General features: G+C 36.2%; 2 protein-coding genes across 6 annotated transcripts in view; one reads left to right on the forward strand and one right to left on the reverse strand.

The window, feature by feature from the left end:
- LOC111152227 (eyes shut homolog (Drosophila)) overlaps nt 1-19,343 on the forward strand; it is a 1,631,332-nt gene extending 1,611,989 nt beyond the window's left edge. The window contains 2 exon segments of the mRNA XM_022510634.1: nt 12,384-12,545; nt 18,154-19,343. Coding sequence (XP_022366342.1) covers nt 12,384-12,545; nt 18,154-19,343 — 1,352 coding nt within the window.
- Nucleotides 19,344-24,934: 5,591 nt separating this feature from the next.
- On the reverse strand, nt 24,935-112,903 carry LOC111152228 (PHD finger protein 3). Of its 5 annotated transcripts, none has more exons than XM_022510636.1 (16): nt 111,693-111,755; nt 101,768-102,036; nt 67,610-67,771; nt 60,907-62,683; nt 55,108-55,417; nt 45,355-45,538; nt 42,463-42,610; nt 42,225-42,381; nt 40,524-40,640; nt 38,513-38,644; nt 37,594-37,729; nt 35,006-35,201; nt 34,337-34,484; nt 31,831-31,920; nt 29,142-29,337; nt 25,329-28,682 (listed from the first exon to the last, which is right to left on the reverse strand). In XM_022510636.1, coding segments are annotated over exons 1-16 (6,144 nt in total). In that variant the 5' UTR covers nt 111,695-111,755; the 3' UTR covers nt 25,329-26,562. The 5 variants fall into 5 exon arrangements, with proteins under 5 accessions (XP_022366345.1, XP_022366344.1, XP_022366346.1 ...); XM_022510638.1 differs by lacking the exon at nt 111,693-111,755 and adding an exon at nt 112,589-112,903 and having other exon boundaries at nt 26,563-28,682; XM_022510637.1 differs by lacking the exon at nt 111,693-111,755 and having other exon boundaries at nt 24,935-28,682; nt 101,768-102,117.
- Between the last annotated feature and the right edge of the window lie 31,276 nt (nt 112,904-144,179).

The following is a 144,179-nucleotide window of genomic DNA, read 5'->3' on the forward strand; positions in this document are numbered from 1 at the left end:
TCATAATGACTTTAGAGACAGATCTTGATCTTAAAAAAATGTCAGTTCTTAGTTCCTGGAATGTGCCACACTCCATCCTGGAATGGGGATTTTTCCTCATACTCTTTCCTCTGCCTATAATGTCCTCATCTTCCCCTCTGTACTCAGCTAACACTTATTAATCCTTCAGGTTTTAACTCAGACCATGCTTCTTTAGGGAAGCCTTCCTGGGTTCTCTGACAGAGAGATGAGGGCTGTCACTGTGCCTGTTTTTGTTTATTGTTGTTGAATCTCTATCACCCACCATATTGTGCAGAGCGAAAAAATATCTGGTGTATACATTTCAAGTTACTGGTTCTAAAATAATAAAAACTGATTGTAATAGTTTTCAAGAAATAGTTCTTGACAGTAATGAACGACGAAGTACTCAAAATTTTACTAAGATAGTGTACCTCCCCAAAAGATAGCTATTAGAAACTGAAAGAAATAATAGGATAATCTGACATAAGAGCTAGTTACTGTAACAACAGGGCAAGCTAGGTTTTTGAAGCTTAAAAGCTCAAATGATGAAAACCTGGGGGATTAACCCAGAGTTTGTCTGGATTTGTGTTTGTGTGTATATAAATAAATGATACTGGTATGTATATAAATAGATTAGGGAGAGGGCAAATAGAGATGATAGGTAGGTAGGTAGATAGAAAATGACAGATAAATAGTGACAGCAATAAAATTATTTCATAGAGAGTCTAAAAAGTATGAAAAAAGCTGCCAGAAAACTTGTGTCATCCTCACAGAATTCTGAACAGTAAGTTAACTAACAATATATCCTGCTATGCTATAATAGGAGTTTGGTTCATTTAAAAAAATAAGTCATAAATAATCGTATCATAGATACTATTGTTTCGATGGGATAAATTATTATGTGGGGAAGAGACTATAGGTTTTAGATTCCCAATTGAAAGTTATTTTCTATAATAATTTTTATACTAAAGTTGATTTTAAGGACTGTTAACCATGTTTGTGGTGAAGTAGAAATAATGAAGAGTTTGATCCTAAATGACAGAAACTTTAAGTCTAATTTTAAGTCTGCTTTTTTAAATCTCCAGTGATCCATTGACTTTGCAATTTTTCAACATAGTAGTTCATAGTTCCATAGAACTAAAAGTCAATTTAAGAAACAAAATAGAGAGCAGATAGCACCCGGGCCTCTGAAACCAGACCACAGTGCACCCTTGTGTCTTGCCAATGGTTACATTTTTCTTATTCCCAAACAGCTTGTTCCCAGTTGCATCATAAGCAGTACTGTCGATGATGCCTCATAATTTCTACTCAGTTATGGGCACCTACAATGCAGAAGAACTGCCTGGGGTTCAGTTCACCTTTATTGTACTTATAAACTGGTATAAAAATTATCAATGAATTCATTACCAGCATCCTTAAACTCACAAATGCCTAACTAATAAGTCCTCTTTTCCCTTCTTCTTTCTTACTTCCTCATTCCAAGAAACCTTAAGTCTTAGAGGGAAGATTAATTTAACAGTACATGGAACCCCTGACTTACAGCTTTCACACTTATCTAGTTTAATGACCATCTTTATTGTAAAGAAGCCCCACCCCCAATAAGAATCAAAACTGATGTTTATAATCTCTGAATGACAAGAACAAGATGCAATTGATTGGTAAACCTGATGACACTAGAGAGGGGAGGGATGGTGAAAAGGGTGTCACTTGCCTCAAAATACAGTCAAGTACTGGTAACCTTTGTTCTTTTCTCCTTCCCTTGGAGTACTGCTTATAGGAGGGAGTATTCACTAATGTATTAAGATTCTTTAGTGGTTCCAGACCAAGTGCTGGGAATAAGAAGACAGACATGAGAAGACAGACAGCTGCCCTGCCTCCAGAGGAGGAGGCAAGCAAACACCATATCCACCAATCAGTCAGGAAAAATACAGATTGAGTTAATGCTAGAAAGAAAATAAAGAGGAAGAGGAAATAAAAAACTCACTGGAAGAGTACATTTTAGTTGAGATGGTCAGGAAAGAACTCTGTAAGTAGGGACATTTGAGCTGACATCTAGTGAGAATTAGCCACGTGCGAAGGCATGTGGGACAAGTACTCTAGGCAGAGGCTAAACCTGGAAACAGGAAAATGATATTACATAATTGGAGGGAGAGAAAGGCAGCCAGTATTCTCAGAATGGGAGATGGTATTATAAGATGAATTTGGAAAGGCAAGCAGAAGGCAGATCATATAGTCTTGGAAAACATGGTAAAGTATTTTAATTTCATGCTCGCAAAATAAGAAGCCTGTGAAGACTGTAAGCAGGAATCTAAGAAGCAGAAAACTTGCATTCTGATGCTTCTGCTAACCAGCGATTTCCTTTCTGCTGTGTCCTTTAACTCTCTGAGCCACTATTTCATTACCTGTAAAGCAGCAATAGTGTGTCACCTGTTTTCTATCTGCCCCCCCCTTTCAGTTCTATTGTCACCCCTCCCCCACAGCCCTGTACTCTCAAGGCCCTCTCAGAGGATTGCAGCAGTGGGCTCCCCCTCAGTCTGCCTCTAGTTGAGTTTAGCCAAGGAAGTCACCAACAGAGGATCAGAAGACAGGAGAGCAAGACAGAGTATTTATTTTCCCTAGATTCCTTGCCACTAGGTCACCAAAATTTACCTTTACCCTAGGACACAGTTTCTGTTGGAAGATCCTCACCTACCCCAACTTTAGGCTAAGGAGTGGAAACAGCTCCCCGTTGAGACTAACCCCAGGGCAACACCCTGTGTCCTGTAGTTTCCCTAAATCCTGCCCACATCTTTGTAAATGGTCTTTTCATTCCCTTACCTTCAAACTACCCTATATGAGCATACCATCTGTTCACTGCCAGAACCCTTACTGATAGAATAAGTATTATTTTTCCCATCTTAAAAAAGTCATAGAAGGTAATGTATATAAAAATTCTTTACTAAGTACAAAGTACTATAAAATATAAAGTATTATTTTCTCCTCTTGTTCTCAAGATCCCAAACTCAGACCAACACTCTTAAGAAAAAAATTCAGCTGTATTATGAACTAAATATACATCTTGGTATAGGGAGGTCCAGGAGTGTAGAACCATAGGGCATTACCAATCATCTCCTAGTCCAACAGTATCAGTTTATACATGAGGAGACTAATGCTCAGAGAAATTAAATAATGTGCCAGAAGCCTCAGAATCAAGTCTCTGGACTCTTAATCCAATTATTAGTAGTTGCTTAATAATTTTAAAAAATATAAACACAGCTGACCATCAATAAGTTACTAACACTCTATTTCTAGATCTTAGCAGACCCTTTTAATAGCCATTCCACAACTAAATATAGCATAGGAACTAACAATGTAGAGGTAACATATTTATCAACAACCATCATACTCCAGTTATCTAGGGACACCTAATGAAAGGGCAGCATAATCATTAAAATTCAAATAACTTCAAAACTAAACTTGGTAAGTAAATGAGTCATCCAAGGCTAGGATAGAAAAGAACCTTAAAAATCACATAATCCCAATTCTTCTACTTTGAAAGAGGTCAAAATGAAAACTCTGGGTCAGTGGGACTGAGAATTTAAGTCTTCATATTGCCAATCCAGTGAGTTTCCCAAGACACTGTATTGTTTATAGTTCATAATCAAAATATGAAAACTACCAGTCACATGAAATAAGTGGAAACCTGTACAGCCTGTGGCATGCAGAACCAGTTAATAAAATGTCCTTGTTCCAGTCTTAAGTATTTTTAAAGTGCATGTATGTATCTGAGGAGAGGGTGGCTAGGGGAAATTTTCTATCCCAGCGTTGCAATGTAAGTGGTGAAATTTGAATTTGTCTATCCCTTACTTTTTAAGATGTCTGACTGATGGGGAAAAAAATGATCTTTCAAGTCCCTTAAAACATTTACCTGTAGCTGACAGAAAGAAAAATCCCTTTAAGGACAAGAGGAGAATTCCTGATTGGCATAGCTTTTCTTCTCACTGTGGTCTCACCCCAAACTCCTTAGGAATTCCACAGAGGTATGGTACTGTGTGAGGAAGATATCAATAGACCACTTGAATTGGATGGCTTTCAGGGTCACAGCCACCAAAAATGACTCAAATATCTGAGCCTAGTTCCAGAAGTGCAGGAATCCACAATTTCACAGTGTCTGGGCCAGGAACCAGTTTGGATGTGTGTTTTTTAAACATCCAAAGGCCCTAAACCAGCTTTAAAAATTAAACTGAAGCTAAAGAAGGGTGGTCAGCAAGCAATGGCATCTGGGTTTGATAGTTCACAGGACTATTGATCTTAACCTAAAAAGAAATCACAGGTTAGGGTAAATATTTTGCAATCCAGTTTAGTCACTAAAATATTCTATTGCTAGCAGAACTCTGGTTTACAATTATTTTGCGAGACAGACAATATGCCCAGTTTCTTTCCTCATACGCTCAAAGCTTGTTCATTTGTTTTTTTTTTCTGTTGTAGCTGTATTTCCTGTTAGAATCTATGGCTTACAACTACACGTATAACCTTTACTGAATCATAAATCTCTCCTCTTGGTTTATTTTTCCCACATTATTGGTAAATTGTTTTTTTCTTGGAATATTTTTATACCACTAAATTTTAGTTATTGCATATTGTTGACATTTAGCCAAATAAGATTCTATAATATGTGTGTTTTTAACTTTTTAGCCGGGAAAATATTAAAAATGTTTCCATTTTTCTTATATTCTTTCCATACCTAGTGCGATTTTTGTCCATTCATTTCTCATTCCCTAAGGTATAGAAACCCACTCATGTGCTGGCATTTTGAATGAAACAGGCAAATGTTCAAGTGACAGTCTTGATGCCAAGGATACTTTATTTAGGTCCACCTAGCTCAAGGCTTCCTTGAAATTAATTCAGGCTAATGGAGGAATTCTGTCCTTCAAACCTTCCTGACTCATGGGGTGCTTTCCTACCAAATCTTTGGTTTTCCTGGTAGTAAAGGTTCCATAGCACTTGCAGATGGCAATCTCAGAAATGTTTGCCTTATTTTCAGATGTTCCTTTCTAGGTGCATTTAGCCATGTGAGAATAGAGGATATACTTCACAAGCTTTCTTCATAGAAAAAAAAAAAAACGTGAATTTTAGTCTTTATTACCCCTTTATTACCCCTACCTTCAATCCCATCTTGATAATTAGTAAGGATGTGGTTACATGTATACTAGATCCTCTAACTCTATAATTCTATAATACTTGAACTAGCTATCATACCTAGGGACACACATTTTAGTTCTTTAGTCTTCCTTCTGGGTTCCTTAATACAACCTGCTAAATCATAAATGAAACTCAGTGAGAAAGTGAATTACACCTAACAATTCTAAGGTTTATATGAACATTAAGGTTTTCAAGTGTCTAAAAGAATAGAAGTTGTAGGTGAATCTTAGTAGAAAGAAACAGACACAAGTGCTTTTTCCTAACCTTAGACTTTAGGCAAGTAACTTTCCAAAACATCAGGCTTCTCAAGTGTGATAAAGAGAATATGTCAAAATCTCTGTTTGGGGAAATTTTTGATCAAAATCCCAGGAGGGTCCATTCTCTTTGTCAAGTCCTGAATTAATGATTACTAATTTAGTGAGGGAAAGGTTAAAAACTCTTAAGAGACAGACATCTATAAAAGGTTTTTCTTCAACAAAGTCCTTTTTATTTTCTATTCAAGATAACATTAAGTAATGAACAAAAAGCACTCACATTAAATTTGCTGCTCTCTACTACTGTTTCCTCCCTTGAAATGTTTCACATGTTGAAACGTAAACCCTGTCCCTCACCTAAGGAAGGGAGGGAGAAAAAAAAAAGTTTGCTTACCGTCAATTTCTATAGACAGGACTTGGTTGCCTCTTCACCTGAGGCAGATTTGTTCACTTTTTTGTTTGTTTGTTTGTTTGTTTGTTTGACAGAGAGCTAGAGAGAGAGCACAAGTAAGCAGAGCGGCAGGGAGAGGGGGAGAGAGAGAAGCAGGCTTTCTGCTGAGCAGGGAGCCCAATGCGGGGCTCAATCCCAGGACCCTGGAATCATGACGCCAGCCAAAGGCAGCTGCTTAACCAACTGAGCCACCCAGGCGCCCCAGATTTGTTCACTTTTTAATATGAGATGAATAATAGTGATCAGAAACAACCACAAACTTTACTTTCGAATTTGGGGAACTAAGCGAGAGATGCCCTGTAGTTTCTAAGAGCAATATTGAAAAGTGACAAGCAAACTACAAGTTTCATGATCATGAAAGACAAAGACTGTAAAATATCATTTCATTTTCTTTTGTTAAAATCTGTGTAATTTATGTTAGGAAAAATGTAAAAAGCAAACATTCCTATACCACACTATTCTAGTGACCAAGGAATATGGCATGGCAAATGGTCAGAAAGCCATCTGGTCTGAGAGGCAGAATTGGCTAAGAGTCTCCTAACACAGCCTCATAAAGTTATGATAGGGAGTCACTGAAGTCAAGAGGCCAGCACAGTGCCTGGCACACAAGTAGAGCTCCAGAAATAATCAGCGACCCACCCCTCAAAGGAAGAAAAAGGTATTAGATTACATTATGTTAAATGCATACAGATCCACATAGACATTTTGATCTGTTTCATTTTTAAAATATGGGTTAGTTTTATTTATTTTTTTTTAAAGTTTGTTCACTCTTTATGAGTTAGTTTTAAATAGATTCTTAAGTTAAAATATTTTAAACCTCCTAGTTTGAAAAGATAGTAGTTTTATTGTATAAAAGATGTTTAAAAACATTTCAATCCATTAAGGTCAACATGGTAGACATAAACTTTTCAAAATAGCCAAATAAAATATTTTTTTTTTCAAAAACTCATTCTCTATTGAAGTATAACTGATTATTAAATGATTTTAAAAACATTTATTGAGAAGCCACTCAGGCCACATGAAGAGATCCAAAGCACTATCAGATAGGGTTGTCCCACCTTTCAAAGAGCCAATGATTTAAATGGAGACCAAGCAAAAGTCTCTGAAAATCAAATCAAAATATATAATTTAAATCACAATTTGGAGAAAAGAGGAAGAAATTGACTGCTTTAATTGCCAAACAATGACACAATATGTGCATTATTTCCCACTACTGAGGCCTGAACAGGCAGTGTAAAACAATGGAATTATGTTCGGTATCAATACATAGGTAAGATTTGGATAGATTCGTATGGGGTGGTAAAGTAGCTTTCCTAAGAGTGAGAGCCCTGTAGGAAAGTATGCAGAAGAACAGAAGGATGCACTTGCAAACGTGAGTAAACTTCCTCATCTGAAAAAGAAACTCATCCCGGAGAGTCTAAATTCTTATAATACCTCTGAGAAAAGAAAGGAAGAGACCAGTGTAAGGCACAATGGATTAAAAAGTCATCAGGAGATGCTGACGGAGCTGGAGGGTGTGCCTTTCACATAAATGGTGTTCCATTAACATTTGTAAAGTGGGTGGTGATTATTCAAGGTTTAAAACGTGGGTGACGTGTGCTAATAATCAATATAATCCCCCAGACCTTTTGTAAATAAGCCTTTGGGACTACTGAAACAACCATAAACCTTCCTACACAAGGTACCTGACTAAACGGCTGACTTTATTATTTATGACACTCCAAGGAGCATAAGGAAGAGCTTAGAGCAAAAAAATACATATATTTGAAAAGTAGCTGAGATAGTGGTAGAAAGATAAAATATGCCCTTCTCTCAAGGAAAGAAAAGAAAGAAGAGAATGAGGAGGAGAGGAGAAGGTATGGAGAGGAACAAGAAGGGTACACCAAGCAATATGAGACAAAACTAAGTCTAAAATACAGCATGCAACTGAATATAAAATTAGCTTTAGGTTTCCTGGAAATCAAAGCAAAACATAAAATACAAAGGTTGCTACTCAATTATTGCCTAGTAGAAGAAAGCATACCAGTCATCACATCAAGGACACAGAATTGTGTCATGGCACTGAACTCTAATGAAAATATTTGATCAAGCTCCAATTCTTTTGAAAAGCGAAATTAGGGGCACCTGAGTGGCTCAGTGGGTTAAAGCCTCTGCCTTCGGCTCAGGTCATGATCCCAGGGGCCTGGGATCCAGCTCCACATCGGGCTCTCTGCTCAGCAGGGAGCCTGCTTCCTCCTCTCTCTGCCTGCCTCTCTGCCTACTTGTGATCTCTGTCTGTCAAATAAATAAAATTTAAAAAAAAATAAAAAATAAAAATAAATAAAAAGTGAAATTAAACAGCAATATATATATCTGATGACTATTTTCTAGAAAATGAAGAGACATTATGTATACACTCTTTTCTTATACTGACACACACTAAAGGCTAAGGACATATATAAAGGACAATATAAAGTCATAGTTCCATGTAATTATGTCAAAGCTAACTGAATAAAGTAGATTTCTAATGATGTGGCATATTGCTGGGGTAATAGTCAGTAGTCCTGACAAATAATTATTTAACATTTTCTTTAAACCATTACTTTGGATATGAATTGTGTCAGCTAAGTTTCTGATAGTTAAGGCATAGCAAAAAATTAAAAATTAAGATCTTTATAAAAAATCTAGTTATCACGATTATTAATTGAATTATATGTTATTACACACTTTGTCTCATTTTCATGCTTTATTTTTCAGATTTATAAGTGACAAAGCTGATGTTTTGTGTGAAAATTAGAAAGTTTAACTTGGCCTCAGTTCAAATTCTGCTCCATAAAACAAGGAGTAGAACACCTCATCCTAGATTTTGATAGCAAGAATCACCAGATGTCACTAAGTATCATAAAACAATCTTGTGATTTTATAGAATACTTAATTTTTAAGCAACACTCCATCTTCATGGGCCTCCAAAGATCATTTAGAACCAAATCGCCACCCAAATAACTAAATGAGTTAAACAATTAGTGTTTTTCAGCATTATCCATATGGGTGTTAAATAAAGTCTGCCTAAAGGGATAATTTTTTTTTTTTTATAATTGATACTTAACCATTCCTTCTGTTAGCAATTAGCCAACAGGTTCAATTGCTCATTCACACCACTCCCAGTAGACTTTGGTATAAATCCAACAAAGAGAAAGGATGTTAGCTTCCATTTTTGCTACAATAACAAGGTATATACTTAGTTAACCTAAAATTTGTCCACCCGCTTAAGTTGAGATGGAAAGATAATTACTTAAGACTTCACATAGTTAAGGATGGAAAAAAAGTTACTTCTATCCATTAGATCCTAACACGTTAAGAACCTACATTGAAGTCATATGCACTTATCCGTAGACCTTAAAGGCAAATAATGAATTAATAAATACCACAAAAAGTCTTAAATTATTTTTATCTCATTGTCTTTACTAACTGATTAAAACATAGCTGTGGTACAGTAGAAGAGCTGTGGTTAAAATCAAAATCTTTTGCATTAAATATAATGAGATTGAAAGTATAAAATGGATAGCCCTGAATCTATAATTTGTTGAGAACACAGCAGATGTGCATAAGTGAGGAATATCTATTTAACCTCATAGCCTTATATGATGTGGAGACTGAGAACTATCTGTTTATTAAGTAGTCCATACTTTGAGTCCAACATAAGAAACAGTGTTCTATTTTAGAAATCTTGAGGTCATCGCTAAAAACAAAAGCACTTGGTAGTAAAACAACCTTTAGTGGGACTCGTTCAATTTTAGTGGTTAGAGGTGTGTTTAGAAAAGGGGGGAGGGACACCTGGGTGGTACAGTTAGTTAAGTGTCTGCCTTTGGCTTAGGTCATGATCTCAAGGTCCTGGGGTCAAGCCCTGTGTCAGGCTCCCTGCATGGCTGGGAGTCTGCTTCTCCCTCCCTCTCTGCCTCTGCCCCTCTCCCTGCTCATGCACGCTCGCTCTCTTTCTCTCTCTTTCTCAAATAAATAAAAATTTTAAAAAAGAAAATTTTTTAAAAATGAAGTTGCTGCATCCAAGATAGGGAGATGATGAAGTTTTTAACACAGGAGGAAAATCTTGCAGAGCTTTAGGTTCTAAGAGAAATTGATGCACTAAAAGCAGAGAAGTAGGTTAATAAGGTGGCAGAATAGGAAGCTACATGCTCTCCTTCCCTCAACAGATGCCAAGTTAACACAACAAATGGACCATCATACCTCTGTGAGAATTCCAGAGGCCTGTTGAGAAGCTACAGTACCCAGGCCATAATTGTGGAGAGACTGGTAGGGCTGGAAAATCATCATTTTGCATCCAAGTAAGGACTTACTTGGGCTAGAATCATCAGTGGATGTTAAATCTAGGGGGTAGTTTTGATGAATAGCAGATAATACATGGTCTCACAGTATCTCCCCACTGACTGCATACAAATTGCAAGAAAAAATAAAGCCACAATTATACAATGGAATATTATACAGTAGAAAAAAAGCAGTCAACACCTTGACCAAGGTAATCAAGTTAACTTCACCAATGAGGAACAGAAAGATATCGTGCATCTCCATATGTGAAACCCTGAGAAGAACTCATCATCATCTATGATGTATTTCAGCCAAGAAGGTATAACCTGAATCTAATTATGAAGTAATATCAGCCAAACCCAAAATGATGAATATTATTTTCAAAAACAGAGAAAGGGGAAACCTGGGTGACAGTTGAGCATCCGACTCTTGGTTTCAGCTCAGGTTGTGATCTCAGGCTCATGGAATCACGCCCCATGTCAGGCTCCCTGCTCACCCCAGAGTCTGCTTGAGATTCTCTCCCTCTCCCTCTGCGCTTCCCCCAACTCGCATGCATACTCTCTTTCTCTCTCTCTCTCTAAAATAAATAAATCAGTCTTAAAAAAAAAAAAACACACAGAGGAGAAAAATATTCTTCAAATATGTCAAGGTCATGGGGAGAAGTTAAGTTGGCAGGATAGTAGGGAGACCCTGGGCTTGCCTTGTCTCTCAATATCAGCTAAATCAACATCAAATCCTTTTGAATAACTAGGAAATCAATCTGAGGATTAAGAAAACAATCTGCACAGTTGGACAGAGAGAACATGACAGATGTAAGGTTTGGAGACGTGAATTGGGGGAGAGAAGAGCTACAGTGCTATGAAGGGGAGGGAGCCCTTTTCATGGAGAAAAGTCAGGGAGAGAATGGAAGAGAGAGCAGCGTGTAGGATTTGTGCAAGATGCCATGGTGTGGGGATCCCCTGGGAGGGGAGATTTTTTTCATTCTTCCATGAGGGCCTCCTGAATGGCAGCAGCCATGAGTCCCCTTCCTCGGGGATAAGAAGGAGGGTGATGCCATCTTCCACACTCCACTACCTTCCCTATGCCCCCCACCCCCAACACATAGGCATTGTTGGACTTCAGAGAGAAACACAGCACCTCCAGTGGAGGCTGGGGTCACTTAACACCAAATGCCACTCCCGGACTTCCAGCAGGGTCATCTTTACTAAGGCAGGTCTGACTATGAGCCAGCTCAGTGAGTCTCTCCCTCAGAAGACCAGCACAGACCCCCACCTGTACCAAGTCTACTGAAAATAGAGTGCTCCAAAGCATCAGCTTCAGTTCTGGGGGAGCTAGGTTCAGGCTTTCCTTTTTTAAAAAAAAAAAAAATTTCTATTTTCTTTATATATACACACACACACACACACACACTCTCTCTCTCTCTAAGAAGCGCTGTCATACAAAATGAGGTACAAAGAATCTATAGATTCTATAGAGATAAAAGCTGCCAAATGTTCAGAACTTTCCTTCTTCCTCTTATGAACACACAGAACCGACAAGTAATATCTGAGGGACTATAAATCTATATAATGATTCTTTTTCAGTTCATGTTGAACTGAATTTATTCAGACTTAACATGAAGGAAAACCCAAAGGTTAGTACTTTCTGAAGTACTGAAGAGATATGGATCTAAATTATTGTTAAGTAAACTGATATTTATTTCCATTTATATAATCACTTTAATCTTATATTGACTTGATTATACTCTACATTTTAATCAGAAATATAGAAACTAAAGAATAATTCATATTGTGATGCCTTCTACCTCCCACAATTGGAATCATCTTTTTTAAAGCATTATTAATGCAAGGCATTCCCAAGAATTTATATTTCTATTTCTTGAGATAAGAATAAAACTCTCAGAATCTATGCATCTATGCCTCTCTATAATGTAATCTAGAGGATCTGTGGCACACAGCACCAGCCAAAAGGAGCATAGTTACCACAAGTAATAGAAGGCTTTTCAATAATTGGCTCCGTTATAAAAAGCCTGCAGTTAGTGGGATTGAACAGATTTATTACCATGGTTCAATATATTTAGCAAGGAATAACTCTTGAAAGTTAAATTAAGGTAAGTTCTTAAATGATAAAATCATGGAACTTTACTGTATTTATCAGCCATACTGACTTTTTTTAAACTCATGTTTTTGTTTTTTTAGTTTTTTCTATAAGTGATCCATCTTTCAGAAGCCATGAATTATCCTGGATGTCTTTTGCTTCCTTCCGTATTCGAAAAAAGACACATATTCAGTTGCAGTTTCAGCCTCTTTCTGCAGATGGCATCTTATTTTATGTTGCACAACACTTAAAAGCACAATCAGGTAAAGCTGGCAGGATGTTTATGGTGGAGGGGGTTGGGACCCTAACAAATTCCCAGTAGTCTTTTAAGTAATGTGTAATGAAGTATTTTTATTTTTTTAAGTCACTGAGCCTATAAAATATGTAAATACTTGATACTTATATGTTCTGTTATCACTGCAAGTGTATGTTTATGAACTGACTCTCTAACTATAAATTTCAATAAAATAGCAAGAGCTTTAGAATTAAAGTTAGCAAAAACCAAATATAGTATATTCTCAACTGCATAACACTCCCATCACAAAAGAGGTTGAAGCCAAGTATAATAGTTTTATGTCAAAAGGAACAAAATATGTATATAAAAAATAAATGAAAGGAAGTCACGATTGATATATTCCCAGTAAATCCATCCACATTTATAGCTCCAAAAATTTTCTTTAAGTTATTCAACATGTTATCTACATAGTAAACCTAGGATTCACATTCCAAAATAAGTTTGTAAAAATATTTTTAACTATAAAAGTAGCACAATTATTGCAGAATAATATGGAATAAAAAATCCATGCAGTATGTTGCAGTTTAAAAAATTGTTTTTGAGTTTTTATTACTTTACTGTTGATTTCCATTTTCATATATCTTTCTCCAGAATTTTGATGAAGACATCTGCATTTATAGTTACATTTCTATTGAAAAATATTTTTAAATTTTACATTTGGCTTTTCTTTCATCTTGTTTCTCAGAAAATGAAATTTTAGTATTGGGAAATAATTAAATCGGTTTTTGTTTTCCACAGCCAACACAAATGATACCCTGATTTTCACAATCTAATCTAAGTAGCTCTTTTGAATGTGTCTTAATATGCTGCTAAATGATTAGAATATCAGAGAATTAGACTAAAGTGTTTCCATCTCAATGCACTGGTGAAATACCTTCAAAATAATTTCAAAGAGGAAAGATAATCTTAAAGAAAAAAAGATAACATGATTGTACTACAAAATATATCTTAGAAGAGATTTGTTTTCCTGAGATTTTCTATTTCATTTTAAATTTATGATTAAATCTCCCTGTTAAAAAGTCAAATGAAAGAATTGTCCACAAACAGAAACTTTCTACTTCTAAATCAAGAGACATTAAAAAAATCAACTTTAGTTATGTTGCCCATTAAAAAACTCAGGATTAACCTTTGTATGGTTAAGGGCATAAAATCAGGGGATATATTTGGCACTGTACTGACGAAGACTGTTAATGTAGTTTTATAATTAGTACACTAGACACATATTTATGTTTATGTATGTTAAATTAAAAGCTCATACACATTAATGTATATAGGAGTCCAAAAGCACATTTTTCTTACATTTGTTATTAAATGGCACTTCATGTCAGTCAAGATTTTCCTTTTTTCTGCCTCAGACACTGTTTACAAAGAGAGATGAAAACAGATATATCAGTTTCATGTCATGGTTGGTGCTGACACTTACGTAAGGAAATCATGAAAACTCTAAAATGTTAAAACTCTAAGCTTCACATTCCCAGACTCAGATTAACCTAAAGGTATTTATCAGATGAAAAACATTTATTTATTTATTTATTAGTGTTCAGTTGGTGTAATGAAGTGGTAAAGTATATTTCATTTATTTACAGTTGCATAAAATACAAGTGATGTTTTCGTACTTTGTACCTTCTTTAAGAGTTATGACTGATGTAAACATTAACTGAGCCCTCTGATTCTCTGCTGAGAGGAGCTTCTCCTAAAAAAATGCCCATTAAATACACAATGTAAAAAAAATAAATTTGTATCAGCAACCAAATAGGTTTTCATATGTGAAAAGCCTAATTTTCAGTTTATAAGGTATCTCTTATCTCTGTAGAGGTTAATAATTTTAATAATCTCAAATAACATAAAATTTAAAACAAAATGATAATTTCAAAGTTGTCTTCATTGATTTGAGATCTTTGATTTTGGAAAGAGATTTTAAAGAAATATACCCTTGGCACCTGTTCATCCATTGCTGTTAACTATTTCATACCTTAAAGTGTTTTGATACACAAAAGTTACCAATACTATATTAAGCACAAATAATCACAGACAGCCTGAATTCATCTTGATATAGTTATAATCCTCACAAAATATGTTTTTTAAAAAGCCTGGTCATCTACAATGTAATGTTAAAAATACTCAAATAATAAAAGATAAGTAAGTTAATATTACCTTCACTTTCCTGTTAGGGAGATCAAAGTATATAAAATTTCCCTAATATACTTCTTCTATAGCCCCTTTACAAATGTGAGGTCCTAAAAGGTTGCTTTGATCTCTGATGCATGGCTGGGGTGGCAGGTGAGGGGTGGAGGCAATGGCAGCACAGATGAGGGAGGGAGGGCCCTAGACATGGTTAAATAGGCATTAAATAGCCAAGGTGAATTATTTATGATGTTCATTCCATTTATGACCTCAGTTTCTTAGAAGGACTGTCCACTAGTGGTCAACTTCTAAAATATACTTACCCTAATGCCAGTCTGTACTCATGACTTATGACTACAGCAATGACCCATGTTCTAGTCTACTAAAATAAAGGTTTGCATAACAAAATCTGCCAATACAGTTACAACAGCAATTTTAGTTTCCAAGGACACAGAGGGGGGAAAAGAAAAACACTTTTTTGGGGGTCAGTTCTCCACAAGACAAGAACATACCCGCAAAACTGTTAAAGTAAGCCATCCTTGGGGCACCTGGGTGGCTCAGTGGGTTAAAGCCTCTGCCTTCAGCTCAGGTCGTGATCCCAGAGTCCTGGGATGGAGCCCCGCATTGGGCTCTTTGCTCAGCAGGGAGTCTGCTTCCTCCCCTCTCTCTGCCTGCCTTCTGCCTACTTGTGATCTCTGTCAAATAAATAAATCTTAAAAAAAATAATAATAAGCTTTCCTTGGCAGAAGTATTCTCTTTGCTCTTAGAGTTGACAATTTAACCAGTGATATTATAGATCACATCTTTAGCTTTCCTAATCATTTTTTAGATATTTTATATTCCAATGTAGCCCTTCACCGTAACACTGTTTACTACAGGACACTCTATGACACAAGTAGCAAGAGAAACTTCTTCCGTAATACTGTGAAGATTTGTTTGTGTCCACTTACAGTCCACAAAGTATATTCAGAGTGTTATACATTTTTAAAACTTAGTATCAATTATGTTTCATTGTTCTAGTTTCTTATGGTACAAAAATTTAGATGATTCAGTCCACATTTAATCTTCTTTCATATTAAAAGTTTGCAAATGCTGCTTTTCTCTCTTTAGACTTAAAATATTATTCATGTTAGAAAATAGATGAAGTGAATTTCTTCCTTTTCTTGGATTTTTTTTTAAATTTGTACATCATTATAGGATAAAGGGGTTATATTTCTTGCTTTCAGCCTCAAGCTAGTATTTGAGAAATACTCTGCGTCATCTCACCCCACAACTATACAAAGGTGAATTTTTTAAAAGATTTTATTTATTTATTTGACAGAGATCATAAGTAGGCAGAAAGGCAGATAGAGTGGGGGGGGGAAGCAGTCTCCCCGTTGAGCGGAGAGCCCGATGTGGGGCTCAATTTCAGAACCCTGGGATTATGACCTGAGCTGAAGGCAGAGGCTTTAACCCACGGAGCCACCCAGGTGCCCCACAAAGGTGATTCCTTAATTCAACAATTGTATATTTATATTTAGCATCTAAATATTGTATATTTAGCATCTAATTATGTGCCAGGTACTATGCTAGGTACTGGAGATAAACTGTTGGGCCAAATCAGACACAGAAGTTTACAAACTAGTGGATGAGGCAGCTGTTAATCAAATAATCACAGATGTAATGACAGATTATATTCTCTAGAAATTCTCTATAAGAAAAATGATTAAGAGACCCATATTTTGTATGGAATCATATAGTTTTCTCAAGCAGAAATTATAGGTGTAGGAGTGGAGAATTGTTAGGTCTCCCAGCTGTCCTAGAATAATGGTCTGAAGTGGACCACAAGGATGAATAGAAGAATGGACACTTTGTAGGAGGGGAGTGAAGGAGTGTGGCACTGCCCAAGAAAAAAAGGAAGAGCAGCATGTGCCAAGAAATCTCCTTGGATAAGAAAAGAAAACATGGTTGTGAAATGTTAGAGGGAAAAAAAAATGCTATTTTGAGGAAGGTATCTCCATAGTTTGCTAACCTCTTAAAACAGTCTTACACTGAAGGGCTGCATTCTTTACTAGGCACCGAGTTGCATTTACTTTTCATCTGAACGCCTCACTGCAATTTCATACATATGCTGGATCATATTTGTTCAGATTTGTTCACAGATGACAATACAATTTTAAAGTGAGATAAATATTGTGAAGGAGGGAATCATGGTGCAACTAAAGAACTAATAGAAACAAACCTGACTAACTCTGGGGGAATCAAGGAACACTTCTCTGAGGAAGTGGCATTTAAACTCTGACCTGAAGGGTAGTAGTCACCTAGGTGAGATGGAATGGGGACGTGAGGGAGTATTCCAAGAAAAAAGAAAACAACATATGCAAAGATTCTGAGGCAAGAACAAGGTCAGTGTTGCTGGAGTAAAGGGATTAGAGAAAGAGGGGAGAATACACTCCAGGTAAATCTAGAGAAAGGGGCAAGGGACCCGTTGAGGTTCTATACATGTTAAGGATTTTAGGCTCTTATCTCAACAACAACGAATGCCATTAAAAGGTGGTATAATGACCAGATCTTTTCATTTGAAAAGATCATTTTAGCTTCAGTGTTGATTCTAAAATCAATAGAAAGGAAGTGAGGAGACTCTAGCAATCGATTAAGCTGGAGATGACAGTAAAACTAATGAAGGTGGCGTAAGCAGACAGAATAAGAGGTTTACAGTGAACTAAAATGCTGATAAATCTGTTTCATTAGAGACCTATCTTTGATAGACTGATTATTGTGGAACAAAAGAAATATATGGAATTGAGGATCAAACCTAAATTTTTGGTTTGAAGAACTGGAGGACGAGGGAGTGACTCACTGGGTTTGGAAAGACCAGAAGATGCCAGGTGTGTGGGAGGAAGTTCACAAACTGAAATATGAACTTTGGAGTTTGATGAGCCTTTAAAACATCCAAGCAGAGATCTCAGCTAAGGATTTGTGTCGTTGTAGACGGAACCTGATGCGGAGGACATGGCTGAAACTTTGGGGAGCATACACTGTAAGAAGAGGTGTTATAGCACCAGAATTAACTGCTCGTAATCCTCGTGCTTACTTCTTCAATCTCAAAAACAGAATCAGCAGCTTGGAGTAACACATCTAAGTTACTTTTTACACATTCATCCTTAACCATAAAAAATCATTAAAGGAAAGCCTCACTTTAACTGAAGAACCACAATACATTCATTCAGTGTGAAATATTTACAACTAGGAAAAATTTATGTGGCCAATTCCTGAATAATACAAGATGTATGTACGAATATATACAGATATATTTTTATCTGTAAATGGAAACAAAATTCTCTAACATTATTGTGTTCAAGACTATTGCTTTTTTTCCCCAAAACCAAAGCTTACTCAAATGGCCAAAGGGCAAGAGTTTTTAATGGAGCAACATTTTATGTTACTAATTAACTCGTTTTCTTTCTCAATAGGTGATTTTTTATGTATATCCTTAGTAAATGGTTCTGTTCAATTTCGCTACAACCTTGGTGATGGAACTATCATTCTAGAAACTCTCCAAAAAGTAACGACGGATGGAAGTACTTGGCATGTGATTAAAGCAGGAAGAGTTGGTGCAGAAGGCTACCTGGATCTGGATGGGATAAATATAACGGAAAAAGCCAACGCTAAAATGAGCTCCCTGGACACACATACTGACTTCTATATTGGGGGAGTGTCATCCTTGAATCTTGTAAATCCTATGTCCATGGCAAGTGAACCTATAGGTTTTCATGGTTGTGTCCGAGAAGTTATTATAAATAATCAAGTATTACAACTAACTGAATTAGGAGCAAAACGAGGTTCAAATGTAGGTGACTGTGATGGGACACCCTGTGGGTATAATGTGTGCAGAAATAGGGGTGAATGTGTAGTAAATGGCACAACTTTTTCTTGCAGATGTTTGCCACATTGGGCTGGAAATACATGTGACCAGTCTGTGTATTGTTTAAATAATCTTTGTCTTCACCAATCTCTATGTATACCTCAAGAGTCATATTCTTACACTTGTTTGTGTGCTTTGGGTTGGGTGGGAAAGTATTGTGAAAACAAAACTTCATTTTCAACTGCAAAATTTATGGGTAATTCTTACATTAAATACATTGATCCAGATTACAGGAGGAGAAACCTTCAGTTCACTACTATATCCTTAAATTTCAGTACTGCTGAAACAGAAGGCTTAATTGTATGGATAGGAAAAGCTCAAAATGAAGAAAGTGATTTTCTGGCAATTGGTCTCCACAATCAGTCCTTGAAAATAGCAGTTAACTTAGGAGAAAGCATTTCTGTGCCTATGACCTATAACAATGGCACATTCTGTCATAATAAATGGTACCATGTAAGAGTAATTCAAAATCAGACTCTTATTAAGGCCTACCTAGATGACAATCTAGTCATCTCTGAGGATATTGACCCCCACAAAAAATTTGTTGCTCTAAACTATGATGGCATTAGTTATCTAGGGGGCTTTGAATATGGCCAAAAGGTAAATAAAGTGACTCGAGAGATTTTTAAAAGAGCTTTTGTAGGCAAAATTAAAGATGTATTTTTTCAGGACTCAAAAAAAATTGAGCTAATTAAATCAGAGGGATACAATGTCTTTAATGGAGATGAACAAAATTAATTATATAAACTACTACTTGTGATTTTAATTTACAAAATGTATGTGTAAATGTAGTTGTTTCAGATAGTCATTTCTTTGGCACACTGTAGTCTAAATGCTACACATCTTTTTCTATAAGTTTATAAAATATAGCTAAGGAAACAATTTGTTTTCCTACATCCAATATATCTGTAAATCTGTTGATTTTAAAGTTTTCACCCCATTTTGTGTTTACACATCTGTGAATTGTTTTCAAATAAAATTTAGGTGGGATAAATGATACAAAGAAAAATAAATGAAAAAGCAAATAACCATAGGAAAAACAAAAATTATATTAAAGATAACTATATTATATTTCATGGCTCAGTTATGAATATTTACTCAATTGAAATAATGTGAAATTTAAATATGGACTTAAACAAAAAGAAGGCAGAGGTGGAGAAAGGCAGGGTTGGCTGGTGAGGGTTAAACACTTATCTTCCACAGTAAGACATTAATAGTTTTTGCAACTTTTTCTTATTTTTAGCATATACCATGTTACAAATATGAAGGCAAACATCCTAAGAAATGGCTAAAAGAATCAAAAATAGTTACCTCTGTAGAAAAGAATAGTGCAAACACTGTGTTGGGTTGTTGTTATAAACCTTACAGACTTACTTGACCTTTTAAAACAGGTACTTCTAGAACTCATCAAATATAAAACGAAACTTTATTTACACTTAACTTTTCAAGTCTAGAGTCCTCACAATTGGACATAAAGCCAGGTTCTGAATAGTACCATTGATTATCTCTGTACCATTAAAAGCATAACTTGTGAAAGTCCATTTTACCCAACCACCATTTATTAATATACTTGTGAAGAGAATTTTCTCTCCCCACCCCACTCCACCACTGCGGATGGGGAAAGTAGTTATTGCTGTTGTTGTTATTTAGGATTTTTAGAGTTTAATATTTGTGACAGTTTGGCCACCAAGAAAGCAACGGACACCACCAATGACACAATGCACTAATAGGTAGGACTATGTGGAGGAAAAAAAAAATTATCTTAATAAGCAACTTGTAGACTTTTGAAAGGAAAAGTACATAATTATCTTATTAAATGGAGAAGAGTTTACAAATAAAAGGACTGGTGCATGGTTAACTTCTCAATGCTATTAAGCAGGATCTGCCTCTGCAGGTTCCAGTCTGTACAAAGAAACGAGGTAAGCAGTTTATCATTTGAAGGATTTTAGATTTGGGGGCAGGGGTTGTTTTTGCCACACCACTGCAATCAGAAAGCTGTAGATGCCCTTGGAGGGCCCCAGAACTAAAGTGAAGAATTTTGGCACCATTCAGTGGGACATAAATTGTCCCCAAGTATATTAACATTAGAAAACGTGTGTGAACAAAGATAATGTAAAACTGCAGAATGTCTACATATTGATCCAAAGTAGTTTTTTTGTTTTAACAAAAACCATGCAAGAAAACTGCCCAGTGTTTGCTGAAAAACTGTGACCTAAATTTGTTTTGGATTGTACCATTTAACTTTGGTGATATTAAGATAATGATACCTGCTCTTAAATTGTTTTGATGGCTGATAATTAGATCTAACTTCAAAGATATACATTTTATGTATACAGGTAAGAAAGCTGTTCTATGTAAGGCTACCAAAGCTTCAATGAACCACACCCCCTATCACAGTAGGCCACGTATTCCCTCAAAATAAATGCAGAGTACTATCCTTAAAGCAGCCCTTCCCAACATTTCAGCGGACCCCTGAAAGCCCATAAATTTTCTGGGGATCCCCAGAGTACTTCCTTTCTCAATGACAATTCCATGTGAAGTCAGATTTTCTTCATGTATTTCAAACAAAACGACATATTGCACAACACCGAATGCAGAGGCACGTAAGGGAATCCAGCTGTGTTAAGTCAGACTATGGAGATGTGCAAAAATGAAAACAATGACATTCTTACTAAGATTAGTATGAGTTATTTTTCATACAAATGTTATATTAATAGGATCATTGTTATTTTAAAAATTGTAACATTTAATTTCTAAATTGCTAAGTGTTATAATCCATAAATATTTAGGGTTCTCAGTAATTTTGTAAAGTAAAGGGGTCCTGAAACCAAAGTGTGAGAGTTACTGCTTTAGAGCTGCTTCTGACAGCTGCAATTTTACATTAAGATGTGACCACTGGTCTTCTATACCACACTGCAAGCTCCAAGAGATGGGAGGCCAGATGAGAGGTACTGCTCACCACTTAATTCCAAAAATCTAGTACAAAATAAGAACCTAAAACTGCTACCTAGCAATTCCCTGTAGGTTAAAATGATTTGGTGCTAAAAAAAATGTTTACCTTTAAAATCTAAAATATCATGTGATGAATTATCACCATTATTCATTTTTGCTATCGTTGGGATGACAGTGTTTAAGATTTCCTGTGATATGCTTTTTCAACGCAAAATAAAAATTGATACAGAAACCCTTTAAGATAACCTTACTATAAATGTTACAATGCCTCTGAAACAGTGTTGAATGTAAACATGTTTTAAAGTAAAGGTGAAATATCTATTAAGCCAGATGGTGGCCATGTTTACCTTTTTATTTTTTAATTTATTTGAGAGAGAGCACCAGCATGGGTAGCGGCAGGCAGCAGTAGAGGGAAGAGCAGGAAGCCCGTGGTGGGCTCAATCCCAAGACCCTAGGATCATGACCTGGGCCCAAGGCAGATGCTTAACCAACTGAGCCACCCAGGTGTCCCATTGTTCACCTTTTTGAAGATTCTTTTTAAAGATTTGTGTATTAGAGAGAGCGGGGAAGGACAGAGAGAGAGAATCCCAGCAGATTCCCCACTGAGCGCTTGCCTACTGTGGGGCTCAACATGGGACTCCATCTCCCAAGAGCATACCTGAGCCCAAACCAGGAGTCCAGCGCTTAACCAAATGAGCCACCCAGGCACCCCTTAAAGATTCCTTTTAAATAAGATGCTGCAAAAAATCATTACTTTGCAGGATAAAGTATTCTTTTTTAAAATAAGGAATATCTTAAAAATACAACTTGGGCAGATATATCCATACACACTGAATTATTTCCCAGAAAAAGCAAAGGCATTTGGGGATAATTGTAGTTACTGAACTCACTGCTTTAAGTATGTATGTTGGAGTTTCCCCCAACTCTTCTGAATCTGTAGACTCACGTTTTCAAGACACTTTTAAGCTATAAACCTAGTATTGCTTTATACATGAATTACTTAAATTCTTAATGAAGCAGGAATCAAAGAATCAGGGTTGGCACCTTTTTAAAAGAAGTAACCAATTCTATTCATGATTTGCTTGGGAAAAAGTAGTTGATTGGTCAGTAGTTGATTATGTATATTGCCCTTTGTTGTCATTAGTTAAGTGGTAACCTGACCAATGCTTTAAAGGGATCTGAGGCTGGAATAGTGCAAATGGCATATTTAAATGCTAAAATTAAGTAAACTAAATAATTAGTTTCATTAGCTGATTCATTAGCTCTCCTAATGCATTTAATTCATATTCATCTTTAAAACACAGCTACTGGGACATCTTGTGGTGGGGTGCACAGTAGGTCAAGCATCTGCCTTTGGCTCAGGTCATGATCCCAGGACCCTAGGATACAGTCCCACATTGGAGCCTGCTTCTCCCTCTCCCTGCCACTCCCTCTGCTTGTGTGCTCTCTCACTCTGTCAAATAAATAAAATCTTAAAAAAAAAAAGCTATGAAAAAACTAAAAACATCTGATTTTAAACTTACCAGTTAACTAGTTTTCTATGTTAACACATACATAACTGGTGCCAAGTGGCTAAACTGTCAATTCCATTTTCTTCTCTGTTACTGATATTTTTCTTAACTCTTAGACATATTTACTATGGCTTGAGATCTGTTAAAACTCCAAAAACTTAGTTCATCCACACATAAGCTGTAATTAAAAAGTCAATAATTGTGTTAAGTAGAATAGCCCCTCAAAGTTGCCTACATCCTAATCCCTGGAACCTGTAAATAGGTTATATGGCAAAAAGGAACTGAGGTCACAGATGGGATTTAGGTTCCGTGGATCTTAAAATAGGAAGGTTATCCTGGATTATCTGGGTGGGCGCAATGTGATCACAACACCCCTTAAGAGTGGAAGAGGGAATCAAACAATTGGAGATGGCAACATGAGAAAGACTGAGCCCACGTTGTTGGGTTTGAAGATGATGGAAGGGGCCATGAGGCAAGGAAAGTAGGTGGCCTCTAGAAGCTGGAAAAGGCAAGGGGGATGGATTTTCCCCTAAGACTTCCAGAAAAGTGATGCACTCTTCTGACCCCTTGATCTCAACCTACTGAGAGCTGCTTCAGACTTCTGATCTACAGAAATGTACAATAAATTTGTGTGGTTTTAAGCCACTAGGTTTTGAATAATTTGTCACAGCAGCAATAGAAAATAAGACTTGGGAATTAGGATTTGAAGTGAATAAAAACTTTGCAAATCTATACAAGGGAATCACACAGGTTTTTGTGTCTTCTGTTCACTTTGAGGAGTTGGGTTGTTCAATAAAGGGTTTCAGACAGGTTGGTGGAATAGAGAGGAAAGGGGATATGAAAGGGATATATAGTAATCAGGCTCTCGTCTCTCCCTCTCCTGTTCTCAATTCTCATACAGCAGGCATGCACATAGACCTTGGAGAAAACTATAACTGAGATAGAATTCCGTTCTGACAGTAGCAGTCTAACCTTGGGCAAGTTTTAAAATTTGTGTTAAGTACAAATTTCCTCAAGAGACCTCTAAGGTAAGTCTTCTTCACCTTTCAGGATGACCAAGGCTTATATAACCTGCTTCAACACAAGGTCTGACATACAGAGGCTTTCTTATTGCCAGAAGAACTACAAGAGGTGGACTTTTTAAGTACCGAGACACCCTGGTACGTTTTACTTAACAGAGGTATGTATAAACCATTTTAGGATGGATCTAGATTTATTTAAAAAGCATCAGACTGTTTTTAAAGAGCAAGTTTTCCTTAAGACAGGATAAATAAAGATGAACTTCATTTAACTCGCATTTAAGTAAGGCTAGTTATAGGTGAGACATAAAGACTGAGAATGTCTTTGGATCTACCTCTCATCGAAAACTTTATTTTTCCCTTTTTCCTCATAAGTTAAAATCTGTCAATATGCCTATACTTTGCCCACTCTCCACAAGATTTCAGTCATCGAGGGATCAACAAACTTGGATCTAACATTTAGACCTGTAATCCCAGAAGATGGTCACCACTACTAATAGGGGCCTCTGGAATGTATCATGTTCTGGTGATATATAAAGAACTTTAAAGCAAGCATTGCAACAATATATACAAGAAACTACTAGGAAGTAATCAAAAACTAACTTAATGACTTTCTTCCATTGCTTAACCCATTCTTCTTTACTTGTACCTTGTTAAAAAAAAAAAAAAAAAAATCAGTGTCTGTCTGCTCAACCCCACAACCAGACAAATCAGAGAAAGGAGACTTACTAACAACATACGTCTGTGAAATCAAAAAGCTAACTTTTGGTTTGAGGTTTTTGGGTTTTGGTTTTTTTTTTAGTAAAACCCTGAAAATAATTTCATAATAGTGCAGATGATGACTTTAGGTTTTATTTACAAACTGACTAGTTTTTTAACAAGTTAATTTCCAAAAGAAAAGTAGACCAAAATTAAACACACTTTATTTAAATACAAGTCCTCTATTTCAGAACTTTTATGATGATTAATTTCAGAGGATAAGAATAACCAAAAAAAGGGCTGCAGATAATTGCAAATTAGACAAAATATTTGGTTTCGAATTTACACTCTTTTCTCTCCAGTGAGACTATCAAAGCTGATTAAATTTCAAAAGCTATTTTTAACTGTAATCTTTAGACTTTTTAAGAAAACAAACTATCTTTTTTAATCTTTTTAATTTTGTGAAGTGATTTATATTTTTCTTAATATAGATGAGCAAAAACACTGGGTTTTTTCCCCCCCTCTCTTTTTTGGTCTCAAGTGTTAGCATTGCTTTAAATTATAGCAGTACAGTAGGTAATTTAGAGTGTGAATAAACTTAAATTTGGATTAACAATAGCCTCTGTGTGCTATTTCAAGCAAAACTAGCATTCAGAACTATAGTTACCCCTGTCTCCACCAACAAATTAGAGTTAAATACACAACTTAGAGATTCACACCATGTTTCTTTTAAAGTTCTGTAATGATTAGTGCACCAAAAATTTTGATGTTATACAAGTTTTCAGAAACGTACCTATACGCTGGATTATACCTACACACTTTTTCATTGGTAGTTCTCAATTCTAACCTCCTTAGAATCCTATGGTTTATCTCAATAGCCTGTAATCCATGACACAGAATTGTTTTTCCCCTCATCTACTGCCTAATGTAGAGAGCTATTATCTGTGTGTACTTGGCAGAAAAAGAGTTTAGTATCTGATAAAGCTTTAAAGAAGAAATACTTTTACTACTGAATTTCAAATCACACACACAAAATAGGTGAGAAATTCTTTTATCATATTTAGAATCAAAATATCCCTTAAAATATTTACATTTTACAGTAAAAAGGATAGCAAAACACAAGATCATGTACAAGCTTAAGTATTCAAGTTTCCAAAGAGCCAAAAATGAAAAGGAAAAAAATGGCCTACCACAAAGTTGTAGTATATGGTAATAAATGCCTTCAATGAGTGCAGATTAAAGCAATAAAAGTACTCCTTGGGCGTCTGATTCTTAGTCAAAAACTGCTCAACTAAATGATTAATATAATCTGATTATGAAGTTGCTTGGCTTTCTGTTGCTCCTCTACAGTTTCTTTAAAAACAGTGCAATTTAAAACAAACTTACAGAGCACACATTACTCTCAAATTAGTCATTATATAAAGGACATTCACTAGAGGCAGTAAATATATTCCATAGTTAACCATATTTACCAAGTAAGGAATAAAACTAAAATTTCTAAGCCTTTATTGCATATTAATAAAACAAATCTTTGAATATACAGCAATGTAAAACTTTTAAAAATATTAAATTCCTAGAACTAGGGACAGTTGGTATGAAGAAAGGATGACGGGCACTGGTACAGAGCGCACTCCGCACCAACACACAGATTTCATTGTTCTGCAAACCACCAGTATTAAAAATTTAAAAGATGGCACAATCCTAGCAGGCAATCATAAAGTTTTTAGATACAACATTTCAGTTATTTAAATGTAATCTTGAAGCAGCCTGCAAATTTTACCTTTTGCTTTTAGCTCTGTCAGTGTGGTCCCTATCTTTATGGTACCTATCTCTGTCCTTTTCTCCTTCTCTATGTTTATTTTTCTCTCGTTCTTTGTCCTTCTCATGGTCTTCACTTTTAGGTTTATCTGGTTTCTTGTCTACATTCCTACTATCCCGGCTTGCTTTTCCATCTGCTCCTCGATCACCATGTGATAACCGTGCCCTCTCTTTATCTTTGTGCCCTTCCTCCCTGCTTTTTCTGTCTCTGTCCTTGTCTTGGGTTCTGTCTCTGCGTCTATGCCTTTCAGAGTCTTGCTCCCATTCTTTTTCATGTCGCTCTCTTTTCAAATGGTGTGAATCACTATAAAATCTCTGTCGATCTCCTTTACCCCTATTAAATGGCCTATCCAGTTGCTGTTGATCTGGCCTACCCCAAGGGTCACTATGGCGCCTTTCTGGTCTTCTAATGTCTTTAACCTGGTAAAAATTTTGTGGACCTATATACCTTGATGTTTGTGAAAGGGGACCCATCATACGTTGTGGCTGGCCTGTCAGATGAACAACAGGTGGCCAGGGAACCATGGGATTTTGAGCAAAGCCAAACCCTGGAGGGGGAAGTAAAGGGGGTGGTAAATGTGGTGGAAATCCAAACATGCTTTGTGGGGGAAAATTAGGAGGCCCTGGAAATGGAAATCCAGGGGGGCTAGACTTGAGATGCTGAAGGTTGGGCTGCTGTGGCCTCATGGGTGAGAAGTTTGCACTTGTTCTGGGGCTGGTGCTTCTGGAAGTAAAGTTGATGCTTTTAGAAGGAAATTCTGATTGACAAGTGTTTCCAACTTCAAAATGAGATGATGCTGCTGTTGATCCTCTTCGAAATGGGTGCACAGTTTCAATATTTTGCATTAAAATATCCTCCTGTAAGGGCTTTGCTTGTTCTGTTTGAGAAGTGTGTGTGTTTTCTACTGACGGTGAGTTTTGTGCAACCCCTGAATTATCACCCTGCTGAACACATGAGTTTTTCTCCACAGAAGACAACTTTTCCTCTACATTGCTTTCTGTTAAGTGCTCCTTGTGTGACAGACCAGGCAGGGTGTGTTTCTCTCCATTCCGGCAATTATCTCCATCTTTGCTTTCTGAAGCAGTTACGTGCTGACTTCGCCCTGCTGCTTGTCTAGGATCCCGTTTCAGGTTGATAAACTGTGGGGATCTTGTATTAGCAACAAGGTTTTCACTGCAGCTGACATTACTGTCTATGTTTCCTTTTCCTACATTAGACCTGCCTGGAGAACTAGTATTTGAAGTCCGATTATCTTGCAAATTATTCTCTTGATCTTGCAGCAGCTGTCTTTTTAATGTTCTCTCTTTATTCTCCACAGTTTCTTCCTGTTTTGACTGAATTGATAAATTTGTTAAGAATGCTTCTGTAGAAACATCTGGTGGCTTACCTCTGAGGCTAAGACTTGTCAAAGGTCCAGGAGAAATGGAAGAAGACCCCATTACTGATGTTTCTTCTCCTACTACTACTGAATTACCTGTAGATTCTGAAAGATCATCTGCTTTAACCTTTCCCTCCTTGGCATCACCATCAGTTGCTTCCACTTTATCTATTTTCTCTGCTTTGGGGTCAGCCTGCTCACTTATAAATGGAATTTCTTTGAGTGTGTTCTGTTCTATCACTGATTGAGTCTGTTCATATACCTGACCAGTACTGCCCAAAAGGCTCTGAAGTATATCGTCCACAGGAAGAGGTTTATTTGCTAATTCCAGAGTAGAAGGTTGATTTTCCCAGCCAATCAATACCCCAGGAAGGAATCTTAGAGGTTTTGGTGGCTCCTGTTTGGTGACTTCCACTAAAGGTTCAATTACTGTTGGAAGATCTTCCTGAAGAGTTTGCTGAGGCTTATTTCTCTGCTTATGCAATACAGTTGTAAAAGAATTAAAAAAGTCATTTTCTTCCTCTGGTGTTTCTTCTGTGGAAACATCTATTTTACTTTTTTTATCAGGTGGCAAAGCCACTGGTACACTTTCAGAAGTCTCAGCCGTATGACTAGTACTAGCAGTAGCACTATGTTGCCGCTTCAGTTTCTGACGGATAATTAAGCCCAACAATAGATTAGGTCTATGCAGTTCAAGCCCTGTGTGAAATAAAAAACATCAATTAATAGTCACTTTCAGAGCACCCGGGTGGCTCAGTCGGTTAAGCCTTCGGCTCATGTCATGATCCCAGGGTCCTGGGATTGAGCTCCATGCTGGGCTCCCTACTAGGCTGGGAGCCTGCTTCTCCCTCTCCCTGCCACACCCCTTCCCTGTCCGCCCTGCTTGTGTGTGCATGCACACCATGTTAAATAAATGTTTTAAAAAAAAATTTTTTTTTAATAAAATACAAATAAAAAAAATTTTTAAAGTCATTTTCAACCATTAATAAAGGTACATTTTAGCATCGAGCTTATTACAGCCTATTGCGTAGGGCTTGCCCCTGTCAAGTCAGCTCTAGAGGGCTGGAACCTGAGAAAGAAAGCAGAGTCCATTTTGTTGCTCTGGTCTCACCTCCCACTTTATTTTATTCATACTCTATTACTAAAATGTGTACCTACCAGGTCCATCAAAAGGCACAAGAGGGTGTGGAATTTTATCTGCAGCACCCAAAGGGATAAGGTACATATCTTTAACCTGCTTCATGTTGTTCGCAGCTACTCCATAGCGCTTTCTGCTACTGAAGTATGCAAACAGCAAAGTGTAAGAAATTTGATCTTCTTCAGTTACAGGTGTGAAGCGAACCACACAAATTTCCTATTCAAGAAAATAATAAATGATTATTGAAAACAATAACCTGAAGAAGAGCTTGGTTTTAAATATCATTTCCCAATTAGTAATAGTCTAGTAAACTGTATAATGATGATTACCAAATAACACGATTTATACTAACTTAAATGCAGATAAAAATAGTAAAGAGAAGCAACTCTTGGGAAAAGATCTTTGGTGATCCACTGATATATTTGTTTCATCTGAAGGTGTCCCATAAGACACTGAGTCCCAAGATAATTAATTTGCTCAAGGTGACACAATTTTCAGTGATAGAAAACATATTTAAACCCAAGTCTTTCAGTGTCTACACTATCTCCTCATTTATATGTTTTTATATTTATATGTTATAACCTTCACAAAGGGCTGCCCGTGTTTTCAGCATACTGAAAATTAGTATCACTTACCACCACCATCCTGCCATGTACACAAAAACACTCAAATCCACTGAGAATCCCACTTACAGGGACTGGATTTAAAAATAAAAGAGGCTGGGTGACAAAACTCAAATACACAAAGGCCATAAATTTTGTTGACTCATTTGACTTACTTGGGAACTTATCTGTGTGCCTCTGGGTTCTAGGTTTTGTTTCATGAAGGTTTTGCTCATGAAGGAGAGAACCAGAACTGCTACAAAGCCTAAATTGATTCAAGTTCCTAAAGGAAACGTGCAAATGAGCTAAACTACGGCTCTGTCTCTTATAAAAGGTCATTTAAACTGTCCTCTTTTAGAGGTACCAACTATTATAGTGTTTCAATCAGTTCAGGAAGGAGGTATACTATAAAATGCTAGGCAGAAATATATGGGTAGATCAAGAGCGATTCCCAAAACAGCCAAGGGTAACACCTTCTGAATGTTTTCCCATGACTTTTACTATCATGAGAAAGTAATAGCAAATAAATATTATAACACTTTAATAGTGCTTTAAAGTGTATTTGTATTCTAACACTGTATCAATTTAAATTCTAAACTCAGTTATTGAAAATATATATTCTTTTTAGCTTGAGATCATCCATTTTGAATTATTTCTAATCTTACTAGACATATTTAATCTTAAGAAAAAGATAAAAATTAATGTTCCCTTATTTAATTTTTTGAATGCCTGTAATATACTAGGTACTATCATCCATGGAGGGAAAAAGAATTTCTTCTAACGTAAATTTTTCTGCATACTACTATTTTACAAGTTTAAGAAATGATTAAAAAATAGAAAAGAAAAAAATAATATTGTGATAGAGGCTACTAATTATCACCAACTATCTATTCTCTTCCTTTCCTCCTATCACAAAAAGAAGACTTTTAGCTGGGCACATCACCATCTAATAGACACAACATTTCCAGAGATTACATTTCCCAGCCTCCTAAGCAGCTTACGTAAAGTTACATTACTAAAAAGTTCTTGCCCATGGAATTTAGGGAAGTGAAATGGTAACAAGAATTTCCAGGTCTTGCTTTTAAAACAACTAGACAGGCATTCTTCATTCTTCCACTTGAGGTTGATAAGTCAGCTTTGACCATGGTTGACCAATAAGGGTAACACTCTTGGAAACAGCCAAGCAATAAGAGACTGGTCCCCCAAATGATCCTATAAAACCAGAGCCTGGAACTACTCTGAAACACTGACCTATTAAAAAATAAACTTCTGGGGGACGCCTGGGTGGCTCAGTTGGTTAAGCGGCTGCCTTCGGCTCAGGTCATGATCCCAGAGTCCTGGGATCGAGTCCCACATCGGGCTCCTTGCTCAGCAGGGAGCCTGCTTCTCCCTCTGTCTCTGCCTGCCACTCTATCTGCCTGTGCTCACACTCTCTTTCTCTCTCTCTCTCTCTGACAAATAAATAATTAAAAAAAAAAATTTAAAAAAAAAAATAAATAAATAATAAACTTCTGGGACACCTGAGTGGCTCAGTGGGTTAAGCCTCTGCCTTCGGCTCAGGTCATGATCTCAGGGTCCTGGGACCGAGCCCTGCATCAGGCTCTCTGCTCAGCGGGAAGCCTGCTTCCTCCCCCCGCCTCACTGACTGCCTCTCTGCCTACTTATGATCTCTCTCTCTCTGTCAAATAAATAAATAAAATCTTTAAATAAATAAATAAATAAATAATAAACTTCTGTATTCTCCACTATACTTTTAGGGTCTCTCTTTGCAGCAGCTTAGTCTATACCCTAAGTAAACAAATGTCTATAATCAAAGCAAGGAAAAATTCCAGGAGGAATCTCAATACTTAATTCTAAAACCTTTCCTCCAGAACACTGACAAAGATATCACTAAGAAAGCAAACCAGAAAGGAAGAAAAACCCACAAAAGGAATGCTGGGCTGTTTTGAGCCTTAGCAAATGGGTTTAGTTCAGTTATGTTAGGTATAATATGTAGATTTAGAATTTGTGTTGGCTCCTTTCCCTAGGGTACCCTGCATAAAGAACTCTCATGATTTACTTTTCACATATTCTCTTATGCTGGTATAACTTAAGACATTTTCCTTACCTTGGTTCCTGATGCTTTAATTTTTTCAACATAATCCCAAACTGTCTGAGGTGATATCCTGCCACCTACTTGAATACTATCTGGTAGATCCTACAGTAAAAAAATGAAGTTAAGCAACATATACAGAATATAAGAGTCATCATTCATTTAAATTTAGCTCTAAGACTAATTTGAAATGGTAATAAAAAACAATAAAAAAATTTGTATCACAGAATATAAAGTACAGGGGTAGCAATCAGGCTTTACCTCAAATGTCAACTCCAAATAACTAAAGTGGGTACCCAAGATACCACTGAGATTGAATCTGAGGTCATGTCAGTTCTCAGCAGGAAAGACAGGTACCATAATGGGGTAGTGGCAAACATATGAAAAACTGACAATCCAGAAAGAACACAACAGATTTCAGAATATTAGAGATACTGTTTTTCTTCTCAAACCTCCTCCTATCCTGCCCCCTCTTCTTGGTGATAATGGGCAAGGACATCATTTAATCATTAACAGCTGGATTTCAGAAGTTATTAAATTTAATTATAGAGCATATTTTTACACAGTAGAGAATAACACTATAATAATGCAAATTCATTTTTTAAACGGTAGACTCTTTCTGAAAATAGGTGACTATATATAAAATCAATTAACTGTGTAATTGAAAATATTTAAAACTAATCAGTAAATTTCTATTTTTCTAAGAAGCTGGGAAAATTCATAAAAAGCACAATTAATTGATATTAAATTCAATTACATTTATTTAAATTATTAATTGCTTTAAATATTTATTTGGGATTTTAGTCCTAAACTAAAAATAAGCAGAAAGCAGAGGTAGAATTCAGGAAAGCAACCACATAGAAACTGGCTCAGAAAGAATAGTTTTGTTTAAAATCAAATTCCATTGTTTAGGACTTCTTCTTCTTTTTAAAAAGATTTTATTTATTTATGTGACAAAGAGAAACACAGCAAGAGAAGGAACACAAGCAGGGGGAGTGAGAAAGGGAGAAGCAGGTTGCCCACTAAGCAGGGAGCTCGATACAGGGCTTGATCCCTGGACCTGATCATGACCTGAGCCGAAGGCAGATGCCTAACAACTGAGCCACCCACATGCTCAAAGACAACATTTCTAAGTAGATTTGTTCAAAAAGAAGAACACGGGTCCATTTAATTTTCCTCTTATAAAAATCAATTGTTTCTAAAATACTACTTGCCAAGCAAACTATATATAAAAGTAATAATTAGGTTGTTTAATAAAACATAATGCTAAACAAATAAACCGGTCAGCATTAGCTAAGCCACATTACATGTAAACTAATTTCAGTCTAGGGGCACCTGGGTGGCTCAATTCCTTATTCGGCTCAAGTCATGATCTCAGTGTCCTGGGATGGAGTCTGTGCTCAAGGGGAGTCTGCTTCTCCCTCTCCCTCTGTCACTCTTCCTGCTTGTGCTTTCTCTCGCTAATAAATATTTATATATTAAATATTTTTTAAATTTAAAAAAGTACTTTCTCTAATAAATAACAATTATTTATTAAATAAATACTAAAAAATAAAAATTTTTAAAAAAACTAATTTCAGCCAAATACAAAGAAAAGTAAAGTTTATGTCAGTCTTAAAAAAAAAAACAAAAACAAAAACAAAAACAGGTATATAATACAATTTAGGCTTTTGGAAAAAAGAATTTTTTTTTTTAATTTTTGCCTTCATGGTCAGCAGACTGAGAATGAATGGGGAAAGTTAATGTTAGATATGAATATAAAGAAAATATAACCTCAACAAAAATACAGTACACATGATTTATTTTCCTTCTGCATAAACACAAAAAAATACAACTTTCTTCAAAATAGTTCAAAAATGTCGTATTTTTCTAATTTATCATAATATAATAGTCCAACTATTTATTTTCCATAAATATTATGTAATAGTTCCTTCCTATTCCTTCAGGTATAAACCCAGGGTACCTGCAGGATCTACAGTCACTGGTCTCATTAGACTGTCAACTCGCTGTAATGTTTCAACTATAACCTATATCTCATTCGCAGAAAGAGACAGTTAAGAACTGTAGTCATGCAGCTGGGGAAACATAAGCAACAGGACAATAAGAAGAACTATCCACAAGGAAAAATCTTCCTGACAGGCTAACACTCAAGACCATATTAAGTAGGTCAATATTTTATCAAATCTATATTTAAAGAAAAACTCAAGTAATCCAAGTAGACGCTCATTAGTTTTTAATTCTCTTACAAAGGAAAGCACATTTTAGAGTACAGGGCATGTGGGTTTAAAACTTTCAGAACATAGTTATCCACAGTTCATAAACTCCATTTATGAACTCACAGTTCCATTAATTGAACGGTTTAAGAATCACTGTCATTCATTAACAATCAATATTTTTCTTATGAATGAAAATAAATTTATCATTTAGTATCTTTATTATTTGTAATATTATTTTCTCTCCTACTGCTTTTAGAAACACATACATCAGTCCGAGCAGAAAAGGGCAGAAAAGTTCATAGTACCTCTGTCAAATACTCGGGGGAACCAGACACTGGGTAGGCTTTGGTAACAAATTTTGCCACAGAAGGCATGTTGATAAAACCTTTCCAGATGAAGTTCAATCGAGCCAGGAAGGTAGACTCAACTTCAACAGTTCCAGGCATCTCTGGACTAAAACACAACATTAAAAATTTTCAGCCTTAAAGATCTGCTCATGAATAAATCCGTTTTCTACTAAGTCATCAATTATTTCTATTTTAGCATGTCAAGAAAGCCAAAATATGTAAAGACTATTGACTAAAGAGTTTAGATTTTCACTTTTTATAAAAAATTACATTCATATTTACCTTACATGGTTGCATTTTCAAAATCATCCTTCACGGGTTGGCTTAGATGAAGGTACAGAGAAGTACAAGCAATTTTTCTTAAACTGCTATCTCCTGCCTCTTGGGACCAACATTAATTAAACAGAATTTAATGTCAAGTCCCCACATACAGACTCAAATCTCTAAATTAATTTTAGGTCTTATTCTTTTATCTCAATTAGTTTACTGTTTAAGAAGGTGTAGTTACTTTCTCAAAAGAAAGATTCCTAAGAAATAAGTTACCTTTTTATTTTTGAAGACCTCCAAGTATAAACTGGCAAAGATCTATAATGATGATTATAAAAATTGTGGCTAAGAGAAAATTACCGTGGAGCAGGAGAGAATGTTGACTTGGGAGACTCTTGTTTCTCTTCTTCAAAGAATTCAGAAGCCAAAATATTTGAGGTTGAAGACAATGCATCTGCTATACTTTCTGCTTCATTATCTGAATGTTTACGAGATACTCCAACAACAACTTTAACTTTTTTTGGAGAAAGATCATCTACAGGTGGTGCCATTCGACCTAACACAAGACGCCATGAAAATAAACCAAACTGTAAATTGAAATTTCTGTAACTTCATCCATTTTGCTTCTAACGTTATTGTTTTTCTGACTGAATTGTTGCATAACCTTAGATTTCCTGGGGTAATTTTTAACTATCATCTTTCAAACTGCATTGTAGTACACCTCTCTAATTGATGTGAAAATTAAGAAAAGATGGTGTTAAGTAACTTAAATAAGCTGAAATGGAAACTTTATAACTAAAACCTAAAGTCAGTTTCTTGATTCCCTAGTAATTTTTAACTAAACTATACCAAATTCCAAGTCTTGAGAAGAACTGAATAAAACAACTCTGTATCCTACTTTGTGCTACATATAGCAGCAGCTCATAACATACACGCATACTGCAGTGCTTAGTTACTAAACATGAAAAATATTAGTAAAGTTTAAAAATGACATTGGTTTTAGGCTATAGCATTAAGAAGGAAAAAAAATCACTCAAACTTTCTGAAAATAGGTTAGGTCTAATAGTGTTTAACAAATATTTTTGTGTGCTACCATTAAATTTACTGAAGTATTACCACAGAAATGATTAAAATTAATAGAAATAACTAAGAATATTTTTTATTAAGACATAACTAAATGGGTGTACTTAAAAATACTACTACACCATGGATGGCTTTCTTTAAGAATAATGAAGTCTAAAAATATTCTGCCCTTTAAGTCTTTACCACTGTACAGATTATAAAATGTTAACACAATTTTGAGAAAGTAGGATTACTTTTATTACAGGAAAATTACTTAATGTGTGATACATTTCATCTAGCCTCTGATCCAATGATGGAGGACAGCAAATAGATTAACCTAAGAATTTTTCATGCTACCGAATAAGGTATGTATCATTCCTTAGCATACAACAGTAAAAAAAAAATAAATAAAAATTGAGAGCCACATCTCCAGAGTTTACAAAACTCTTGATCCTCTAATTTTTAACAATAAACTGAATGTAATTTAAATTCTTCTTTATTACATCCCCATTTTTTATGCCCTAAATGTAGTCAACCTCCAAAACCTACTGATAATACCTAATGTGAGTATCTCAAAAGCCTCCACTTATTTCTATCTCCAATGACCACTCTAATCAAAACTATCTTCATCTCCCACTTGGACTAGTGCAAAGGGTTCCTATGGAGTTTCTCTCCTTCCTCTCCTGGCTTCTCCCACTGTAATTCTTCTCAAAGTCAGATATATCTTCATAAAATACCAATCTGATCACGTCAATCCCTTGCTGAAAAACCCCTTAGTCACTGTCCACTGCTCTTAGATAAAAGACCAAAATCTTCAATGCAGCTACAAAAGATTTTCAGCATTTCTGATCATGATCTGGGAAAGTAGTATTTTATCTCATGATCCATTACTTAAATATACACACTCACATGTATCTCTGTGGGTTTGTGTGTGCATGTGTATGTGTATGTATATGTGTGTATATGTATTTTTATGATAAAAGTAACTGGAACTAAAGTCTCATAAAATGGTACTCATCTTTATAAGTGCAGTTCACTGTGGTACTTTCTATTTTGTTTTTGTTTTTGAAATGCTAGTAACTACTTACTAAATTGATTTCACTACTACGAAGAAGTCACAACTGAAGTCTAAAAGGCAAAAAGGTATAACAAGATGTGATCTCCAAATAGCTCTTCAAACAACTCATATCCCTCTCTTCTCTTCTCGAATTCACTTCAAAGCTCATGCCATTCCCAGTATTCAGAATGATGTTCCCCTCTCTTTTCAACCTTCATGACTCAGCTTAAATGCCCCCCCACCCCCCGAGTCTAGACTGGGTCTTGTTAACTAAATACATTTGTAACTACTTCTGTAACCCGAGTCATCACCTGCCTGTCTTTCTCACTAAGCTATAGTTTCTCTTAAAGCCTGGATAAGATCTGACTTATTCACCACTATATTCCCTGCACCATAAAGTGCTCAGCAAGAACTCAATACCAAATAGAAGAATACTAGAGAAAAGGTATTTTGGGATTTGTTTCATTTTTTATAGATGATAATAAGACATGAATGCTATTTTATTCCTTCACTTAATAAATGACAGTACCATCATAAATGCCCAACATTTCTGATGCCTACTCTAATACTTAAATTTTAGTCTTTTGCCGCAAGGTTGTTAAGATCAGATCTTACATAGTACAATTAATTCTAGATCATAAAGTATAGAACAGTATCAAACTATACCTCAACTCTGAAGAGCAGTCACTCCAAAACTGTGCTACTCCTCAATGGGAGTGAGCAGATACCTCATCCCCAATTTACAGAAAACAGCCTATTTAAATTACAAATACAAGTATCTCTCTTCCAAAACGAAAGCAACATTTCAGAAAGAAAAATTTCCAATTACCTATGCAAATTTTACAGTTAAGATCAAAAAGATGTTGTCTGTGTTGACTAGTGGTATCTTTGGACATAGAATCAATCTCTTCTTTTTGTTTTTCAGTTCCTTCTGCCTTTTCCAAGGACTTGTTAGCTGTAGGTTCCTTAAAAAAAATAAAAAAGAGTAAAAAGTTTTAGCAAAGTTGGCCCTAATTATTAAAATCAACTTCTATTTCATACTGATTTTTTCTAAAATGAAAACTGTTCCATTCATATGTTTTCCAGTATTTTTTTTAAAAAGATTTTATTTATTTATTTAGAGCAAGCAAGCAAACGGGGAAAGCGAGGGAGAGAACAGAATCTCAAGCAGACTCTACACTGAGCACAGAGCCTGATGCAACACTCAATTTCACAACCCTGAGACCACCTGAGCAAATCAAAGAGTTAGCTGCTTAACCAATGCAACACCCATGTGCCCCCCCATCACTGTATCTTTAAAAAATAAATGCTAGATATTAATTATTACTTAAAGTAGAGCAAAACCTCAGACATTCCTCATTCTTTAAGGCCTCTAACAAGATTCTGTATTATTTCCTCACTGATATTTGAAAATAAGAAAAGCTGTACCAAGCTCTCACACCAGTCTACCTAAGAAGCACTTACTTAGGCCTACTAAAGAATTCACCAAGTCACAGAGACCCTAGGAATCTACATTTTAACAAATGTTTAACAGGTGCTTGTGATGCAGGTAGTCTGCACACTACATCCAGAGAAAGAGTATTGTTAAACACTCTCAAAAAACCATGGGATCAATAAAATGAACTTCAAAACATATACATTTTTAAAAAAATTCTTCTTTCACCTTGAAGAACATTTTCGACAAATCAACCTTTCCTTAATCTTCATGTTTTAAGCACTGCAGAACATGGCATTTTTATTATTTTTACCTGAATCTCCATGGCTGCTTCCTGTTCTTTCATTGGGGCATCACTCTCAATTTCAATTTCACCTTTATGAGTTATTTTTGTGATTGGTCGTCTTTCCACTTCTCTCTGCTCTTTCTCAATCATTTCTATGGTCTAAATGAAATATTTTAAAGAAACATTTCACAATTAACATATACATATACATACATATACATACATATACATACAATAACATATACATATACAGCTTTAAATAATAAGCGCTTATCTAAAAATGAAAACATCACAGATTATTTTTAAATTTTTTTAAAGGTTTTATTTATTTATTTGGCAGATCACAAGTAGGCAGAGAGAGAGGAGGAAGCAGGCTCCCCGCTGAGCAGAGAGCCCGACGTGGGGCTCGATCCCAAGACCCTGAGATCATGACCTGAGCCGAAGGCAGAGGCTTTAACCCACTGAGCCACCCAGGTGCCCCGATTTTAGATGGTCTCTCAAACAACAAACACATACTGAGTACTTACAAATGCCAGAGACTATTTTAAGTGCTGGGGTTATAAGTCTTAAGAAGTTCGTATGTAAATTAATCAGAGGCAACTGAAGTGCAATGTAATTTGCAAAGGGTGGAAACATGGTATTTATGGCTTTCTGATTTAGTTTTTTACCAGCTGCCACCAGGGAAATGAGAATTATCTTCTTCAGATTCCTAACTTGACGTTCTTAACATCCCCCTCAAATAATGGAAGTTTATTCAAACACCAAAAATTATCAGGTAGACCCTCTCCCTAAGCATTACTTTGTGACAATGATAATTTAGTTGAACAAATTTGACAAAAAAAAAAAAAAAAAGCAAGTGTAGCAAGAACTAGTGAAAAGTAGTGAGGAGTGCAATGGGTTAAGAAATGTAAAGATGGGTCTAGTCATTAAGCTTGCCTTTGTTAAGTGCAAATCATCCCTTAAAGAAAGAAATCAGATTAAGGCCTAAAGAAAGAACAAGCTGGTTTCCAAAGTAGATGGTACTTGCAGCCACAGTTCCAAAGCAGAAGAGAGGCATATTTGGGATACAGAGGGAAAAAAGATGAGGTGATACTATTTTCACCATAAAAGGAAAAATTACACAGGGTGAAAGTAGAAGAAATATTTGAATATCAAATCAAGGCCTTGTACTTCAAATTAGTTTTGGCAAAAGACCTACATGAAGCTTAATGTCTGAGATGCAAGTATTATGGAAAGAAGAATCAGGTAAATAATGCAGAGTTCATATGAACTATTAGTAACCAGTATATCTTCTAGAACAAAAAGCTAATATTCTAAGGCTGCTATAATCAAAATAGTGGATAACGTGGTCATCTCACTGTCACAATAATCCTAAACCACATAGTCACTTAATCTTTAAGGTATTTCAAAGTTCAGAACCCCCAAATTAAAACTCGTGGCACTGGTTACTTTCAGAATTTTTTAGTTTTAAAAATGGACTATGGTACACATACTATTTAAGTTACACAACACCTCAGTTTAACAGGGATTGAGCTATTTAAGCCCACAACATTTCTGTAGATATGAACATTCATATATGCCAATTTGGATCAGGTTTTATCAATAAACAAGTTAAGGGAAAGAAAACCTTGTTTTTCTGAGCTTTTGAATAGTAAGGGATTACACATCTAAAAAATTTTCATTCTGACTTAAATCTAGTGCTACAAATTACCAATATTCATAACACCTTCAAATGCTGTTTTTGAAAAGTACAGATGCGATTAAGATGTGCCTATTTTCCCATCTTTCTGATGTACAAGACATAATAAAATACAAGTTTATTATGTAATCTGATAATTGGAAAAAAATGAGAAAAAAAGCAGCAGAGATAAAAGAAAAACAAGATTTAAGAACTCGGTTAATGGGAATACGTAATTTATGGAACAAGAAGTTTGTATTACTGTGCATTCTGTGTTAAATTACTTCTGTGTTTATTTCCCCTACGGCTGAAAAATATAGGTTCTGATATAGTCAAACCCATAGTGATAGATAATCTTACATGTCTGTTTTCTCTCCGTCTCCATGCAGCTAACTCTTTAGAAGCCAACTCTTCCGGACTCATTCTTATAAGATGATCAGGGGTTACTTCTCCTTTCAGTACTTTTTTAAATAATATCTGGATATATTTAAAGATGAGAATTAAGAGGGAGAAAAAGATTTTTAAAATAAAGAAGACATGTTGTATAAAAACTTGTAATAAATAAAGATGTAATTTCAAAACTTGATTTACAAATGTTTAATGATTTATACATTATCTACTACATAGAAATTTAATGACAGCCTTATATTCTAGGAACTTATCATCTAAGGCAGCAAAATTTATCTTTCATATGAAAATCAACACATAGTGGAGAAGTATGTATAGTAGAACCATTACATCTATCCAAAAATTCTATTGAGACGGTTACCCACTCCCCACTTCCCCCAAAATCGACATCTCAGAATATTCCCAGTATTCTCAAGGACAAACACACTGTCACAATAGCCAACCTGTGGTATAGCAATGTACTGCATGAAAAAACTTTACTGAATGTGTTGTCTTTCATATTTTTAAGATTTCATATGTTTGAGTTCTAACTGGCTTAGAGAGGACTTCAGAGCAAAGAACCCACTGCACGAAAGAAACCTAAAGGAAATAAACGTTTACTTACTGAAAAAAAAGCTTCCAGACTATATAATTCAAGAAGTATCTGACCCCCTGGACCATAACGACAGACTGTATAACCTAGATTTTTCTTAAGTAGCTGTTAGTATACCTCAAATCACATTCTATCTATTGCAAATATCGTTACACAAATTGACAAACTGTTATCAATTATGTGAAAATCTTATAAAACTTAAGCAAATATACAAGGAGTTTGTATTTACACATACACAGCTTTTAAATATCCTCTAAGACCCAAACAAGAAATGCAGGAAATGATTAACAGTTCAAGTGATTGTTTGCTTCCCTGCTAAAAGATATTTAGAATTAAAATCATATTTAAATTAATAAAATATTTTAAAATAGTATTCTTTTTTACCTAAATGTAATTTATTTTCTTAAGGAGAAAATAAATTTAGAAGCCAACTCTTCCGGACTCATTCTTATAAGATGATCAGGGGTTACTTCTCCTTTCAGTACTTTTTAAAGTACTTTTTTGGATTTAAATCAGAAGTACCAATACAGTGTTTATTATGAATTTTGGTTTAACAGCAATTTTAAAGAATACATATGAATGAATCTTTTTTTAAAGATTTTATTTATTTATTTGACAGAGATCACAAGTAGGCAGAGAAGCAGGCAGAGAGAGAGAGGGAAGCAGGCTCCCCACTGAGCGGACAGCCTGACATGGGGCTCGATCCCAGGACTCTGGGACTATGAACTAAGCGGAAGGCAGAGGCTTTAACCCACTGAGCCACCCAGGCACCCCCATATGAATGAGTTTTTAATAAATTGGATTAAATAAGGGACAAAAAGAAAAGTCCCATAAATCAGGTTAAGACAGACTTAGTATTTTACATTTTAATACACTCATTATATAACACTTGCCACCACTATGCAGAATTCATAATCTCAGTTCTGCAGCAAAAGACTATTAAAATGACCATCTCACTTGAAGAAATAAATTATAGATCTATTGTATTACAATCTTAAATTCCAATGTATTCAGGAAAGCTGGAAGCATAAATATCTATAACATGAACAAAATATACTTACATTGTTTTTAGGATCTTTCAGATTGAACATCAAACTTCTGTATTTATTCTTATATTTAGCATCTGTGTCCCGAAAAAAAGAGAAAAGCTCTTTTTCAATTTTTGTGGCAACTTTTGCTGCTTTTTCCTCTGGCACCTTCAAATTTGAGTCTGTAAGTCTTAAAATTAGAATAATTCAATTACTCTTCAAATACATGAAGCATATATTATTCAATCTTCTATATAATAATGTGTGTTACCTTTTCATAAGAATGTCTTTGAGAGAATGTTTGACACTTTGTCTGATCTGATCTGCAGAAGGCTTGGAAGTAGAAGTAGCAGGAGGATGCATATTAGGCATTCCCTTTTCAATTTTCTTCTTTTTTATCTCCTGCTTCTCATGAGCCCCTAATTTAAACAATCATTAAAACTCATTGTTTTTAAAAAGACATCTTCCTTTTTAATGCATAATATAAGCTTACAAACAAAACTGACTGATTAAAAATCACTATTTAGAAATAAGATCAGAACCCATATTCCATACTGAAGTATTTCTGACTTTTAAATTCTAATCTTTGTATGGTGACAGATGTTAACTAGACTTACTGTGATCATTTCCCAATATATACAAACATCCAATCATTGTCATACACCTGAAACTAACAATGTTATATACCAATTATACCTCAATTAAAAAAAGAGAAATTCTAATTTAAATGAATTTTAATGACAAATTAAGTGACTAAAAAGTGGCCTAAAGCTATGAAACGCATATGCACTTTTCCTATTTTACTTTTTTCCCCATTTTTTAAAAAGTTTTATTTATTGAAGTAATCTCTACACCCCACATGGGGCTCTGACTCACAATCCCAAGATCAAGAATCACGTGTTCTTCTGACTGGGCCAGCCAGGCACTACTCCCCCAACTCACCAACTGACACATCAATTCTTAAATCTATCATTTTTGTAATTCATGTCCTCATTTTCCCACATAAGCAACTCTGATCAGACAGTACAACATTATTACCATACCCTTGCATACTAAACACTTTTATCCTCTCTCCTTTCAAACACCTGCATTTGCAAAACCACAAACCCAATAAAAGCCAACTTTATCCTTCACCCAAATAGCCTACAAACAGCTGAAGGCAACTGGAGAAAAATAAACACTGATGCTAACAGATCTCACTTTAAATTTATAATCACAAATCTGAGGTAGATAACAATCTGCTGTCCTAATTTTATTAAGTTTTCTTAGTAAATCTGCTCTCCCAGTCTCAAAACATCTATTTTAACACTTTTTCTCCTTTCTTGTCAAACCAACAATACCTCCTTCCCCAACTTCAACCTCATTTGATTTTTTTCACTTCATTATTTCACTAAGAAAACAGGAAAATGACAGCTATCACATCTTCCCATCACCAAATCTAGCCTACCTGCATCTATCTGCCCTCCTACTATATACAATCATCTTCCCTACTATTAAAATGGGTAACCTATCCATTTTCATGAGCAACCTTCTATGTAAATCCCATCCCCTCTTGTTTTTTCATGGACTTTGAAGCCCTCAACTACATCACCAAATTCTCTCTACTGGATCATTCCCGTAGTCTTCCAAACACACTGTATCTCCCTTAAAAAATTCTGTACCTCGCATATCCCTTTACCACACCACTTCTGTTCCCTTTAAAAGCAAAATTCTTTAAAACAGTAATCAGTATCTCTGATTCCTCACTTTCCATTCCTCCATAAACCACTACATTCCCAGTGCTCCACCAAAACCATTCTAGTCAAGGTCACCAATGATTTCCATTTCACTAAATCACATACAATCTATGCTCCTTATTAGATGTCCAGACAACACTGAACACAACTGATCATTCCCTCCTTCTTGAAACTTCATCATGGTCCCTTAGTTCTCTTACCTCATAGACCAGCTTTTAGTCTCCTTTGTGGAACCTCTTGTCTTCTCAACTTCTAAATGCTGATATGACCCCCAAGTACTGTGCTTCTGCCTCTTATCAAACTCTTTAATAGATGTTTCTATCTAAGTACATGATTTTAAATAACTATGTACTGAGAAATCTCTTGTTTATATACAACCCCTTGAAGTCTTCTCTAAGCTCCAGACTTATGAGCCAAACATTTACTCAAACATCCTTACCTGGGTATCTTAAAGGCAACTCAAAGTTAAAACACCCACACATAATTTTTCAATTTTCCTCCTCAAATCTGTTTTTCTCAATAAATGGCACCAACATTTAATTAATCCTCTGCTAAGACTCTACCTACCTACCTACCCACCTACCTATAACTAATCCAACAGCAAGTTCTGCCAATTCTACTATAAAATATATCAGAATCTGACCATTTTTCATTCCTCCACTGTACCTCTGTTCCAAGCTAGCATCCTTTTTTCCCTAGGATACTGCTATAGACTCCTAACTACCCTCATTTTCTCCTATTCTCCTACAATCCAATTTTCACAGGAAAACAGGAGTAACCCATCATTCCCTTGTACAAAATCCTCTGAAGTTTTCCCATTACATTCAGAATAAAATATAAACTCTATCAGGACCTCAAAGTTCCTACATAATTTTCTCTGAACTCATCTTGACCCTTATTCTATCCCATGTATTACCCTAACCACTCCACTGTGGCTCTCGTGCTCCTCAAATACCAAGCTTGTCTCTACCTTCAAACCTTTAGACTACACCCTACCCAGTCCTCCAAAAAAAGTTCCCATCACTTCAAATTATACCTCACAAGTTACCTCCTCCATTCTATCTAAAACAAACTCTCACCACTCTCCTCAACTGTGACTCTTAACTCCACTTACTTTTCTTCATGGTGCCTAAACACTGTAAAAAATGGCACACCATTTAATTTGTCTACTTAATGTTTGTCTTCTACTAGTGTTTGAGTGCCATGAAGATGGGGTCTTATTAAGTTCATTAGCCCTTCCCAGAATTTAGAGCAATAGTTATTAATTTCAAGAAAGATCACCTGGACTATAATTTCAAGAAAGATCACCTGGACTATTTTTATTGCCATCAAGTTATTAAAATGGTTAAATTTCCCTAAAATATACTAATTGATAGTATATGAAATATAACTTTATTAGTACATATGATTTTTATGAATCTTACTACCTGGTTTGGAACCTTTTTCTCCTGTGCAAATAACAGTTGTAGTCTCTTTTGGTATTTTTTCACCTTTTTCTTCTGAGGATCTCCGAGGTAAAACTGGTTGTCCCATCTTTCGAAGAGGAGCTAGCTGCCATTTTTTTATTTCACTATCTCTACAGTCTGATGAGTTTTTGCCTTCACCAGATTCCTTGGAAAAAATATTATTTAATTCATTAGAATGAAAACTACTAAAGCAAGGCTCAAGAGTATGTGGATGAAAAAGATTAAACCTAATTAGTATTACAATCTATTAAGATAGCAAACATTATATTCTTTAGCCCAATAAATATTTAAGTTTTTTTTAAAAAGATGTACAAAAATAACTCTCAATTAATAACAAAAAGGAGATTCACGCTCTCATTCAAAATCCATTTTTTAAGCACCTATTTTGCAGAACACATAACAGCCTATAAAGGAGAACTAAAAAACTTAGATATCATTTTCCCATTAATGATATTAGAAAAAAAATTAGATAAAAGATAGTAAGAGTTCTTTTAGCTGGCTACAGATATGGAGAAATAGGTATCTATGTTTTTTACTATTTTCTAAAACAAATGAAATCACCTCTAAGTTTATCAATTAAATTCTCACTGTATCAATTGGCAGTTTTAACTTCTATAAAGTAGAACAATCCATCAGGATACCTGCTACTCTCATCCTAATTATAACCAACAAAGAACTAGTGAACTAGATTTCTAAGACCCTTTAAAATAATTAATCACATCATGGTGATGTTTGAAAGACAGGGAGAAGTTTATCCATAGGTGGTGGAGGAGTAGGAGACCTTAGTTTCATCTGGTCCCAGGAATTCAGCTAGACAACTATCAAGTCATTCCGAACACTTGCAAACTCAACTTAAGGTCTAAGAAAAGAATTAGCTGCAACTCTACAAATAGAAAAGCAACCACTTTCTGCAAGGTAGGTGTGGAGAAGTGAATCTGAGGTGATACATGGGAAGATGAACCACAGCAGGAGGGAGCCTCCATCATCCAGCACCAGAAGTGATATAGTGGTGGAGCACAAAATCAGAACTTTTAGCAGTCTGCTCCAGTGAGGGACATTCCTGCCTGAAATGCACCTGGTGGCTAAGTAGGTTGGAATCCTAGGTGAGATACTATGGTTCTAGGATCCTTGGGGTCACAGCAAGACTGGGGGTACCTGAGTGTGGCAGAGTTCCCCAGCATCAGTGTGGGGAAGCTGGCTGCACTCAGCGAGCCCATGAGTGGGCTCTCAGCACAGGGTTGCCATATACCCTGAACTGTGGTCCATCAGAGTGACTGCCTCTGAGCAGGGGCCCAGCAAGCAGCAGAACCACCCCAAGACCTCTTCCTTCCCTCCCCCTGGAAGCTGGGGATGGGGGGGGGGCACAAGTGCACATCACAAGAGTCTGTAGGTTTTGAAGAATCAAAATGGGGTCACATGCCATGAGACAGAATCACTGGTCACAGTCTGGGTGATTGCAGGGTGCAGCCAGAGACCAGGGAGACAGGAGTGACTGACTGCTTTTCTCTGAGGGCACGCTAAGGAGTGCCCCCCATCCCCGCCCCCAACCCCAAGCTCTAAGCTCTAGGGCTGGAAACTAGGAGGCCGCCATCTTCATTCTCATCCTCTAAATCAGGGCAGAAAACCTTAAGGAAACAAAAGTCACATAGAGTAATCCAGAGCCACTTACTTAGCCTGGCCCCTGGCAAGGGTGGTACAATTCTGCACAGAGCATAGACACCTGAGAATCAGCCCAACAGGCCCCTCCCCCAGAAAATCATCAAGAACATCCAGCTAATACCAAGTTTACTGATCATAGAGAAATGCAAAACTTGAGTACTAGGGTAAAATAATATATAGAATTCATGGTTTTCTCCCTACAATTCTTTAGTCTTTCAATTATAATGTTTTTCTCTTTCCTCTCTCAATCAATTTCTTATTTTATCAACTTTTAAAAACCTTTTTTAATTTTCATTTTTACACTTACATTCCATCCTTTCATTGTATTTATTTTTATATATATCGAAGTTTTTCTTTCTTTACAATTTCAGGATGCAGTTTCTTCTAACAAACACGAAAATACACCCAGAATCTAGTGTATGGCTCTGTTCTCTTCACCTGATTATATTCTCTCCTTTTTTCTTCTTTTTGTTAAACTCTTTTTAAATTTTCATCTTCAGTTACGTTGTAGCCTTTCATTGTATTTAATTTTATTTTTCTATAGATATATATACTTTATATATCTATAGATATATATATTTAGATATGTATATATCTATAGATATATATATTTAGATATGTATATATCTATAGATATATATATATCTATAGATACATATATTTTTCTTTCCTTACAACTCTGGGATGTAGTTTCTTCTAACAAAGAGACAAAAATACACTCAGGATATAGTGTACTGCTCTGTTCTGTTCACCTATTTGTTTATATTTCTTCTTTTTTCTCTTTTGTCTTTTTTATAGTTACATTCTATTCTTTCAATGCATTTAATTTCATTTTTGTAAATATGTAAGTTTTTCTTTCTTTAAAATTTTGGGATCTAGTGTTTTAACAAACAGACCAAAATACACACAGGATCCAGTCTATTGCTCTTTTCTGTTCACCTCTATTATCCTTTTTTTATTTTGCCCCCCATTTCCAGTCTCTTGTGACCCCACTTCTCTGGGGTCGTTGTTGCCATTTTAGTATTTTGTTCTCTCATTCATCTATTCTCCGGACAGATGACAACACAGAAAAGCCTTAAAAAAGACAACAAGAGGCAGTACCAACTGCCAGGGGCCCAAGCAGTCTGGATATAAGATGTCAAAACTAGAGTTCAGAATAACGATTATAAAGATACGAGCTGGGCTTGAAAAAAGCATAGAAGACACTAGAGAATCCCTTTCTGGAGAAGTAAAAGAAATAAAATCTAATCAAGTAGAAGCCAAAAAGGCTATTAATGAGATGCAATAAAAAATGGAGATTCTAACTGCTAGGATAAATGAAGCAGAAGAGAGAATTAGTGATACAGAAGACAAAAGGATAGAGAATAAAGAAGCTGAGAAAGAGATGCACTACTGGATCAAGAGGGCAGAATTTGAGATATCAATGATACCATAAAACAAAACAATATTAGAATAACTGAGATCCTAGAAGAGGAAAAAGAGAGAGATAGAAGGTATACTGGAGCAAAATACAGTGGAGAACTTCCCTAATCTGGGAACGGAAGAAGGGATTCAAGTCCAGAGAAAGGCACAGAGAAACGCCCTCCCCCCGGCAAAAATCAACAAAAACTGGTCAATACCTAAACATATAATAGTTGCTTGCAACTATTGCAACACTTGCAAGTTGGAACAAGAGATCCATAACCTACAAGGGTAGAAACATTAGGCTGGCAGCACACCTATCCAGAGACCTAGAAGCCCAGGAAGCACTGGCATGATATATTCAGGATGCTAAATGAGAAATATATGCAGCCAAGAATACTTTAATTTATCCAAAGGATATCATTCAAAATAGGACAGATAAAATGCTTCCCGAACAAAGAAAAATTAAAAGAATTTGTGACTGTAAGAAACATTAAAGGGGATCCTTTAAGTGAAGGCAGAGCCCAAAAGTTACAGACCAGAAAGGAACAGAGAGAATATACTCTGTACAGGTAAGACAACAGCACTAAATTCATATCTTTCAATAGTTACTCTGAATGTAAATGAGCTAAAATGCCCCAATCAAAAAATACAGAGTATCAGCTTGGATAAAAAGGCAGGACCCAGGGGCACCTGGGTGGCTGAGTTGGTTAAGAATCTACCTTTAGTTCAGGTCATGACCCAGTGGTCCTGAGATTGAGCCCCGTATCGGGCTCTGCTTAGTAGGGAGCCTGCCTCTCTCTCCCTCTGCATGCTTCTCTGCCTACCTGTCTCTCTCTCTGTCAAATAAATAAATAAAATCTTAAAAAAAAAAAAAAAAAAACAAGATACACCAATATGCTGCCTCCAAGAGGCTCATTTTAGACCCAAAGACACCTCCAAACTGAAAGTGAGGGGATAGAAAACAAGTTATGACGCTAATGGACATTAAAAGAAAGCTAGGGTAGTAATCCTTGTATCAAATTAGATTTTAAGCCAAAGATTGTAATAAAAAATGAGGAAGGACAATATATCATAATTAAAGGGTCTATCCACCAAGAGCTAACAACTGTAAATATTTATGCCCCTAACATGGGAGCAGTGAATTATATGAACTAATTAATAACAAAATTAAATTAGTATTTTACCTCTAGGAATGCAAACACATTGATAATAATACAATAGCAGGGGACTTTAACACCCTACTACTCACTGCAATGGACAGGTTATCTAAGCAGCAGATCAACAAGGAACAAGGAACTTTGAATGACATACTGGACCAGATGGGATTTTACAGATATATTCAGAGCATTCCATCCTAAAGCAACAGAATATACATTCCTTCCAGTGCACATGGAACATTCTCTAGAACAAATTACATACTGGTTCACAAATCAGGTCTCAAGCGATACCAAAAGATTGGGATCACTCCCTGCATATTTTCAGACCACAATGCTTTGAAACTGAAACTCATTCAAAAGAGGAAATTTGGAAAGAACGCAAATATATAGAGATTAAAGAGCATACTATTAAAGAATGAATGCATCAACCAGGAAATTGAAGAAGAATTTTAAAAATCAATGAGAACAAATGAAAAATGAACACACAACTGTTCAAAACCTCTGGGATACAGCAAAGGCGGTCCTAAGAGGCAGGTATATAGCAATACAAGCCTTTCTCAAGAAACAAGAAAGGTCTCCAATATACAACCTAACCTTACACCTAAAGGAGTTGGGAGACAGAACAGCAAATAAAGCTTAAATCCAGCAAGAACAGAAATAAAAAAGATCAGAGCAGAAATCATTGAAATACTAACCAAAACAACAGCAGAACAGAGCAAGGAAACTAGGAGCTGGTTCTTTGAAAGAATTAATAAAATCGATAAAACCCTGGCCAGACTTGTCAAAAAGAAAAGAGAAAGGACCCAAATAAAATCACAATCTCCCCTTCGGTACAACTGTAAGAACACAGTATAAACAACTATATGACACCAAATTAGGCAATCTGGAAGAAATGTATGCATTCCTAGAGATGTTTAAACCACCAAAACTGAACCAGGAAGATATAGAAAACCTGAACAGACCCATAACCAGCAAGGAAATTGAAGCAAAATCAAAAATCTCCAAACAAACAAGAGCCCAGGCCCTGATGGCTTCCCAGGGGAATTCTATCAAACATTTAAAGAAGAAGTAATACCTACCCTTCTGAAGTTGTTTCAAAAAACAGAAATGGAACAAAAACTTCCAAACTCATCTCTGAGGCCAGCATTACCTTGATCCTAAAACCAGACAAAGACCCCACCAAAAAGGAGAATTATAGACCAATACTCCTGATGAACATGGATGCAAAAATTCTCACCAAAATACTAGCCAATAGGAGCCAACAGTACATTAAAAGGATTATTCACCATGAATAATGGGATTTATTCCTGGGCTTCAAGGATGGTTCAACAACCACAAATCAATCAACATGATACACGACATTAATAAAAGAAAGGACAAGAACTATATGATCCTCTCAGTAGGTGCAGAAAAAGTACAGCATCTTTTCTTGATCAATACTCTCCACAGTGTAGGGATAGAGGGGACATACCTCAATATCATAAAAGCCACATATGGAAAACCCACAGTGAATAACATTCTCAATGGGAAAAACTGAAAGCTTTTCCCCTAAAGTCAGGAACATGACAAGGATGCCCACTATGACCACTATTCTTCAACACAGTACTTGAAGTCCTAGCCTCAGCAATCAGACAATAAAAGGAAATAAAATGCATCAGAATCAGCAAAGAGTATGTCAAACTCTCACTCTTTGCAGATGACATGATACTCTATGTGGAAAACCCAAAGGACTGCAGCCCAAAATTGCTAGAACTCATAAAGGAATTCAAGTGGCAGGATCAATACACATAAAATCAATGCACAGAAATCAGCTGTATTTCTATGCACTAGCAATGAGACAGAAGAAAGAGATACTAAGGAGTTGATCCCATTTACAACTGCAACAAATACTGTAAGATACCTAGGAATAAACCTAACCAAAGAGGCAAAGTATCTGTATTCAAAAAACTATAGAACACTCATGAAGAAATTGAAGAAGACACAAACAGAGAAACATTTCATACATAAAATGTCTATGCTACCTAGAACAATCTATACATTCAATGCAGTCCCCATCAAAATACCATCAACTTTTTTCACAGAGCTAGAACAAATAATCCTAAGGTTTGTATGGAACCAGATTAGACCTGAAAGAGCCAAAGGAATACTTAAAAAGAAAACCAAAACTGGTGGCATCACAATCCCAGACTTCAAGCTGTTTTACTAAGCTGTATTCTTCAGGACAGCAGTGTACTACCACAAAAACAGACACAGAGATCAATGGAACAGAATAGAGAACCCAGAAATGGACCCTCAACCCTTTGGCCAACTAATCTTTAACAAAGCAGGAAAGAAGATCCAATGGAAAAAAGACAGTCTCTTCAACAAACAGTTTTGGGAAAACTGGACAGCCACATACAGAAGAATGAAACTGGACCATTTCCTTACACCATAAACCACAACAGACTCAAAATGGATGAAAGACCTAAATGTGAGACAGGAATGTATCAAAATCCTAGAGGAGAACATAGGCACCAAACTCTGTGACCCACACCACAGCAATTTCTTGCTAGACATTTCTTCAAGGGCAAGGGAAACAAAGGCAAAAATAAACTATTCGGACTTCATCAAGATAAAAAGCTTTTGCACAGCAAAGGAAACAGTCGACAAAACTGAAAGACAACTGACAGAACAGCAGAAGATATTTGTAAATGCCGTATCAAATAAAGGCTAGTATCCAAAATTTATAAAGAACTTACCAAACTCAACACCCAAAGAATAAGCCAATCAAGAAACGGGCAGAAGACATGAACAGACATTTCTCCAAAGAAGACATACAAATGGCCAGACATGAAAAAAACGCCCACCACTCATCATCAGGGAAACACAAATCAAAACCACAATGAATATCACCTTACATCATTCGAAATGGCTACAATCAACAAGTCAGGAAACGAAAGATGTTGGCAAGGAATCAGAGAAAGGGAAACCCTCTTAGGATGTTGGTGGGAATGCAAACTAGCTCAGCCACTCTAGAAAACAGTATGGAAATTCCTCAGAAACTTGAAAATAGAGCTACCCTAAAACCCAGCAATTGCAGTACTAGGGATTTACCCCAAAGACACAAATGTAGTGATCCAAAGGTGCACCTGCACCCCAGTGTTTATAGCAGCAACGTCCACAATAGCCAAATTATGGGAAGAGCCCAGATGTCCATCGACAGATGAATGGATGAAGAAGATATGGACATATATACAATGGCATACTACTCAGCCATGAAAAAAAAACCTGAAATCTTGCCATTTGAACCATGTGTTGGAACTAGAGGGTATTACGCTAAGCGACATAAGTCAATCAAAGTAAGGCAATTATCATATATGATCTCACTCATATGTGGAATTTAAGAAAAACAGAGGATCACTGGGGAAGAGAGGGAAAAAATAAAACAAGACAAAACCAAAGAGGGAGACAAACCATAAGAGACTCTTAATTATAGGAAACAAACTGAAGGTTGCTTGGGGGAGGAGGGTGAAGGGATGGGGTAAGTGGGTGATGGACATTAAGCAGGGCATGTGATGTAATGAGTACTGGGTATTATATAAGACTGATGAATCGCTGACCCCTACCTCTGAAACAAAAAATATATATTAATTGAATTTAAATAGAAAAATGAAAATTAAAAAAAGCAAGAATGACAGGGAAAAGAACACTATGATATTTAATTGTAGGTTTTTATAGGCTTTAAGAAGACAAGAGTTTACAGGAAAAAACTGATTTTCTCTAGACTACAAATCCTCTAATTTTTTATTTACTTATTTTCTATCTCTCCAACTAGATTTACTTGAGAACAGAAACCTATTTCAATCAGTGCTAGATACCCAAGTCTGGTACCATGTTTGGCCCACAACAGAAACTTAAAAAATGGTTCAACATAAAATCTAGGAATAAGAAGTGATACTTAAAAAGCAGATTCTAGGGGCGCCTGGGTGGCTCAGTCAGTTAAGTGTCTGCCTTTCGCTCAGGTCATGATCCTGGGATCCAGCCCCGCATTGAGTTCCCTGCTTGGCGGGAAGCCCCCTTCTCCTTCTCCCACTCCCCCTGCTTCTCTGTCAAATAAATAAATAAAACCTTTTAAAAAATAAAAAATAAAAAACAGATTCCATAAACTAGTATCAGCAGAGTCCAAATAAGATTCAGCAGTTCACCATCAAAAAGAAAAGGAAGCAGTAATCATTTGGGTTTTGTAAGTACATGTACTTACAAAATCAGACTTACTTCAATTTCTTTTCTGATACAGAGAATGTATAGTGGTTTCTTAAAACACTTAATGTTTCATGTCTCATATCTCTTTAGACAAGATGAAGACAACTTAGCTAAATGACAAAACAATGAGCTATATTTCTGAAGCGCCAAGATAATACATCCAAAACTGATGATTAATCATTAATAAGTAACAAAGTTTTCCGAAGATGTGCTATAAGCTATTCTCAGTGGAGCTCTCAGCTCTATACCAATTACTTTGGTGCTAATCAAATCAACAGAAAAAAGGAAAAGCAAATGTCAGAAGGACATAATCTGATTCTCAAAATGTATGGGCAGCCAGAAAATGTTGGATGCTACTATAACTTAATCCAGATTTGTAATATAAGGAGTGTGTCAAAGAACTGAGTTTATAAATAATGAAGATTTTGGAGAAAACATGTTTATGTTCCTCAATCTCAATGGTTGGATTAAAAGATTTCCATGGTTCTTCTAACACTCCAACTCATGTTCATTGTCTTTTGGATTATTACACTTGACTATCCCCATATATTTGTTGCCACTGTTGTCCCTTTCCTACCATTATAAGAACAACAAAATAGAAAAATTATAGGTAAAAAAAAAAATAGATGATGAAAATTATAAAAACTTAAGCAGATAAAACACTGCATACATCTCTCCTGTAACTGACTAAATATCTTGAAATTTCTATTTAGAAAATACATTTAGAAATTAGTTAAAAATATAAGGTAAGGGAAAACCGACTTTTTTAAGAGAAAAAGTATGAAGTGAAGGTTCCAAGCAAACACTGGACAAAAACCAAAAGAATTAAGTCTACTTTTCTTTAAAGATACAAAACAACTCTTCTACCTGAAAATAATAATGTCAAATGTGGTTCATGAATTAGCAGACAGTTATGGAATGAAGTTTTACCACCTTAACAGCAAGCACAATGAACAGCTCAGTACCACTTTAATACCACAAGATCACACATACATCCTATCAAAGAAAATCCAACTACCAACTACAGACTAGAAACTCCATAAAATTCTGTAAGAAATAAGATACATGTATTTTGAAGATTTCACTACCTGATTTCACCAAGACTGCCAAAATATTTTAATAAAAATCCATTCATTTTTACAGAAAAATACATTTGGAAATGTACACTTTGAACAATGAAACCCAAAGAGAAATTTCAAATTGTTAGACCATACAAAGTTCTTAAATAGAAAGAATGCATTAATAAGCTTACCCGTTTTAAAATTTTGACCTTGTGCTTCACTGTATCTTCTATATATTTGGTTTTATCATTTGCTGGTGTGTGCTTTGATAACCCAAGCTTTTCATATTCCATTGTTCTATCTTCACTGTGGACTTCAACTTTAGCCTGGTTTTCCAAAACATCTGAATCTATTATTTCAGTCTTTTTATCTTCTTCAGCACAACATTTCACACACACGTATTCTTTGTCTTCTTCTCCCATTTGTTGTGCTTGACAAAGACTTAAACCAACACAGTCACCATGAAACCAGTCATCACATCTCCCACAGCCAACCATAAACCTGGGAAGGGGGAAAAAACTTTAATTTAATACATTTAAAAAAATGTTGAAAGTGAGCCTAAATTAAATTTTTAATCATTTTCTGATATTTGTTTTATGTCTTTACCCATCCTATTGGTTTAACATGGAGCAAGTTTTCTATGAAGACAGAAATTTTAAGTCAAATATATCCCCTCTAGTATGAATGAGAAAATACAAAAAAAACCATAAAGGTAAAATAAAGAGCACCTGATCTTTGTCAGCATACTGCATAGAATAACAAAGTATAAAGTTGCTCCACTGAGAAGGTGGGTTAAGAGCTGTGATAATCTGATCAGAGACAATCCGTCAAAGTTACAGTAACATTTACCCCACACACCCAAAATCCTACCTAAAACAATCACTCATTCGATGAATAATTTTGAATAACAAAATATCAGAGCAAAAATGCAACTCAAAAACCAAATGGAGACTTAGATTGTTTATTAACCACTTTAACTAGGTCACTATTCTTTGAGTTCAAAATATTCTGGCTCATGGTGTCACAGTGATTATGCGGAAGAATCTTTTTATGTGCTTTTGAGAGCAGACTTCCTTACTACTGACCATGGTTTAGATAATAAAATTGTATCTCTGAATAAAGATTATACATGAAGATACTAATAATTCAGGCTGAATTTTTTTAAATTTTCGATCTCTTCATAAAAGTTTTCCTTTACTACAAAAAAAAAAATCAATGCACACAAGATTTAGGAGTCTAAAAACCTTGTTTTTCTAACTTTAAGATATCTGGAATTACTTTTAAATAAAATGGTAAATCAGATGTACAAACAGCGATTTGAGGGATGCTATTTTAATTTTAACCCATTGTTAGGTAGAGAGCTCACTTAATCATGTCTTTTTTCTTTCTTCTTCAGGTAATTCATAATTATGCTTGAAGGTTAAAATAAGAGATTTACGTATATTCTTTAATGAATTAGACTTACTGCTGATTTTGTTAAGAGTGGCACCAACAATGCCAAAACTCATTTTAAGGTAATACAATGAGTGATACGGCGGCCAACTCTCTTGTACCAGAGGTTTTAAGGCTGAAGTTATTAAAAATCACTTTCAATCCTTACAAATTTTGAAAAAAAAAGTCACAGCACTCATTCCTCAACAGCAGCACATTTTTTGTCTTCCTCTTGTGTCTTTTTATTGTATATCAAACTATTGCTATCCATTGAGGACGGTTGACTTCACGTTTATAATTTACCGTTCTTCACCCTAACTAGTAATGCCTATGCTAGCTTTATCAAGTAAGTCTTCATTTCTCCAAAATGATGGGGGAAAAAACAGAAACAAGAAAACCTGTTTTAGGTAAAAACAAAACAAAACACAATGTTTTGGATTCATAATCCAGGAAGAAAACTTTCAAACAATGTGGTATTTGTTTGCAAGTTAGAATGGTCTATCTAGGCGTGGGGAGATTTAGATGGGTCCATGTTTCAATGATATAGATCTTCCAACCAACAAAATAATTTTGAAAAACACAAGTGCACAGTTTCTCTATTTCAGGTTGCAAAGTTGTAAGAACTATTTCTTGAAAGCGGGTAATATGAATGTCTTTGAAATAGTGAAGGAAAGCTGGCAGTCATTTCCCTTTACTTCTACCATCAGGGCTATGATTTCTTCAAATCAAGTCTAGACCAGTTTCAGTAAGACACTACTTTAAAACCTACACACTATGACCATGGCTATGCTGTTACTCCATATTCAACCCTAAGCATCAAATTATAAAACACATATTTAAAAATTTCAAATTCTTATTTAACCAGGGAAGAGTTGTTTTACGATGACAAAACTAAGTAATTATATTTCATCATGCTTCATTTTAAGCTTACTTTGGAAATGTCTCCTGAAACTTGACATTCTGAAAAGCAAATGTCTAATGCCATCTACAGAGATATTTTAATAGTTTAGGATTTTATATAAAAGATACTGCAATTAAATAAAATTCTGAAAAATCGACAAAAATAATTTTCACATGTCCTAGGGAAAAACAGAATTCACTTGAAAATAAAACTGATTTCACAAAAATGTAAATATAGATCATTTTTAGGTCTGAAAGTTAGAAGTACTACAAATTTTATGAACCATATGGGGGGGAAGGCCTATCACAAAAAGAGAGTATTTTCTTCCCTTTTTGTATTATTCCTCATGGTTTAAAAATGTTGAGGGGGGATAGCAGTATGAATCATACAGCTAACAGAATTATTCCCCCTTTTCTGCTGTGGCCATGAATTTCTGATTACTAATAGGCAAAATTACTTACAGAAAAGACTAAAACCTGGATGTTAAATATTTCACTAACACGAAAAAAAAGAAAAATGGAGTTTGCCACTGTTTCAGTTAAGTAAACCAGACAGTCATGAATCAGTTAAATAGAAGAGTTCGAAATATTTGTTGTATTCTTTTACTGTTAAATGTTCATACACAAAATTTAAAAGTAAGAAACTAAATTAGACTTGTAAGACAAAAAATAAAATTCTAATCTTTTTGGTAGAAGCCTTTTAAAATATATTCTTAGAAAACTTTCAAGTTTCTTCAAAGTAAATCACAAAGGCAAGCAACATCTGAGAACGCCTTTTCTTAGTATATTTGTGTTATAATTACTAACAATGGACCTGTTACAAGATGGGTGTTCAGTTCTTGTTAAGTGTGTGACAACCTATACCATATTACTGTGAATGTGTATCACTCTTTTCTAAAATGATCTTTTCCACATAAACATTATATCACTGTTTTTATCACTAACAATCTAATCTGCAGACAAAAATACTTATCTGCCAAACTCTTAAAATCTTGAGGAAGAACACTGATCTTTTATTCTGGAAGAAAATTTCTTCTCAGAAAAAGATTTCTTATTTGAGTATAAAGCTATGAATCCGTCCTGCTATGGAGATTATGTTTGTTTTCGAATTTCATCCCATATACTATCATCTACAGCTGGGGCCAGAAACTTCAGTACAAACTAAAAATATAAACACCTTCTGGAGAGGTAGGGAAATACTAGAAAACTGCAAGACAGGCAATATGAAAAGACTCACACTTTTTCCTTCCAAAATGCCAACTGGCCTCTGTAAATGTAACTCCAAAAATCATTTTTAAAAAATGAGTATTAAGTAGTCCACTTTTTAAAATAATGTATATACCTTTGTTACAAGGCTGAATGAAGAAATTAATGGAAGCACAAACAAAAGCTTGATGTGTATATTGTTAGAGTCCATACCTATTGTTCTTAGGATATGTATAGAAGTTACTTATGGTCAAATATTTATTACATTTGGGGATGCCATGAACAAATCTGTATTTAAAAATGTAATTTCCAGCTGGAAGCACAGACAGGAAGCTAACTTCAGTTGTAATATATGTAAAATGCTGAAGTTATAAAATTAGTCCTTACAGCAAAGCTGTCACAAGTGCTAGAAAATGTGATACTAATAGCTTTCCATATGGCTAGTGCATGACATGAATGAAAATTATTTCCAGATATGCCCTTCCTAATAAATTCATAACCTTATACATGGATTAAAATAGGAAAATTACATGCAGTATAACAGGTACTGAGTAAGTTTTCTGAGTAAGCTCAATGTATACAAATATATCAAAAAAGTAATGAAGGCAAGTTAATATGTAAAGAAGAAAACAATCAATTACTTAGGCTTCTTTATTTACAAAACTGAATGTGAAATGTTGCTTCCCAAATTGATTGTTTCCAATATCATTATGTATTACTCATGTTAATTACATTGGGTAAACTCAAAATACCTACATATCTAATAGTCTAAGTCATTTTCCACAACGAGGCAAAGAACTCTAGGTTTTATAAAGCAGATACAAAAGGTGGCATTAGGAGGCAGGGGGGAACCACAATGGGACTTAAAATTTATTTTAGGAAAATAACTGATGTTGGTAAAGTGAGCCATGGTTAAAAAGCCTGGGCAAACTCCTAAGGACCGGGCCATCAAAAGAGCAGCTTATCTGCAACAAAACTACATGGTAACATACTCAACATGACTTCCAATTCTAGGCTTAAGTTTCATTTCAGAAACTCATTCAAGTTAAGCTTCCTATTCCATTACTCTGACCATATGTCAGTGTAATGATTTTTAAGAAGATTCTGGCAGAAAGAAAAGTACTGGCTTAAGAGAACACTGAAAAGCACCACCCAGCCCTTAATTTTGAAAATTTAGCAGGCCTACTTTATCTGTGTAAGTTGTTTAAAGACAACAACAAAACCTTAAAAGAGCACATATGTGAGGACATTTGTAGCACTATATTTAAATAAATACATTTAAAACTGGAATATGTTGTTATAAAGAGTAACAACTGACTAAAAATAGGACATGGGCTGAATCATAAAAGAAGACATAAAATTTTGTTATGTCTTTGACAGAAAAATTGACATAAAACTTACTTTTTTATAGAAAAGCCCCACGAACTTCCACCCACTCTCCCCAACCAGCTCCCACAAAAAGTAATTACACAACATACTTTACTAAATTGTCCCTACCTAAAAAGTTCCACATTTTTATGTAATCTGACAGTACTGGGAAGTCATCCTAATATTTACTTGCATGAGTAAGGATAATATTACAATGTGTAAGCTATAATGTTCTTTTATCATGTCAATGTTGATAGAAGTTCCAACAGCAATCTCAACACTTGAACAGGACAATCTTGTAGCCGCAAACTCCACTTCATCTCCTCTTTTCCTTTTCTTAAAAAGTTAGCAAATAAAAAAAAAAACGTGGGGGAGGGCCAGGCAGTGTCAAAAAGCTATAAAACACTGAATCCTAAAATCATTTAAAAGATTAGAATTCATAAGAAAATCATTTCAATCACTAAAACATTCAAAAAAGAAACACAGGTTTTCTATTCTGTGTTACATCCACAATTCACTTGGATAATTTAAGTCGTTTTTTGCTACCAAACTTCATTCCAAGGTTGTTTGGTAATTATGAAGTGATGGTATCAAGTCATGGTAAGTGTGCTTCAATTACAAAAAAGAAAAAAATTATTCTTTAAATCTTTGAAAGAAAAATAGAATTTCCATTATGCCCTTTACACTTTATTACTAGCTCTTCAAGCCAAATAAAATAATATATAACTTACAGACCCAAAATAACAATTTCCTGACTAGCAGCAAGCTTTTTTTCTTTCAGATGCTCTAACTAAATCACACTCTCTAACTGGTTACAATGACGAAACACTTCAATATATACCATCCATTGGTCAGACTATGCTTTTTTACATATTCTGGGATAATATATTTATAAATTCAGTGGCTCCATCTTTCTATCATTTATCCAGGACTGATGAGGGGTTTTTTTTATTTCTGCAAAAGTCTTTGTATATTAAATAAGTTTTTTATTAAAAAAAGTTCTCACGTAACCCCACCCTAAAAATCAATTTCTCTTTAATGCATATCACACACACACACACACACACACACACAAACACACACACCTGTTGCCATGTGGTTTTTTGCAAAAACCACACTGCTTGCTGGGAGTCCACATATATTTGCTTTCAAATGAAGAGCTATGATCTGAGCCTTCTCTTTTTATAGTAGCTATGTTGTCCGGAATGAACAATGGTGGCTCATCCAAAGAAAAACTTTTGCTGCTTCTTCTTTGGCGGGGTTGTAGGTTCTTCTCGGGTTTCTTTAGCTTCAGTTTATCTTCCTCCTTAAAATGCTCTACACCACCTGTATGGTCAAGCTCTTCCTTCACGTGACTATTGGTTTTCACTGCGGCAGCCAGCTGCTGGGGCTTATGGCATTGTTTCTGGCTGGAATGTAATGAATGTCCAGTTTGTGCAGGATGATGGGGTTCTTTAGAGCAACCAGGGTGACCATAAGGCTTATCACTCAAAGAATGAGTTAAGGGTTTGGAAACCTGTACTAAATTTTGATCCTGTGATGTTTTTTTCAATATAAAATGAGCTTGATTTTTCACAGATTTAACACCAGAATTGCAACTCTGAATTTTTGAATCCTTCTCAACTTGTTTTTTTCTCACTTTGACTGGCCTATGAAAATTTTGCTGAGATTCTGGTTCATCAACATTTCGTTTCACACTTTTGACATTAACTTTAGTTTTGTTATGCATTAATTCATGTTTTGATACAACTTTTTTCAGAGTATCTGCGGTTATGTTTTGCTTAGAATGAATTATAGGTTTTGTTTGTTTGGACTTTATGGTTTTTGACTCTAAGCAAGAAACACTACCTAACTGGCTGTTTCTGTCATCCTGAAGGTTTGCTATTTCATGAGACTCCAGTTTAATACTTTCAACAATATTCGACTGTTCTGAATTTTGGTCAGGTGCATCACAAATAGCATTTTCTAAAATATTACTTTCTGGTTCAAAAGCATTAGTATCAACCATCTCTAAGTTTGAGTTATTTAATTCTGTGCTCTCCAACTGCTTATCATTAGACTCTGTGTCTTTACAATAACCCAATGGTTCTATTTCATTTCTTTGAAGGGAGTTCTTAGCTTTATCAGCAACTTCCATGGTATTCTTCAATTCCAAATTACATTCATTTACTTCATCCACAGAACAAGACAAACCTACAAGGTTCTTTTCAGTCTTATTTGGATTTGTACAAGCAGCAGCATCAGAGAGAGAGGCAGAAGATGCAGCTTCCTCAGTAATTTGGTCACCTTCATGGGATAATTCTACTGTCTCATTTGATTCTTGTTCAACTTTCCCCTTTTCCCTTCCTTCTTCAACAACAGTGCCATCTGTTTTATCTGCAACAGAATCATTCTGTTCTTTATCTGAAAACTTAAACTGTGGGCTACTAACAGTCTCGACTTTACATTCCATCAGAGCTTCATTTTTCTTTTCTTCAATACTAACACAAGTCTCTGAAAGGAGTGAACAATTTAATTCATGAGATGGCACATCTGCTTCTCCCTGATTATTACACTTCTGCTTAGAATCTAATCCAGCTTCATCCTTCATTTCAAGACAAGATGACACTGAAGAATGACTTGAAGACATTGATACTTCTGGTACCACTTCAATTTGTCCAGTATGTCGGCTGCTCCTTCTGCTCTCTTTATGGTACTCAGGTTTCGGTGACACAGAAACTTCTTTAATCTGACACTTTTCTGGATGTTTCACTCCTGCTTTAGGGGCAGATACAGTCTTCCCAGATGCCTTTTTTGTGCTATTTAAAGGTGCTGCATTTGAACGCTTGGCAATAGTGCTTTGTCGCAAACTTCTTACTTGTTCTACCAGAAGGAAAAAAAATAAAAATAACTTAGCTATTTTGCCATTGTTTTTAATACAATTTAGAATATATTACTTCTTAACTGAGTTATAGGTTTGCTCATTTCAATGAAAATGTACTGAACAGTTACTTATGATAATGATCATATATATATATATATATATGCGCATATATACACATACATACCCATGTTAAGTTTTAGATTTATCAAAGTTCTGTAAATTCTGGCAGGAGAAAAAAACTACAGAATTCAGACTGATATACTTTACTACAAAACAAGAATGTTTACATCAAGTTTCTTTTATATAGTAAGTAAGCTGGGAGTAAAATAAGTAAAATGAGCTTCCTTCACATTAATGCCCATCATAAAGCAAGACTCTCATACAGTTTTAATCACCAGATGTCTTTTTTTTTACATTAAATATCTTTAAATAGATAATACCAATTAAGTTCAGGTTTCAGCAAAATATAAACTAGACCACCTACGACAAACAGAATCTGTGTGAGTTTGAAAACAACCTCATATGAACTCTAACTCCCTTTTATGAATGTCCTTCACTTGTATCACCATTTTAGCATACAAGCTATTCCTAAGAAATGAAGCACATGCTAGAGTACTAAACACAGATAAAGAGAAAATACAGCCAAAGAAATTTAAGCCAAAAAAATATATCATGAAAGAAAATGGCAAAAATATGAAAATAATTTAGTAAAGCTTCCCACCTTTAACAATATTCCTAACAAAGAATACAAACTTTTCCTCTTTTCCCTATCTGGATACACCCTCCAGAAGGACAAAGTATGGAGTGAAAAGAAACCAGAAGGAAAGAGAACTAAAGGAGATTAATTAGAAAAACCCACAAACTGAAATACAAAATAAGCTATTTCCAACCTATGCACATCAAATGCCTCCAAATAAACTCACATGAAAACTGAATACTATCAATTATTAAAAAAAAAAAAAAGCCTCCTTCCCTTCAATGCAAAACCCTACTATGAACCAATACTTGAAACAGTTCCTTATTTGTCATATACCATGAAACTCTTAAGGAAGGTATCATGTGTCTTCATTTGTCTGTAACAGTCCTAGGTGACACATACAGTCTTGATGTGATTATTAATAGCACACTCTTTTACTCTCAAAAGTGTCCTAGTTTGAAAAAAAAATTATTCAGTCATCCTAGTCTTAGAGATCCTTTCTAATTCCTCCAGAAGATGACACAGTATTTCATCATTAAATAAGCACCCAACAATTTTTTTAAAATTAATACTTAGTGTGGATTATTAACTATTTATCACATGTTCAGATATATAACATTTTAAAATAACTAAAAATGTAATGGTTCATTATCAGTATCTGGATATTTTTATATACTTCAATGATATTTTTATATATTTTAAGTTTTAAAGACAGCCTGAAATAATTTATAGCTCTTTTTCTGCCTTGAAATAAAATAAATGAACTTTTAACACCCATTACCCAGGCATTGATAAAAATGACAAATGAACAGCATATTCAACTATAAAAGCAATTAAGATGACAAAAAAAAGTTTTCCAATAATAACTGATTATTGAGCCAAAGATCAGGTTGTTTTTCTTCCTCTAAATATAAATGAATATGAATCCTGGCTGAACAGGCCAAATGTCCATAATGTTCATCCTATTATTTTCATTACTCAAAGTCACAAGTATTACCAAATAGCAGATTTAAAAACCTGATAAAAAACATAAATTGAGAGTAGGGAGACTGGGTGTCTCACCTGGTTCAGCATCTACTCTTGGTTTCAGCTCAAGTCATAATGTGAGGGTCGTGAGATCAAGCACCATATCAGGCTCCACACTCAGAGTCTGCTTGAGATTCTTTCCCCCTCCCTCTTCCTGCCCCCTCAGTGACCCAGCACTCACTCTAAAATAAATAAAATCTTTACACACACACACACACACACACACACACATAAATTGAGGAAAAGATGATAAAGTAAATACATGCATCTAACTTAATCCACTTCTGAAAACCCCACACTAAAGCTATACAAAAGGCATAAATCTAAAATGAAAGGAAGAGGGACACCTGGATGGCTCAGTCGGTTGAGTGTCTGCCTTCAGCTCAGGTCATGATCTCAGATTCCTGGGATCAAGCCCTGCATGGGGCTCTCTGCTCTCCTGCTTCTCCTTTCCCTTTGCCTGCTACTCTGCCTACTTGCGCTCGCTCTCTTGCTCTATCAAATAAATAAATAAAATCTTTTATAAAAATAAAATTAAAAATAAATAATAAATTGAATGAAAGGAAGAACAGGAGAAAACAGTGACAATTCTGGAAGTCAAACAAGAGATGCTCAAGAAGTAAATGATATAGGAGACCCAAAAAAGATAAACCCTAAGACAGCAGTGTTGGTTCTTGCCAATTAGTACAATTAATACAATTAATACTTCAAAAGGGCTAGGAACTGGTAATCCCAGATGATTCTAAAGTGTGGATGAAGGGAGATAGTTAAAATGAAGATGAGATGAAAGCTATTTTTAGATCTCTAGCTCCCTTTCCACCACTCCACCTGCCAGGTAACTGCCTTTTCCTGGTCCTAATCTAAGACTGGAGGCTTGCTCTCTGGAAGAGTATAAAACATGGTTTCTAGATTAGGGAACATCAGGCACAGAAAAATGTGGCAGTAAAGTACAGTGAAATTCGTGACATTAAATGAATTTATATACTGAAAGCTGAGACACCCTGTCAGCTTCCCTGAAAGGTTCCCATAACATTCTACCAATTTAATGAGCCTAAAGGAATAAATAACCTCAATTCTGACATCAGGTATTCCTCGACAAACAAACAAAAAATCCCGCATGAACAGAGAACCATATGGTGAAGCTCACAGTAGACAAAATCCAACCCACCCACTCTTTCAAGTGCTAACCTTTTAGTTTCATACAGTTTTAGTTCCTACTCTTAAACATGAGCAAACAATCAGACCTTTTAGAAAAGTCTCCAGCAGGAAAAATGAAGGAGAAAGAGAGAGAGACAGGCAGACAACATGGAGAAAAAAGAAACTATAACTATGTGAATAAAAAAAAACCTTTTTAAAACACTTTTTAAAATGTTAAGTACCTTATGAAAGACAGAAGATACTGTCTCCATGAAACAAGACCACAATACTACAAAAAGTACTACTCCCAAAACAAACAAACAAACAAACAAGAATATTCAGAAATTAGAAATGTAAAATTTGATGGGAAAAGTTGGAGGATAAACATGAAAAAATTTCACCAAGTAGAGAAAAAGAGACAGAGGTACAAAGTAGGCAACATAAAGAAAATGGAAAGGCCAGTCCTTCCTACCTAACACTTGAATAATGAGTTCCAGAAAGCAAGAGCTGAGAAAATAAAGAGAGGAATTACCAATGAGATAAAACAATTTCCCCAGAGCTGAATAATACTCTTCAGACTAACAGGACCTACGGAGTAACCAGAATTCAATACTTAAAATACACTTACACCAAGATACATTATCAGAAATACAAAATACTTAAGCTGAAGAGGAAGATTCCACAAACTTCCAGAAGAAAATAACATATCGAAAAAGAAAAAAAAGAAATCAGAATAAACTTCTCAACAACACTGAAGTTAGAAGAAAACAGAGGAACACTATCAAATTTCTGAGGGAAAATTATGTCTAACCTTGAATTCTATGTTCAACCGGACTATAATTCCAATGTGAGGCCAGATTAAATATATTTACAGACACACAGTTTTTTTTGTTTTGTTTTGTTTTTTTTTAAGAATTTTAAAGATTTTTTTTTTAATTTGACAGAAATCACAAGTAGGCAGACAGGCAGGCAGAGAGAGAAGGGGAAGTGGGCTCTCTGCTTAGCAGATAGCCCAATGTGGGGCTCGATCCCAGGACCCTGGGATCATGACCTGAGCCAAAGGCAGAGGCTTAACCCACTGAACCACCCAGGTGCCCCGACACACAGTTTTAAAATAACACATCTCCATGTTCCTTTTTCACAGCAAACTACAAGAAGTGTCACCAAAATGAAGGAGCTAAACCAAAAGAGAAAATAAGAGCTACACCACCAAAGAGAATCATCAGAAGAATAATAAAGGGAGATCACTGGATAATAGCTATGCATCAGGTTTATACAAGGCCAGCAACTATTACACATAGGAGCAGATCAGAAAGCTCCAAGAGACTTTTTCAATAAAATGAAAATGACAGAGTATCTGATATGCACACGTATTTTTAGGAAAGATTTAGACAGCTAGTAGAGTAGTTGAGGTGTTATTACTGATATGTACAAAGAAACCTGTGTGTACAAATGTACAAAACTGTAAGCAAATAAACAACAAAAACAATTACTAAAACAGAAAGACAAAAAGTTGTATAGGAGAAAAGTAACCTTAGTTTACTAAAATCAATCATCTCTAACAGCACATATAGTCACAATAACATAAACAATTACTACTGACCTAACAAAATTACTTTTTAGAGATGAGAAAATATAGTTTTGTGAGATGAGGACAAGAAGACAAACACTAAGCTCAGACCTGGAGTGGGAAATCAATAAATACCTACACATCTGAATAATCAAAAAGTAGCAAATATATATATGTTACTCAGAGACATGGAAGTAAATACCAAAAACTTAGTAAAAACCAGCTGAGAAAGTTATTAATGATTTCCTCTGGGAAAAAGCAAATAGGCATTACAAACTTATAGAATCTGTCAATCCTTCAAATTTTATAAATATATAGTTTCAATAAAAATTTTTAAATATTATACCAACAAACTGATATAGTCTCAAAATTCATTATTATCAAAATACTCAGATTAGCAAACACGATGAAAATACGGTCTCTGCTTAGCGAGTTTACAAACTATCACATCTATTCCTAGCTAGATTTTCTAGCTCAACCTCTCTGGAAGATTACCTTGTGCCATTAAACGAGGTGATTTTCTTGGTGATCTCACTGAATTTTCTTCCACTTTGTCCCTCAAGTTCCTGTTGGGTAAAATCAGTTCTTCTTCATCAATGGTATCATTGCCACTTTCTTTAACAACTCCTTCATCCATAATATCGTCAAGACCAACAACTAGAGAAAAAACAAAAACAAGAAAATTAATTTTTAAAAATATTGAATATCTTAAGTATTTAAAGCAGTTACAGAAAACACTGTGAGACATTTTAATGCAATACTAATACTACACAGTCTTGAAAATCTAGATCTATTTCTATTATGTGATACTGCCACTACCAAGCTCCCAATTCAGATTTACAAACTGCTACCTTATGAGGTAACTAGTCAAAGAGTAGATTAGCTATAATTGTTCCTGATTTGACCTCTACTGTCATTCTCACTTATTATTCAATGTACCTCTGTGAACACTGTAAGCAACTATACCTGAAATACTCAATTATCCTAATTTTAGTTAAAGTAGTATAAAATTTTAATACCTGGAAAAACTTGTGATTCTAAGTACATGCTAGACCCAAAAAGATTCCAGTTCGAAGTATAATTCTATTACTTAAAGACTTTATGCTACATGTACAGAAAGTAATACAGGTACACCTTTAAGCAGTAGCAAAAAAAATATACACAGAGAGAAATGAAAAACGTTTAACTTCCCCCTCTCCCAAATGCCAGGTAAAATGGTAGGTGTATAGCTATATAATTAAGTGACCTTCCAGTCAAAAGAGAGAGCATTTCATTTAATGGGGAGGGGGAGATATGGAAAAGGATTGGGGGATGTTGAAGAAAATATAAATATCGTATTTATACTGTCATTGGGTTTATTTCTGTATATAAAAAATTTATTTTACTTAACTAGCTGACATATAGCAATTCTAAATGTGCAGCTGTATGAAATCTTGTAAAGAGATTGTGATTATTTAGATCAGAAGGCCTGGATTCAAATCCCAGCTAAAACACTTAAATAAAACTTGACCAAGTCACTTAACCTCTCTTTCAGTTTATCTCTAAAATGAGAATAACAATACCTGTCCTACCTACCTCACAGAGCTGTTGTGAGGATCAAGTGAGATGATGTATGAGAACTCACTTTGTAAACTTTAGAGCACTATACAAATGTTAGTTATTATCTTCATCCTAGGGGTTAGAAGGAACCTCAAGAAGTTATCTAGTCCTCATCTTTGTATCCAAGAAGAACTTCAATTAAAAGAGCTCAACAAGATAGTGGTCTATCCTAAAATTTAAAGAGAACAAAATTCTTTATAAATATACTTTCAAATAGTACAATCTTTTTGAAGAGCACTTTGACAACAAACAGAATAATGAAACTACTTATATACTTTGACCAATAAATTATAAATAGAATAAATTATGGAAAAAAGTTGGCCAGAAAACACACTGTGATCTGTTAGTAAAAAACAAAATGCATATGTATGTACATTTAGACAAACAGAAAAAAAGATTAGCAGGAAATAGATGAAAATTATAATAGCTATTCTATAAAAGATAATATATTGGTTTCCTGTTTTCCAGATTTCCTGCTATATTCATGTATTACTCTCGAAAATAGTCTATACTTCAATCACTAACCTACGCACTAAAAGCTCAAAGAAGAATGTATTTAAGGAAAATTCATCAGGACTCACTTAAGATATAATTAGGGGAAAATGGGTGGAAAGTTCAATTAGAAGGCTATTTCACCAAGAAGAAATACTTATGCTGTCACACATTCACAGATATTCTCAAAAAAATTTTAATATTCATTTAAAAAAGTAAAATTTAAGACTACTTTTCATCCCAATTTTATATAAAAGCATATATACAATGTATGCACTACAAATATGCACAGATAAAAATGGACAGGGAAAAAAAGGACTGGAGTGTTATCAGTGATTATCTCTAGTGGTAAGGTAGATAAGGAATTCAAGTTTTCTACATCATTATTATACTGTCTCTGTGTTTTCCAACTTTTTTTTACAATCAGCAGGTATTCTGTATTGTAATCAGGAGAGAAAGGAAGAACTCAAAAGAGGAAAACAGTCCAGAAGAAGGGTAATTAAAGCCTGATCAACAGTGTTGGCAGGGAGTGAAAAGGTATTGTCTGGATTTTAGGGCTATACTGCAAAGCAAAAATCAATGGGATTTAGCAAGCCAAATCCAAAGGTCAATTATTAGATTACTCCCTGTCCTAGTAGCCTCTGACATAGCTGACCCATTTCTCCTTTCTGAATCCCTTTCTCCTCACTTAGCTTTTGAACATCACACATCTTTCCTCTCTCCAGCTACTTCTCAGTATCCTTTGATACAGCTTTCTTTTCTTACAGAGGTCTACACAATGGAGGACTTAAGGGTTCAATCCTTCCATCTCTTTCTTATCTACACTCAAACCCCACTAAGTGATCTCATCCAGTACCACTTATACTTGGATAACTCCCAAAATTATTTTCTCCAGGCCCAAGCTCACATCTAACCTTTGGAAGAATATAATTTGGTACCTCCACGAGGTCTAACAGGTATTTCAAGCTTAACATACTGAAAATAAACACTGCTTCCACCCATCCCTCCTCAATAAAACTGTCCCTCATAAGGTATTCCTGGTCATGGGACCTCCATTCACCCACCTGTTCAAACCTAAAACTCTAGAACTATCCTTAGCTTCTCTCTCTTCATGTACCACATCCAAGTGATCAGCATATCCTGCTAGTTCTATCGAAAAACATCATCACTCAGGGTACCTGGGTGCCTCCGTCAGTTAAGCAGACCAGCTCTTGATTTCAGCTCAAGTCATGATCTCAGGGTCCTGGGATGGAGCCCCGCACTGGACTCTGCTTGAGGATTCTCTCTCCCCCTCCCACAGCTCATGCAAACACACTCTCCATCCTCTAAAATAAATAAATCTTGGGGTGCCTGGGTGGCTCAGTTGATGAAGCGCCTGCCTTCAGCTCAGGTCATGATCCCAGGGTCCTGCTTCTCCCTCTCCTGCTCCCCCTGCTTGTGCTCTCTGTCATATAAACAAATAAAATCTTTTTTTAAAAAAACAAAAATAAATAAATCTTTAAAAATATAAAATCTATCACTTCTGACCATTTACCACATTCACAGCTAACATCCTACTACAAATTACCATCATCTCAACTATACCATAATAGCGTCCCAAGTTCTTCTACTGACATACCCCACATACATACATAGAGTCATCACTGTGATCCTTCTAAAATATGAAGTCCTATCTTGTTACCATTTTTCTGTTCAAGACCCTCCAAACTCTACCACCGCACTTATATTTCTGTCCAAAATCCTAGCCAGGGCCCACAGGATCCTAAGATCTTCCCCAGCCAACTTCTGTGACTTTTCACCTACCGATTTATGACTCACTCTATTCTAGTCACACTGGCCTTTCCTGATACGGGAGAGGCAAAGATTATCTCAAGGTCTTTGTACTCGCTAGTCTCTCTGCTTGGGGTGCTCTTCTCCCACATTTCCACGTGGCTCACTCTAAGTTATACCCAAATATCACCCTCTCAGATAAACTTTTCATAATAATCTTACCCAAAACAGCACATATTCCCATCACTGCCTACTGATGCTCAGTGTACTTTATTCTTTAAAACATGTTTCACACTACCTGATTTAAGTATCTGTTTAACTATCTTCTCCACCAGAACGTAAGCTCTACAAGTCAGAACTCTATCTCTTTATTTGTTGCTGAAACTCCAGAACCTAGAATAATGACCTGGTAATACAGGAAGCACTCCAGAATTATTTGCTGAGCAAAAGAACAAGGGAAAAGAAAGGGTCAGGAAAATTTAAATGTTGATGAGTGAGAGAAAAATGTTTTCAATAACAGAAAGAGATAAGTTGGAAAGAACACACTTGGGAGCTTGTTTGGAGGTTCTAGCAGGAGAGCGCAGCTACTCGTATACCCTTGACCAAAGAACAGTCCTGGTCCTCTCCTCTATCGGGGAAAGTCGTCCTCTTCGACCGAGCGCGCAGCTTCGGGAGGGACACACATGGAGCAGTGAGGGAGGAAGGGGACACCCGCCTAACCAGCCAGATCAGCCGAATCAACCCTAGCGATCAATGGGGTGACAGATGTCGCAACCAGATCGCCCTCACATCCAGAAAGAACAAACTTGGAAGTGAGGTGCTGACTTCACTTTGTGGATATATACTGATGATACAAAGAAAAAGAGCAGGCAAAGAAGCATCAAGATAATACAGTATCACACACAAAAAAAGGGTAAGGAAAATTTCAGTGAAGTAGGATCAGGAAGGTTAATGCTACAAGAGAAAACAATGGAGAAAAAATCCACTAATTTGACACAGAGAAACAGAGAATCAGATGACAAGAGGTTAAAAAATGCATGAGTAAAGAATGACAACTACAGTCTCTTTTATTTTTAGGAAGTTTAATGGTAAAAGACAGAAAGGGGGAAATCAATTAAAGGAAGTTAAAAGGGACAAAAGATGATTTTTCTATATAAGTGACACATGGGAAAGGGGAAATGGAAGGAGGTGTGGTAGGGAGAATCACCTCTACCAAAAGAGAGATGAGGGAATGGGAATGGGAAGGGAGAGAGAATGTGGCAAAAAAACAGTGGGGGGCAGGAGGTAGAGAGAGGAAAGGGGAAGAAGGGAAAATCAACAAAGACCCCAGCCTGTTTGTGTGTGCTGGAAAATAACTTTGAAGGTAAGTGATGTTTTGAGGTCCCATCATCATACAAAAACCTCCTACGTCAGCCTACAATTAGAATACCTCAGACTTCATCTGAGCTATTTCTGAGTTGAGATTTCCAAGAACACAGCCTTTTTTGTACTCCTGCTCTATCTGGCAACACATACATTTCCTTCACCTCAAAAGCCCAGCTTTATATTAAATCAAGCTCTACATGGTCTCTAACATTTCCAGGGCTCTCATGTGAACAAGGGCCCCAACAAGTAAAGCACCTACTTAACCTCTCTGTGCCTCAAATTCTTCAATAAAATGGAGAAAATACTAGTGGGTCAGAGGGCTACTGTGATGATTAAAGTAATATGTATAAAAGGCTTGGAACAGTACCTGGGACTTAGAAAGCCCTATATTTACTGTTTACTTCTGTTTCAGTCTCTCCCCATCCCATGTACCCACCATCAAAAATTATGTATTCCTTCTCCCTCACTGCTTTTCTTCAACTACCCCTAGAACAAATAAAATTTTAAAAAGTATCTGATATTTCTTTCTTCTGAAATAAATTGCATTCATCTGACTAAAGTAATTCACAGTGCAGAATGAATACTCTAGGGCAAACCCCTCCCAATTAGGTATTCGTATTTTTTAAAGAGTTTGATCCAACTGGTTCTGCTAAGAAAATAAATATAAATAAAGGAGAATCTGGGCTCTTTTCAGAACACTGCCTATTCTCAGGGACCTCCCATATTTCTCCCTCCTTCTGCCACAAGACCAACCAAGATTCAGTATTTGATATCCAGCTTTTTAAATTCACTAAAATGGGAACTTTGAGTTACCAAAATAATGTAAGGACCTGGATTCTTTAGGACAGAAGTGTATGGTCATGGCATACAGAAAGAAACTATATACTTTTTCCTCCCTCCCAGATTCCAGAATTAGATGTCACTGTCATTTTGAAATTTTGGCATAAAATCTATCATCATACTCAGAAATCCTTGAGCTTGAATTCAGATCACATTAAAATTCCTCCCATCCCTATCCACAAATGGACCTAATTAAATGTGCTGAGTTCTTTGGCACCAGTCAAGTCTATGTAAAGTCCTCCTGACACTAATATTACTTTATTCCAAATTATTTCCAATCTATCTTTCTGGGAAGAGGAGTTAAATGAGATAAAGAAAATAAAACCAAATGATTTGGAGTTAAACTTACTGAATTTCTCAACAACCAGGATTAGTTTAAATCACTTTAATACCATATTAAAACACACACACACACACAAGTGCAGTAGGAAATTCTTCACATCTGACATCCCTTAATTCACACTGGCAGTACAAAGGCCAAACTCTACTGCTTTTATCTCAACTACAATTATTTCCTCTATTATAAAAGTTGGCATTAAATATCAGACCTGAGATAAACCTAAAGAGCAAGCATGATGTTGCAACGTTCCAATAAAGGTTAGGTATCTATTTACAGGACTTGCGTTTGAAGTAGAAAAAGAAATTATATGGTTATATTCTCCTAACAGAGGCACCAGAGCTTTTTCCTCTAATATTGCAGAATACCACGCAGCCTCTACTTAAGACTCCCTTCAATAAGAGTTCTTTCCTTCATGGATGATTCATCCATTCACTCCTAGAAGTGGTGGTGTGATATACATCAAGTTGTATGTTACACAAAATGAACCATTTTGAGAATTTATCATTTTAGATATTAGATGTCCCTAATTTGAAAAATATAAATATTGCTATCATGCACACATATCTTTTTTTCCCCTCAATTCTTTCTTTATAATAAACTTAAAACATAGGTTTCATTCTTTGGCTGTGTCAAAGAATGAAAATATACATATTTTACTATTTTATATATCTCATCTTATGTCTTTCCATAAAGATTATAAAGAATTTTGACAGCACAAAGAGCTCTGCGTTAATAAAACCTCACTGGAATTGAGTTCCAGATTTTTAAAAGAAACAGTTACTTAAAAAACCTTGAACACTTCAGATGTGTATACTGTCTTTTTGTATTTCTTTAGCTCTGCCTCCTCCCCCACTCAGATATGGTGTTTTTCTCTCCAATGTATATGAATTCATTCTGTAATATCTATGTTACCTATTTGATACAAGTATTTTCCCTTGTTTACCTTATTTTATTATTATTTGGTGTCACTCTAAGCTAATTTTCCTTCAGAATGTTGTCTTCAGTTACTCCAATACTATCAAATTATGCATCCTTTCAGCTGTAATTTAAAACACTCTGAAGTTTTATATTTAAGTGTGCACAAATATTTCAACTTTTGCCAAACTCAACTTCATACTTTGGGTAAAACTTATCAGTATGTCTTGGAAAGGCGATTTTCTATCAAAAATGTATAAAAGACACTGGGTTAAAGCAAATTGGAAGAGTTTTTTCACTGCAGATCTTCAGTCTTCAATATGCTAAACAGGCATTATATGAGGGAAAGAACTATATGTGGTATAACTGTCTTCCAAGCTTTATATTCACATTCACTCTCTCTCTCTCTCTCACACACACACACCAAAAAACATACACCAAAATGCTAATAATGGTTATTTCAGAGATTTTCCCCTTTGTTCTTTTTCACATTTTCTAATCCATCTCACAAAAAATAGTTCTAGAAAAAGAAACTAGAAAGACACACACTAAACAAATGTTTTCTACGTAGAGGTTAGTAGTATTATTGGTGCCTCTTTATATTTTTCTTTTTTATCAAAGTTATACATCCAAATGGTTTTAAAGAGTTGTCTCTAGTTTTATAAAGTCTGTTAATAAAAACATTAATGCCCAGGAACCACCTCTCCCACTAAACTTCAAAAACTCACTGGGAAAATGAAGACATTGAACCCTGAACTGAAAGGTTGCTGTGAAAACTGAATTAACTAACATAACTTCTACAGTGTTTGGTGTGCAAATAATAAGATCTTAAATGGTAACAATTATTAATGAATTTTGGCAGATTTTTTCAAATAACTTTCTGTTGTTGTAAGCACCCTGCATCTGACCCCTTCTCAACTGTCTAAATAATTTATTTTCAATTAACACTCTATCAAGCTAATGTAAAAGTGAGATCGTAATCATTCCCTAAAAATTTTTAATTCCATCCTAGAATACTATAAATTACTTACCTTCCTGTTAATTCCTTTAAAAACATTTACTTAGTACCTACTATATGTCACATGTTGGCCTAGATTATTCTAGAGACCAATGATACAGAATATTTAAAATGAAATGACCTGGTCTCCTCAAATAAATATCAAGAAAGGGGATGAGAGGGAACTTACATAGATTGATATATACTTACACACTAACCAACTTAATATATTGACCTTATTTCAATTCCAATTCATACTTTTAAAAAAATACTTAGGGAACTGGGTAAAACTGAAGGCTGATGGACTGCACACTTGAAAATATTAAGAACTATCTTTAAACATTTTAGGCTGGATAATATTATTGTGGCTATTTTTTTTTAAATAAAGAATTCTTTTTTTTTTTTTTTTTTTTAAGATTTTCTTCATTTGAGAGAGAAAGAGAACACAATTTGGGGGGGTGGCACAAAAGGAGAGGGAGAAGCAGACTGTGGGGGGGTGGCACAAAAGGAGAGGGAGAAGCAGACTACACAATGAGCAGGGAACACGATGTGGGGCTCAATTCCAGTACCCCAGGATCATGACCTGAGCCAAAGGCAGACACTTAACTAACTGAGCATCTCAGGCACCCCAAGAATTCTTGTATTTTAAAGATACATATGGAAATACTTACAGATGAAATTATACGACTTCTGAGAGGTGCTTCAAGTAATCTTGGGGCAGAGGGGTAGGTAAGGAGAAGCGAGTAGGGTATAAATGAATGAAATAAAACCAGCTATTAACTATTTAAGCTAAGTAACAGGTACATGTAGATTCATTACACTATTCTTACTGCTTTGCTCTTTTCCATAAATTACAAAATTTTTAGGGTGCCTGGGTGGCTCAGTTGGTTAAGCATCTGCCTTCAGCTCAGGCCATATCCCAGGGTCCTAGGATCAAGTCCAGGACTGGGCTCCTTGCTCAGCCGGGGACCTGCTTCTCCCTCTCCCTCTGCCTGCCACTCCCCCTGCTTGTGCTCTGTCAAATAAATAAATAAAATTTTTTTAAAGATTTTATTTATTTATTTAAAATGATTTTATTTATGTATTTGACAGAGATCACAAGTAGTCAGAGAGGCAGGCAGAGAGAGTGAGGGAATCAGGCTCCCTGACGAGCAGAGAGCCTGATGCAGGGCTCGCTCCCAGGACCCTGAGATCATGACCTGAGCTGAAGGCAGAGGCTTTAACCCACTGAGCCACCCAAGTGCCCCCAAAAATAAAATCTTTAAAAAATTTTTTTTGAAAATGGTTTCCATGAAATGGAAGCTTCATTTTAATGAGAGTGAGACAAGCATACATCCTGTTAGGTAAGTCTTAACACTTAAAAGGAAAAAGTAATACAGAGTATGGAAAGGGGAACAAAGGATGGTTTGTAATTTTAAACAGAATAGCCAGGGAAAGCCAGGGATAGCCAAGGATACTTGCATTGGTTGTTTCTTCACAATAGCTTTGGGCCCAAAGGAAAAGTATAGACTGATATCCAGGCCCCTGTCTGCTCTCCAAGTCTTTTTTTAATTCCCAAAATAACACTGTATAGTCTAGAATGGGCCGGGGGACAACAATGCTGAGATGACTTTGCAGCAAAAACCTGAACAAGCTGCGGAAACAGCTATCTAGAAGCATATTGAAATACCTGGATTCTGAAGAAGAAACATGCCTAGGATGTCAGAACAGAATGAACGGTGGTCTGTGTGGCTAGATCAGGGAAAGTGAGGAGGAAAATAGCAGATAAAATTACAGAGGTATCGGGGAAACTAAGAAGGGTCTAGGCCACAAGGACTGTAGCTTTTTTTCTTTGTGTGAAATAGAAAGTCACCAGAGCACTATGAACACAAAGGTGGTATGACCTAATGTTGTAAAGGATTACTTTTGGTGCTCTTTTCAGAACAGACTGTAACAAATCCCCAACGGCAGAAGCTGGAAAGCCACTTATAGGCTAATGGGATAATCCAGGTGAGAGATGGTAATGGCTTAAGACCACAGTGGTAGTGAGAAAATGAGAAGTCTAAGTAGTCAGATTCTGGATATATTTTAAAAATAAAAGCCAACAAAATCTGCTGACCAACTGAATATCAAAATGTGAAAGAAAAGGATAGGTAAATAACGACTCCCAAGTGTTTTGCCATGCAACTCAGAGAGTTGTTATTTACAGAGATGGGAAAGACTACTGAAGAAGTGGTACTAGGGGAACTGGTGGAGGGAATGAAAGAAAGCATTAACAGTTCAGTTTTAGATATTAAGCTTAAGATGCCCGATAGACATCCAAGTTTAAGTTGAGACTAAAGATATAGATAAATACCTAGAAAGATACAGATATTATATAAGTTTAATTATAAAGAGTATATTTTTAAGATTTTAATTTCTACACCCTACGTAGGACTCGAATTTAGAACCAAGTTCAAGAGTCACATGCTCTGCCAACTGAGCAAGCCATGCACCCCACGAAGAGTTTTTTAAGTTATAAAACTGGATTAAACCAGCACAACAAGAAGTAGAAAGAGAGAAGATACCTAAAATCTGAACCCTGAGATACTCCAGTGTTTAGGTCAGGAAAATGACTAGGAGTATCAAAAGAAACTGAGAGAAAGAAGACAGGAAGGCAAAAGAATAAGGAAGGAAGCTATAAACCAATCAAGTGAATAGATCATTTCAAAAGGTTGAGATCAACTGAGTTAAGTACCACTGACAGAAGAAAAGAACAATGGCCTTGGTAGAGTGATAGTAATTATAACCCTGTGGAGTAGGTAGAGCAAAATCAGATTTTGGAGGAAAGATACTGGAGATAGCACAGAAAATTCTTTCCACGAGTTTTGTGCAAGCAAAGAGCAAAAGAAGAGGGTAATGTAAATATATGACAAATATGCAAATGTATATAAAATGAACTTCCATGATGTATGATAACAATGAAATTCAATTGTAACGACTGACAGGCACGCCTCGGTGGCTCAGGTCATGATCCCAGCCCACATGCTGCTCGTTGCTCAGTAGGGAGCCTGCTTCTCCCTCTCCCTCTGCCTACTGCTCCCCCTGCTTAGGCTCGCTCGCTGTCAAATAAATAAATAAAATCTTAAAAAAAAAAAAAAAGACTTTGACAGAGTATATATATATATATATATATATATATATATGCCCTTTTTAGACTTCAATTCTACCAAGCACAAATAAAACAATAACTACAGTGGATACCTCATCATGTTACCTACAAATCATGCCTACGGAAAAAATAAAAACCTATGTTTTAAAACATGAAAACCTAATTTCATAAATATCTAAATATGTATCTAAATATAGGATATAAGGACTAATATCATACCAAAGGTTTTTTTTTTTTTAAACTAACCAGGAAATATTTATTATGAAAGTAAGGAAAATATCAAAATGCATGTAACAGGGACACCTGGGTGGCTCAATCTGTTAAGCGTCTGCCTTTGGCTCAGGTCATAATCCCAGGGTCCTGGGATTTAGTCCTGCATCAGGCTCCTTGCTCAGGGGGGAGCCTGCTTCTCCCTCTGCCTGCCACTCCCATGGCTTGTGCCTGCTCACGCTCTCTTTATAACAAATAAACCTTTGGGGGGGGGAATGCACATAACAAATTTTCACATGGATTAGCTCCATCCCATTCTTCTAAAAACAAGTGTAGAGAAGAAAGCAACTGGCAGCCCACACCTAACTCTGGTAAACTTAGTGACCATGTAAACACTGTTAATATGAGCTTGAGTGTTTAGGGAGTACTGGGGAGTACTTAGTTGCTTAAGGATTGTTTCTGATTATCTAAATTTGTTTTTATTTCTTAGCTTTTTTTTTCTTTTTTGGTGGGACAGCACAGGGGGAAATCTGTGTTTCACTGTTCATCTACATATTCTATCAATTGTGAAAAACTAAGTGTGAATGTAATCATGTAATCACAATCTAAGGGGATACTAGAGGTACTTATTAACAGTGGATTACTTTAATCTGACAAAAGGACTAACTAATCACCACTTAAATTAATGAATACTTTTCATTTGCTCTTTCTCTACATGGATGTATTTCACTTACTCAGGAACCCAGGAACTTCAAAGGCTGGCCACTACAAGTCTCTAAGAATGCTACTTTTTTTTTTTTTTTTTTAAGATTTTATTTATTTATTTGAGAGAGAGAGAGACAGAGTGAGAGATCATGAGAGGGGAGGTCAGAGGGAGAAGTAGACTCCCCATGGAGCTGGGAGCCTGATGTGGGACTCGATCCCAGGACCCCGGGATCATGACCTGAGCCAAAGGCAGTCACTCAACCAACTGAGCCACCCAGGCACCCAGAATGCTGCTTCTTTAATGTTACCTCCACATTGAAACCTCTGACCAGCCCAACTCAAATAAACCATGGCCTCCAGCACCAAACAACCAGATATTTTCTATTATATATTACACTTTTTGTAAGCTCCACGAGGACAGGGGCTTTATTTGTCTCAGACAAAACTGTACTCTCCAGCAATGAAAACAGTCTGGTACCTGATAGGTATGCAATAAATATTTATTAAATAAACAGAGAGTACCAATAATTTTTATGCCAAAGCAAATCATTATACCTCACACTGTGGATTATGCCATAAGCTCCTGATGCCCGGAATGCTATTTAATGAGATTCCATAAAACAAAACTTTTTTGAAAAAAATGTGATTTAACCATCCTGTAATATGTATCTTACCATTATTTACTGAGTTTCCCATTTCAATGAATCAGATTCCAGTTATGCACTTTGTTCTATTACATTTGGTTTGCTTTTACTCATATATAAGAGAAAACCAAAGAGAAATGAAGCCAAGAAAAAGTTCTTAAAGGATTATGTATCTTTCAGTAGGTAACACTTAAATAATTAATATCTCTGATCTGTAACAGCCCAAAAAAGACTTTTAATGACATTATAAACAATATAAAATAAAATGTAAATTCCATGAGAGCAGGAATTTGTCCTGCTTTCTAATATATCCCTAATTCCTAGAACACACCTGAACATAGTGTTCAACCTTAAACAGTTTGAATGAACTACATAAAAACATGATTGTTCCCAAGTTTCCATCTCAAGATATTAGAACCTCTACCTTAAACAAGACTCTAATCAGGAAATTACCCTTAGCAAGCAGAGAAACAGAACAGAACACCTCTACTTCATTCAGCACAGTAGTGTTGATTGACACCTTGCACTGTGACCCCTTGCAGGACTCAGAGTAAGAATGCTACCAGTTTAAAAAACAAAAATCAGAAATATCCCACCATGGAACAACCAAACAACAACAAAAACCTACTCACTCAAAAAGATACAATTAGTAGCTTTTTTTCCAGGATGTATGCATAGGAACTAAATCCCCTGAAGAGTAGAACTGATGAAGTCTCTAAAAGGAAATTTGGCCATGTATATTACTTACAGATTAAAGACATAACCTTCCATTTACAACTGCTTCAAAAAGAATACAATACTTGGGAATAAGTTTAACAAAGGAGGTAAAAGATCTGTACACTGAAAACTGTAAGACACTGATGGAAAAAAGGAAGAAGACACAAATAAACGGATAGACGTTCCATCATGGATTAGAAGAATTAATGTTAGGGGTGCCTGCGTGACTCAGTCAGTTAAGGGTCAGACTCTTGATCTCAAGGTCATGAGCTCAAGCCCTGTGTTGGGCTCCATAAAAAGAACTAATGTTAGGGGCGCCTGGGTGGCTCAGTGGGTTAAAGCCTCTGCCTTCGGCTCGGGTCATGATCTCAGGGTCCTGGGATCAAGCCCCAGGTCGGGCTCTCTGCTCAGCAGGGAGCCTGCTTCCCTCCCTCTGCCTGCCTCTCTGCCTACTTATGATCTGTCTGTCAAATAAATAAATAAAATCTTAAAAAAAAAAAGAATTAATGTTAAAATTTCCGAACTACCCAAAGCAATCTACAGATTCAATGCAATCCCTATCAGAATTCCAATGGCATTTTTCACAGAAATAGAACAAACAATCCTAAAATTCCTACGGAACGATAAAAGACCCCAAATAACCAAAACCACCTTGAGAAAAAAGGACAAAGCTAGAGGCATCACACTCCCTGATTTCAAGCTACATTACAAAGCTATGGCAATCAAAACAATATGGTATTGGCAAAAAAAACTACACACAGATCAATGGAACAGAATAGAGAGCCCAGAAATAAACCCATGCATGTATAATTTATTTGCATTATTATTTACTTGCATAATGATTTATTTGCATAATAATTAATTAATGCAATTAATTTATGACAACAGAGCCAAGAATATACAATGGAGAAAGGATATTCTCTTCAATAGATAGTGCTGGGAAAATTGGATAGCCACATGCAAAAGAATAAAAGTGTACCTCTGAGATCTCACACCACATACAAAAATCAACTCAAAATGAATTCAACACTAGCACATAAGACATGAAATCATAAAACTCCTGGAAGAAAATATAGAGGGTAGATTCCTCATATAAGCCTTCAATACTTTTTTCAATTTGATACCAAACACAAGGACAACAAAAGCAAAAATATATGTAAGGGGGACTACATCAAACTAAAAAGTTTCTGCACAACAAAGAAAACCATCCACAAAATGAAACAGCAACCTACAGAATGAGAGAAAATATCTGTATATCATATATCTAAAAAGGGACTAATATCTAAGGTATGTAAAGAACTCACACACAATAGCAAAAACAATCCAATGAAATAATAGGCAGAGGAACTGAATAAGCATTTTTCCAAAGAAGACATACAAATAAACAGGTATATGAAGAAAAGGTGTTCAACTCCCCTAATCATCAGAGTAATGCAAATCAAAACCATGATAAATCACCACCTCACACCTGTTAAAATGGCTGTCTTCAAAAAGACAAAAAAATAACAAGTGTTAGTGAGGATGTGGAGAAAAGGTAACACTTGTTCACTGTTGGTATGAACATAAACTGGTATAGGCACTATGGAAAACAGTACAGAAAGTCTTCAAAATACTAAAAATAGAACTGATATGATATGATCCAACAATCCACTTCTGGGTACATATCCAAACCAAACAAAAAAAGGATATCAAAGAAATATCTGCACTCCCATGTTTGCAGCATTATTCGCAATAGCTAAGATACACAAACTGAAGTGTCCATCAATGAGTGGATAAAGATGTGGTGTCTATCTATTTAGATAGTGTGGTATGTAGATATAAAGACAAATAGACAGGCACGCAACGAAATATTATGCAGCCATGAGAAAAAAAAGGAGATCCTGACATTGGGGATTACATGGATGGACCCTGAATACTATGCTAAGTGAAATAAGTCAAGAGAAAGAGAAAGACAAATACTACATGGTATCACTAATATGTAGAGTCAAAAAAAAAAAAAGTCAAACTTACAGAAACAGACTATAAAAATGTGGATGCTAGGGGGTGGGGGAAATAGGGAGAGATTGAGGTTGGTAAAGGGTACAAACTTCCAGTTATAAAATGAATATGATCTGAGGATCTAATGTAAAACACAATGTCTATAATTGATACTTTATTCCATAACTGAAATTTAATGAGAGATAAAATGTTCTTACCAAAAAAAAATGTATGAACATGAATATATCAGGTGATGATGTATTAATTAACTAGATGGGGAATCCTTTCACAAAGTATACATATATCCAATTACCATGATATACATTCTATATGTCTTACAATTTTATATGCCAATTATAACTCAATAACACTGAAAATTTTTAAAAAAATATATGACTTAAAAAAACCTGTCAACTCTGCAATGAATTTAGAATACATAAGAGAATTATTACAACTTGAAAAACACGAGAAAAAAAACATGAAAATATCCGCCAAGCTTAAATATACCTAGGTAAAGGTCTTGACTTAATGAGCAAAACATGAATACTGTATGTATTTAGTCTTCAAGCAACTGTATATATAGTAAAACATATATTACATTTGATAATGTAGGTTGAAAAGTCAGTACACACTTTCTGTCATTTCAGTAAGTCTCCCAGGCTCTTACAAATAAACTGGACTGGGTGAGTCCTTATCAAGTTCATTTCAGTTAAGATTCTAATTCTAGAGCCCTTCCTAAGGAAAAGTAAATAGCAGGCCTCAGTGAAAAACTACTTTATAAAGTTTATTTTTGTCTGTGTTACATACATGCACCTTTATTTACAAGCATGCACCCCCTACTTTTATTTCATGTATTTTTAATCTCATTTCCCTAAGATTTTAAAAAAAATCCAAAGTTCCAAAGGCATTATTTAAAAAGGAAAAGTAAATCATTAAAAAGAGTTTTTTCCCCAAGTATATTTGTCTTAGGTCCAATTAATGAAGGGACCAAAAGCCCTACCTACTAAAACAGTACCTAAGGATACCACTAATACTGAATGATGTAATAATTTGTTTCCTAAGATAATTCAATCAACAGTTACTAAATTCATGTTCGCTACATTGATATTTAAAAAAAAAAAAGTTATGTAACATATTTTAGAAAATGACCCACTCAAAATAGTTTTTTAAAAAATCATTTTAAAACTACCTCTTTCTTGGGGACTGTCTTACATGGGATAATTACTTTCATAAAACATCATCACATTGGTGTTTCTCTATTAAAGCCAATATCGGGGTGCCTGGGTGGCTCAGTCCATTAAGCATTTGTCTTCAGCTGAGGTCATGATTCTGAGATCCTAGGATCAAGCCCTGTGTCAGGCTCTCTGCTCAGCAGAGTCTACTTCTCCCTCTCCTTCAGCCCCACCCACCACTTACGCTCTCCCTCAAATAAATGAATAAAATCTTAAAAAAATGTATTTTTAAAAAAGTTAATATTGCTTGTCCATTAGTCAAGGTCATTTATTTGACAATTCTGTGACCAAAGTGCATCAAATTTATTTAAAGAATTTCTATCTATGTTAAACCTTAAACCTAGATAAATTTTTCCACCAAACTCTATCAACAGATCACCTATCAAGATGACTTTTTACACATTAGATATACTTTTGTAAAGCTGCTTATTAGGAAATCTTTCATCAAGAAATTAACTGTAATTACACATGTAAAAGAGGAAATATGGTCCTAAGGCCAAAATTTAAGTAATATTTAACTTCAGAATAAAAAAAGGAAATCAGTAAGTACTTTAAGAAGCACTATACCTCTGTAACAAAGCCAAAGTATGTAAATTCTCCCTATAAAAATGTATACAACTGGACATCAATACATACATTTAAAAGTGTTCCATCTCCCTGATTACATCTGGGGCAATCTGAGCATATGAAATAAAAAGGACAATTTGAGCATCAAAAAAAGTATAGGGGCGCCTGGGTGGCTCAGTTAGCTGAGTGTCTACTTTCAGCTCAGGTCATGATCCCAGCCAGGGTCCTGGAATTGAGTCCCATGTCAGGCTACCTGCTCGGCCAGGAGTCTGCTTCTCCTTCTCCTTCTGCCTGCATGCATGCTCTCTCTCACTCTCTCTCTCTGTGTCAAATAAATAAAATCTTTAAAAAAAAAGGGGGGGGTGGTAACACATTTAAGGCAATTTTTTAAAATCTGCGTACCCATCATGACAACCTAAAAGGAAAGATCCAAAAAATAATCGACCACCTTTGACACTGGATGTGATCTAGGAACTGAAATCAAACGTTCATTCTTTCCCTTTAATCTGCGTCTTCAGGAGAAACTGTAGTTCAGAATAACCAGATAATAAGGGAAAACTTTCCTTTGCCAGAAGAACGCCAACAAATAAATGTAAAAGAAAATATAGAATTAGAAAATCATCACTTTACTACAAATGATTCTACCAAGTATCATCAATGGCTGCATAAAACCATTAGAGGAAAAGTTAATGAAGAACTAATATTTAATGTTGCCAAAGTTCTATCCCTACAGATCACTTGCTATCTCAAGTATTTAGGAAGCACAGTGTTGGCTATTGCCAAACCCAGTAACTGAATTTAACAACAAAATGAAACACTGTAAGACTTCTTAATTTGATATAATATTAACTAAACAGCTTCACCTATGAAGGCATCTTGCCAAAGTGTTTAACCTGAATCTAATCAAGCTTTTAATCCTAACCTCCAATTTGCAGGAAATAAAAGGAACGAAAAAGCTAACTAACATCACAAAGAAACAATATTAAAAATCTAAAGCCTGAAGCATTCCTAAGAAATATCTGCTCTTATTTCTTCAAAAAGTCAGTATCACTGGAAAAGAAAGTGGGAGGCTTCAGAAACAGAATTAAATAGAACACTTAAATCCCTTGATTATATCTCGATTTGAACAAACCAAATGAAAATGATGATTTTGTGGATAAATGGCACACTTGAATGTGGACAGGATATTTTAGAGAATTATCTATTTTTTAGGTGTGCTTATGACACTGTCATGTAGAAATACTTTTTTTGTAGATGCATGAAGTTACAAACTGATTAGACAGAAGGAGTGGGTACACACTGATAAACGGAGGCAGCCTTTACACCAAAACAGTAATAGTTGAATCTTGGTGATGATGCATGTGTGTATACTGTACTATTCTTCCTGTTTCAGTATATTTTAAATTTTATGTTTCAAATTTATGGTTAAATTTTTAAATAAAGTTTTAGATTAGATTAAATAAATTTTTATAAAAAAAAGAGAAGCTCGGGACACCTGGCTGGCTTCAGCTGGTAGGCAGGGCATGTGACTCTTGTTCTTGAGGTTCTAAGTTTGAGCCCCATGTTGGGTGCAGAGATTACTTAAAAATAAAATCTTTAGGGGCACCTGGGTGGCTCAGTCGTTAAGCATCTGTCTACCTTTGGCTCAGGTCATGATCGCAGGGTCCTAGGATTGAGCCCTGCATTGAGCTCCCTGCTCCGCGGAAAGCCTGCTTCTCCCTCTCCCACTCCCCCGCTTGTGTTCCCTCTCTCGCTGTGTCTCTCTCTGTCAAACAAATAAAGTCTTTAAAAAATAATAAAATAAAATATTTAAAAAGAAAAAAAAAAGCGCAAAATAAAATATATCCTTAATCAGGTATCTGAACAGCATATATTTGATTTATAGCCCACTTTGTTCCAAAACAGATTTAAAGTGGTCTTATAAAAGATAAACAAGATAATATTTAAAAGGAAAAAAAAACTAAACAAAAAAAAAATGTAAGAAACTAAGATAAAGTCAAGGATGATGTAAGTACCTAGAATGAGTTACATATATTCACATTTTCTGAAACTTAAAAGTCAAAGTTTGTCAGGTATTTATCAAAAACTCTTTAAAAGAATATGAAAAAATGGTCAGCATAACATTAAAAGGTGCTGCCTCTAAATAAAATACCATTTCAACAGATAGCCTTTTAACAACCTCCACGAGACTTCAAGTATATACTAAACAAATGGTCTCTTAAGGAGGTATAGAGATCTAAAGGCATATACACAAAATATCTGGCCAGGAATGAAGAATTACTATGTATACTGTTATCTAAAAACAAACAAGAAATTGAACTTCACCAATATTTGATCAAGCTGACACTAGAATCCCTGCTGAATTGTCAGTCACACCTGAAGACAGATACCTAAGAGTGAGAATTCCATAAAGTGGTGGAGTTGGCACCCTTAAACCACTTATTTGCCTTCAACATTTTGCAGTTATAGGATGTCATCAACACAGTTCTTTTAATATTTAAAAAAGAAAACCCTTTATAAGGGTGGACTGTTTACAGTAAATTTCATAAGATGGGAAAGTACTATTAAAATCTTTATACTATAGAGAGATTCTCCATTAATTCACAGCTAAGTCCCTAAGAAATGTTATACTTAAGGGTAAGTTATACATTCTTAGACTAATGTTTTATAAATGAGACAAGTTACAAGCCTCTTCTATTATAAGCAGCTGAAAGGGATAGGTCATATAAAAAAAATAAGCACCCTTAATCTGTCCTTTTTAGATAAAGGGGACATTTTTAGTAATGAGTAAGAAATCGTTTGTCAAAAAGAAACTTGGGCTAACAAACTTAACTGTAGAGAACAGACTGTCGATTACTAGAGGGGAGGTGGGCAGGAGAAATGGGTGAAATAGGTGATGGGGATTAAGGAATGCACTTGTCATGATGAGTACTGGGTGATATATGGAATTACTGAATCACTATACTGAATACCTGAAACTAACATAATACTGTATGTTGTTAACTGTACCAGAATTAAAAGAAAAAGGAAAAAAAAAAAACTTGGGCTAAGAAAACTGATGTTTAGAAATGCTTCCATCATGATTTGTAACTAACAATGAAATTTGGTACCTAAAAAAAAACTCTTACTAGACACTTTAGATTTTATTTATTTACTTATTTGAGAGAGAGAGAAAGAGAGTGCAGAAAGAAGGAGACGTAGAAGGGGAGGGACAAGGGGAAAAGAATCTCAACCAGACTCTGTGACAAGCATGGAGCCTCGTTTCACGACTCTGATCATGACCTGAGCAGAAACCAAGAACCGGACACTTAATGGACTGAGCCACCCAGGCGCCCCTCTTTTCTGGACACTTTAAATTTTTTCCAAATAAAAAGGTTTCGTGAGCTCAAATGATAAATATTTTAAAAGGTAAAAACTTCCTGTCGGTTTAAAAGAATAAGACACTGAAAATGGCAGAAATGTTCCAGTTTAGCTGCAATAAAAGTCTCTGTATACCTGATAGGAACAAAAACCTAGGATTATAATCTGTTTTGTAGAGCCTACAGTGAATTTCTTCCATTTAAATATACATATCTTGGGGAACCTGGGTGGCTCAGTGGGTTAAAGCCGCTGCCTTCGGCTCAGGTCATGATCTCACAGTCCTGGAATCAAGCCCTGCATCGGGCTCTCTGCTCAGTGGGGAGCCTGCTTCCCTCTCTCTCTGCCTGGCTCTCTGCCTACTTGTGATCTCTGTCAAATAAATAAATAAAATCTTTTAAATATACGTTATCTTCCTTGAGTTATGGCTTTCATCCATGAGTGCCATTAAAATTAAGCATCAAAATAAACTCCCCTTGGAACCAAATTGTAGCAAAATGCCAAGATGTAATTTTCAAAAATAAGTATAATTAATCAAACTGCACTCCAAAAAAGCTCTTGTACAATCGATAATTTTTATAGTGTAAATATCATTTATGTTATCTATAGCTTCTTCTAAAATATATTCATAAAAATGTTATATATGTTATATAATGGACATTAATATATTAGTACAGTAGGACAAGTATATCAATACACGTACAAGTACTGATGAACACTCCAAAATGTCTAATAAACATGTATAGTCAAAAAAGTTTAGACATCAATATCTTAATGAAATAAAGCCTCAGATATACAAGGAACAATTCTGATACCCACCCCTCAGAGTGAAACAATACAAGAATTCAATCTCTCTTGGAATTTTTGAAATGAGCAGACAACATGATCTATGAACAGAGACCAGAAATTTTATCAACTGAGACCCAAGTTCTATTAGTTGGGGGTAAAAGATATGCAGCCTTGGAAAGTCTCTGGTGAGTGAAGCAGAATCAACTATGAAAATAAGCCAAGTATTCAAACCTCCCAGGATAATTTATATGCTGAAGCCAGCTTACCAAGAAAAAGATCGTGATCTTACCCTCTCCAGAGTAACCTACAGAATCTGTGCTTGCAAGGGCTGGCCAACTATTGCCCAGTATCTGTTCATCCACCCTTCCTCATGGAGAATTTCAGTTTTTTTAGCTGAGTATATGGTCACCCAAAATAAAGACTATACTTTTCAATCTACCTTACTGCTAGATATGGCCACTAAGTTACGGCCATTGGAATGAAAGGAGAAATGGTATATGCAACTTTCAGGATACAATCATAAAAGTAGTGGGCAATACCTTCCCTTTCCCCTTTTCCTGACTCGAATCCAGCTTCATAGCTGGAGGAGCCATCTCAAACTATGGGGTGAACCTGGAATTAGGGCTCATATATGATTGTACAAGGTAGAAGGAGCTTAGGTCCCTTACACTGTAAAGCTCCTTCCTCTGAGCTACTATATAATAAAATACGTTTTTCTTCATATCACTGTTATTTGGAGTTTTCTGTCACTCCCAAGCTGAACTTAATCCTAGACCAAAAAGCCAAAAATTTTTATCAAGATGACCCAGTAAATCATATCCCATGAGAACCAAATCCATCACAGCAACAGACTAGGGAAAGAACAGAGCCTGGAATAGGGAAAGTATTTCTGGGATCAGCCAGTAGGCTGAGGATGCCTACCTAGGTCTATGATTCAAATAATTCTAGGTAATTCAGCTTTCCTAATTCTCCAATAACAGGAATCTGTCAGTGCCAAGGAATTATGAAATTCAATTCTTCTAGTTGGCAGGTATAACAATCACTAGGACAGGGAAAGTAAGCCAGGACAGGGCCCTAAAACAAGCTAATCTCTCTTTAGGGTCACTACAAGTCAGCCAAACTGTCCCATCATTGAGATCCCATAAGAACTGCAGATGCACCTCTCACTCAATTTTATCAGAATTCCTTTTGGTCAACATCCTCAAGAGAAAAATCAAGAGACAGCAAAATTAGAGTTCATTATTTATTTTTCTTATAGATGGAAAAAATGGTAGGAATAAAAGTTACAGAATTAGACAAAGGAATAGAAGATCAAAACCAAAGCCAAGAAGCATTTGCTCAAGGAAACTTGATTTTCTTTTTATATCCAAATTTTTAAATTATGAAGAATACACTACTTTAAAGATTAAAAAGCTGTTCACAAACCATTTCGTGTTGGTTAATAAATAAGCTAAATATCAATCTTTTCACATCGAGTATATAACAAATATTCTATGATAAGAAGTATATTTGATCAAATTGCTACCACATTAAACTGTCAAATTAAGAACTCATCTTATAACTGCAAAAAGTTTAAACTTTTAAACTTATAATCTTAGCTTTCCTGCCCAAAGAATACTACCCATTATTGACATAGAGTACAGAAAACTCTTTTACCCACCATGTTAGAATGTACAAACATTCAATAAATGCAAAATCACCTGCATTAGAAAACACGCTCTTTTAATAATATAAATAGTTCTGGAACTGTTAAATAGTTATGAATCATGTTTAAATTAGCCGGATACTAATGTGGTAAGCTTACTCTACTTAAATTGTGACCTGAGATCACAAGACAAGACATAAAAATGTGTTTTGGGGGCGCCTGGGTGGCTCAGTGGGTTGAAGCCTCTGCCTTTGGCTCAGGTCATGATCCCAGAGTTCTGGGATCCAGCCCCACACTGGGCTTTCTGCTCCACAGGGAGCCTGCTTCCTGTCTCTGCCTGTGTCTCTGCCTACTTGTGATCTCTGTCTGTCAAATAAATAAATAAAATCTTTAAAAAAAATGTTTTGATAATAGATAAAGTAAGCAGTTAATTCTGGAGGAAAAAAAAAACATCACAGATAAAGAATGAGGCTAAAAGGAAATCAGCTGGGAAGAAAGAGGTAGGAAGGTGAGAGAATTCATATAATAAAATATAAGATGGTCAAAATAAGCATATCACGTATTTTCAAAATGCACCAGGATCAGGGGTTTAACAACCCCTCTCCTTCATACTTCCCCACAAAACCAGGCACCAAGGTCAAGCTCACTCTATTATTCTAATACAAGAGAGTATGCGTTTTAAAAAAGCATGTGAAAGCTAGTATGAAAATCTGACCATTCCTAATCCTATTAATGAGAAAAATAGACTCACATTTATATATCAAAACAGATTCATTTATGTTCCTCATTTTAACTACAATTAGGATATCTTTAATATCTGACATTTTTCTCTTCAAAGTATTATACCAGCCATATTTTATAAATTTTACATTTTTTAAATAACAAGAGTATTTCCTGTGATGGAAGTTTTTAAAATTAAGACTGCATTTAGCTGTGGGAAGAGAAAAAAACATCTTGCCCTTCTGACTCAAAATACAGGAGGTACTTTTCTCTTTTCTTGCTATTAGAGTACACCACCAATGAGGTAGTCTAATCATCACAAACAGAAGTCTAGTTTTCAAACTAGTAGTTTTTAAACAAGATTTATCAGATACGATGTTCTTATTTAAGAAAATTTTAAAACTATTAAAATAATCACAATATGATTAAATAATTATCAGACATCATTTTAAATAAAAATATCAAAATATAAATTTAATGTTTACTCCCTTCAACTATCCCAGGCAGCTGTCTACTCAACTTAAGGAGGTATTATTCACACTGTATTCAGGAACTGGTACCTATTGAAGGTGTGCAACCCAACTGATGCTTTCACCCTAATCTGAGACTCTGATTACAGGAAATAGCTTTACCAGGGAAAAAGGAATTAGATCAATTATGCTCAGAACAATTTTGGGTATTTCTCTGCTTTAGTAAATAAATTCTGGCTAATCACCCCATGACAATTTACCTCTTTTATTCTTTTTTATTCTAAGTATACATTTTGTGACTACCATTTGAGATACACTTAGACTTAATAAAGTCTATGAAAACAGAACAGCAAAATTAGAGAAAGACAGTATTTTAGAGAAGAGATGGCAGAGGACAAAACCAACACTAGTAGCTCCAGCTAAGAAATCTTTTCAAAGCATTCTCCAACTAAGGCAAATAAATATGGAGGAAAGAAAAGTATAAGGGGCAGAAGTAGAAAGAACAAGCCTAAAGAATTCCAAAGGAATCTAGGCAGTGATAATAGTGAAAATAGCCACAAGGGATTATGCAATCCTCCCACAACTAGAAAAGAACAGCCAAGAATAATCAACTGGAACTAAAGCGGGTAGAACCGTAGAATCTATTAATTTTACTCAACAAGTTGCTACTTAAAAGAAGGGCTATAAAACATTAGATTATATCAAAATGATCTTCATTTACGTCTGAAATTATGAGGCTTCTCCTTTTCATTTATGCGTTATGGAGGATCCCAAAATCATTCCTGAGGAAAATAATGGCTCTGTCCTCCTCTGCTAGAGAGGGAGAGACGCCTCTTATTCAAAACAAATACCCCCATCGGATCTTTGAAATTTACAAAATCCCATACACAGCCCTGTTTACTCATAAAGCTTACATCTATGCATTTACACTGGCCAAAGGAAAAAGGGGGGGGGGGTTCATTGCATTCCCACCAGTTCTCAGACAGTATTAATAAACTCACCTTCACATGAATACATTTAAAAATGTGGTGTAAGAAATGACAGCCAAGTAAAGTTGTTTGAAAGACAGCGTAAAATGTTAAGGATTTTTTTTAATTGCATCACACATTAGGACAAAACTGGGTAAAATTTCTTTCTAGTTTTAGTGTTAGAAATAGTTTTCCTTCTCCTGGGTACTGGATTTGTTTTCAAGGACACTGATTTCTCACCTTGAAATGTCTTCCTCTTCCACAATGACTGGTAGAAATCTGAGAGCCAAAGCTGTGCCCCACCTGCAGCAAACATTTTATTTACTACCTTAACTTCTGGTTCCACTACCTGGCCCTACTTTTTCCCTTTCCTTGAATGTTCCCCCCACCCCAGACATTAAAATTTACTGAACACCTACTAAATGCTGGACGGGGTACTATTCTAATGTCTGTATGAACAACATACTGTATATAGAGCTATCATTGCCTTCACAGATGTAAATTATTTTTTCAACTTTAATAATTAAAGTGCTTGGTAATAAGCCCTCATATTATCATTTCTGAACTTCAACACAGTAATGATGAGAACTACGAAGGGTCTGGGATTTTACCCTACTTGTAAACTTAAAAACTATCCTGTTACTGGTACATGGCGTTGACAAAAGACATCAGACTACTGGGTCAGAAACAAAAAATTCTGTCATCATGGCAGAGCAAGCAAGAGACCACAGTGCTGTCAATTCTTTTTGCCCTCTCCCCCACCCCAAGTTCCATAGGGGCAAAAGGTGAGCCTACATATTGGGTAGAGATACAGGAGGGGAACAGTGTGGGGAATTTACTATTTTCATACTAAGTAACAGGCAAACCTGCAATTTGTCTGATATAAGCGGAGGGTGGGAACAGAAAGGCGGGTGTATGAAGTAATAAATGTTATCTTATTCTTCAAGGTTGCTTGCTTCAAACACAACCCTAAAAAATAGACCAGTTTCAGAGTGGTTAAGACCTTGCATTCTTGGGGTGCCTGGGTGGCTCAGTGGGTTCAAGCCTCTGCCTTCGGCTCAGGTCATGATCCCAGGGTCCTGGGATCGAGCCCCACATCAGGCTCTCCACTGGGCAGGGAGCCTGCTTCCTCCTCTCTCTCTCTCTCTGCCTATTTGTGATCTCTGTTTGTCAAATAAATAAATAAAATCTTTAAAAAAAAAAAAAAAAAAAGAACTTGCATTCTTGCCACACTCAGCAGGAACACACAAGACCCATGGCAGATGACCTCTCGCAGCAAGTGCATATTAAATAAATAACTAGACTTATTAACCATCCTCAAAACATCAGAAAAATTACTTCTAAACTTAAAGATCTATTAAAAGAGAAACTCAGTTTTTGTTTTACTCAACACTGTATATCTACTGTCTGGTACACTACCTGATACGAAATAGACACCCAGTAAGTGAAAAAAGCCAAAATGACCCATTTTTTTTTTTAAAGGGGGCTCATTTATTGTCACTGTTCCAAATGTACAAAAAAAATTAGAAAACAACCCCCCAACTCAATCCCCCCACCCCCCAAAATGACCCATTTTTAACAAAACTTCAAGTTAACGTTTATTTTTAAGTCTCAATTTCTTAACCTGTAAAGTGAGAAGAGGTTAGTTTTTTTTTTTCTTGTATCTAACTGAATACCATCCTGAATCAGTACTTTACCTGTTGAGGAAGGTATTACGTAGCTTGTAGACCACTTCTACCTGCTAACACTGAGTAAAAAGCACATCCTTAGAGCAACTTTCTCATATATACGACTGCCTAAATCACTGGCTAATGACTCTCTCTCTCTAGAACACCTGATCTTTAATAGTGAAGAATCCTATCAGGCACTCATAAATCTATCCTACAAATCCACACATTGTTTGAAAGGAAGACAACTGTCTCCTTTTTCTTCTAAAAATGGAACTTAAAAAAAAAAAATTCCCCATGCTACTTTTGCTGATTATGAAGCCAAATAAAATCTGGGATACAGTTTAGAGCCTTGATCTGAACAGCACTCATGTATTTTAAGGCAGGAAGACTGAAATACTGAAATTTTTTCTAGTCTAAGTACTATGACCTACTTATTAGTGAACCTGGAAAATTACTTAACTCTCAGAATCTCAATTTACCTATGAGATTAATAAGTTATTAATTAACAGCTTTTAAGGTTTTTATAAAGAGTTAATAATACTAGCCAAATACTTTTGTACATTACATTAACATCCATATGTACTAGCTTTTCTATCAACTTCCTTCATATATAATCCCTTACAAAAGAAAAGACCTGGGGGCTTTATAAGATAGATACCTCTGCTTACAAACTCCCCATGAAACCACTTTCCCCAAAATCCTGAGATTTCAAGTTCATTATGCCACAGAACTTAAGTTCTTTACTAACATGTCTATTAAGTGTTACTGTGAATATATTTTTGATGAGATTAACATTTACATCAGTAGACTTTGAATAAAGCAGATTGTGCTCCACAACATGGATGGGCCCCATCAACTCAACTAAAGGCCTTAAGAGAAAAAAGATGCAGGTCCCCCAAGTAAGAGGGAATTTTGTCTTCAGACTCAAGATACATAAATTCTTTCTATGGTCTCCAAGCTACCAACCTACCACAGAGATTTTAGAACTGCTAGCCTCCACAATCACAGAAACCAATCTTAATTTTAATCTCTCTCTCCCTATATATATATCTCACACACACACACACACACACACACACACACACACACCCCACTGGTTTCTCTTTCTTTAAAAAACTCTTGACTAATATACCTGCAAACTCTGAGAAGTTTGTTTATACCTTTATTACTAACAAAAAACTAGCAATTAAGATTAATACTTCTGATAGGTTAACAAATCTTAAAAGGAAGGGAACAAATGCAAACTGACCATAGAAGAAATAAAGAATGGTAAAATTCTACACTGACAAAGGCAAAATAATAATGGACAGGGTTCCAAAAGTCTTAGGTAGGAATTACTGGGTATCAGAAATTCTATCCAATTTAATTAAAAGAGTCACTGGCTTCATATGGCCAACTTTTACCTCCTATTTCTCCCTAAATCCCATTAAAATGAGAATAAAGGAATAAAAGTTTGTAAAAGCCCATAATAACAAAGAATACGCAGAATTCCCAAAACTGATGAAAGAGTGTAACACACTTCTGAAAGATGCAAAGAAAACTAAATAGAGAGGACTAACGAAACAAAGCATGAAAAAGTTAGTTTAGAGCCAAAAGGAGCTGCAACTTAAGAGGAAAAATCCTACCCAGCAAAGGGCATTTGTAGCGACTGGGCTAGAAATAAAGAATTAACGTAAGGACCAAGTGATGAGCGGTCAACCTCATCTTTTCTCCTAACTTTAATACCACCCAACAAAGTCTACAGACAAGCATTAACTCCCAAGCAAGAAAATCTTTTCTTAACCCTAAATTGAAACTGAATGAACAAGACTGAGAGACAAAGACAGTTAATACCTAATAAAAAAGCACCTCTCACCCTGGCATCCAGAGGTTTCCTAAAACAAGTGCAGGCTATTTAACTAAGATTCACTTATCCCACAGCAAACCTGTCAAAAATTTCCAATTCTTCAAGTTTAAACACCAACAAACAATCAAAAATAATTGACATTTGGAAAAAGTTTGCAACACAATGAGAAAGATCAAAATATACAAATACAGAAACCAATTCAGACTATAAAGAGACTCTTACTATATCCCTATAACAAAGAATACTATTTTTTTTTTTTTAGATTTTATTTATTTATTTGACAGAGATCACAAACCAGCAGAAAGGCAAGCAGAGAGAGGAGGAAGCAGGCTCCCTGCCGAGCAGAGATCCCGATGTGGGGCTCGATCCCAGGACCCCAAGACCATGACCTGAGCTGAAGGCAGAGGCCTAACCCACTGAGCCACCCAGGTACCCCAAGAATACTATTTTTAAAATGGTATGAATAGGGGGTCCTGGCTGGCTCAGGACATACTGCCTGTGACTTTTTTTTTTTTTTGCCTGTGACTCCTGATCTTAGGGTTGAGTTTAAGTCCCACACTGGGTACAGAGCTTACTTAATATAATTAATTAATTAATTAAATTATTTTTTAAAGGGTACAAATGAAAACAAGAGTTCTTAGAAACAGTAATGTAATTGTCAAAATTAAATATTCTAAGAGAAATATGGTAGTGAACTCTAAAAAGACAAAAAAATAGCTGGTAAAGAATAAAGTGATTAAAAAAAAACAACCATGGGCTCTAGAAAGGGCAAAATTTGTCTACCAGAAGATGTAGGGAAAAAAAAACAGGAAAATTTCACAGAGCTGAAGGGATCACTCTTCATAAAGGCCCACCAAGTACCCCACAACATGAAATACTAAACACCAGAAGATAAAGAAAAGATCCTAAAGCAGGGGTGCAGGGATGGCCACCTAACAAAGCATAAGTCTCATAGGAGAAATCAAACAACCCATACACAGTACCAGATACTAGAAAGCTAAGAAGCAATGCTTTAAAATTTTTTTTAAAAAGGTAATATTCAACTTTGTTTTCTATATAAAGCAAATTATTACTGAAATATGATGTTATCAGAAAGTTACTAAGGATGTGATTAGGAGGGCACAGAAAGTAAATGAAATATAGGCAAACAATAACTCTCTACTCCAGGACAGCAGGAGAGATCAGGGATGACAGATATATAACAGGCCTAGAGAATGGCAAACCCAGACAAGAACAAGACAAAGGGCCCTGTGAGGCAGACCTCCACAAAAAGGTAGATGCAACAGAACCAAATGCCCAAGACCTTGAAAAAAGAAGCCTGTATAAACGCACAGACATGCAAGATAAATTTAAAAAAAGATTCAGTCAGCAACCCAAAGAATAAAAACTGTTCTAGTCTTAATCCAAGGTTTTTATTTTGTTTTTAAGTTAAATAAGCAATGGACTATAGGAATAAAAATGAAGTGAATTTTAAGTAATAGATAAAAGAAAAAACTAAAAGACATTAATTAGGGATAGAGTGATGAAGACGTAATTTCAGATTTTGTTTTTTTAATTTTATTAATTTGAGAATGAGGGACAGAGCATGAGCGAAGTGGAGGGGGAGTGGTAGGGAGGAAAGCAGACTCCCCGCTGAGGAGGGAGCCCACCCAGGACCCTGGGATCATGACCTAACAAACTGAGCCACCCAGGCGCCCCATGATTTCAGATTTTAAATTAAAAAGAAAATTAAGTACTCAATGCAAAGTAAAATTAAGATATACTCTGCTTTATACTACATCAAGCTAAGCAGAGCAAAAGTCAATTGTAACAAAAAAAAAAAAAAAAAAGAAAGAAAAGAAAGGTGTAAATCTCATATCCCCAGGAAACTATTACTCTGTTTTGGGGGAACCCCAAGTTCTTCCTTTTAGCTAGTTAAACTGTTCTCTCTGTCTAACTGCTACATAATGGACCTAGCTCTTTCCCATTACCCATTAAAAAGTCAAATATCTTGCCAATGTGACAAATTTTCAAGGATCTATGGCTGCTACTATATCCTACTCTTCCCATCTTCCAGCATTTTCTCTCCTCCACTAAGTTACATCTCTAATTCTACAAACTTTTCTGTTTGCTCTCTTCTAAACATACCCACTTTAGTCAAATAAGCATATAAGCAAGATACCTATAAGAATTTAACAACTTTTTCGGTTGTCTAATCTCCAAAACACCATGATACCGGAAAGTTTTGGTTTTTTGTTGTTTTTGTTTTTGTTTTTGTTTTTAATTTAGTGAACGAAGATTTGTAAGCCATGATGTAGCATGGAAAGAACACCTTGATATTACTGAAGGGTACAGTAGCCATGAGTGCTATCTGAATGAAAGGCTACTCTGAATACCCATATATCTACAATGTATCTGTCTTCCTGGTCTTAAGAAAATAAACCAAATTACAGCCACTGAACTTTTCAATATCCCATGTAAAGATATAGTTAAATACAAGATTTACTTCACTTTTATGAATCCTAGCCATCTATATAAAAGGGGAACATGTTTGTAAAATGATAAAGTATTTCTTCATGACACTCTTTACCACCAGTTTTTCAAAAACCATTTCAATGATTTTATAGCTATTCTTCAAGTGTTTATATAAATAACGTACTTGGCATCCTGAACCTATTACCTGGGCAAATATTTTAATTTTAAGTTTAATTTTAAGGATAAGAGGATTTTTAAAGAATACCAATAATTGGCTTGATAATAAAGACCAAACATGTCCCCAATACTTAATGATTTCCCTTACTAGAGTTAAATTTAAAAAAATGTTTACTGGGCAAATCTACAAACCATATGTAAATATGGCAATACGTACATAAAGAAATACTTTAGAGTTAAAAGCATTAAAAAAGGGGGGAGGGGGGCTAAGAAATCTACTGGTTATTTCCCAAAATGAAACAATTAGCATCCTAACTTTTTTGTCTTGAATAGAGCCCTATAAGTAATCTTCCATGTTTCTTCCCTATTTTTATAATTTTTAAAGCTATTCTATGATTTCTGGAGACAGCTGAAATACATGCAAGCTGCTCAACTATGTCAACAAAAACTGATCTTTAACAACTACAGCAAATCAACTTGGTTCAGCATAGCAGAGAACAAAACAGTTATTCTGTTTGCTAATTTTAACACTATCTAAGCCAAGGTTATAAAATAACCATAATCTATAGCTTTCTTGACATGGGGAATACTGCCAGGGTGCTTTCCCTGCTGAAGACAATTACTAAAAACCTATGGACCCACAAACAGTTGGGTAAAAACTAGTCCTTTTTATTTTATAATAAAAAAGCTGTAGTAGTATGTGAATAGCTAAACTTAGAAAAGTTGTCCATATAAGGTTTTTACTAAATAGTTTAAAATAAAAATTACTTTCCAACTTTTTCTTAAATCTAAAATTATGTCAAAACAATTTTTTTCAATTCAAATGACTTCAATTTTGTTATCATTAGAAAATACATAGCACTTTCACTCAACTAAATATCCCAAAGGGCAAAAGAAATTTGAAGCAATTAAGATATATGCCCTACCTTGTGGGAAAGAAATCTCAATAATCCTAAGCACAAGAGCTTTATTATTTAAAATTTCCTCCACAAATTCCCTACATATTTAAAAAACACATATACTACACATACATGTTAATACCAACAATTCTGCTTCAGAACCAAGATAAATTATAGCAATTTATAATAAAATATTTTAGGAAATAATTCACTTAAGTTCTTAAATTAAAAAGTTAGTTTGTAGATAACAAAATCACAAACAAGTATTAATCATACCTCAAAAAAACTGTTAAGTAGTTCAGTAAAGATGTTCTAAGTCATCCAATATAAGAGATGTTCACCAAACTGAAGAGACTTTTCACATCAGTAAAAACTTTTCATAACAGCAGAAATCATTTTTTTTAAAAAGGGGGACAGCAAGTAGGAATACCAGTAGCATTACTAAAGGGCTGAAATTTTAAAATTAAGAAATCTAACAAGATGATATATTTGCCAATTTCAGACCTAGCATAACATCCTTAAGAATGTTTCCAGTAACAAGCACAGAAGTATTCAATAAATGTTTTTCCTGAATTTGGACTGAACTGTGAAACTATGTATACAACCAAGAACTGTCAAAAGCACTTGAAAATAGAGATAATTAGGTATACTGTACTGACACAGGAACCAAAGTAAAAAACTTGAACAATGCATACATAAAACAAAATTTTAAAAGCTTTGTAACATTTAGAATACAACAAAAACAATGTAAACCTATGCAATAACACAACACAATGTATATAATTCAGAGATACACCATTAGCAAGCAATTCAAAAGATCTCAGCATTAAAGAGTTGTTAAAATGAAGATTCCTAGTAGTCAAAGTGTTGAGGTCTTCAGGCAGAATAATCTGACAAATTTATGGATCAATAGCAGGCCAGCCTAATCCAAACTTTAAATATTATTAAAATATTAGATAGAAAATATTAAAAGGAAACAAAAACTATACTGAAAAACAACAGTGCAAAAGTCTAGAGACATTGAAAGATCAAGACCACATAAACCTGTGAACTACTCTAGAGAACAGTAAGAAGCCTAACTTCTCCATGTGAAGCTGATTTTCCTTTATTTAATTTTAGCTTAAGGAATAGCTAATTGCCCCAAAGTTTATTGTAGTACTTGCTCTGCTTTATAAAAGAAAACCTACATGTTCTTCCACATATTAATATATTAAGAATTAGTTTAGCCTTATGGAAAGTTACTAACCTCAATCTTTCAGTTACTTCAACTACAGAACCTAGAGCAGTGTTATCCAACAGAAATATAATGCAAACCACTTTATATACATATATATACACATATATATATACACACTACATATAGCCACTTTAAAAAAAGGTAAAAATGTGAAATTAATTTTAATCATTTTTTTTAACCAAAAGTATCTAATACATCACAAATGTAATGAACATTTAAAAAGCTCTGGTAAAATATATTTTACATCTTTTTTCATACTGAGTCTTTAAAAATCTAGTGTGCACTTCACAGCATATCTCAATTAAGACTGGACTCCTCTTAAGTGATTAACAGTTTTATGTGGCTAGTGGTTACTAAGTTGGACAGCACAGGTCTAGAGTTCTTTCTCTGATTTTAAGATACATGTATAAAAAGTCAAAATATCTGAAATGGAAGCACACAATATATTAAATTTGAAGGGCTGGGAGGGGCACTGAAAAAGCTCAACACAGCAGTTCCCCTTGAGTCCAGCATGCCTAGGGTGATATAATGTCCCAGTTTGCTAGGAAATCCCTAAATACTAGAGAGAGTCCCAACTTAGACTTTTTGTCATGATGTAACTATTAACAGCACCCTTGTAATTCTCAAAAAGTATCCCCCTTTAGAAAATAAATTATATGGTCACTGGTCATCCTATCTACATCCATATCCTCAAAGATAATTCCACTTTCCTCGGAAGAAAATTTAAAGTCTAATTCTGACGTCCAGAAAAGCAGCTCTAAATTCAAATTAAAGAATCCTAAATTCACTACCCTCACCAAAAAAAAAAAAAAAAAAGAAAAAGAAAAAGAAAAAAAAGATGCTGCTGAAAATTTTTTATTTTAAATTGCAGACTAAAAAAAAAAAAAAAAAAGAAAAAGAAAAAAAAAAAGTAAGAATTACCTGTTGAACAAGGCATCTGGAAATTGGGATCATTGCTATCCAAAACAGGCAAACAGAACTGGTTACTTGCAGATCCTAGCATAGGATCCTTATCGCTGAGCATGTTCTTCAGCGAGTCCTCTAAGACATTTTGACTTGTACTAAAATCCTCACAGACTTCATTCTCCAGGTTGGATCCTAGAAATAGGGCATCATCTAAGTGTTCAGTAGGAATTAAATGATTAAATGTATCAACTATATCCATGAAGACTTCTGTGTGTCTTTCAGCCCTATAGAAAGACAAAAAAAATACCATAAGAAATAAAGCTATCAATTGAAAATCACCTAAAACCAAATTATTTTAATAGTTTTGAGTCTAAGAACACACTTAGGTATTTCTGAATTGTTAAAAAAAAAATCCTCACTGTTTTTAGAATAAACATTTGGACATGTAGAATGAGTCTTTACTAAAATGTTTCTTTATCACACATGTAGAATATCATTTTACCAGAAATCCTATTAAATGTTTACTCAATTCATTATTTGGGGGGGGGAACCTATGTATATAATCCATTAATTTCATACAGTTGAAAAAAATGACATGGCTTAAACCATAAAAACCGTATGTTTTTAACCATAATCTTTTCATAAATTAAGAATGACACTGCTTTTACAATATATCAATATAAAAGAGCCAAAATCAAATTATTGTCCCATACCTACTAAAACTGCAAAATAGCCTTGTTTTATTTACAAAGCATTTAAATTATTTATAGAAAGGTAATACAGAGAGAAAAGGTAGTTTTTAGGGGTAGGAGGAAAAAATGGAAAGAAACTATTAATTAAACCCAACAAATCAAAACTCAAAAAACTACACATATGCAGGCAGAGACATGAACATACATGCATTTAAAGGGACTCCTTTTATCCTTTTAGTATAAAATGAGATAAATGAAAACAATATATCAGAGATTTAAAATCATTTTACTGAGTTACGTGAAGTATATACAGATGTCAAGCTAGTTGCCTACTGATACTAGGTACTGCTCAGAAAGGTCACCTAATGCCCAGAAGAGACTCGTTTAGTCAAAAGTTCAATAATTTTCAATACTGGTTCAGAAAAAACTGAACCAATATACTTTGGAAGGTGGAGGGGAGGCATCAACAAAAACATCTAATAATATTCAGTCAGCTAGAAAATTGACTGAGAACATCTTCGGTTCAAAATTCCAAAGATTTTCAGACTGGCTCCAAAGCTAGCAAAATTTCCTCAAACTGTCTTTGATTCTTTCCCCTATAAAAATGATGAAAGAAGGGGAAGTCCAAAAACTCTCAACAATTTACTGGTAATATATTATATGCTGCTAACCATTTTAATTAAATTTAACCCATTTATTTCTAATAGTAATAGTCTCTATATAGAAAATAACATGTAAATAATTTGTTTTATAAAACAAAATTCATTTAAACAATTTAAATGTCTTCCCCCAAAACCACAAAACAGCCAAGATTCAGTCCTAGGTCAAGGCTCCATAGCCCATAGCCATACTTCTTCCTTTCATATCGAGCTACGAGAGCTAGAAATTGACTAGATTTGACTCATTAAAGGCTCTTCTTTAAAAATAATTTTCCATAATTTCCCAGCAAATCAGTGGTTGCCTGGGTCCTTGGATAACAGAAGGCTAGACTGCAAAGGGACAAGAAGATACTTTGGGAGATGTTGAAAATGCCCTAAATCATGAATGTATACCTCTGCTGAAATTCATCAATCTGTTCATTTTAAGTGGGAAGTTTACTGTAGCTCAATTTAAAGTCCTAAAAACAAAAGAAAGAGAATTTCCTCGTTCTCATAAAAGTTCATCCCCTTCTAAATAGAAGGATTTTAGTATTACTTCTCAAATTTTGCAATTTACTCATGTTAAAATATAATAAAACACTGAAATAAAATATTAACTATTTGATTGATTTGCTGGTTATTTTATATGTATTTTCTAACTATAATATTAAAAGAAAATTATAGCTCACAATGTTGATGAAAAGTTGGGAAAAGTTTTAATTCCCAAATGTTACCTAAGTCTCAGTAACTAAGAAAAGCTCAATTATCATACTTCACCAATACTTCCACTAATATGTTTTAAGTTCCAAAAAAATTTTAGTATAGTAAATTTTTGGCAATTAAAAATAATTTACAAAAATGTTACTAAATGTTTACACAATCAAGTAGCTAGAACTACAGACAAATTAGTTTATCTGAATGTGCTGGAATCCAAGACTACTTTCTCTTCAAAGCTGCATCCCAATTAGCAAACTTTTTTTCTCAGATGAATCAAAAAGAAAAAAAAAAGGACAATTCCAGTTCTAAAAGCAAATAGTTAACTTTCCTTCAAAAAAAAAAAAAGTATGCTAAATCTACTAAAAACACACTCATTCCCATAGCAACACAAATCTGGTAAATTCTACAAACTTCACCTGAAGTCAGTCTTTCTGTTACTACTGGCTGTGTGCTTTCAAGTGATGGAGACATTCAGAATATTCAGAAATTATGATCACACAACTCAAAATCACAAAGGTATAGGGGAGGCCAGCCCATTCTAAATAGCAATCTAAATATGCAACATATTTTTTTCAGTAACACTGCTATTAGTAAACCATGCCAAATATGCCTATGGCATATTTTTTAATCTCAGTGGTGACAATATTTAGTCTTTAAAGACCAATTAAAAAAAAAAAGGTAAAACATACTGTAAATAAGATGGGTAAGCCAAACTTTCCAATACAGGTATTTGGCCAAAACTGGTATATGACTTACAAAGTGTGTTCTATCTGGATTTAAATAAGCACATCAGGGAAAAAGCTTCCATGGTCAAATGTTGAGAAGGACTGGCATAACAAAGTTACATTTCTTTAATAATACCTTTAATTCATTCAATGAACGTTTGCTAAGCAGCTACCATTGAGACATCTTTAATATTCCAACACAGAATAAGGTATAAAGCATCCCAAACTTAAGGGTCCCAAGAAGAGAATTTCTACACAGCATATCACAAGACTAGTTTTCTTGTAAAACTGTTGTAAACTAGTAAAACTGACTTTTCATAAGCAGTTGCAACTGGCTCTGGGGGTAATTCCAAAGAATTCCAAAAATGATAGTATAGAGTCATCCCACAAAACTATCTTGAAAGTATTATTTAATGGAAGTATAAAGTCATTTATTTTAAAAAATCAGTTTCAAGTGTTCAGTATCAAAAATAAAATAATATCTTCCATACTAAACTGGAAAACAAACAAGCTGTTTGCAGGAATATTAATTCACTTAACATGAACATACTAATCTACTAAAAGCAGAGTGGTAAACTGGGTTGGATCATGCAACAAAAAAGGACAATAGTAGAAAAACTAGTAAAATCAAAATAAAGCCTGGAAGTTAGTTAATAGTAATGCACCAATTTTAATCTCTAGTTCTGATTAAGGCATTATTAGCATTATGTGAGATGTAACAATCAAGAAATTGGGATGAGGATATATAGGAATTCTACACAGTGTCGACAATTTTTCTATAAATCTAAAATTATTCCAAAATTAGTCTTTTTTAAAACACTAATCTAAAACTAGAGAAGGGGCAGCTGGCTGGCTCAGTCAAAGAGCACGTGACTCGGTTATCTCAGGCTCCTGAGTCTGAGCCCAAAGTTGGGTGTAGTGATTACTTAAATAAATTTTTAAAAAATGATACTCTTATTTAAAAGTGTATTTAAACATAATAATAAAATAGAATTAGGGAGATATTTAATAATGTGGATAAACAATCAGATCTAATTAAATTAAAAAAATGAGTTGATTCAATATCTATTAATTAAACAAACTGCTTCAGTTAAACAAATGTCTATATCTTACAATGAAACTATATTTAAATGCTTCCTTATACTTGGCATTATAAATTTCATAATTAAAACAGGGGAACTTGGCTGACTCTGTCAGTGGGGCATCCAACTCTTGATCTCAGGGTGAGAGTTCAAGACCCACACTGAGTGTAGAGATAATACTTAAAAATGAAATCTTCAAGGGACCCCTGAGTGGCTCAGTCACCTAAGCGTCCAACTCTTGCTTTCAGCTCAGGTTATGACCTCAAGGTTGTGAAATCAAGACCACAGCAGGCTCCACACTAAGTGTGGAGGCTATTTGTGATTCTCTCTGTTCCTTTCCCTTTGTCTCTCCCCACCTCTAATAAAAAAAATAGTAATAAAATAAATCTTCAAAAAATAAAACATAGCAAGCCTATCTAGGGTGTATGCTAAATGGCTAATGATACATATATATCCAATTAAACTGATACTAATAATTGGGAATATATATATGCTAAAATCAGAAATTATTTCTCAGTTCAGTCACACCTCATGTTTACAGACCATAAAATATATTCAGCTAAGTCAGAGAATTTGGATAATCCACTTAATTAGTTATCATAGGTAACAGTGCAACAAATACCACTCAATATTCAAGGAACTCACAATATAAAAGAATACAGACATATAAACAAATACAATACATAAACATCACAACAAAATATGAAAGTGTCATACTGAAGGACTGCAGACATCTTCACAGAGGAAGGTGAAACTTACGAGGTCACGAAAATCTAAGCAGCTGGATTCTCAAAGTCCAGAGAATACTCCAGACAAAGGGAATAGCAAGCACTAATTATGAACAACAGAGTTTGGTCCTAACAGACCATTTAGAAAGACTCAGAATACAATTTAAAAAATAAGTATTACTACCAACATTCTGAATAAAATTTAATCTGAGTTTGAAGATATTTACTGCTTTAAAATACTTGTTTTATCTTAACTCATAAAAAATTACACTGCAGGGGCACCTGGGTGGCTCAGTGGGTTAAAGCCTCTGCCTTCAGCTCAGGTCATGATCCCAGAGTCTTGGGATCGAGCCCCGCACAGGGTTCTCTGCTCAATAGGGAGCCTGCTTCCTCCCCTCTCTCTCTGCCTGCCTCTCTGCCTACTTGTGATCTCTGTCTGTCAAATAAATAAATAAAATCTTAAAAAAAAAAAATATACTGCAGCCAAATTTAGTTTACGCTAAAAAAAAACCCAACATATATTGTTCCATGTATGAATAGAAAGCAGAAAGATTTAGAAAGCACCAATAGCACAAATATATTTTATATACATACTTCTACATAAATCCCCTTTACATTAAAATTATCTCAACTTTCCAGAAGCATCAAAGTAAAACTATGTGTTTTATAATGTTATCTCCTTTAAAAAAAAAAAATAGATCTAAATCTAACGATAAATCACTAAAGCTATCAAAGGCCCTAAGAGGTTATCCCATGATGAAGGTCTGTCTCATACAGTCTATGTTTGTGTGTAAGCGTATGGGGGGTGGTATGGGGTGTAAAAATATATTCAGAAGACTATAAAATCTATGATGAAAGATTAAACAGGGTAATAGTTATAGGGGAGAAGGAGGGTTTCTACGTACAATGCTAAACGAAGACCTTGCTTATTATAGGGCAACATGAAACCCAAAAACTGGAAACCATGATCTGTATAAAAATGGAGAATAGCAATCCAGGCAAAGACCTAAATGCAAAGGCTCTGGGAATGGAAACTTGGTGCCTCCCAGTCCCTACACTACAGTTTAAAGTAAGCCATTAATTCATCAGGCATGCTTACCACGAACAAATTTCTAGTAGGCAGTAGTAGTAGAAAAATAAAAGTACCACTACTAATGGTGATGAAACACATAAAATGATGTGCTCTAATTTCACACCAGGCAATGTTCTACACGCTTTACATCAGTAATTCTCAATCAGAGGTGATTATGCCCCTCTAGAGGACATCTGGTAATCACCAACTGGAGGGCAGGCTACTGGCATCTAGTAAAATTACTACAATGCACTAGGATAGCCCCACAACAAAGAATTATCCAGCCAGAAAACTGCTAAAGAAACTCTGCTTTACATTTACTAATTTAATCCTCACAACAATGCTATATTATAAACAAAGAAAGAAAGAAAGAAAGAAATGGAGGAAGGAAGGAAGAAATTAATTGGGATCAAGGAGATTAAATTACTTGCTATAGTAAGTGGTGGAGATGAAATCTGAACCCAGAAAATTTCATTCGAGAATTAATGCACTTACCACTACACCCTACATTATCTGTTTATAAAGTAAAATGCACTGAATATTTATTATGTGCCAGGCACTATGCTAAACCTAAATGCATGTCATTTAATCTTCACAACCACACAATTAGGAAGATACTATTATTATTCTTAAGTTGTAAGAGTATGGATAAAGTTTGGCAAAGTTACATCCAATATTACAGAATAAATAAGTGACAGAGCTAGGACTCAATTCTGCTCTGAGACAAAGGTTAGTTCTTAACCACCATAATAGAACAGTATTAAAGATGAATAAAGGTTATCCTTCCAGGATAGAGGTAAGGAAAATCACTAAACAGTTAGACCATGTGGTATGACACAATTCTAGAAAGTACAATTCTATAGAGCAATGCAACCTTAACTGCTCTAAACACACACATCAAATTCTACTTCAGTTTCATTGGTTAGAACCTGTAAGCAGCAGCAAGGTTCATAACTTTTCTGAATTTAACAGGTAAAAGACTATATAAGAACCCAAGGTGTCTGCCATGCTAATACTAAAGACCTAAGAATCTAGAAAAAGAACTAGCAGGTAGAAGTTGAAACTGGCAAAAGCAGAATTATACAAGCTAGCTGTATTGAGTTAACTTCAAAGTTAACAACTATATTCTATTGATATTATGGGAAGCATTAGCAGTTAATCCAAAGATTAACCACAGAAACAGTGGAAGTAGTTCATCATTAAAACTATGGCCAAGGTAATAACAGTCCAAGCTAACATGGTGCTTTTAGCATACACTATGAGCCAGGCTCTATGATCAGTGTATTGTATACATTATCTCATTACTTTCTCCCAACAACACTATGAGGTAGGTGCAATTATTTTATCTATTTTACAGAAGAGCAAACTGAGGCCCACACCATTATGTAATTTGCCCAAGGTTACATATCCAGTACACCCCAACTGGAACCCAGGCAGTGTGATTCCTGAGTCTGCACGTTTAAGCTACTATACTTTATGCACTCTACTTACATAACACATACTAATTTTTCTGTTCTTAATATATCATTAATGAAATCCCAAAAATACTAAAAATAAAGGGACATACACTTCTTCCAACATAGCTAGAAAATACACACTTAGCCACTCCCTACACATAAAAAATACAGTGGCTATCCTGAGTGTGTATAAACATCATTTTGGAAGTTATCAACTATAAACTGCAATTTATTTTCACAGTCTACAATTTTAGAATTTTTTCATGTGGCCAACTCACACAAATTATGAATGAACCAAAACTGTTAAGTTTAGCCTTTTTGTACAATCTACTATGCCATTTAAAATTTCATCTAACAGACTGTGCAGATTAAAACTTCTGGATAGTATCTTGAAATTTTTATTAAATTCTTTCTCTTCATCCATCACCTCTCTTCATAGTACAAATGATCGTAAAAGTGCAAATCCCCTGACCATCAAAAAATGATCTAAATTAAACACACTGCATAGGAGTAAGTGTCCAGCTTATACATTTGACAATTCCTCACACAATGCCTTTTGTAATTCTTGCAAGTTCTTCTTTTAATTCTACTGCAATGATTGAACATCTCATGTCTTTGAATCTTGTTTCTCAGCCTAGTCCAGGTTTCTTGAGGGTACAAACAGCACCTGGGTCTCAGGTATTTTGAATCAAACCAATACCCTCAAATACCTTTTCCCAGTAATCAAACAGCAGCAACTAAAAGGGAGTATCTTTTGCTGTTCAACACGCAACTGTACTGTTTTTAAGTGTCTAACAATTTGCCAAGTCATTTTTGTAATTTAAAAAATAAAATGTCTAAGCCTCTGAAAAGACACTCCAGGATTCTCAGAGGTGCTCCAAGAAGAAATGAGAAACAGAGCCCAAGATGTACTGTTCCACACAAGAAAGAAATCAGAAGCCACATGTCAGAAAGAATTCCTGAAACAGGGATGAATGAAAATATTTAGAAATCAGCCCTCCTGGGGCACCTGGGTGGCTCAATGGGTTAAGCCTCTGCCTTCGGCTCATGGCTCAGGTCATGATCTCTGGGTCCTGGGATCCAGCCCCCCATCAGGCTCTCTGTTCAGCAGGGAGCCTGCTTCCCCCTCTCTCTCCCTGCCTCTCTGCCTACTTGTGATCTGTGTCAAATAAATAAATAAAATCATTTAAAAAAAAGAAAGAAAGAAATCAGCCCTCCTCCTGATACTTCGTAACACTGGTGAAGTAGGTACGGGTAATCTACAAACCTGAGATGCTTATCAACAAATCTCATTAACTCACTAAAAAATAGAAAAGATCTTATCTCTAGACAAATAAATAAAAAGGATTTCATGAGAAATAGGTGTAAAAAACAAGGGAAAAAGTGCACATTTAAGAAAGCAAATTGTATCAAAAAGGTAAATACCATATTACCAAAGAAGATAACATTATGTTTTAGCACTCAAAAAAAGCCCAAACTGTATGCATAATTTACATTCATCAGTTTTTCCCAAGTAAAATCCATACTGTGTAAAAATCTAAAATCAGCATAATTTTGCAATAATCCAAATTGTCAACTGCTGCCTTCCAAGCTTTTATCAGTAATAAATTTATTAACATGTTATTACTTGTCAAAAATTATCAACCTTTCTTAATTAATTCCATTCTCAATATATTTTAAATTTTAATAGAATGGTTTTAAACGATTTTAACATAAAGACAACTTCCTTTCCACTCTTCTATTCTGAAATTTGCATTTAATCAACGCTAATTTTCACTTACATTTACACATATCACTTCTCTTAATCTGACTTATTTGCATATGCAACAGATGAGTACATCCACTCATAAACTAAAGTTATGCGAAGTCTGTCCCAACGTCATGGAATGCAAAACTAATCAGTGTGATAGATAAGGAAGTTCACTGCCCTCCCAAAGGATGCAAAAGCAGTATAATAAATTACATTTTCATGCTCATCAATAAACAGACCTATAAAGCATGCAAGGAAAAAGGGAAAACTGGTCCCATCAGTAACTCATTTGTTATCCTTTTGACAAATCACCGGTACAGCTATCAAATAAAGCTTAAAATCTATTGTTGTAATTCTGCATACTTAAATAGTGGCCCACTACAGTTGAGCAGAAGTCTTTCTGCAGCTCAAGAACTGACTGAACTGTGTGTGTGGCTTAATCAGAGCAAAAATAGCTCTCGAGGCCCCTCAAATTATGTAACTATCATGAGGAAATGAAGTTTGTAATTTAGAATAGTAATAATGATGATGGAGAAAAAAATCATTATTGTAACATAGGGCTAGTAAACAGAATAACTGGACAGAAAATAATAATTGTAAATTAAGAAAAGATCGACTAGTAGTGAAGGTAGAAACTACCCGAAATAATAATCTTCACACATCTCCTGTGCTCTGGAATGAATATACAAATTCAAAAACAGCAGAAGAATGCTGCAAAGATTTCCAGGTTCTTTAACTCACGTCTCTTTCCAACCCCAAACACATCTACAAACATTTTCACAATCCCAAACACTTCATTCAAGAATCAAAAAATGGTAGGAAATGAATGAGTAATGGAGGCGTAGTTTTGGAAGATCTCAAACAACCAGTTTGTAAAAAGGAAGACAAGTTCGACCCCAAAATAGTAACTAAATAGAACAATGTACTATATAAGTACTCCCTAAATAGTTTACTGTATCTTTTTTTTTTAATTTTAGCTTAAAATATGTAGTAAAACATTTGGGAAAGGCTCAGTAACCAATGTCTCTTTTAAAATTAAGTATCTCTACACGTAATGAAGAAGCGTTGTTGCCACTTACATTAATGATTATCCATGATCATAATCTGCGAATGATTCCTGAATAGCACCAATAATCATGCAAACTACCTCGAATCATAATCTCTAGGAAATAGCATTTAAAAATCCAAAGATGGGAAAAGGTCATCGGCAACACATTGCTGGGGGAAAGAAGGGAAACAGGACTGTGCGCGGTACCAACATTCTCTCCCTTTCTCCCTCCTCCCCGCCCCCCCCCGTGTCAGGTGATCAGTTATTTAGCACCATTAACACGCACGTATCGACAAGTGGTTCATTAAATTACTCGTATTATCCGAGGGCCAGATTCTAGGCTTCCCATTTCAAACTAAGCAAAAGGAGTCGACAGTTTGGGTCCCGAGCACAAAAGCGCGCGGTAGCGGGAGGATGGATAGAGCGCCAACTCCCCCCTCTCCAAAAGCTGGGACGGGGCTCTGCCTCGCGGCAAAGGCCAATCCTGGCTTCCCAGACCCGGGGCCCAAAGCTCAAAGCCGGACTCCTTTGGAGGGAAGAGGTCCGAAGGACCGGTCCGGGGGCCTGCGGGCCAGGCCTTCCTGGCAGCGCCCGCGCGGCAGCGGCGGTAGGGCACACTCACCGCCAAAGGCCCGCGAGCAGAAGCCGGGAAGAGGCCGCGGTCCCGACCCTCCGCCTGGCAACCTCGCCGCCGCGCCTCCCTCCCAGCCCGCGGTCCAAACGGTCCCGGGCTACAGAGGCGCCGCCCGGGCAGGCCGAGGACGTTGCGCAAGAGGCCAGTGAGGTTTCCCGGCTGCGCGGGAGAAAGGCGCGGAGTGTCCGCCGCGGGAGGGGCGGGGAGGCCCGCGGAGGCGCTGTGCGTGTGGAAGGGAATGGGGGAGGGGAGGATTGCCCGTCTCCCTGGCCGCGGCCAGAGCCGCAACTCACCCAGCTCCGCCAGACGAGCGCTACCACTGGCAGCAAGAGGAAGATGGTGGCCGCCGCCGCCGCCGCCGCCGAGGAGGAGGAGGAGGAGGGGGCCCGGTGGGTGCCGAAGAGAGGGGGTACGCGCAGGACGTCGGCGTCGCTGCCACAGCCTCTTTTCCTCACCGGGCCGAGCGGCTGCCGCTGACGACACTAGCCTGGCTTCTGCGCCGCCCTCTTTATCTTCGTAGCAGCCGCCGCCGCCCAGGGCCCAAGGGTCGCTCGCCTCGTGGGTACCGTGCGGCGGCGCCAGACCCCGCAGCCATCGGCGTGCGGCGGCGGCGCGGAGGCAGAAGCCGGGACGCGTCACGTGACCCCACTGTTTACCGTTCCGGGGGCCGCGGCCTGCACGCTGCGCCTGCGCAGTGTGGGCCTTCCCGCGCCGTGCCTCCGCGGGGCCCGGACAGTCGCACTCCACTCCACCGGGCTTCCTCGCCCCTCCCAGTCTTCGGAGGGCGCGGCACGCCTGCGGGCCTTTAGCTATCGTCTCGCCGGCGGCCCGAAGGGGTGAGACATAGATCGATTTTTCTCTATTGTAATAAGCACGAAGGTTTCATAGTTAATGTAATATTGATGATCAGATTTGCTCCCTCCCGATGCTTTTCATTAACTGGGTGTTCTTTCAGGAATGGTAGACTAGAGCCGAGTAGATGAGCCCCTTGCCGAAGAATCCCTGCGGGGTGTGCACCACAGGCCCATCATTAAACACCTCCACTCTCACCTTGTCTCCAAATACCTAGTCTTTTTCAGGACGCAAGTTGCCTTCTCCAAGAATCATTCCTGGTCGAAGTCAGCAGGTCTGAAAATGTATCAAGAGGATCCTCTGAAGGATTCTTGAGACCTTTTAGAGAAGCTTTGACAACTACATATGTTTAAGGCCAAATTTTGTTTTTCTTCAACCAAAACATGTACCAACTGATTAAATGCGGAAGCAGAACAATCCAGCCATCTATTCAGCCAGACATTGAAGAAATGTGCAAAAATTTAAAACAATACCACTCTTCATTAAATTTTGTTGGAAAATGTATTTTTCATAATAGATTATAACAATGAATTTTGTTGTATTTTTTAAAAATGTTTTCTTAGATTGAATTTCTATGATGGTAAATAACCCATATAAACAAAAGCTCTTGGAAGCCCCTCAGTAATTTTTAAGAGCGTATCGGGGTCCTGAGACCAAAAAGTTTGAAAACCACTGGTCTAGACTAGGAGCTTCCACAGCAGCTTGGGCTGACCTCTATCTCAGCCCATTAAAAGCACTATGAGGTAATTGTTGCTAGTCATCACTAGAACCAAAATAAGCCCCTTTAAGGACAGGGACTGTGCCTTCTCTTTGCAAGAACTATTAGAGTACCCACTAAAGAATGATAGCCAGCACCTGCTGTGCTCTTCAGAAACTTTTACTTGTTGATTTAAGCCTTATGCCAACTGTAGTCCACATTGTGAGATTTGTGCAGAGTAGAATAATAGCTCACAGGCATGCGGTGAAGAGCTGTTCTTTACTCTCTCCAGACTTCTGGTATTTCGAGCACTCCCGATACTAAATGCTCTTCCACAAAGGAGGTTTAAGATTGTCCTAATTCTACTGGAATCCTAGAATTCCACCCACTGCCTTGGCTCATCCATCCCTGAAAACTTGGTTTTACAATTCGGTTTTTTTTTTATGGTTTTTGGGTTTTGGGTTTTTTTGGGGGGGGGGGGTTGTTTGTTTTTTGAGAAAGGAAAATAGAAATGAGTAATCACATTTTTTTCACTTGGAATGTTTGGGATGAATTGCACAAATAAGTCTTAAATTTATGTTTACTCTTCTTCTGGACCTTAGTGTGAAATTTGAAAAAGTCATTGGGAAAGAATAAGATTATAAACAAAATCCAGTGCTAAGGGACTTAATAGAGTAGAACTCAAATGGAAAATCATTAGATGGAAAATTTCCTTGGAAGAGCTGGGGAAAACTTAACCTTGTTTAAGAAATTTTAGTAAATTTATGAAAAAATGCAATGGAGGTAAAAGAAAATATAGAAATGATAAGCCTGTCACATTCACAAAGCAAAGGTTTCTAATCCTAAAAAAACCAACAAGCTTATTACAAAGCATGATGCTTTTACTCTATTATTTTGAACCAGGCAAGCACCCAGGTTCACATCTGTTCATTAATAATCTTTGGTTTTTGCTCCCAGATATAAACACAATGTGTCTTTTACCCAGTCTATAAAAAGGTTACCAGAAGAAAGAGCCATCATAATCATACCGGGAATGGCTTTAACAGCATGAAGGATTCTGCTTTGGTTAAAGGGCCTACTGGAAAATCAGATTGTATTGATAGTGTTGAAAACTTCAAATTAACTCAGGAAAATTAAATTTGATAGAAAATAAGATAAGATGGCTAGATCTGACCAGTGTACTTGTAATTGACTAAGAAATTATGTAAAATGAAAATTGACAAAATTTGGATCTTGCAAAACTTGAGAAAATTGAGTCTGGCAGAAAGTGAGATCATGGAAGACAGCTCACAGTACTGTACACAGATTAAGTTTGATATGAAAGATGCTTGTCATCACTGAAACATTGGTCTCTACAGTATCAGTTCACTAAAGATGATAAAATGAGAAGAGTTAAATACAGCAAACAGAAAACCAATAAAACATCAAATATATTTAATGGTTTTTTTCCTGGAAAACACTTTCTATATACACAGACACACTTTCTTATTAGTGTGTAATAAATGTGAAATTTGTATTCTTAAACAAGGGAGCAAAGCAGTGGAATCAAAATATTCTGAATTCATTTTACTAAGATCACTATGGAATTTAGGGGCTTAACCCAGAGCACATTGTTCCTTATGTCAGGCTTGCTTTCTTTCCACACAGTTTTTAACCTGTTTTCTCCAGAAAGATTGCTCCCAGCTCCTTAGGCTTTCAGCAGGAAACAATAGGTAAAAAGGAAGTGCATGTCCTGACCCATGGTATATAGTTTGGACAGCATGTAGAGATCAGGGGGGCCTAGAGAGGCTGGGTCAAACAATAAAATAAAACTTTTCCATGCACCAGGTCTGCACAAGGCATAGGAACCACCTTTGCAGACTTTAGCAACTATAAGGAGGGATCAGCTCTGTCATTAACTGCTTCAACAGCTCTTGACACAGAGGACATTTATTCATGTTTTAACAGGCCTAGAGTGGATGCCTTCAAGGACAAGAAAGTTCCAGAAAATATGTGTGGTTCTGGAACTGCAAAAATTAATTATCTGGTTGGACTTACTACAAATGAAAATAGTAAAAGTAATTCAAATTCTTTTAACAAAGGAAGTGTGTTAATGAGGGATATGGCCTTTAAGACACTTTAGGATTGGTCCTTGTCCAGTTCTTCAGCCTCTTTTCTCACTATTCCCTGCTTTTTAAATTTATGACACAGCCACATGTAAGTTCTTACTGTTTCCTACACATATCCATACTATCTCTCAACCTAAAGTCTTTGATCATGCTGTTACCTCTGACAGAAGTGCCCTCTTCTGAACTGACCCCAAACATCACCACAGACCCTCCCACCATGTTAAGTGGATTGCTCCTGCATCCTTTCAAGAGGCAGCTCAACGTTAGCTATCTGAATCCATCACCCAAAATCTGAAACATTAGAAGCCTCCTCACTCAAGCCAGGGATAAGCAAGGCTGTGACTATGGCCACCGTTATTCAATATTAGCCAATACGAAAAGGCCAGAAAAGAAATGAAAGATAGATATAAAACAAGAAAAAACCACAATGATTTGCTGTTTGCATACGCTTTAACTGCCTACCAAAGAGAATCAGATGACTATCAGCGTTAAGGAGTTACTGGAGTGCTAGGTCAGTTGCTAAAAAATCAGCACACACAAAAAAATTAATAGGTTTTCCATAAACAGCAAGCTTTGGTTACAATACAGTTGGGAAAACTAATTCCAACAGGAATATATAACACTTAAACAGCCTAACAAGGAAAAAAATACTGCGTTTTCACTATACAGGAAAAAAAAAAAAAAGAAAAAAAACTTTACTTCAAAGGAAACCTGACCTAGAATAGCCAAAACAATCTTGAAAAAGAAGAATAAAGTTGGAAGACACACACTTCTCAATTTTACTTATTTATTTTTTTACTTTTTACGAGTTTATTTGAGAAAGACAAAAAGAGCACATATGGAGGTGGGTGAGGGGTGGAGGGTGGCGGGGAGGTGGTGTAGAGGAAGAAGCAGGCTCTCCACTGAGCAGGGAGCCTGAAGCAGGGCTCAGTCCCAGGGCCTGGGGATGGGGACCTGAGCTGAAGGAAGACACTTAACGGACTGAGCCACCCAGGAGCCCCATCATACTTCCCAATTTTGAAACTTAACCATAAAGTAACAGTAATCAAGATAGTATGATACTAACATAGGATAGAGTTATTAATCAGTGGAATAAAGCTGAGAATCCAGAAATAAACCCATGTGTCATGGTCAACTAATTTTGAGCAAAGAACAAATATCACTGTCATCCACTGAGGGAAGAATGGTCTCTTCAACAAATGTACTGGAACAACTGGTTAGATACAACCAAAAGAATAGAGTTGGCCCTAACCTCAAACCATATGCAAAAATTAACTCAAAGCTGGGGTGCCTGGATGGCTCAGATGGTTAGGCTTCTGCCTTCAGCTCAGGAAGTGATCTCAGGGTCCTGGGATCAAGCCCCGTGTCGGGCTTTCAGCTCAGCAGTGAGTCTGCTTCTTTCTCTGCCTCTCCTCTGCTTCTCTCCCCTGCTCATGCTCTCTCTCTGTCTCTCAAATGAATAAATGCAATCTTTAAAACAAACAAACAAAACAAAAAATTAACTCAAAATGCTCGAAGACCTAAATATAAGAGCAAAAATTATAGAACTCCTAGAGAAAACCATAGGGTAAATCTTTATGATCTCAGAATTGGCAAATTCAATATGACACCAAAGCAAAAATAACGAAAAAAACCAATAAATTTAATTGCATCAAAGTTAAAAACTGTGCTTCGAAGGGCAAAATCAAAAAATGAAATGACAATTCAGAAAATGAGAGAAAATATTTGCAAATCATATATCTGATGAGGGACTGGTATCCAGAATATACATATATAAAAAACCCTTAACAGGGCCACTTGGGTGGCTCATTTGGTTTACTGTCTGACTCTTGATTTCAACTGTCATGATCTTGGAATCCTGGGATCAAGCCCGACATAGGGCTCCATGCTCAATGGGGAGACTGCTTGAGGATTCTCTCTCTCCCTCTCCCTCTGCCCCTCCCCACAACTCACACTTGTGTGCACTCCCTCTCTCTCACTAAAGTAAAAATAAAGAAATGTTAAAAAAAAAAAAAAAGGAACTCTTACAACTCAACAATAAAAGACAACCTAATTTAAAATGGGCAAAGGATGGGGTGCCTAGCTGGTTCAATCAGTAGAGCATGTGACTCTTAATCTCAGGGTCATGAGTTCAAGCCCCACATTGGGCATAGAACTTACTTAAAAAAAAAAAAATGGGTGAAGGATGTATATATGCATTTCTCCAAAGCAGATATCAAATAAGCAAGTAAACACATGAAAAGGTACACAACATTAGTCATTAGGGAAAATGCACACCAAAATCACAATGAGATACTACCATATACATACTAGGATGTCTATAATAAAAAAGATAGAAAAACAATTATTTGTGGGGTTATGGAAAATAAGAACACTCATACCCTGATGGTGGGGATATAAAGTGATGCAGCTTCTTTAAAAAGGAGTCTTGCAGTTCCTCAAACTGTTAAACATAGAGTTATCATATGATTCATTAATTCCACTGCTACATGTACATCCAAGAGATATGAAAACATGTGTCCATGCAAAACATTGCACATGAATGTTCATGGCAGCATTTTTCGTAAGAGCAAAAGGTGGAAACAAAGTAAAGGTACATCAACTGTCTAATAGATAAAATGTGCTATATCCATACAATGGTACAGGATATGACAGTAAAAAAAGAATGAAGTACCAATATGTGCTACAACACGGATGAACCTTGAAAACATTGTGCTAAATGAAAGAAGCAAGTCACAAAATATAGTATATTTTATGAAATTTTCAGAATAGGCAAATCTATAGAGTCAGAAAGTAGATTAGTGATTGCTTAGGACTGTTGGTGAAGGAATGAGAGAGATGTAAGGTAGAGAGTTTCTTTTCAAAGTGATGAAAGTGTCCTAATTTGACTGTCCTAGTAGTTACACCTATCTGTGAATCTCCTAAGAACAGCTGAATTGTACACTTCAAATGGATGAATTATACGGTATGTAAATTTTATCTCAGTAAAACTGTTATTTTTTTAAACAGAAACTTGAATAAAGACATATTATGTTCTAGTCAGAGAAAAACAACTTAATGAAGATGTCAATTCTCCCCAAAATAACCGTGAATGTATTGTCATTCCTTTTTTTATTTGGCAAGAGAATTTTAATCTAACAGAATGGAAGAGCTAATATAGTCATCAAAATTTAAAAAAAAATGTAATCTGCAGGAGTGGAACATGGACATTCAATTTAAACATAATATAAAAATTTTTTAAAAGATTTTATTTATTTATTGTCCAAGAGAGAAAGAGAGAGAGAGAGTGAGTGAGCTTAAGCAGGGGGAGCAGCAGGCAGAGGGAGAAGCAAGAGTTATCATATGATTCAGTGACCTTGCTGACCAAGGAGCCTGATGGGTTGTGGGATTCCATCCCATAACCCTGGGACCATGGCCTGAACTGAAGGCAGGAGTTATCATATGTCATATCATATGATATCATATCATAAGAGTTATCATATGATATCATATCATATCATGACCTGAACTGAAAGCAAGAGTTATCATATGATTCAGTGACCCTTCTGAGCAAGGAGCCTGATGGGATGTGGGATTCCATCCCACGACCCTGGGACCATGACCTGAACTGAAGACAGACGCTTAGCCAACTGAGCCACCCAGGCATCCCAGAATATATAAATTTATCATAATAAAAATGGCATGAGACTGTCTGGATAACAGAGACCTATTCAATTAACAGGATAGGAAGTCCAGGAAGAGTAGGAATGAGGATTTGCTATTTAATGGTTACAGCGTTTCCATTTGGATGATGAAAAAGTTTTAGAAATAATGCAACATTCTGGATGTAATTAATGCCACTAAGTTGTTCATTGAATCATGGTTAAAATGGCAATTTTTATATACCACAATCTTAAAAATTTACCACAATCTTCAAAAATTAATAAGATACCAAAAACAATTAAATTGCAGAGTTTAGATGGGTTAATTGTGTGATTTGTGAATGTACATCTCAATAAAGCTGTTAAAAAAGTCTGGGAGCAGAAAAATGAATATAAATATAATTTTTGTCTCTAATAAGGATGCCTTCTCAAGTCTGTAGGGAAAGGATTATTTGCTATATGGCAACAATTGGTGGAAAAGCTGAAGTTGAATCCCAATCTCACGCTTTATGCTACAGTATTTCCAGATATGTTTAAGACTCCAGAAGAAAATAAATCTCTAATAAATGTATCAGAAAATTATCAAATGTGGTGCCTGGGTGGCTCAGTCAGTTAAGTGTCTGCCTTCAGCTCAGGTCATGATCTTCAGGTCCTGGGATAGAGGGAGTCTGCCTCTCTCTCTCTCTCTCTCTCTCCTTCTGCCCCTCCCCACTGCTCATTCTTTCTCTCTCTCTCAAATAAATAAACAAAATCTTAAAAAAAAAAAAGAAAATAGTCAACTTCATATCATATGTCATCAGACAGATAGGTAAAATATTTTTAAAAGTCACCATTCAGTGTTGATGTGGGCATGGATAAACTGTCATATACTAAAGATGGAATACAAGTTGATAATTTTCTAGAGGAAAATTTGGCAAGGTGCATCAAAAGCCTTTATTTTTTTAAGATTATTTATTTATTTATTTATTATAGAGCAAGAGATAAGCAGGCACTTAACGGACTGAACCACTCAGGCATCTCTCAAAAGCCTTTATTTTAATTTTTTTTCCAAAAGCCTTTAAATGTGCACACTTTTTGATACAGAATTTCTATTCTTAGGACTTAAACTAAGAAATAATAGGAGAGAATCTAAAGATTTATGTATAAGGATGCTTATAATATAAAATTGAAAACAACCAATTAGTTCAATCATCATATGAGTATATATCTTACAGACTTTTGTTCTATATAACAATATATGTGCGCACACGCATGCGCACACACACACACACACACACACACACACACACAGCTGTACCTCATCCCATAAACATTTTAAACTTCTAATCTTCTGACCTTAGAATTCAGCTTCTAGAAATTTATGTTAAGAAAATAGAAGTTGAGGGGTGCCTGGGTGGCTCAGTGGGTTAAAGCCTCTGCTTTCCGCTCAGGTCATGATCCCAGGGTCCTGGGATCGAGCCCCGAGTCAGGCTCTCTCCTCCACGAGGAGCCTGCTTCCCTTCCTCTCTCTCTCTGCATGCCTCTCTGCCTACTTGTGAACTCTATCAAATAAATAAATAAAATCTTAAAAAAAAAAAGAAAATAGAAGTTGAGTATGCAAAAATTTATATACAAAATGGGATTTACTATATATGTTGCTTTAAGTTTGCTTTTAAAAACATCAATTATATATAGTAAAGATTCTTCGCAGTTAATCATGTAGTTCTACAACTTTTTTTTTATTTTTAAATTTTTGTGAGTAAAGTGATAGAAGCTTAGTAAGAGAAGATACAGAAAAAGCTCTCAAGACTGAAAGGGGTTCGGGCTCTCTGCTCTGCAGAGATCCTGCTTCCTCCTCTCTCTCTCTCTCTGCCTGCCTCTCTGCCTACTTGTGATCTCTGTCTGTCAAATAAATAAATAAAATCTTTAAAAAAAATAAAATTTTTTTAAAGAGTGAAAGGGGTCCCAGCAGGGTTGCCCTACAACAACATTTTAAAGGACGTAAAACTTGGGGCACCTGAGTGGCTCAGTCAGTTGAACATCTGACTCAATCTCAGCTCAGGTCTTGATCTCCAGGATCATGGGCTCATGCCTGACACTGAGCCCTGCATTTGGCTCCAAGCTGGGCATGGAGCCTACTCAAAGGATGTGTAAAATTTTATTTATAACTTCTGAATATTTTGAACATCTCCTCTGAAGTAGTGACTAAGTTACTGGAATGACCAAATGACCAAATCTTATCCATTCTTCCTCCTAGATATCTCCAAAATCTGCCCCTCCTCTGGACTTTATTGTGGAAGTAATCTCCCATCTAGTTCCCCTTCAATCTGTTAACCACAGGCCAGGATACAATCTTTCTCAAAGACCAAGGCTAATTTAACAATGCTACTTCCTGTGCTTATGACCCTTCGAAGTTTCACACTGACTAAAATATAATCCTATGCTTAATTTCTTAGCATGATTTATAAGATCACCCATGATCTGATGCCAATTTACCAGTATCCTTTTCTTGCTTCTTATGGTCCAGCCACCAAATTCCTCATAATTCTGTGAGGTGATCTCCTGCTTCCATACCTTTTGCACATGCTGCTTCCTCTATTGGAAAATTCTATTTGGTAAACTTACTCACATGTCTCGTTCATAAAATCTTTCCTGATTGTCTCTCTCCCACAGCAAAATACTTCATTATCCGCTTTGTATCCTGTTTACAATTCTGTTATAGAACTTATTAGGCTACTGTCTTTCCCATTAGAATTTGAGCTCTTAGAGGTGCCTGGGTGGCTCAGTCAGTTAAGTGTCTGACTCTTGATTTTGCCTCAGGTTATGGTCTCAGGGTCCTGAGACTGAGTCCTGAGTCAGGCTCTTAACTCTGCGGGGAATGCACTTGAGATTCTTTTCCTCTCTTTCTGCCCCTCCCCCACTGCTTGTGAACTCTGTCTCTGTCTCTCAAATCAGTGAATAAATCTTTAAAAAAAAGAAAAAGAAGAAGAATTTGAGCTCTTCAAGGACCAAGACATCATTTCTTTCTTGTGTCCCTAGCAGTAAGCACATTTATTGCCTGGCTTATTTGGTTAATGTTGCCCCACACAGCACTGATTTTTATATCACTTGGTTCTGAAATATTTTTCTTTAAAGATATGTATATTTAAAGCAGCCATTAGTAGACATTGATATATTTATGTATGTATGCATGTTCTGAGTGCTATTGCACACCCTAAGACATTGAGAACTAACTTTAGGTAGACTGAAATGTAAACCTTCAGTCAATGTGCATTAGCACAAATCATGCTGAACCCTCTCTTGGGCACTGTCGGTTCTGCTGCTCTTCTCATAATTATGCTTTACAAAGGGTATGCTTTGTTTTGTTGGAATATTCTTTCTATAATTTATCTTGGGTTCATGGAGAACAGTTTTTGACTCATACTGTCTAATAAGAGATGTGCAGGTCATAGTGATGGCTTTGCCACATAAGAAACAAAGGAGTAGTATCAAGCTTGGTATTAAGAAGCTAACTGAGGGCAAGCCTCTTGGATCCCATTCTCTCTTTGGGAGCTTCGTACTGTCATTCAATAAACTTCTCTTTGCTGCCCTAAGAAAAAACCAAAACCAAAACCAAACCAAACCAAAACAAAACAAAAAACCTCGCTGATTTCAAGCTAGTGCTCCCTCCATAGAAATAGAAGAAGAATCAGTAGGTAATGAGCACTAAATAGGTGTGGAGGCAGAGCTTATGTGCATAGCAGCTGATTTGAAAAGTTTTGTTGTTAAGGGAAGCATAGAAATGGAGCGACAGCAAGAAGCAACAGAGGTCTACTCAAAGGAGAGTTGTGCGTGTTTGAGTAGTTTGCTCATTTAAGCACTGACCTAAATCTTTGGAAGTTGGCCTTATATAAGCATAAGGATACTCTCACCATTTTAAAGAAGGGAAGAGTGGGTAAAGCTACAGTTAAAACTGTTGTTTTTTGTTGTGAGAGGATGGAGGAGTTCTTCCTAATGACTAATAGTAAGCAAAGGAAGCATGTTGGAATATTTGAGGAGAAAGCGAAAGCAATGAAGTTGTTGTTTCTAGGGGTGGAAAAGCAAGCTTACCAAGGAAAATGGAAGAGATGTTTTGGGTAGTGTTGGGTGTCTGTTTAAGGTTTGTGATGATAAAATTAAGCCAGTCAGCCTGGTTGTGCGATTTACCTCAGCAACAGTCTACTATGCAGTAATGGGCATTGAGAATGTGGATAATTGGATTCAATTACCATTGAGGTTTTGCCAGGCAAGTATAGTGGAAGAGAGAAGCAACGAGTAGTAGATAATTTTTAGGGAGTAGTAACATTGATAGACCATGAACTATAAACAGAGGGACACACGAAGTAAAGTCGAGTAGAACATGATAGACAATGAGAAAGTAGTGAGGTTGAATAGGGAGGCATCTGAATGAGATAGAAAATTACAGTACTACAGATAGTAAAGTAAGGATGGTGGAAGGCCAGGCTGGTGACTAAATTGAGAATTTCTGAAATCAAGACTATTGGAAATGGTATCACTTCAGTGATGACGAGTTTTCAGATATGACTATGGGAATGAATACTGAAGGCGAAGTGGAAATGAGTGTCAAAGATGTGAGAGTTCAGTGTATTAAATGAATCCTTTAAACGAAAACTAACATTGTGAGAATTACATGACGGTAGAAGTGCAAATGGCCGAGCTAGAAGCTAAAAGCATCATCAAAAGACCAGGAACAGATATATGATGGCAATGAGGAGGGGGATAGAGTGGGTGGTAGCACTTCTCCCCACCCAGAAGGGAAAGAAATAAATGATCTAGAAGAAGCTGCAGTGGAGAAATGGAAAGCCTACCCCAAGGTAAGAGGGGTGTGAAAAATAGGGAGCTCTGCTTGAGAGGGTTGCAGAGCAAATAAGGGCCTCAGGGAATAACCAGATTTCAATTAAGTCAAGAGCATGAAGGGGATCTGCTGACGGGCAGTTAAATATAACTTTCAACTAGTTAGAGACTGATTTCCCAGTTGCTAGAGTTGTGATTTGTACTCTGAGTCGTAAAGAACCAAATTTATCAGATATGATTAAGATAAGTATTATGCTGCCTACACTAGGCCCAGACACAGTGGGAAGACAAAAGGGTAGGTCCATAGCCCAGAGGCTTGGGAAGGATTACAGCTCTCTACACACCAAGCAGAAGATAAAGAAGGGGACGGTAGTGGCTTCTGCAGCTTGCAGTTTCCCAAGATGCACTGAGTCTGTGTCACTCAGTCCAGAGGTGAAGCAACTTCAACAGGAAGCTCAACAAGTTACAACAGAACATAAGCCCAAGAGGCAAGACTGACTTGGAATGAGGTATGAGGGACTTCTTTTTTGATGGTACTAAATGTAGACATGGCTTTGTTCAAAAGGGACCAGCCCTGGCATTCCTAGGCTACATAGCCTATTTAAAACTTTTACAAATTATATCGTCGAAAGCTAATAACTGGTTTATAATTTATGTTTGAATTCAAACTATCACTGAAGAAAATAGGTAACAAAACATTAGGTACAACCTAATGTCTATAAAGACAGAGCCTCAAGAAAATGTAGCATTTTCTAGAAAGGTACAGGCTTTATGAGAAAAGTTCCCTCGGGTAGTTCACTCTATAGAAATATGTAGGAAACTGGGAAAAAAAAAAAAAAGAAAAAGAGAAAGAAAAGAAAAGAATAAAGAAAGAAACATGGTACCTTTAAAAAAGTTGGGGGAGAGGCATACTTACCTGGCTGGCTCAGTTGGTAGAGCATGCAACTTTTGATCTCGGTGTTGTGAGTTCAAGCCCCATGTTGGGTGTAGAGGTTACTTAAGAAATAAAATCTTTTTGAAAAATTAAAAAAAGAAATATGTAGGAAACTGATCCCAAGTTGGTATTTAGAGCACATATTGGAAAGGTTGGAAGGGTGGACGAGGGAAAAGGAGTTCCTCAAACAAGAGGAAGTAAGCATATGAGACTATGTGACAACAGAAAACCAGGGAGGTCACTACGGAAGAGTACTCTAGGGAATGAAAAAGGTAATTCAAGACTATGATGGTAATGCATTTGGGATGCTCTAGAAAAAGAAAAGGCTAGTGTGACTGGAGCATATCGTGCAAGATAGAAAGCTGAGAGACTGGCAAGACCTGGGTAGGCTAAAGCAGAGAATTTAGAATCTACTACTGAATGCCACTGAGCATTGTGTTAAGCAAGAAATGACATAATCTGGTGGGTTTTTTGGTGGGGTTTTTTTGTTTGTTTGTTTTGTTTTGTTTCGGTAACAGCTTTATGGAGACAGAATTCACATACTATATAATTCGCCCATTTAAAGTGTGTAATCCAATGATTACACTCACAGTTGCACACCATTTCCACAATTTGAGGAGATTTAAATCATTTCAAAAACTAATCTCATATCTTTTAGCCATCACCGCCCAATTCCCATCCTCCCGCCAGCCCTAAGCAACCAGTAATCACTTTTCACTAATTTCTGTCTCTGTAGATTTGTCTATTCTGGACATTTCATATAAATGGAATCATGAAAAAATGATATAATTTTTTGGTTTTAGCTCAAGCATCGTTTCTTTCAGGACATCTTCTCTAACTCCCTGTATCACAGGTCCTCCATTATATTCTCTTGGTCACCCCTCAACTATTTCCTAATGCTGCTCACTTTTAATTATTTTATTAAGCATGTGTATATTAATTGTTTAGTGTTCCTTCTCTTTTCTAGATTGCAGGCTTCAAAAGAACAGAGACTATATGCAGTTCAAATCTTGGTCTCTAGCCCTCAGCACAATATTTGGTTCATAGTAGTAATTCAATAAACTTCCATGGCCTGATGACTTAAATCTGCCAAGAATGAATTTGCAGGAAGACCGACTTCTATGAATTTTTATTGTGTTTCATTATCATCCTTTCTTCTGTCTTTATCCCACCAATGCCCCCACACAACTCCAGAATCCCCCCAGGCTAGGGGTCAAAAAGAGTGGTGTCTGGACAACATATTGGCTCATGAGCCAAGGAAAGTATAATTTTGTCCCAAAGCTTCTGCAGGTGGAAACCAAAGTTGTTTTCAATGAAGGAGCTCATAAATGTGAAGATACAAAGCACTGCTTCTTTGATATCCAGAAGATTAAGTGTGGTGTAGAAGGGGTAGAAGGACATTCCTCCATGCCTGGAGTAGAACATAGAAGCTTTGACGTCTACCTTCAGGGAATGTGGTGCTTTGTCAGCATCTTAAGTGTTCCCAGCTTTAATAGCTCTGAGAGACATGACTTTCAGCCCTGCCATCTCTATTTTCACAGTGCTTCCCCCTCACCAAGCATAGTTGTAGTGATTTAGTAGACAATGAACATGAGGAAAAGTGGGGCATGGTAATAGAAGACTGTGAACTTATATGAAACCCACTGGTCTTCAGATTAAGGCAAATACATCTAAACCAAAAATTTTAGGAGTGCGTGGGTGGTGCAGTCAGTTGGGCATCTCACTTTTGATTTTGGCTCAGGTCGTGATCTCGGGGTCTTGAGATCAAGCCCTGCATCAGGCTCTGTGCTTGGCATGTGTCTACTTGGGACTTTCTCTCCCTCTCCTTCTGCCCTTTCCCCTGCTCTCTCTCTTACTCTCTCTCAAATGAATAAATAAATCTTTTTTAAAAAAAAATATTTTGGCCATTGATACTTCTTATGGGATCACTAGATTCTTCTCTGTCTCTATCTCTCCCCCTCCCCCGCAATAAAAGTGATGAGGGATGTTTGGTTCAAATATGTTATCACTAACTAGAATATAAAGAAATTGAATTCCTATATACTGAAGATGGACTGGAGCACCCCCATCCCAGCTGGGGTAGGAGGAAGTGGACATCTCTTTCACATTACAATAAAATGAAATAAGCATTTAGTCACACAGAGGTTAACATTTTAGGCAAATGAAAAATGGCTGAATGGTAAAGTGGATATGCAGCAAAAACTGATGCCAAACCAAATGGTACCTTAAAAGAATAAACCTTGGGGCGCCTGAGTGACTCAGTGGGTTAAAGCCTCTGCCTTCGGCCCAGGTCATGATCCCAGGGTCCTGCATCTGGCTCTCTGCTCAGCGGGGAGCCTGCTTTCCCCTCTGTCTCTGCCTGCCTCTCTGCCTACTTGTGATCTCTGTCTGTCAAATAAATAAAATCTTTAAAGAAAAAAAAAAAAAAAAGAATAAACCTCTATGGCCAGCTGGGTGGCTCAGTGGGTTAAGCGTCTGCCTTCAGCTCAGGTCATGATCCCAGGGTCCTGGGATTGAGCCCCGTGTCAGGCTTCCTGCTTAGTGGGGAGTCTCCTTCTTCCTCTACATGCTGCTCCCCCTGCTTGTGTTCTCTCTCTCTCTCTGACAAATAAATAAATAAAGTCTTTTTAAAAATAATAAACCAGGGCACCTGGGTGGCTCAGTGGGTTAAGTCCCTGCCTTCGGCTCAGGTCATGATCTCAGGGTCCTGGGATTGAGCCCCGAATCGGGCTCTCTGCTCAGTGGGGAGCCTGCTTCCTCCTCTCTCTCTCTCTCTCTGCCTGCCTCTCTGCCTACTTGTGATCTCTGTTAAATAAATAAATAAAATTTTTAAAATAATAATAAACCTCTAGAAAACAACAATTCATCTAAAACTTTGAAAATTTGATTATTATAAATTTATTATTAAAAGTATTAGCCATTCAGGGCACCTGGGTGGCTCAGTGGGTTGAAGCCACCGGTGGGTTGGGACCGGTCATGGTCGCAGGGTCCTGGGATGGAGCCCCGCGTCAGACCCTCTGCTCAGTGGGGAACCTGCTTCCCCCTCTCTCTCTGCCTGCCTCTCTGCCCACTTGTGATCTCAGCCTGTCAAATAAATAAATTTTAAAAATCTAAAAAAAAAAAAGTCTGTTTCTTGATTTAAAAAAAAGTATTATTAGCCATTCAATTTTAATTTTTTTCAATATTTTATTTTATTTTTATTTCAAGTAGTCTTCACACCCAATGTGGGGCTCATATTCACAACCCTGAGATCAAGAGTCTCATGCTGTACTGACTGAGCCAGCCAGGTACTGCAGCAGTTTGATCTTAGGTGCAGGAAAAGCTATTGTTCAACACACAGCAACTATGTTGCCCTTAGGGTCACCATATGTGCATTTGTGAGACTAAGTATCATATTGGAGTTCTTAAATTTACTTTCAACTGAGATCTTTAGAGAAGCTACAGATTTTTCTGGGTAAGTCTGTCAGTGTAGGTACTGGGGATAGTGATATTGCTACTGAGGGGATTAAGCTTTCCTTCTTCTCTAGCAGAAATTGACTAAAGTAAAGATTTATTTTTATTTCTGGCTTAAAGATTTGGTTGATACTTTTGATATATATATATTTTTTTAAAGACAATCCAATGACATAAGACATCTTGCTTTTCCTCAAAAAGATGTTCCTAAAAGTTCTCATCACAAAGAGAAATTAATTTTTTCTTTTCTTTTTAATTTATCTGTGTGAGAGATGGGTATTAGCTGAACCTATTGTAGTAATCACTTTATATAATACATGAAAATCAAACAATCTTACTGTACTTCTTATACTTACATGGTGATGTATGTCTATTATTCCTCAGTTTAAAAACTGAAGGGAAAAGATGTTTCTAATTATTTTTAGAAGAGTCTTTTAGATTTACTTTTTATTTTTATTATTTATGTATTTATTTTTTTAGAATCAGTCTTAAGATTGTTGTTTCCTTCACTATGAAGATACAATCAGGCAAATCCAGAATGTGGAAAATTCTACAATTCAAAACACCCACCAGTTTCTTTGACAAATTAACATTACAAAAAAATAACAAAAAAGAAGGAAGAAATATTATGATTAAAAGAATCTTAGGGGTACCTGGTTGGCTCAGTAGATAGAGCATCCAACTCTTCATCGCAGGGTCATGACTTCAAGTCCCATGATGGTCATGGAGCCTACTTAAAAAATAAAAGAAAAAATAAAAGAAACTTAAAGACATGTGAAACAAATACAGTGTGTAGATCTTACTTAGATTCTGATTTGAACAAGTGGCCGAACTAATAACTAAACCACAAAAAAGACTTTTAATGCAATTGGTAAAAATCGAACACAAACTGGGTGTTTATGAAATTTAAAAAACTGTTAAGTGTGATAATGGTTTTTTTTTTTAAGATTTTATTTATTTGACAGAGAGGGAACACAAGCAGGGGGAGTGGGAAAGGGAGAAACAGGCTTCCTGCTGAGCAAGGAGCAATAGGGGATTCAATCCCAGGGCCCTAGATTCATGACCTGAGCTAAAGGCAGATGCTTAACGACTGAACCACCCAGGTGCCCCGTGATAATAGTTTTTTAAAGAATTCTTATCTTTTAGAGATACATGTGGAAATTCTTATGGGAAGAAATCATATGATATCTGGAATTTTATTTAAAAGACTCCAGAAAATAAAAGGAAATTTAAAACTTAATGGAGATTAGATAAAAGATAAGCAATAAAATGCTGGTAATTGTAGATGCTAGGTGACAGACAAGTCCAAAAGGGCTTATTATACTGTCCTTTCCTGTCTCTATTTGAAAAGTTTTATGATAAAAAGTGAATTTTAAAAATTTGTCTTTACATATACACATTAAAAAAAAGTACTTTTGCATCAGCTACTTCCCTTCCACAAACATTTTGTGCTTACATTTTGGATTTAAACATGTGGCAGTGGAAATGGATTTGGCTTTAAGGAAAATAGAATCACTGCTGAATTTTCACGTCCTTCTCAACATTCATTACAAGCATACTAATTCCAGAATCTTCTTGGAGTTAAATGACAGGAGAGTCTTTACACTAGGTTTCACGTGAGAAAGACTTACCTTCTCCAAGCACATCATTTTATTTCTTCAGCAGCAAATGAACTCTTGCAGACAATCAGTGGTTGTTAGTAAATCCTGCTATGCTAGTATTGTTATCTGCAAAGCATAGTTAAAAGGCTTTCTTTGGTTCCATCAGCCTTTTATACATGTGAGAGAAGATATTCCATCTTGCTTGAATAATTTGTAAGCAATCATCTCCAAATCTGAGTTGACAAAATTAATGTTCTTTTTAATTCTGCCTCATGGAAGTAAAAAATTCCCAAAAGGGATTTTTTTCTTCAAAGACTTTTTAATATAAATGAAATTAAATAACTAAAAATAAAATACAGGTCTTGAAGATGATTTTTTTTGATGCTATGAATTCCAGGATGTCAAATGGTTCCACCAAAGTTCTGCAAAGATTATGACTATGATGATGATAAAATCTCATCTCTATTGTTCTTTTATTATTATTTAAGCTTTTATAAACATCTGTTCACTCAAAATGGATATAGCATTCTTCTTAAAGTTTTCTAGCAAGCATTTCTCTTAACAAAACTCATATGTTGAAGGCCTAACCTTCAATGGGACTGTATTTGATTAAGGTCTTTAAAGAGATAATTAAGGCAACACGAGGTAATAAGGATGGAACCCTAGTCTTGTATGACTGAGTCTTTATAGGAAGAGGAGCCCCAGGGATGAGAGTGCACGAAGGAAAGGCCGCGTGAAGAGTCAGAGAGAAGGCAGCCACCTGCAAGCCAAGCAGTAAGGCCTCAGAAGAAACCAGCCCAGCCAGCACCTGAATCTTAGACTTCCAGCCTCCAGAACTGTGAGAAATAAATTGCTGTTGTTTAAGCCGCCCAATCTGTGGTATTTTGGTTTGGCAGCCCTAGCCGACTAAAATATTTGATGTGTAGTGAATGTTCAGGTTCTGTATGCTCTTGTTAATATCTATTATTTTCCAAGCCCATTAAGGGTCTAGCACCTCTCCTGTTAGGGGCTCAGGATTAAAAGGCTGTTCTATCTTCCACACTTAACTTCCCTCCAGGTATCACTTTTTTTTTTTTTAAAGATTTTATTTATTTATTTGAGAGAGAGACAGTGAGAGAGAGCATGAGCGAGGAGAAGGTCAGAGGGAGAAGCAGACTCCCCGCGGAGCCGGGAGCCTGATGCGGGACTTGATCCCGGGACTCCAGGATCATGACCTGAGCCGAAGGCAGTCGTCCAATTGAGCCACCCAGGCGTCCCCAGATACCACTTTTTATAGTTTCCTATTCTCTGAGGATATCTTCAATGCTGTATTCATTCCTTTAAATGGTCAGCATCATGCTTATGGAGTCTCCAAGTGGTCGTTCCAACACCTGAAACGTCTGAGGACCTGCTTCTTGCTCATAGTAGCCCTTGGTTATATCAAAGTGAAGCACTCGGTTATGACAGTTTCCTGGGCATGATGTTCAAAAACAAAACACTTTGAAGTTACTTTCCTCCAGAAAAATTAGCATTTGTGTCTGGGCTTGTTATAAGTCCTGGACCATAGAATACCAAGTTCATGTCTTGGGTTTTCCTGGATGTCCCAGGGAATTTGACTGGGCTGTAACCCTACATAGCCTCTTTCTCAGTTTGAAAGAAAAGTCCCTGTTTATTGCAAGGATGATCCTTCAGAGTACACCCCAACCCCCAACCGTTGTTCCAGATTTGGATGGATTTATCTGCCTTGCAGTCCATAACAGCACCAAATTCTACTCTCACCCTTGATTTTGGGAAAATGTTTTTGGCCAAAAGCAGCTCCCTTTTTAAAAAGTAATTCCTTAGGTTCTTATTTTTTCCTTCAAATTTGGTCGAATAGCTTTTTTAAATAACTTGCTATTTATTTTCTACTGTTAAGGATATGTGGAAGCCGGACTGTAAGGAAAAGGCAGCATTCCAGAAAGGTGGAAAAAAAAAAAAAAAAAACCACACCTAAGGAAAAAGTAGAAGGGAGTGAGAGGGAGTTTGACTGCTGGTCAGATGTTAACTTTTGTTCAGTCTTGTTGTTCATTAGTAGATGAATTTTTATTTTCATACTTTTCGATATATGTGAAGGGTTTTACAATTTAAAATGAAAAACAAAAAGGTAGCTAAACAGTGTCCCAAGAGCTATTTTTTAAATGACTTCATTATAAGGTATTTCTGAAAATGTAAGAACATTCAGAAACCAATGCAAAAATGAAATTCCTAATAAATATGTGGTCTATTCAATGATATAATTTTGTTTACTAGCTATAAAATTCCATGCATATACTATGGTTTGTCTATAGAATATGTGCCAGAAGATAGGAATATCAGATACATAGGCTATAAAATGACTGCTATGGTTTGTAGAGGTCTCTATTCTGTCAGAATAGAACTCATTACTTCCAGCTCCTTTCAAATGGGAATAGGGATGGGATTGGTGGGAGTTTACAGACACTTTCCAAAGGTGGCCACAACATCTCTCATCCTACCTGCTCTCCTTACAATATGACTTTTTCTCTCCTTCCACTGAGAGATAGGTGGGATCTAGGCTATGACTTCTCTCCTTCAACCTCAGCAGGCCTTTGTAAATGCCTCAACCAAAGCATATGACACAGGGATGCAGTGGGATTTCCAAGGAGAGGTCATGAATATGCTACACATACATGTTCATTTTGATCCCTTGGGGTGCTCATGCTTGGGTGCACCACCCACATAGAACCTATTCAAGTGCCCTGAGGCTACCCTGCTGTGAGGAAGCCTAAACCAACACACACTGAAGGACAAGGAGCAACTCTGAGACTGCTTGGAAAGAAAAACACATGACCCGTCCAGAGCTGCTCCAGCCCCACATTGGCCCCAGACTCTGACTGCCATTGCAGTCAGAACTATAGAGCCAACCCCTTCATGAATTCCTGATCCACAGAAACCATGAGAGGTAAGGCAATGGTTGTTGCTTTACTAAATTTTGTTTTTTGTTTTTGTTTTGTTTTGTTTGTTTGTTTGTTTACACCACAATATGTAAGTGGAACATGTGGAAGAGAGGGTAGGACCAGTTACCAGCCTCCAAATTCTTAGGTTTAATAGTGCCAATATCTTTCCGTTTGCACAGTGCTTTGGTCCGATCCCTGCAGAGCTTTATCCATCAAGAGGGAACAATCCATGTGTGGTGAGTAAATGAAGCGGTCTGACGCCGCTGAGCACTTTCATCTCATTATCAAAATAGTGTTCTGGGAAAATGCACCAATATTGCACACCCTTGCTTTCGAGTCATTGTTCTTCCCACAAATAGGAAACACACCTATTTTGTAAAGTGGTCTGATAACTCATCCTTTTAGAGTTTGGTTTCAAAGTTTAACTTCATTTTTGGAGTCATGGTGTTTTCTTTTCAGTATAAAGGTAAATACACTGTCTTCAAAATGCTAGCCTAGGGGCGCCTGGGTGACTCAGATGGTTAAGCGTCTGCCTTCAGCTCAGGTCATGATCCAGGGTCCTGGGATTGAGTCCCTCACTGGGCTCCCTGCTCATCGGGAAGCCTGCTTCTCCCTCTCCCACTCCCCCTGCTTGTGTTCCCTCTCTCACTGTGTCTCTCTCTGTCACATAAATAAATACAATTAAAAAAATTTTTTTTGAAAAAAAAGAAAACCCCCAAAAACAAAATGCTAGCCTATTTATCTGAAAATTTTAGCCACTGTACACTTAAAGTATACAAGTTTAATTTTGAGATATTGCATATACCCAAAGACTTCTTTCTGTGTATTGTTACTTCTCATCCTTTAAATGTGAAATAATGACCTTCAAAGGTTAGAAAGCAGGATATCCAAGGAAAAAGGATTAAAAATTAACTTTAAAATGACCAAATTAAACATTAAGGTTAAAACATTAATTTAACTAAGATTAAGATTAGTTACCTAAGATGTAATTAGTAACTGGTAAATTTCCAGAGTGTTTGTCTAATAGGTTCATTATAACTCTTGTTTGTAAATCAGAAAATCCTAGTTTAGGGGACTAATTTATTAGGCAAAAAAAAAAAAAAAAAAAAAAGGAATTTATTGGATGGTATAAATGGATCCTATCAAGATCAGCAATACAACTAGCCTCAGAGGTGTCTGGAACCAGAGACTCAACTGTAATTAGGGTCTCCTTCCTGCCCTTTCTTCCTTTTTCTTCCTCCCTCCCTAATTCTTGGTTTCCTTCTCCTTGGTTGTTGATCCTCACACCACACCCAAGATTGACTTTCTCCTCAAGGCTGGGGAAATAGTTGTAAGCAGCTCTTGGACTCACATCTTCAGAGAGAAAGGCATTCTTTTTTGATATCTCCAATTACAGAAATTTTTTCTCTCTCATTAAGTCATACCTGCTTCTCTTTATCCTTCTCTTTAATTCTACAGTACTTCATCTGTTCTCCTATGGCACTTTTCCTTTCTGCCCTCCATTGCCTCCTTAGGGAGCTTAGCTCTCTAAGTAGACTGTAAATTCCAAAAGGGTGGTGATTATGATTAGGTCTTGGGGTTTGTTTTGTTTGTTTTGTTTTTCTGGTTACTAGAACCTGTAACATTAACAGTAGTGAGAGGCTTAAGACTATTTTAAATGAATGTTTATTTCTAAAGCAATAGTCATAGTTCAATCTATTCATCCAGGAGACAAACATTCTTCACATAGTTTTGTGAAGCAGCAACTTCATTCAACAGCATAAGGAAAGGTACATGCAAGGCAGTGGGTTTCTCACTGCAGGAGAGAGTCAAGTGCAATAATGATTGACCACTATGTGGGGGATGGGAATGTTGGTGGGGAGGGATACAGATAGTTAATAGGGCAAAAACATCAAGTCTAAAGTGAGTGATACAAAGAGGTTCCGGCAAACAGGCATTTGGTATCGTGGTAGAAGTCACTGAGACTCAGAGTTATGAATCCAGATCTTGGAAAGGGAATAACAAGAAAAAACGACCTAAGAGGGGCGCCTGGGTGGCTCAGTGGGTTAAGCCTCTGCCTTCGGCTCAGGTCATGATCCCAGGGTGCTGGGATCGAGCCCCGCATCGGGCTCTCTGCTCAGCGGGGAGCCTGCTTCCTCCTCTCTCTCTGCCTGCCTCTCTGCCTACTTGTGATCTCTCTCTCCATCCAATAAATAAATAAAATCTTTAAAACAAAACAAAACAATGACCTAAGAAGAAGCCAGAGACGTATAGCAAAGGATGACCCTCTGACAAAATACTCAAGCAGGCAAGTGTCAAAGGGGATTTGCCAGAAATTAGAACTGGCAATGCTTGAAGATAGTGACTGGTTCTAGGAACCAGAGGAAGGGTTGAGTTTGAAGCTGGGGACCAAGGGAGTTCAGCTACTATGGAAAGAAGACAGAAACCAACTTGGGCCCTACAAGTGTAGCATAGAGGCTGGTCTGAGAAGCAGGTCTGAGAAACAAATGGGTGAAACAGTTAATACCTCCCACTCCACTCCAGTACACCCTCAGGATTTTACCTTTTATTAGGAGTATGGAAATATCATTTGTGGTGAAATGAAAGAGGAACAAATAATACTTCCATCTTGAGGTGCTTTTTATTCTTGAGGATAAATTTTTCTCCTAATTGCAAACTCTGTCTTGCAAAAATTGTATCTTGAATATATTGACAAATTTTGAATAGAAAATATCAAGTCAAATGACACCATTGGCACACTGTTGTTTTTTTGGTTTGTTTAATGCTCTCGTTGCTTGTTTTGATTCAAGATCTAGTAGAGTACCTTGCAGAGGCTGTAAAATGTAGAATGTACCACCCTCTTTAAAGATTGAAACTTAATTTGAATTAAATTCTATTGATCATTGGTATATAACAATTGCTATATATGATATTATTTCATGTCTCTGAGATGGGATTATTTATCTATAAAATATGACTGATGGTAATTTTCAGGTGATCATGAAGATGAAGTAAAATGGTGTATTAATAGCATTTGATATAGGACCTGTGTTAGAGTAGACAAAGTGAATGACAGCTACAAATAAACGTCTGTGGAATTGAACAATTGTTCTTTGCTCTTATCTCATTTTTAGAGACAATAAATTTGAACATTTGTTGGTTAACATGTTATATTTACTAAATCTTGGTGACTTGGAAACTGAAACAATATTGCCACTTCAGGTACATATGGGGAGGCAGTAAGGGGAGGGGAGAGGATCAGAGAAGTTCTTCAGCTACTGATGAACTAGACCATTTTGGTTCATCCTTCTGACTACATACATTTTTTTAAAAGCTGAGGTTGATAGAAAGTCAATTTGAAGGCATCAGAGAGCAACAAAAGAAGTAAAACTTTGTGGACCAAGATGGAGGAGCAGAGGGAAGCCAAGAGCCTGGTACTTGAGATTGCTTTCCTCCTTAAGGTGACTGTCAATTTCAGAAGCAGGAGCTGAAAACCTGAAAAGTTTCATTTAAAAATTGTTTTTGAGCAGGCGACATATTCATAACACTTATAGTATACAGGGATAATAGTGAAAGTTTCCTCTTCCTTCCTGTTCTTTGGATACGATTTCCTTTTCCAGGAGGTGACCAGGGTTACACACAGTATATTCTTTTTTTTTTTTTTTTAAGATTATTTATTTATTTATTTATTTATTTGACAAACAGAGATCACAAGTAGGCAGAGAGGCAGGCAGAGAGAGAGAGAGAGAGGAGGAAGCAGGCTCTCGACTGAGCAGAGAGCCCGATGTGGGGCTCGATCCCAGGACCCCTGAGATCATGACCTGAGCTGAAGGCAGGGGCTTAACCCACTGAGTCACCCAGGCACCCCCACACAGTATATTCTTGTGTGTCTGAAAATTAGTACAAAGTGCTAGATCGATTTCCAAGGAGTCGCATGGCAGATCTATCAGTGCCTGTTTGAAGCTGGTTTACCAGTCAAATAAAGTTATTGTTTAGGTTGGTCACTTTCAACCAATAATCTTAAATATTTATTTAAAATATATTGAGGAGGGCACCTGGGTGGCTCAGTGGGTTAAGTCTCTGCCTTCGTCTTATGTCATGATCTCAGAGTCCTGGGTCAAGCCCTGCATCCGGCTCTCTGCTTGGCGGGGAGCCTGCTTCCCCCTCTCTCTTTGCTTGCCTCTCTGCCTACTTGTCATCTCTCTCTCTGTCAAATAAATAAATAAAATTAAAAAAAAATATTGAGGGGAAAACTATTTGATTTCTTGATTTTTTAAAGATTTATTTATTTAGGGGTGCCTGGGTGGTCCAGTGGGTTAAGCCTCTGCCTTTGGCTTAGGTCATGATCTCAGAGTCCTGGGATTGAGCCCCTCATGGGGCTCTCTGCTCAGCAGGGAGTCTGCTTCCCTGTCTCTCTTTGCCTGCCTCTCTGCCTACTTATGATCTCTCTCTCTGTCAAATAAACAAATAAAATCTTTTTAAAAAATTAATTAATTAATTTTTAAAAAAGATTTTATTTGAGAGAGAGAGAGAGAGCTAGCACAAGCGGGGGCGAGGGGCAGAGGGAGAAAGAGAGAAGCAGATTCTCCTCTGAGCCAGGAGCTCAGTCCTGGGCTGGATCCCAGGACCTGGAGATCATGACCTGAACCAAAGGCAGATGGTTAACCAATTGCATCACCCAGGTGCTCCTATTTATTTATTTTAGAGAGAGAGAGAGAGAGAGAGAGAATGAGTGAAAGGGACAGAGGGAGAGGGAGAGAGAATTTCCACTAGGCTGTACTGAGCAGAGTCCATCTTGGGACTTGAAGCCTGTCTTGGGGTTGGATCTCACAACCCTGAGATCATGAACTGAGCAGAAACCAAGAGTTGGTAGCCCAAAAGACTGACCCACCCAGGAGCCCCAGAAGGGAAAATAATTTTAAAATAAATATTGCATGTAGACATCAATCTACTTACTCCAGTCATTAGCCAATGTTCCCCCAAAACTGTAAAAATATTTACTATAAGTTTTGTGGTTTTCTCTTTTTTCTTTTATGAGTTTAATGGGTTTTCCAAATCATACAAGTTTGTGAGACCTATGATGGGCACTGTGAGTCTTGCAAAAATCCTCATTGGAGACATGTTGGCATAATGAGGATTTCTTAAAGCCTCCACTAGAACTCTTCATTGGTTAGAGTGGGGTCAGTTTAACTTTTTCTCAGTGTCAGTTGCCTCTGAAAATCTGAATTAATAATTTATTCTATTAATCCTCTTCAAGTTAACTTCACAGTTTTAATTAATATCCTTATCTAAATGTGTGCTTTTTTGGTTCCTTTTTTGTGTTCTTCAATTGTACCATTTAGCTTTGAAATTAGAGGCCTCCTGTTTTAATTTCCCACCCATTCTAATTTTCCCACTTAATGAATGTTTTTAATTTTAATCAATCTTTATTTTAAACATCAATCTGCTTCTTTAAATTTTAATTTATTTCATTTTAAAAATTCTTCCTAACTTTTGAATTTTTGTTGTTACTCCATTATTGTTTGTAGTCTGTGCTTATTATTGATTTATCTGTATAAGAGAGAAGTACCAGACTTAGTCAAAAAGAGGCATGGACCTACTAAGTTTAAGGAAATTGACTTTAATTTACAATAATTGGGAAAGGCAAGGTTTTCAAAGATAGCCAGCTGGTATCATCATCCAAATTTGTCTACGTTATTGATTTAACCATTACATTTAGACTTTCTAAAAAGATTATAGCTTTTTTGTTTGTTCCATTTCTTGGCTGAGATTAGGAACTGTATTTCTCAGGATCCCTTTTCCCCCATGGTTCCAGGTTAGAATTGGACAAAAGAAGAATTTGTATCGGATTTGAAAAGTGCATGAAATTGAAGCTGTTATGCTCAGAAAGGTCATTGCCATCAAACTGGGTGACTCTAGAAGTACCTGGTGAGTCCTACCTAGTCCTTTCTTGTCTCAAATCAGTGTCTTGCCTCTCTTGCCACCTACTGGTGCTGCTAGCCAACGGCAGCCCCTGACCCACCACTGGATGTGTAGCACAGACCCAGAGGTGATAGCTATACAAAGAGGACTACTTCCTAAAGCTGACAATTGGAAAAGAACTCTCCATGAATGCTCCCTTTGCAGTCCCACTTGGCAAGCAGTTGAGCTTGGTTTGTTGGACTTCTCTACCTGCTCCAGTTTGTCCACGCACCCCTTGGCTATTTTTCTGATTCTCTGACTCCCTTACGAGACCTTCATTTTTGAAACTCTTCTTTTATTTGTTTAAGGTCCAATTATTATAATAAACCCTAATTCTCATTATATTTACAGTGGCTCTGTTTTCCTATTCATACACTTGGAATCTTTTGATCTTTCTGCTCTGTTGTTTTTATTGTCTCAACAATATCTTTCCTTTTGGCTGCAAAATAGCCACTAGAACCAACTGTTATGCTCTGACATGCCATCACCACAAGCAAGAAGCAGGAGTATTGGCACTTAAAACCTTTCTCTTTATATTCTTCTCCTATTTCAAGGACAAAAATTTTTTTTACCAGGAGCCCTTAGCAGAATCTTCCTTAAGTCTTTTTGGTTACAACAGTTTAATGTACCTTCCTCTGGCCATTGACAAATGGAGCGGATTGTCATAATTGGGTTAGACCTGTGGTCCTGCTTCCTGCCTGCATGTAAGGATAACCTGGAAGCTTTTATTTATTTATCTTAAGATTTTAATTATTTATTTGACAGAGAGAGAAAGTACAAGCAGGGGAGCAGCAGGCAGAGGGAGAAGCAGTCTCCTGGCTGAGCAGGGAGCCAGATTCGGGATTCCATCCCAGGACCCTGGGATCATGACATGAGCTGAAGGCAGCCAGTTAACTGATTGAGCCGCCGAGGCGCCCAAACTGGAAGCTTTTAGAACATATTTTCACCTGTGCCCAACTTGCACAGATTCTGATTTAATTGCTCTGGGGTGTTGTCTTGATATTTGTAAAATTCTTCCATGGCTTGGCTTAAACATGACTCATTCCCAGGAGATGTTGTACAACAAACAAAATCAAAGTCTGTACAAGGAAGAAGGGAGAAATGCCTGTAGGGTAGGCAATCAAGAGTGTCTTAGTGCTTTTTATTCTGTTTTATTTATTTATGTTAAGTAATCTCTACGTCCAACATGGAGCTAGAACTCATGACCCCAAGATCAAGAGTTCCATGCTTTTCTGAATGAGCTAGCCAGGCAACAGGATTTAAATTTCTTTCTTTTCTTTTCTTTTTCTTTTTTTAAAACTATATCATTTAAGCGTGATCCTGGAGGCTCTGTCTGTTAGGCATCCAACTCTTTATCTCAGCTCAGGTCTTGATCTCAGGGTTATGAGTTCAAATTCCACACTGGGCTCCATGTGGGTGTTGAGCCTATTTAAAAAAAGAAGAAGAAGAAGAAGAAAATATGGTCTATAGAATAGACAGGAATATGACTAAAAATCCCCGTCATTTGCTTCATATAAAATCATTAAGCCCTACCATATTTTATATATTATTTGAAGCATATGTTCCATTTTGGTTAACTCTAGGGAATTTAATTGGACAATTTTTCTTCCATTCCTTAGTTACATGAAGTAAAACCATTTTGAATGTGCTACCAGACTATGCTGCACAGAGCTCAATAAATAACTATTCCTTTTAGGGATTCATAACATTTAAAAAAATCTAAATAAAGATACAGGGCATCTGGGTAGCTCAGTCTGTTAAGGGACTGTCTTCGGCTCAGGTCATGATCTCCAGGTCCTGGAATCAAGCCCCATGTCGGGCTCCTGGCTTAACAAGGAGTCTTCTCCCTCTTCCTCTGTCGCTCCTCCTGCTCCTGCTCTCTCTCTCTCACTGTATCTCTCTGTCTCAAATGAATAAATAAAATCTTAAAAATACATAAGTAAATAAACAGACAAATCCCTTATCAGGAAAAATATTGAGTGATTTTCAGAGATTTCACCTAGCCTTGTCAAAGTTATGATGAGATGATATTCCAGTTAAAGAAATCATAGAATGCTAAAGGTGTTCTGAGGTTGATTTTGATCTGAGTATCCCAGTCCAGCTACATCTTTGCCAAATATGTTTTTGTTAAGATCCACAGAAAAGAAAAAAAAGTATAAGTTTGAGTGTAAGAAAGTATGTGTTCCAATATGCAGGTTACTTGAAGGAAAGGAAACACATAAGGTCCTTCATTTTAGGATCAAATCCAGCTGCTAAGAATATTAGTCATGGAAGGCACATTCCAGAAATCTACCAAATTGAAAATATTGGCTTATTTACCCTGTCATTCATTAACATCAATAGCTTTCTTTTCTTTTCTTTCCTTTTCTTTTCTTTTCTTTTTTCTTTTCTTTCTTCCTTCCTTCCTTCCTTCCTTCCTTCCTTCCTTCCTTCCTTCCTTTCTTTCTTTCTTTCTTTCTTTCTTTCTTTCTTTCTTTCTTTCTTTCTTTCTTTTCTTTTTTCTTTCTTTCTTTCTTTCTCTCTCTCTTTTTTTTAAAGATTTATTTCTTTGAGAGAGAGAGAGAGAGAGCATGTGAATATCAGGAGGGGCAAATCAAACTGTAGAAGGTGAGAAGGGGACTCCCTGCTGAGATGGAGTTGGCCCATATTGGGGGCTTGATCTTAGCACCCTGAGTTGGATGCCCAACCTACTGAGCCCCAGAGGTTTCTTTTTTTAAGTTTATTTTTTTAGTGATCTCTACACCCACTGTGGGGCTCAAACTCACAACCCTAAGCTCAAGAGTTACATGCCTTCCAACTGAGCCAGCCAAGCACCCCTAGCATCATCAGTTTTGATAGACCAGTTCTCTAAGGATTGGCAAGCAACTTCACCTTTTAAAATGAAATCATGCTTAATCAGTGTGCAAATTGGAGAAGTTGTAGGCTATACTTTATTTGAGCAACATGATTGCTTTTGTCTTACAGAAAGAAAACTGGTTTTAAAATTGTATGTTTATTTTGGGGCACCTGGGTGGCTCAGTGGGTTAGGCTTCTGCCTTCAGCTCAGGCCAGGGTCTCAGGGTCCTGGGATCGAGCCCCACATTGGCCTCTTTGCTCAGCAGGGAGCCTGCTTTCCCCTCTCTCTCTGCCTGCCTCTCTGCCTGCTTGTGGTCTCTCTCTCTCTGTTAAATAAATAAATAAAAATCTTTTTAAAAAATTGTATGTTTATTTTTAAATATATTCACATGGTTCAGAATTTAAAAGGAGTACCTATGATGACATCTTACCAAAACCAAACAACCTTGATTTGAATGAATCTTTATCACGAACAATTTACAGAAAATACAGAAACGCAAATGAGCATGTTGAATGCTACCATGTCCAGTCGGCAATGTCCAGAATACAGAAACATCTAGAGGCCAAATAGTCCAATTTCTTCAACAAATAAATTACAAAGGACAAAAAAGTAATTGAGAGAAAATCTATAAATTAAAAGAAACATGCCAACCAATTAAAATGTATGCAATTTATGTGAATCCTAACTTGAACAATCTTAAAAAAAATTCATGAGACAATCAGGGAAATTTGAACAGTGATTGGATACATTGGATACTTAATGGTAGTAAGCAATTATTGTCAATTTTGAAGTCTAGTATTCTGGTATGTTTCAAAAATATAAATTACCATTTAGCAATGTACAGTGAAATATATTTGGATGAAATGATGCTCTATCAGGCAGTTGCTTCAAATTACCCAGTGGGGCATTGTTGTATTAGGTGTATCTATTGCTGCATAACAAATTACCTCAAAATTTAACAACTGAAAACAACCAACGTTTGTCTCACCATTTCTGTGGGTCAGGAATCCAGAAGTAGCTTGGCTACTTGCCTTGGTGGCTCTGGCTCAGGGTGTCCGTAGTCTTCAGAAGGCTGGAGAATCTGTTTTCAAGTTTACTCAGTGGTTGTTGGCTGACCAATTCCTCTGGCCACAGCTAAACACTTCACTTTTCTTACTTTCTATAGGCTCCTTGGGTGTCCTCAAGATGTTGCAGCTGGCTTCCCTAAGAGCAGAGCCCAAGATGGTAGCTGTAGTCCTTTTTTTTTTTTTTTTAACAACCATTCTATTGGTCTTGTAGACCAGCCCTGGCACAATGTAAAAAGGGACCACAAATGGGAATAAATAATGGGATAAAGATCATTAGGGCCATGTTAGAAGCTGGCTACCACATTGACCCACTGTTTTATTGGCTTAGGTCAAGCTTCTATCCATTCTCTGGCCTTCATAAACCCATACCTAGACTGGTGGAACACAATGATATATCTGTTTTCAGTGTAAGTTCAGAGTGATTGTCTAATAACATTCCCAGAAGTTTTGGATATTTCCCTTACTTCAGTGCAGAGTCGACTGTTAAACAGACTCCAGGGAAGGTCTGAAGGAAAATTCACCATAAACACTGGCTGAAGAGTGGCAAAGTCCTTTGAGACTCTGAACTGTCTTGGATTAGGAAATTGGAAAATATCATGAATCCCACTACAGGGACTTGAATTATGTTTTCTGGCAGGAAGACCCATACTTAGTGGAAAAGTGCGGTTGTCAGGTGGCACCTTAGTAAGCTGTCCATCTATTTCATTCCTAGGGATTCCATGATGAACTAGTCACCATCACAGAACCCAGAAACAAAACACTAATTACCATTTCATCCCTGTGGCTTACTGTAGTAATTTCACTTATCTTATCTCTAATAGTCCAGCACTGTCACCTGACCACTAACACTCTATGATCTCATTTTTCACCTTGGAGTTGGGTGATCCAATTCCTTTGTGGTATCCTGCAGTATTATTTCTTCTATCCAGAAGATACCTACGGCAGGGCTCATCCTAGAATGTGGTATTATCATCCCTAACCTATTTCTTAATGCCTGGGTAAATGGCAAG

Source organism: Enhydra lutris, unplaced genomic scaffold (assembly GCF_002288905.1).
Source record: "Enhydra lutris kenyoni isolate GAN:26980312 unplaced genomic scaffold, ASM228890v2 scaffoldscaffold28, whole genome shotgun sequence".
Taxonomy (NCBI): domain Eukaryota; kingdom Metazoa; phylum Chordata; class Mammalia; order Carnivora; family Mustelidae; genus Enhydra; species Enhydra lutris.

Coding starts and splice junctions, on each gene's coding strand:
- LOC111152228 (XM_022510637.1), bottom strand. CDS start 102,062: ATGGTATTTTTTTTGTCTTTCTATAGGGCTGAAAGACACACAGAAGTC. Junction 35,202..37,593: donor TAACTGTAAAATTTGCATAG/GTAATTGGAAAT, acceptor GTCTTGTGTTAG/GTCGAATGGCACCACCTGTA. Junction 34,485..35,005: donor ACATTCTCTCCTGCTCCACG/GTAATTTTCTCT, acceptor GTTGTGTTTTAG/TCCAGAGATGCCTGGAACTG.